General features: G+C 45.5%; 2 protein-coding genes across 6 annotated transcripts; one reads left to right on the top strand and one right to left on the bottom strand.

The window, feature by feature from the left end:
* Nucleotides 1–433: 433 nt before the first annotated feature.
* On the bottom strand, nt 434–7,188 carry CYB5D2 (cytochrome b5 domain containing 2). 4 transcript variants are annotated; one of them, XM_019981031.2, is made up of 4 exons: nt 6,623–7,188; nt 3,085–3,225; nt 1,847–2,033; nt 434–1,344 (listed from the first exon to the last, which is right to left on the bottom strand). In XM_019981031.2, exons 1-4 carry the CDS (start codon nt 6,876–6,878, stop codon nt 1,131–1,133), a joined length of 798 nt encoding a protein of 265 aa, XP_019836590.2. In that variant the 5' UTR covers nt 6,879–7,188; the 3' UTR covers nt 434–1,130. The 4 variants fall into 4 exon arrangements, with proteins under 4 accessions (XP_019836590.2, XP_019836593.2, XP_070628962.1 ...); XM_019981034.2 differs by having other exon boundaries at nt 6,893–7,177; XM_070772861.1 differs by lacking the exon at nt 6,623–7,188 and adding an exon at nt 4,779–6,576.
* A 131-nt stretch (nt 7,189–7,319) lies between these two features.
* ZZEF1 (zinc finger ZZ-type and EF-hand domain containing 1) lies at nt 7,320–102,288 on the top strand. Of its 2 annotated transcripts, none has more exons than XM_019981030.2 (55): nt 7,320–7,801; nt 15,821–15,965; nt 19,424–19,618; nt 21,167–21,338; nt 22,814–23,013; nt 24,416–24,626; nt 28,430–28,546; nt 29,477–29,655; nt 31,655–31,753; nt 33,076–33,167; nt 33,543–33,691; nt 37,745–37,856; nt 39,351–39,566; nt 41,213–41,313; nt 41,849–42,018; nt 42,832–42,965; nt 46,325–46,392; nt 47,331–47,445; nt 49,915–50,074; nt 51,214–51,335; nt 51,442–51,564; nt 52,456–52,622; nt 52,707–52,788; nt 53,596–53,797; nt 55,440–55,588; nt 57,269–57,509; nt 60,329–60,408; nt 63,155–63,248; nt 64,232–64,700; nt 65,342–65,506; nt 65,954–66,073; nt 66,774–66,935; nt 68,777–68,906; nt 70,577–70,715; nt 72,592–72,757; nt 73,363–73,625; nt 74,735–74,904; nt 76,883–77,033; nt 78,441–78,580; nt 78,938–79,215; nt 80,015–80,189; nt 80,704–80,836; nt 82,823–83,022; nt 84,525–84,644; nt 86,347–86,538; nt 87,567–87,667; nt 88,926–89,061; nt 89,179–89,538; nt 90,426–90,569; nt 92,362–92,530; nt 92,693–92,791; nt 93,211–93,376; nt 97,232–97,385; nt 97,910–97,981; nt 99,722–102,288. In XM_019981030.2, the coding sequence occupies exons 1-55, from the start codon at nt 7,448–7,450 to the stop codon at nt 99,800–99,802; spliced, it is 8,904 nt and encodes a 2,967-aa protein (XP_019836589.2). In that variant the 5' UTR covers nt 7,320–7,447; the 3' UTR covers nt 99,803–102,288. The 2 variants fall into 2 exon arrangements, with proteins under 2 accessions (XP_019836589.2, XP_070628956.1); XM_070772855.1 differs by having other exon boundaries at nt 46,322–46,392.
* Nucleotides 102,289–104,732: the final 2,444 nt, after the last annotated feature.

The raw sequence follows: 104,732 nt of genomic DNA, 5'->3' as shown, positions 1-104,732 counted from the left end.
TGAAACCACCTTTGGCTCAAAATGCAGACTTCTCCCTTTGAAAGCACACCATCCCAAATGGCAACCCACTCCAGCATTCTTGCCTGGAAAATCCCATGGACAAGGGAGTTTGATGAGCTACAACCATGAGGCTCAGAGAGTCAGTCACGACTGAGCACATGTACATATAGATGTACGTCCCTAATTTGAAGTGTTCAAGAAAGAAATTATATCCTTGCTTTAGACAGTTGCTTTGCGGCTTCCCTGGTGGTCCAGCAGTTAAGAATCCACCTTTCAATGCAGGGAACACGAATTTGATCCCTGGACAGAGAACTAAGATCCCACATGCCCTGGAGAACTGAGCCCGTGCACCACAACTAGAGTGCCCACACGCTGCAACAAAGACCCAGTGCAGCCAATGTTCTAAAAAAATTAACACAAAGGACTACATAAATTGTTGCTCTGTTCAGAGAGATCTGGATTTGCTGCATCTACACAAGCAAAAGCTTTTCCATTTCCAGAATCAGCCTGTCCTGGTTCACCTCTATACGGGTCCAGCTCAGATTAACTCAGTGTGGCTTTTGGTTGTCAATGCAAGTTTGCCTTTGGGCACAGGTCTTACATCTAAGAATGGTTGTAAAAGGGCTCACAATAGCACGTGGGGAACAGGAACAGGGCTGTGTTAGCACTGTTCATTCATCTGGCCTTTCTGGATGTGTCTGCTTGTTTCTGGATGGTGAAGGAGTGTCAGAGCCCCTGATCCCTGACCAGGGTGGGCACTACAAGCAGGGCCAGGCCAGCGGCTGATCCGGCACCCCAGCAGTCCCTGGGAAAGAAGCTGTTGGAGCGGAGTCCTTTTGTGTGTTGGTCCAGTGAGTTTCGAGTTGGTCATATTTGTGCCCATTAATGTCTGCCAACTCCAGAGGAGGAGGAGACCCGAGGAACAGTGCCAACAACAGACTGACCAGTACCAGGCAGGCCACGTGCTGGCCTAAGTCACCAGACAGTGAGCCCGCGGGGAGGGGCATGAGTCCCGTCTGCAGAGTGTGGCCCAGTCCTTCCAGACCCTCTTGTTCACGTAGGTGCCATCCTCCAGCTTGTTAGGGCTCTCGGCAGGGTTCCCTGGGGGTTACGGACACACAGGGTGCAGCTTAGAGGGGGACAGAGCATGTGATGGCGAGGGGTGGGCAGCCTGGGTACTCCCCCAAGTTGGGGTGGTCCAGGTCCCCACGATTTCTGTGCGTAGGGTTTTCCGGCGACTGGTCACTCGGAGGGCCAGTTGTTCTCACACACACACAATGGGGCTTGACACCTGGCTTAAACAGCTTCCTGGGAACGCCGATCCAGTCTCTGCTCACACCTCCACTAAGGAAAGAAGGAAAGAGGGCTTCTTAGAAGCACTAACTCCTGAGTGTCTCTGGAGAGGGGAGGGAGGAGGCAGTGAGCCAGGCCTTGTGCAAAGTGGACACCATCCCACTTCCCATCTTGGTGTTTTCCCAAGGTGACAGTCTGCAGTGTTCACCTGAACTCTCATGCTCTCCCCACCCCCCCACCCTGACTTCCTCCAGCTTCCCTCCCGAGGGCAGCGTCCTCCTTTCTCTGCGCTCCCCCTGGCCCCAGCCATCTGCCTTCCCAGGAGGCAGCCCCACTTTCCTGCTTGGTTGACAACCCCAGTGAAAGGCTCCCCCGCCCTCACTGGCCTGGGAGCATCTCAGAAGCCCTGTCTGGCTTAAGAATCCCAGGGCACATGGGTCTTGACCAAGTTCTCCTGGGTTACTCTCAATTTATGGCCTCAGGGAACAACTCAGATGACCTAGAAGCTGGATCTGGGGGAGAGGTGGGAGGAACAGATGGGAAGCCCATTTACCTCTGTTGGGAACACCAGAACCGGCTACCCCTGATGAAGCTCCACTCAGCGTTGCACGGTGGGAACCTCTGCTTCTCTATCAGCTCCTGTCTGTCTGCTTCCAAGCCTTTGGTCATCATGGCTTCTGCCTGGGTCAGTTCTGGGGTGGGGAGCCCATCCTCTCCGTAAAACCTTCCTATCACCCTTCCTGTGGCGGCAGGAAAGCTGACGTCAGCACAGTGGTGGGAGGGGGCGGGACAGAGGCTTCTCCTGCAGAAGCCCCAGGAGAGCTTGAGTCCCCAGGAGAGCTCTGCCCCTGGGGCTCTATGGTGGCTGGCTGGCTGCTGGTGTATCAGGAGCTGGCTGGAAGGACTCGTGGCGCCTTCTGCCCTGACGTCTCTGTGTCTTACACCACTCCGGATAGAAGCCTCCCTGTTCTGGGTGTAGAGACCTCCAGGACAGAAAACATAAAATCTTCCCCCATTCCAGACATCAGTTCCCTGGGAGTGGAACCACCTGTCACTCGTTTTTCAATGTTTCACAGTACTTGAGGTGAGCAGGTGTTCCATAAATGCTTGATGAATGAATTGCCTATTGAGTAACAGTTTTGTGGCTAAGTTCTTCCCCACATTGAATTATTTTGTCTTATGTAACATAAATAAGTCATCCATCGAGCATTCACTCAGTATCAGGAGCTTTGCTGGCACTTTACCAGTGTTTTGTAATCCTCATACACGGCTATGAGAGAGAAATCAGTGCCCCATGGTCCTGCGAGACGGACTGGGAGATGAAGTAGCTGGGGAGTCTCTCAAGCTAGTAAGTAGGTCTGACCCCGAGCTCATGCTCTCCCCTGTCCATCATTCTTTTCTGGCTCAGTCCTTCAGTAGACACACTGCATGGACTGGTTTTAGTTTAAAATCCTGTCAGAATTTGTAAGGTCTAAGCAATGGCAGCAAGAGCAGCTTCAGGAGGCCAGAGCCAAGAAGGTACCAGTTCTTAGGTGCAGGGACTTTTACCTCCAAGTCCTAAAGTACAGGTGGCCTTTACTAGCAGCCCCTGTCATATGGCAAGAGAAGCAGCAGAAAGCACTTCTAGGTTTACCCGGAGACTTCCCTGGTGGTCTGGTGGCTAAGACTCTGAGCGCCCAATGCAGGGGGCATGGGTATGATCCCTGGTCAGGGAACTAAGATCTCACATGCAGTGTGGCAAATTCAAGACAACTAAATGAAATCTATGGAAATGACCTGCAGAATACCTACCAATGAATTTGTAGTTCTTCTCATAGAATGAAAGCCAGTTTTGGAGTGTCAGCATCTCAGAAAATGACAGGTCGGATACATCATCTACAAGGCCTGCTTCAGAGTAGTCCCCGGTCACAAACGCTCTGGATGCATCTCGGCCTGCGGGAGAGAGGTTTCCAGTAGATTCGCTTGTAAATCACCAACACTACACCAACTCAAGAACCTATTTTCTGAGAAATATCTCCTGAAAACCCTCACTGCCCAGCCCTAAGCAAAGCTAATCCCTCCTCCTTGGTGACAGATGGTCCTGGATCCTGGACACATATTCTCGCACGTACCCCATTCTTTCATTGACTTTCAGCAACATCTCACACGGCGGAGTCCCTTGGCTTCCGTGACACTACACTCCTGGTTTTCCTCCTACCCCTCTAGCTCGTTTTCTGCCAGTCTCGGGGATCGATTCTTGTTCACCTCTTCTGCTCCATCCACACCCTCCCCTTGATGATCTCATCCACTCTTGTGGTTTCAAGTAGCACCTCGATACCAAAGGTGCCAAATTTGTATCTTGAGCGCCAGACCTGTATATCCAGTTGTCTGCTCAACATTCCTTAGAGGACTTGCAGACATCTCAAGTTCAAAATGTCCACATGGCATCCCCAGTCCCTGGAAACCTGCCTCCAATCTAATACTCTCTATCTCAGTTAATAACTAGTTGCTCAATCCAGAAGTGCAGTCCTTGACACCTCCTTCATCCCTCACATCCAGTTAGTTCCCAAGTCCTATTGTCTTCCTAAATAGTTCTTGTATCAGACCACCTGGCTCCATCTACCACTAAGCAAGCTCAGGCTGCCGGCATCTCTCATCTAAGCTATTAGAGTAAACCCCAGAAGGTCTCCCTGTGTTTATTTCTGTCCTCCACTAATCTATTTTCTGTATAACACTTAGACTGATATTTTAAACAAATTGATCATCATTCTCTGATCCCTGGTCTTGAAAGATGCCACATGCCACACAGCAACTAAGCCCATGCACTACAACTACTGAGCCTAAGCTCTAGAGCCCAAGAGCTACAACTCCTGAAGCCCATGTGCCCTAGAGCCTGTGGCCTGCAACGAGAAGCCTCCTCAATGAGAAGCCCCCTCAATGAGAAGCCCGTGCACCACCATGAAGGGTTGTCCCTGCTTGCCACAACTAGAGAAAGCCTGCATGCGGCAATGAAGACCCAGCACAACCAAAAAATATAAATTAAGTTAAACATGAATTACCATATGACTCAGCAATTCCCCTCCTAGGTATACACACACGAGAACTGAAAACACACGTCCACAACAAAACTGGTCGTAACAGCATTATTCATAATAAGCAAAAGGTGGAAAGAACCTAAATATCCAAGAAATAATCAACAGATCAGCAAAATCTACGCAACAGAATATTATTTGGCCATAAAAAGGGATAGAGTACTGATACTCGCCAACATATCATGAATGAACCTTGAAAACATTATGCCAAGTGAATGAAGCCGGACACAAAAGGTGACAAGTCTGACTCATGAACATGAAATGCCAGAAGAGGCAAATCTTTTGCGACAGCAAGTAGATACTGATTGCCAGGGGCCAGGTAGTCAGAGGGGATGGAGAATGACTCCTAACAAAAATGGGGTTTCTTTGGGGAGGTGATAAAATGCCCTGGCCTAAGACAGTGGTGATACTTACCCAGCTCCCCATGTTGTGTGTGCTTAGTTGCTCAGTCCTGTCCGACTCTTTGTGACTCCATGGACTGTAGCCCACCAGGCTTCTCTGTCCATGGGATTCTCCAGGCAAGAATACTAGAGTGGGTTGCCATGCCCTCCTCCAGGGAATCTTCCCAACCAAGGGATCGAACCCAGGTCTCCCACATTGCAGGCAGATTCTTTACTGTCTGAACCACCAGGGAAGCCCAAGAATACTGGAGTTGGTAGCCTATCCCTTCTCCAGGGATCTTGCTGACCCAGGACTCGAACTGGGGTCTCCTGCATTGCTGGTCGATTCTTTACCAGCTCAGCTACCAGGAAAGCCCAACTTCCCATGTTAAAAACCACTAAATTCTACTGTCTAAAAGGGTGGATTTTATACCATCTGAATATCTTCATAAAAATACTAAGCGAATGAATAAGTGAATGTATCTGCTTCCCTACTCGAGTGTGTAGGGGGCTGGGGACAAGGCGAGCTACATGGCGGTGGCTAATAAATGGATGGTAAGTAACATGGGACACAAATGAACTCACTCTACAGGACAGCACACCACAAAAGAAAGATCACCCCAGAAAGGGGGAGGCTTTTGCTCACACATGCATACAGCCACGACAGCTGCATCAGGGAGTGGCAGGAGAGTGCATCCAAAGTGTCCTCAACTGGCAGGTGAATAAAACACTTGATTTCAGTTGCATCTCTGCTTCTCACTCACTGTGCAGCCCTGGGTAAGTCCTTTCCCTCTCTTGGACTGTTTGACGACCTGTCAGCATCATCAACTGCACGTAATTCCTTCTGTCAGTGCTTCTACTTTTCAAGTTCTCCCTAGAGACAGGGACGTGCCTTGTATTTAAGTGCCAGAGGCAGCTTCCCAACTCCCCAGATATAATGACAAATGGACAATGCTTATTTAATATCAGCTTAGTCAGTGGCTTTAGGCTTGCTCCTCATTTGCTTTTACTTTTAATCTGGGAGGTGGTCATTCCTCTGGGCTGGTAAAGCAACATCTCTAAAAGGGGTGGTCCTAGTCAGGACTTAGTTGTGAGGGCTTTAGGCAAATTACATCCTCCAATCCTCCCCAGCTGTAAAAAAGGGTTAGAATAAGCCTCATTTGACAAATGTTCTTTGTGGCCTGACATACGCCCAACTTTGTTCTAAGTACTGAAAGACTATAAAGATGGCCAGACTCCTTCCCTGTGCTCTAGCCTGATGAACTTTATTATTTATCTGGCTGCACCAGATCTTACTTGCAGCAGGTGGGATTGTAAACCTTCCTTGCAGGTAGCATTCAAACTTTCAGTTTCCTGACCAGGGATCCAACGTGGATCCCACAAAAGTCCCCTGATAAACTTCTTTAAGGAAGACAGATAAAAGCGTTTGTACTAGGAGCAAACCAAATGTACTATTTTTCGGGAAACCTGGGATGGGGGAAAGGAAGTCACTTCTTACTGGGACACACTGAAGAAAGATTGGAATCAGCTGGGGAACCCTGAGGGCAGGGACTCATCTCTGTGCCCTGAGAGCCACAAAGCACGTCTTGGAAGCTTCTGCAGGCCGGTAAAGAGGAACTGACAGGAGACAAGTGATGTGTTTCTCCAACCTAGTCAGGAGGAGCGGTGGGGAAAGACAGGGAGAATAGAGGCCGTGACAGTTGTCTATAGTCAAAACACACCAGATGGATGATGCAGCTGAGCCCGGCCCCCACGCTGGTCTGACGAAATGTGGGGAGGAAATGAACACACGAATAAATGAATACGTGCATGAATGAAGCGCAGGCGGCTACCCGCCCGCGTCGTAGCAGGAAAAAGCGTGAACCGCCCTGCTAATACCTGCGAAGCCGCTATAGTGGGCCCCGGGCTCGTAGTGCCTCCGGCCAGAGGACACATCGTAGACGCGGCCGAGCAAGGCCAAATAGAGGCCCGGGTCCCCTGGGCGGCCGCGATAGCGGGCCAGCTCCTCGGGTATGAAAAGGCGAAAGTCGGCGCGGGGACTCCACCAGCCCATCAGCCATGCGGCCATCGCCGCCGCCGCCGCCACGGCCACGGCCGGGCCCAGCCAGAGCCCACGCCCGCCGAGCCCCGGCATTTACGCAGCCGTACCCCTCTTGGCTCCTCCGAAGTTGACACCTCTCGGTCCACAGCTAAGATGGCGGAGAACCGGCCGCGACGTCACCAGCGCGACGCGCGCTTTCCCGGGTCCGCATGTCACTAAGGGGACAGTGGGGCACTGGAAGGGAAAGTCTTTGGCGAAAAGTTCACTCCTTGGCTCCAACCTTCCTCGTACTTTTCTAGCATAGCTAGCGACTGTTGAGAGATACTAAGGAGGTGACTGGCGAGAGGATATTCTGGCCTGCAGGTTGTCCGCCCCCAACAAAGATGGTAGCAAAGGAGGCTGCGGGTTACGTAGACGTAATGACAGCAGCGCCCTCTTGAAAATCAGGCTGTCCCCGGCTTGCTGTCTTACGACAGCTGGTGGTGTCCGCTTAACGGCGCCTTTACGACAGAAGTCCTCGCTTGTCGGCGAGGAAGCCGGAAGCCGCAGCCGCCGCCGTCGTCCCTTCCCGGTCCCCGCCCGCCGGGTGCCGTCGGAGGTTGACAGGTCGTGGCGGGGAGGCGGCGGCGGCAGCAGAGCCGGGCGCCCGAGACGGAGACCTCATGGGGAACGCTCCGAGTCACAGCAGTGAAGACGAGGCGGCAGCCGCCGGGGGCGAGGGCTGGGGCCCGCACCAGGACTGGGCCGCGGACTCGGGCACGACCCCCGGCCAGGGCCCCGCGGCCCCGGCGCTGCCGCCCGCCGCGGCGCTGCTGGAGCCGGCCCGGCTGCGAGAGGCGGCGGCTGCTCTGCGGCCCACGCCGCCCTGCGAGTCTCTGGTGTCCAGGCACCACGGCGCGCTTTTGCGCTGGCTGGAAGAGCGCCTGGGCCGCGGCGAAGAGTCCGTCACCCTGGAGCAGTTCGGGGAGCTGCTGGAGGCTCGTGGCGCCGGCTTCTCGGGCGAGCGGTTCGAGGAGGTCAGGACTGACTAGCGATTGTGGGGCGGGGGCAGGGCGGTCGGCACTAAGGGCATGAAGAGGTAGGCAGTGGCTTTAGAGAGGCTGGGCAGGAACCCGTAGGGTTGGCAGCTTCTGAGAATAGGAGCTTGAGTATGCCGGGACCCACAGTGGGAGCTTCCAGTCTGTTCACTCGGGGAGCCAGCTGTCGATCTCTCTAACCTTTACTAGAGCTGTGGAAAGCTTCGGCTGGGCCGTTCTGGATATCAATGCTGGATAAGTCTTTGCATGTTGCTGTAGCACAGACCTTTGTGCTGTTGCCTGATGCTGCATCAACTGCCTTCCAGGATGGCCTAAGGGGATTGTAGTACAGGGATCAAGGGAGTGGCCATGACAATCTTTCGGTTTTATTGGCCAGTGGGTTTTTGCAGAGGCACCTTCTGAGTCCAGTGTGGGGTCCTAACGAATGTGGGAGGAGAATAACATATATTGGAAAAATTCACATTCTGAAAGCCATTCCCACCTCGCAGAAACTAGCTTTTCCAAAACCTGCATTGGTTTTTATATCTTTGAAGGATCATATTTTAGTCTCATTTAAACCTCCCTGGAACCTACAACTAATGGGCAAAAACCAGGTTTCCTGTGACTACTTGTGATTATATAGTTTGGGGCATAATCATCAATATCATCTTTGTTAAGTGATTAACAGCAAATTGATACGGCAACAAAGTATTTTCCTTGCAAGGGATCTTATGGACAGGGAGGCCTGGCGAGCTGCGATTCATGGGGTCGCAAAGAGTCGGACAGACTGAGCGACTGATCTGATCTGATCTGTACCAGACACTTCATTTTAGAATTAAGAAGGGAACTGATCCAGCATCACCCTGTGAGTCATTAATGAAACTGAGACTGTCACTCACATTTCTTGGTTTTTGTTTGTCTTATGTCACACTACAAGCTTCTTAAGGCTCTCTTTCATTAAGTCCACAATGTTATAACAAAAAGGTACTTAATTTGTGAAAATGGGTAAACCATGTAGTATATTCAGTGTCAGTGAAGAATGAGTACACAAACAGAGAAGGTATTTTAATGCCATTAGAGACTGGTTTACACTTTAAAACCAGAGGCTTTTCAAATATTTTAAAAATGTTTTCCTCTACATGTCAAGAGTTCAGACAATGTAGTTTGTGTGTGTCTTATATTTTCCTTTTAAGAATACCTGTAAGGCATCCGGCTTTTGAAAATGTCAGTCATGTTACTTAGTGAAAGGTCTCCTTTTTTTTCAACCTCCAGGAATTTGGTTTTTTGGCTGCATTGTTTGTGGGATCTTAGATCCCTGACCAGGGATCAGACCCTGCGTCCTTCCCAGTGAAAGTACAGAGTCCTAACCACTGGACCACCAGGGAATTCCCAGTACTTTCCACTCTAGTCCTAGACGTATAGTGAGAAAGTGAAGCAGTCAGAAAGAGCTATGCAGATATCTTGAAGGATCCAAAGACAATGGAGGAAAAGTGTTTACAATTGTGAGAGTGTCTGATAGGAATAGAGCTTCAAGAGTCCTGTAATGTAAGGCCAAGAAGTCCTTGAGGTATGGTCCAGAATTCACGCAAGGGCTATGACTTTATTCTTTCACTGAGCAAATGCTTGTTGAGCATATACTGAGTGCCAAGGACTTGAATGACAGTGGACAAAGCAAGATGCTTACTCTTAAAGAGTATCTACTGCGTACGACTTGGCTGGTGGTCCAGTGGCTAAGACCTCACCTTCCAGTGCAGGGGAGTATGGTTCAATCCCTGATCAGGGGACTCAGATCCTACATGACCCTGGGGCCAAAAGGCCAAAACATAAGACAGAAGCTGGCTCAGTGGTAGAGAATCTGCCTGCCAATGCAGGACATTCTGGTTGGATCCCTGGGTTGGGAATATCTCCTGGAGAACGGAATGGCCACCCGCTCCAGTATTCTTGCTTGGGGTTGCAAAGAGAAAGACTGGACTTAGTAATTGAGAAGGCATGCAAGATAGAAGTAATATTCTAACAAATTCAATGAAGACTTTTAAAAATGGTCTACATTATTTAAAAAAGAGTATTTAATACTGAAAGAGATGCACATTAACCCAGCAATTTATAGGTGTGGTGAGTTATTCAAGGGAAAGCATAATGAAAAAATAGCAGGAGTATTTGACCTCATCCAGGGTGTCACGACTGAGCGACTTCACTTTCATTTTCATGCATTGGAGAAGGAAATGGCAACCCACTCCAGTGTTCTTGCCTGGAGAATCCCAGGGACGGGGGAGCCTGGTGGGCTGCCGTCTCTGGGGTCACATAGAGTTGAACACGACTGAAGTGACTTAGCAGCAGCAGCAGGGTGTCAGAGAAAATGTACCTGAGAAAGTAACTTTCCAGCTCAGATTTGAAGACTGAAAGAAGACTGAAAGCAGGAGCAGAAGGTGTGAGCCCTGTTTCAGACAGAGGGTGTCACGTGCACAAGCCCCAAGTCCATAGAATAGAGAATCGGGGAGACTGGTATGATGTCTTTGGGCTACAAACTGCTTTAAGGGACAGAAAATCCAGTGCATCAGTGCTTTAAACAATAAAGAAGCTTTTAATGTAAAAGTCCAAGTAGGCAGTCCAGGATTGATCCATGCAAGTTTCGCAGTTGCCAGGGACTGGTTCTGTCCATCAGGTGCTGTCATCTTCCACAGTCACCTTCCACCTAGTGACCCACAAGACTCCTTTGCTGCTGCTTTCCACAATCAGCTGGAAAGGGAAGGAGAGGGCCACGAACACCTTTGACCAAACCCAGTCACATGGCCACACTTAGCTGCAAGGGAGGTTGGGAAAGATCCCTTATTCCATGGCCATATATTCAGCTGAAAATCAGTAGTTAAATTACTGAGAAAGAGGAGAACAGATATTGGGTTACAGTTTCGCCATCTTTGACTCACATGGCTAGATCACAGCAGAAGGAGAACAAGGCTAGAAAGCAGGCAGTGACCAAATTTTAGAGCAGGTTCTCGTCGGGGTATAGTATTCACTAGTGTAATGATGAGAAGCTCCATGTTGTATGTGTTGCTTCTTTCGGCTCCTGCTGCCATCCATGTCTGTCTAGCTGTCTTGCCTTCACATCCCTTGCTTGCTTGAGGTGTTGTCCTAAAGAAATTCTTGAAGTTATACCGGGGACCAAAGTCTGAAACATTATCATTTTATAGTTACAACACACCTCTTCTCTTGATGGGTGTAGTCCATGGAAAGAGAGTCTTTGATTTGCTCACAAGGAGCAGGATTTAATTGACTCCTATGTAGAAGAGGAATTGGAGTTAACATTAAATTCTTATTTGACTCAGAGATTAGATATTGTGCTCCTACTATGATATACTTCCAGTAGGTCATGTATATGCTCTAGAGCAGGAAAAAAGTGCTGAGCACAGGATGATAGCAGATGGCTTGAAGTTGGGGATTTAGGATGAACAGGTCTTATTAGATTAATTTGCCATATTAGCTTTGGTGCCTACTTGGTGAAATCTGTAGAGTTGTAAAGTCTGAAGGAAGGACTTTTTTTATTCATTTATTTCTTGTCTTAGCACAGTCCCTGCTCAGAGCCAGTGTTCTATTTGACAGTCCTCATTCTCCAGCTTTATATTTTATATTCAATCCATTACCTTTTAATAGGAAGATAATCCTTTTCTTTCTTTTTTTCTGACTGTACCATATGGCGTGTGGGATTTTAGTTCCCCAACCAGGGATCGAACCTGGGTCCTCGGCAGTGAGAGCTCAGATTCTCACTGGACTGCCAGAAAATTCCCAAAAAGATACTTACTGACATTGAGGAAGCAGTTAAATATAGTTTTAGTGAAAACTTAAAAAGATTCTTAGTCACTGCTGGAGTTTAGAGGAAATTTGGAGAAAAATACCATCTTGGCATTATCATGTCATAGTATTGATTAACTTAGAATGGCTCTGAGCCCAAGAACTATGCAAAAGAGTCATGCAGATGTAATTCTGTGCCCTTTCAAGACAGAGTATGAGAGCCGCGTGTGTGTACCATGAAGACGAAGCGGGCTTACCCTCAGCTGAGAGCCTGTAAGGGTTCCTCACTGCCAAAGGAATCAGGTGCATACTCCTCGGAATGAGGTGGAGACTGCAGGCTGGCCTGTCTCCCTGTCTGACCTCTCCTACTTCTGTCCCCCGTGGGACGCTTGCCTCGTCTGGTGTGTGGACCTTTCTTCTGTGCGTTCTCCAAGATTCCCCTCCTTGGCCCCATCTCCTGGTCAGGACAGTCGGGACCAAGCCTGTCCTGTGGCGTGATTCACATGGCTTCTGTATCATCGTATCTTCACTCCTTCCCTTGAGGCTCTTATTTCCTGTTCTGGACAGGTCTTTTGACACTGGAGCACACTGTGTGGTCTTGCTCTGCATGAGGCTCCGAGGCCCGCCACCTGCCTGCACTCCTCCAGCACACAGGAAGCCTTCAGTGAGCGCTGGCCATTGGTAGTGGTGAGGCAGTGCCGAGAGGACGATCCTGGGGGAATTGGAGGTTGTTCTGGCTCTGTATGCTTTGCTGTGAGGGACATGATGGTATTGGCTTCTTGTGGAGAGCTTCATGATCCCCGAGAACTGTGGAGGAAAGGTCACTGCTCTGTTTTGCCTTTCCCTGATTTCCAGACTGCTACTTCGTTGTGTACTGTCTTGCTTTAGGAACTGGAGTGGCTCCCCATTTTTCTGAGGGCCATTTCCCCCACATTGCCTCTACCACTCCTGGGCTTCTGGCCTCCAGAGTGTCTGTTAGCTCAGGTCACAGTGATTGACAGTGTGGGGTCCCACATCGTACCAGAATTCCCATCCAAGCTCCATCATTTACCAGTCCTAACCATGTGACTTTGGACAAAATCCCTTACCTCTCTTTCCCTGTCTAGTTAAAGTCATGGTCCCAGCTTTAGGATTGTGGAATTTAGTATTAGCTCTTGTACTTGTTATGCTATTACTTCTATTGTTGTAATGATCACACCCATCACATTGCTGCTGCTGGTTTGTGGATCTGTCTTCTATGTGGTGGGGATTTTGGAGAGCCAGGATTCCACCCTGACGTCCCAGTATGCACAGAGCCAAGCCCAGGTCGGGCATAAGTGGCTCCCTGTCAGCTGGTGTTAAGTAGGTGCTAAGTAAATTGGCTCCTGGGAGACAAACTAGATGCTAAGGGGTAGATTTCAAAACCTCTGCATTTTTTTTAAGGACAATTTCCCAAGTATTAGGAAATTACATATTTGTTCAGTGAAGCTGTTAGCAGCACTGTTCTGATTGTTTTTTTTTTTTTTTTCTCACCCAAACTGTCTTTATTTTTCGTTTGTTTGAAAATTCTTTTGATCATATCCATTAACTATTGACGGATCAACAGAGTCTGTTAAAAATAGAAAAATGTTGCTTATTCATACAGCCTTGCTCATATAGAATTTTTACCAACCCTAAACGGCAAGAGTTGTGTGGGAAGTTGGGAACAGACAGCACTTGAGATGCAGGTGGCACCTGAAGTGCAGAAGTTCTGGTGGGAGTAGGGCTTGAGCGCTGCCTGCGATTTAGGGTGAGTCTCAGCTTTAAGGCTGATGTTGAGTAAGCCTGTGCTCAAGGTGCCGAGAGCAAGGGTTAGAAGCTGGAGGAAAGGGATGGATAAGAGGGAGATTTTGAGCACTTGGTCTCGGACAGCAAGGAACCCCAGGGGTTATCTGGTCAAAGGAAGGAGACTGGAGTTGTGGCGAAGAACACGAGCTCTGGAGCCTTGGAGTCAAATACTGGCTGTGTGACTTTGGGCAAGTTTTCTGACCTCTCTGTAAAATGTACAACTTTAAAATGAGGCTAATAGTAATCTTGCTGTTACGTGGAATAAATGGTTTGTGCACTGCTTAAAATTTAGTGAGTGCTCAAATACTAATTCAGAGCTTCCCAAACCATCTGTCATTCCACATTGAATGGGTTACCATTGTGCTAATCCCCTCAGACTTTGAATCATACAGTATTTCTGTTTCCTTACTGTGCTACAGTGTGAAGGAGCTGCGATGTAGCTGTTATTGGTGCTGTGCATTCACGTCCTGGGGCCTCAGGGCAGACAGAGGCTGTGCTTCTGCTCTACCTTCCTCCACACCCATTGGCTCTACTCTTCATATTAGGGTGTGCTTCAAATGTTTTAATGTTTATAATTTCCCTTTTGTCACTATAAAAGCGACTTATGTAGATTGGCATGTTACCACTATTAGTATCTTGATATGTACTCTTTCAGATTATTATTGTTGTTCACTTGCTCAGTTGTATCTGATTCTTTGCAACTCCATGGACTGCAGCGTACCAGGCTCCCCTGTCCTTCACCATCTGCCAGAGTTTGCTCAAATTCATGTCCATTGAATCGGTAATGCTGTCTGACAATCTCATCCTCTTTTATCAGCTTCTCCTTTTGCCTTCAATCTTTCCCAGCATCAAAGTCTTTTCCAATAAGTCGGCTCTTCGCATCAGGTGGCCAAAGTATTGGAGCTGCAGCCTTAGTATCAGTCCTTCCAGCGAATATTCAGAGTTGATTTCCTTGAGGATTGACTGGTTTGATCTCCTTGCAGTCCAAGGGACTCTCTGCTGATAAATCTATGTATGTTTGGTACCAATGTGGAAAGTGCATATTTGCTTTTTGTTTAAACTAACATGAGGTCATTTTCTGATACTCTTCTGTAACTTGTTTTTTAGTGGTCTTAGTGGTCTTCACTGTCCTGTTAACATCTGTGTCATTAACACCCAGTCCATATTCCAGTTTATCCAATTGTCCCAGAAATCCGTCTGCCTCCCAGCTTCCAAAATTTTGTTGCTGTTGCAATATCTCCTGTTTGCTTTGTCCTTATACTTAAAAAAAAATTCCCTCTATAATATTGTCTTAGTGGAATTTCAGGAGGGAGCAGAGGTAAATGCATTTGTTTAGTGTGACGTCTTTGAACACTCTTGATGGCTCCTTGTCTAGCTTTTGCTAACTGAAGCTTTGAGGAATGAGTTGGGCATTCCTTCCGGAGCCTCCTAATCCATCTTTACACCCCACCAACAACAGATGCATCCGTCTTTATGATGAACTTTTCCCTCTAGCTTCCATCTGATGACCTTAATTGTAACTGCTCCTTCCCGTAATAGCCCATCAGATGTTTGAAATGGAGACTATTACTCCCAGTCATCTTTTCTCCTCACTGGAGATTCCAGGCTTTTCTCACAGGGCAATTGCTAGTCTCGTCTTCATCACAGTCTGTTTCTTCTGATTTCTTCTCTCGTATTTACTTTAGGTGTGTGACTTCCAAAGTAAACTCAGCTTTCCTGATTGGGTCTAATCAGGAAAGGATGAAGGAATTCCCTGGCAGTCTAATGGTTAAGACTCTCAATGCAGCGGGCACAGGTTCGATCCCTCACCTGGGAACTAAGATCCCACATGCTGCACAGAACAGCCAAAAAAAAAAAAAAAGAAGCTGAGGCTTATGGAGGCAAGGGAGTGTGTTTTTGAAGTCACATGGCCAGTTAGTGACAGAGCAGGATTCGAGCCAAATCCCATGCTGTACCCTGTTCCCCGACATGAACAGGGTAAAATTAGATTATAGTTAAAGGTTAGGGTAAACAGGGCTGTAAAGTAGATAAACCAAGTTAGCTCTCGGGTCCAAAGAGAGTTTAAAATAAAAAGCCCTACTAAACCTGAGATGCTACCCTAAGCCAATGCTTTGTTTTTGGCACTTTGTAACCAGTTGAACATTTTTTCGGTGATTGCTTTCTTCTGAAATTATTTTGGGACAGGGGGCTTACTCTCTTGAAAGAGACGAGATGATGATGATGTTGGATGTTGTGCCTACAGGTAGCAATACTTGTCCACACATGTTCTGCAGAACATCATGAGTTACTATCCCGAACTTATTTGTTCTTTGAATGATATGTATGAACTCTTCCCACAACAATAACAAAAATCACTGGTCTTAAAAAGTTTCAGTTATTCAGAATTTGGAACCCATATCTGATTTTCTTGCATCTCTTGTCTTGTAGGCCTTTGCCCAGTTTGATGCTGAGGGTGATGGTACGGTTGATGCTGAGAACATGTTGGAGGCCCTCAAGAATTCCAGTGGAGCTAACCTTCAGGGAGAGCTGAGCCACATCATCAGACAGCTGCAAGCATGCTCTCTTGTTCCAGGTGAGGCCCTCATCTGAGGGCTGAATGCTGAAGAATGCTCTCTTAGAGCCCAAATGAGCTTTGCTGTAATATGGGTTGTAATTAGACAAGCTTGTGGGCACCATGAAATAGTCATGATTTTCTGATAGCCTTCATTAAGCTCATGATCTGAATGTGTGTTGAGTATAATCATTTCTTGTGTTCCCCACACAGCGGTGGCTGAGCAGTTCTCCCATCTTTATGAACCTTTGTCATGAGGCCACCTTCCTTACTGGATCTCTCTGTTTCACTCTCTCAAGAAGCCTTCCCTGGCCCCGGTTGTAGGCTTTCTTAGCATTGTGTATTTGTTTTGTTTTTTTTTCCCCAACATATCACTGTTCTAGTTAATTAATTATTACTCACTTGTTTGTAAATATCTGTCTTCACTTTTATCCTATGAGCTCCATGAGGGCAGGGAACCTTCTCTTTTACTTTTGGTGAGTCCTTACATTTAGTAGTTTGGCACTTGGTAGGCACCCAGCTTTTTTAATTTTTAGAAAGCCATTGCTCTGAAATTTGTGAGAATAAAAATAGCTTAAAATGAAACAGTACCTCTACATTGTCTCTATGAAAAAACCTTGTCTATATTTTTTGATGGTTTTATTTAGGGAGCTCAGAAACAGAATCAAAATAAAGTTACCTTTTCTTGTTTTTTTTTTCTATTGAGAAAGCAATTGAGTTTGAAAGGAAAAAATTAAACTTGGCATATCATCCTTTTGGTTTAGTTCATTTTATCCAGGAGCTTTTCTGCTTTGTGCACTTGGAGTCATAATATTTAGCACAGAGGATCTTGGGCAGCAGGGAGGCAAATAGACTCGTTGGATCCATAAATGTAACTCTGATTGACCTCTCTGGCTTCCTACTGAGGATGTATTGAGCTAGGGAAGGAGGGTTTCTGTATATTAATGAAAAATGCTTACTTCTGCTCTTCTTCAGATTGTCTTGAATTATGTAATTTTTATAGAGCATTATAGATAGCCTGAACATGTTAATTTTTCTACTGTTCTCATGGCAGTAAAAATTACACTTTAAATTATGCATAGCTAACTTTTAGCATTTTGTATTATCCCCACCTCTGTATTACCAGCATATGGGTAGCATCAGGGGCTTTATTTAAACACCTTAGAGAGATGTTTTGGGAGGAGGGGACAGGAGTGGCGACCAGGGGATCCCCAGCACTTAGTGAGTTGTTGCTCTGAGTGATCCTGAGGAGCAGTGGGGATTAGTCTAGAAAAACTCGGGGCCCAGATCCCTAATCGGGGGTCCAGACCTTCTCTAGCAGTGTTGTGACTTGGGACTTTCTACTGAAATATTTTATCTGTTATTTTAACTTAAAAGAGTTTTTCTTTTTTTAAAAATAATAATCCTAGGCTGAAACTTGGTGAGCTGAGCTCACCTCACTGGTGGAATCCCACTTTCCTGGTCCCTCTGTCTAACCTAGACTGATACTCCTTTCATATCTCTTTGTATGAGTGCTGAATGGTTAAAAGAGACAGCCCATTTACCAGATTCATTGCTTATTTCACCATGTGATAAAAGTTTTCCCATTATAAGCATCAGTCTGTTTGGAGCAGATCAGTGCAGTACCAGCAGCGTCATCACATGAAGTCTGGGTATTACCCTGAGTGTCCGTTAAGAAGAACTGTAAGAGGAGATATGAGGGATGGCATGAACTTCTGGGCTTGGGAGATCAAACCAGGGGCTCCTGGTTTTGTGTAGAGGCAGAATCAGATGGGCCACTTCTAGGGCACAGTTTCTCCTCAGTCTTTTGGTTAGCTTCAAAAATTAAAGCAGTTTCCTTCTGCTCTAATATAATCTTTTTGTTTCACACTTAAAAGCAGTTTCTCCTGTGGACTTCTGGAATCTTGCTCTAGGTGCTGCTCACTTGGGTGTGCTCAGCTTATGACAGTTCATCCAGTAATACAATGATAATATATGTACTTTTGTTTTAATTAGAAAGTAAAAGAGAAACAAACAAACAAAGAAAACCCTCCCCAGATCTGTAAGCATGTCTGAGCTCTAGGAAAAGCTGCCGTGTTTATTCTCTCTTCACTTAACTGTCTGAGTCATGTGCACCTCAGTTGAAAGCATGTTATTGTAGCTGAACCTACAATAACAAGAGCAGGATTCCAGAAGTCCGCAGGAGAAACTGCTTTTAAGTGTGAAACAAAAAGATTTTATTAGGGCAGAAGGAAACTGCTTTAATTTTTGAAGCTAAACGTGAGACTGAGGAGAAATTGTGCCCTAGAAGTGGCCCATCTCATCCTGCCTCTTCCCTTGTGGCTCAGCTGGTAAAGAATCCGCCTGCAGTGTGGGAGACTGGATTGGATCCCTGGGTTGGGAAGATCCCCTGAAGAAGGGATAGGCTACCCACTCCAGTATTCTTGGGCTTCCCTTGTGGCCTAGCTGGTAAAGAATCCACCTGTAACGTGGGAGACCTGGGTTCGATCCCTGGGTTGGGAAGATCCCCTGGAGAAGGGAAAGGCTACCCACTCCAGTATTCTGGTCTGGAAAATGCCATGGACTATATATATAGTCCATGGGGTTGTAAAGAGTTGGACACAACTGAGCGACTTTCACTTCACTTCAGACATGGCCTGTTTTGTGTTTTTGAAAGGTTGCTGAGGTTAACGTCAGACAAAATGCAGCCAGGGGAGCCACTTAGGATATCTGGGTGGGTGTATGAATGGAGGTGTTGAAGCCAGAGTCTGGACAGTGACCAGAGGGAGGGACAGATGGAGGAGACTCCAGAGGCGCCCCCTGCCCGGAGAGAGAAGACTGGAGTGGTGGAGGAAGCACTTGGAAGCGGCGCAGGGCCTCTCTGCAGTCCCTCCCCTGGGTGTTGTCTCAGCGTGTACCCGAGCCTCGTTCCTCAGCTATAAGAGGAGGGTACCGGTGCCTTCTCCTCCCCACCCTCCCCCCACCACTTACCATGGGGGCTGACTGCAATGATGTCTGTGGAAGGACCTTGAAAACTATAAAATGCACTCAAGAATTGTGGTCAGGTTAATGGCTGTGTTTTCATTACCGTTATTTTCGTAGCTTAGTATAAAAGCAGTTACGCCATTACAGTCTAACGTGATAAACATTATTCCTAGCCTATATTCAATATGCAAAACTTCTTCAAAAATGTCGTTAGTATTTAAATTTATAAATTAAACATAAAAATTGGGAGCTTGGATTGAAAGAAATTATCATTATTCTAAGTCTTCTAAAATGTCTGTGAAACTACAGTGAAATTAATTTTGAAATTGAGATCACCACTGGTTCATTTCTTAAAAACGTCTTTAGATTTTTAAATGATTAAAGCTGAAACTACCAGAGAGGATTCTTAATGGCTGCTTTTGATTCAGATAATTCTGCTAGGCCACCAGGCAGGGAATGTGGAACCTATTGTGGTAGGTTCCCAAAAACATAAAAAATGGACTTTTTCTGCTTAGGTTTCATAGACATATTTTCAGAGTCCAAGGAGGGCCTGGATGTCCATGCGGCGATGATCCTGCGCTTCCTGCATCGCAACCGGCTCTCCAGCACCGTCATCCCCTACCCCATGTTGGACCACTGCAATAACATGAGCACCATGAGGGCCTCTGTTCTGAGGGAGTCTCTGGATCAGCTGGTACAAAAAGAAAAGGGTATGTGTGCGGGGGTGGGGCTGTTCTTGAGGATGTCTGGTGATCATTTCTTCCAAGTGAGTGTTTATTGACAGGATGAGCCAGCCCTCCTCCCTGCTTTTATTTCTGAAATTATAGTGACCAGTTTGTAGCAGAAGAATGTGAACTGTTCTCCCTTTCCGCTTTCCCTTTCCTTCCCCTCCCCCTCGCCTTATTCTTAACCCAACTGCTTTCTTATCACCCAGGTCTCCGCTCAGATGTGGCAGGCCTCTCCTCATTACTCTCGACCTATGCCCCCACTGCCACCACTTCCCCTCTTTGGTCACAGTCCCCTTTGCAGGTTTAAAAGCCTAAATGGCACTTATTACCTGAAGTTGTAGCATTATTATTTACTTACATTTTTGTCTGTCTTATTCGCTTCATTATCCTTGGGACCCAGAACTATGCTTGCCACACAGTGGGTACTCAGTGAATAGTTGTTGAATAAACGAGGGAAGCCACTACAGGCTCACTGGGGACCACAGCAAAAGTTGATAATATGAATTGGCAGGTCCGTGGAGCCCCACAGTCCAGAAATAGACGCCGTTGCATGGGGGACATGGTACCAGATGTAGTTAGTTAGCGTTACAAGTCAGGGCAGGAAGTGAATGAGCCTACAGATTGGGTTAAGGAACTGGTTAGACATTTGGAGAAAAAAATAAAACTAGATTCTTAACCCACTTAATCAAATAAATTTCACATGGATTAAAAAGTTCAACCAAAAAGAAAGCTGTAGGAAAGAGTGCTAGAAGGAAGGAGTTCCACTTTATAAAAGCCCTCACATGGGAAAACCTCTCTTAAGTAGAACATGAAACTACAAAAGAAAAGATTAGTAAGTTAGACTGTATGTGAATTTAAAGTTCTGTACAGCAAAAACATATCATAAGCAGAGTCAAAAGGCAGATAGCATTTTACGGAACAAAGGTGTATTTTGTAACATTGTGAGTGTTTTTTTGTTTTAACTGACCTTGGGCAGTTTTTTAATTGCCTTAGTTTCCTCATCTCTAAAATGAATTAATACATAGAAAATGTGTAGAAAAAAGGCCTGGTTCACAGTAAACAGGCGATTGAACTGAACTGAACTGAAATATTACTTATTATGTGTGTGTATATATACATTACATAATATATACAAAATGGATAAATTGATAAGACTTGTGACCCAGTAACAAGTAGATGAGGATAGGACAAAGCCATACTCAGAAACACAAGCGGCTTACAAACAAGTGGCTTGAAAAGTCTCACTCATAATTAAAGAAATGTAACTTAAAAGTATAAGTCACCATTTTCATCTCTTAGTTAGTTTTGCAAATATATCAGTGATTTATGCTGTACTACCACCAACCCGTGGAGCAGTCCTTGGCCAATTTCTTCTTTATACATGTTGTCCAATTTAGAAGGAGATTTTACAGAGCATTTATTTTTCTAGGGCCAAAGTGCCAGGAATATTTCTGTTAGATATTTTAAATGACCTTTTTAAAAGATGCTTTGTGAAAAAGATGTCATGATAAAATCTGGTTTTTCTCACAGAGAGCCCTGGAGATCTAACTAGAAGCCCAGAGATGGACAAACTCAAGTCTGTTGCGAAATGCTACGCTTATATAGAAACATCCTCCAACCCTGCAGACATTGACAAGATGACAAATGGAGAAACCTCATCCTACTGGCAGTCAGATGGCAGTGCCCGCTCACACTGGATTCGGTGGGTGCCATAATACCAGATTCTTGGGTGAAGGCCCAAGGAAATTACCTGCTTTCTTTCTCTTACCCTGTCTGCTGCTGCTGCTGCTAAGTCGCTTCAGTCATGTCCAACTCTGTGCAACCCCATAGACGGCAGCCCACCGGGCTCCCCATCCCTGGGATTTTCCAGGCAAGAGTACTGGAATGGGGTGCCATTGCCTTCTCCCTTACCCTGTCAGTGTGTTAAAAAAAAAAATCATTTAAAAAAAATTTAGACTATTTTTTAACTTAACTGCCTAGTTTTTTTCTTCTTGTGATTATCTGTGATGATGCTGTAAGAATCAAGTTAAAAGAATCATGTGAAATTATATACCCATGTTCGTATACTCATAAATACGGATAATTTCTTTACTGGTATTTTAAGGGAGAAAATTAACATTTGACTAGTATTTATGATACTGACTTCAGATCTTTTTCACTAGTTTTTCAGGAAGGTTAGTGTCACAAGGAACAAGGGATACTTTTCTTATATCTGATGTGATTTTAAGATCATTTCTGCACATTTAATTTATGCAACTAAGTTGGCCAGTTTGGTAGAGAAAGAGGGAATGTGTGGTCAAGAATCCTGAAGTGAAACTGATGACAGGCAACCGTGATGTTTCTATATGTTCTGAAGCTGCTGTCTAAAATATCATCTGTCCCATCAGAAAATGGCCTGATTTCAGTTGGTGGAAATAGAAGTAATTACTGTTTTCTCATAAAGGATAAATAAGCTCTTTAGCCATCTATACATGAGCAAATCTCAGTTCTTTGGATACAGTTAGAACTTGCTTCATACTGGGTAGAGGCATTTTATTAGAATGTTCATTTTATACTTTCCTGCCTGTACTGGTATCTTAAAAGGAAATAGAGGGTGTCCCTCGTGGCTCAATGGTAAGGAATCTGCCTGCCAATGCAGGAGACATGGGTTCGATGCCTGATCTGGGAATATCCCACATGCCTCAGAGTAACTGAGCCTGTGCGCCACAACTATTGAGCCTGTGCTCTAGAGCCTGGGAGCCAAGACTCCTGAGCCCACATGACAACAAGTCCTGAAGCCTGCACCCCTAAAGCCTGAGCTCCACAGCAAGAGAAGCCACCACAGTGAGAAGTCCATGCACACCGCTACTAGAGAGTAGTCCCACTTGCCACGACTAGAGAAAAGCCGAGCAGCATCAAAGACCCAGCACAGCCAAAAATAAATACATACATACATAAAGTATAAGCATTAAAAAAAAAAGACTAGATTGATCTTGAACTGAAAGGGATTTTAGAAACTTGGGAAGGTCATAAGAACTTTGAAACTAGTAGCCAGCTTTTTAAGTTAGTTGCTTTTAGGGGAGTCAGTCTTTGCGTATATAGCACCTACAGGATCTTGGAGGTGCAACTTGTGGGCCCTGCCAGTTCTCAGCCTGTATAAAACATTTGTCGTTTCTGCTCTCTCTTCGTGTTTTCCAGTCTAAAAATGAAGCCAGACGTCGTACTCAGGCACTTGTCCATTGCTGTGGCGGCCACTGACCAGAGCTACATGCCGCAGCAGGTGACTGTAGCAGTGGGGCGGACGGCCAGCGATCTTCAGGAAGTCCGCGACGTGCACATTCCCAGCAATGTCACTGGCTATGTGACACTGCTGGAAAATGCCAACATCAGTCAGCTCTGTGAGTCAACCAAGAGGCATCTTGCCCTTCTAACTAAGAGGACTGGAGGGGAGGAAGAAAGGTCCTGTTTTTTGGCAGGAAGATCTCTGAAGTAGAAAGCCTGTTTGTTTTTCTTGGAGATCTGATTTGCGTCTCATTGTGCACATAAAAGTGGTTGTTACTTCACCTATTCGGTGTTTTGAAAAGTTATAGAAAAGCAGTAAAATCTTTTTAAATTAAAAAATTTTTTTTCTTATTAGAAAATTAGAAATATTGACACAAACAAAAAATTATTCAAAGTCCCACTACTCGGGGATTGTAACTGTGAATTCATTGGTATGGATCCTTCCAGTCCTTTTCTTATTTTGTGTATGTATATAAATACACACACAGACATATATATATATATTTTTAAGAATACTTAAAAATAGGTTTGCATATATATATGTATATCTTTATGTATCTTTTTACAAAAGTGGTGATATTTCATTCATGCTCTTTTGTAACTTTGTAACGTGTTGTCTCACCATACATTCATGCACACCTTTACTTAGTGTTGTTAAGACTGTGCCTTAATTTTAAGAAGCTTTTTCTTCTTAAATTTCAGTTGTTTCCATTTTTATACTATTATAACCTTGCTTCACACATAGCATTTTGGAAATAATCACGATTCTGTGATTTCTTTCCAGGCTTATTTCATTCAGGGAGCCGGAATGCTTCATGTTTTGTCTCATTTCTCCTAATGCTTTCCTGGGCCAAAAGAAGTATTCTTACTTTGCTCAGAGGAACTGAGGCCTAGGGAGGTAGAGTCTTTGTGTCTCACCCCTAGGCACAGAAGTAGTTAAGCTTGTGGAGTAGCAGCTTCCTGTCTTACACTGTGGTGGTCTTTTCTCTGAGTTGTGTCCTTTTTAACTTCTCACCTCCTCCTCTCCAACCCAAATAAGAAATTCTGACAGCTCTTAAAAGTGAGTCATGCCTATGTCATCTATTTGGACTTGATTATTAAAAAGAAATCCTCACAACGGCTATGAGCCAGCTGCTGTTTTATAACTAAATCTAAATTTTGGAACTCTAGGAAAAATTATAGACATTTCTTACCATGTGTTTAATCAGGATTTTAAAAATACAGTTTGTGTTGATTTTCAAGAGTCATAAATTCCTATGAAGCATTGTGATGTAAAGATTTAAGCCACCCTTAATTTTGCACGTGATACTTTTGGCTCCTTAGATTGGTCACTGCTCTTTTGACAAATTGATTGTATACTTGCTCCATTGCACACACCATTTATTTCTGGCATCAAAATATATCTTTAGCATTTTCTTTTCGAAATGTGAATTACTGTTTTGCTTTTAGTTGGAAGCCTAGCATTTGCTGAACTGAAGAAGTTAATCCAATACTGAATTTGTTGTTTGCACTTGACAGATGTCCAGATTAACATAAAGCGTTGTCTTAGTGATGGATGTGACACTAGAATTCACGGTCTGAGGGCTGTTGGCTTTCAGAGAGTCAAGAAGTCTGGGGTCTCAGTCTCAGATGCTTCTGCAATATGGTATTGGTCTCTACTGACATCTCTGGTGACGGCTTCCATGGAGACAAATCCTGCCTTTGTCCAGACAGTGCTGCGCAACACTCAGTAAGTCACTGTGCTTTCCAGGCCTGTCACGGCGTGCTCTCTCTCCAGCCCTGTAGGACAAGTCACTGAGCACCCTCCAACCCTCGAGACTCACTCAGCAGCCGGCCCTCAGGTGCCCTGTTGTTTCCTGTTTGTGCCTTCAGCTTCGGTCCTGGGGGAGGGTGGGGCTGGGCCACATATGCCATTCCTATCCCTTACCCCCTGGGGAACAGCTGCTTGCATTTACATAGTAATTTATATGGGATAAAACACCTTCAGATGCTATATATTTTTTACCCACTTACATCATAATATGTATGTGTAAAAAGTATCCCTATTTTCCAGTCAAGTGTACGGTGACCTTTCCTGGGATACATGACCAAGCAGTGATGGATCAGCTGGAGGTCTTTGGACCTCGGCCCTAGGTTGAAGGCTCTTTTCACAAAAGAGTCAGATCTTTCCAAGGACATTAAACTAGTCTATTTTTAAATGTAAAGCACCTTTGGAAATTTCCTTTTAAAAAAAACTGTTAAGGTGGACTTGCCTGGCCATCCAGTGGTGAAGACTTGGCGCTTGCACTTCAGACGGTTCAAGTTCGTATTTTGTGAGGAGGTACTTGGAGACTCTAAATATCGCATTCCTCATTAGGCTTCACTTGACGTGACTCATGATTCCTATTTACTCCTGCGGTTGTTATCAATCACAGCTTGCTTCTCAGTTTGGCCCAGATTTGGCTGATAGGAACTTGGACATGTGTCCTTTTGACATGTCCTCATCTTGGAACTCTTCCTCACAACAAAATATTCTAGGCTTACCTTGAATGCTCCTGCCATAGTCCTAGGATTAGCCTTTTTTCTCAAGAGTTGTGGTCACTTTTAGTGGAGAGTTGTGTTTAGGAACTGAACAAACTAAACCCATTGCTGTCGGAGTGTTGCTTCTCTCAGTGGACATAGCTGGGAAGTATATGTCTGTAAATGAGTAATAGACACGTGTGTATACATAGACACATCGCCTCCTGTATCTATTTCTCTGTCTGTAACACTGAAAACTCTTTTGAGTTTACACTGATAGTTCTAAGCCAGGGCTACCATGTTCATTCTGATTGTCTCTCTTTCTGTGTTTGTAGCTCCCTGCTATGACTGTGAGAAACTTGGCTCCCATCAACCCTAATATGTTCACTTATTTAAAGAGTCCCACTCTGTATAACCAGCCTGCCAGCTCCCCAGCCCTTGCCTGAACTCCCTCCTCACCTTCTCAGGGCTGACATTCCATACCAGGCTGTCTCTTTGCTCAGTACCCTGCTCCAGTACCTCACTGGGCCACCATGCACCCCACCCAGGCACACACGAGTGCCTGCCTTGCACAGCCCTACTCTGTGGACTGAATTTTCAGGAAGGAGAAGAGGATGGGTTTCCTACCTTGTTTTTGTGCAGTTATGCCAAGTTGTCGAAGATCGGATATATTTAAAGTTTATATGCCTGATATTGTCTTCACAACAGGTTAGGTGGATTCTCGCTGGATGCCTTCTTTATCTACAAACAGTATTTAGAATGCCGTTCTCAAGTCTAAAATTTAAAAAACATATATTTCTGAGTTAAACAACTCGAGAAAATCAGAGATACTAAAGGAACATTTTATGCAAAGATGGGCTCGATAAAGGACAGAAATGGTATGGACCTAACAGAAGCAGAAGATATTAAGAAGAGATGGCAAGAATACACAGAAGAACTGTACAAAAAAGATCTTCACGACCCAGATAATCATGATGGTGTGATCACTCACCTAGAGCCAGACATCCTGGAATGTGAATTCAAGTGGGCCTTGGAAAGCATCACTACGAACAAAGCTAGTGGAGATGATGGAATTCCAGTTGAACTATTCCAAATCCTGAAAGATGATGCTGTGAAAGCGCTGCACTCAATATGCCAGCAAATTTGGAAAACTCAGCAGTGGCCACAGGACTGGAAAAGGTCAGTTTTCATTCCAATCCCAAAGAAAGGCAATGACAAAGAATGCTCAAACTACTGCACAATTGCACTCATCTCACACACTAGTAAAGTAATGCTCAAAATTCTCCAAGCCCGGCTTCAGCAATATGTGAACTGTGAACTTCCTGATGTTCAAGCTGGTTTTAGAAAAGGAAAAGGAACCAGAGATCAAATTGCCAACATCCGCTGGATCATGGAAAAAGCAAGAGAGTTCCAGAAAAACATCTATTTCTGCTTTATTGACTATGCCAAAGCCTTTGACTGTGTGTATCACAATAAACTGCGGAAAATTCTGAAAGAGATGGGAATACCAGACCACCTGATCTGCCTCTTGAGAAATTTGTATGCAGGTCAGGAAGAAACAGTTAGAACTGGACATGGAACAAGACTGGTTCCAAATAGGAAAAGGAGTACGTCAAGGCTGTGTATTGTCACCCTGTTTATTTAACTTATATGCAGAGTACATGCCTTGGAGTAGGAAATGGCAACCCACTCCAGTGTTCTTGCCTGGAGAATCCCAGGGACGGGGGAGCCTGGTGGGCTGTTGTCTCTGGGGTCGCACAGAGTCGGACACGACTGAAGCGACTTAGCAGCAGCAGCAGCAGAGTACATCATGAGAAACGCTGGACTGGAAGAAACACAAGCTGGAATCAAGATTGCCGGGAGAAATATCAATAACCTCAGATATGCAGATGACACCACCCTTATGGCAGAAAGTGAAGAGGAACTCAAAAGCCTCTTGATGAAGGTGAAAGTGGAGAGTGAAAAAGTTGGCTTAAAGCTCAACATTCAGAAAACGAAGATCATGGCATCTGGTCCCATCACTTCATGGGAAATAGATGGGGAAACAGTGGAAACAGTGTCAGACTTTATTTTTCTGGGCTCCAAAATCACTGCAGGTGGTGACTGCAGCCATGAAATTAAAAGACGCTTACTCCTTGGAAGGAAAGTTATGACCAACCTAGATAGCATATTCAAAGGCAGAGACATTATTTTGCCAACAAAGGTTCGTCTAGTCAAGGCTGTGGTTTTTCCTGTGGTCATGTATGTATGTGAGAGTTGGACTGTGAGGAAGGCTGAGTGCCGAAGAATTGATGCTTTTGAACTGTGGTGTTGGAGAAGATTCTTGAGAGTCCCTTGGACTGTAAGGAGATCCAACCAGTCCATCCTAAAGGAGATCAGTCCTGGGTGTTCACTGGAAGGACTGATGCTAAAGCTGAAACTCCAGTACTTTGGCCACCTCATGTGAAGAGTTGACTCATTGGAAAAGACTCTGATGCTGGGAGGGATTGGGGGCAAGAGTAGAAGGGGACAACAGGGGATGAGATGGCTGGATGGCATCACTGATTCGATGGACGTGAGTCTGAGTGAACTCCGGGAGTTGGTGATGGACAGGGAGGTCTGGAGGTCTGGCGTGCTGTGATTCATGGGGTCACAAAGAGTTGGACACGACTGAGCGACTGATCTGATCTGAAACAACTCGACTTCCAAAGTTTCAAGTGAAGTGACCAACTGAATACCAGAGTCGTGTGTATTCTTAAAGAAAACTCTTAAAGAAACTCTTTAAGAGATTCTTAAATTCTTTAACTCTTCAAGAAATTCTTAAAGGAACTCTTAAAAAAAAAAAGAAAAGAAATCCCATTAAATGGTCTAGCACTGGGACCCCTGTAGGAAAAAGGCTGATTTATGTACCAGGTTCTCTGTAGGAACACTGTTTCTTAGTAAGGGTTTAATCCAAACAAGCTTCCAACAATGTATTTTTATTTGATTTGAAATTATATTAATACATTTATCGTTGGCCTGGGTTTGTTCTGATTGTGCACCTTACACTCCTAGGAAGGCGCTGCAGCACATGCCTCCGCTGTCCCTCTCACCAGGATCTACAGATTTCTCCACTTTCCTGTCTCCCAACGTTCTGGAAGAGGTGGACAGCTTCCTCATAAGGATTACTAGGTAAGAACTCAAGGTCGATAAGTGGGGTAGGGGGAGATGGGGGGCCGGTGTTGGCAGATAGAGGGCATATGTGCTTGTCACGTCTTTTTTTTTTTTTTTTTAATTTTTCCAGTGTTTCATTTTTTAGTGACTGAAGAGAAAGTGAAATAACGGTGCCCTGCATTAACTAGTAATGTCCCCCGACCTTAGGAATCGGGGGTGGGGGTGGAGTAGTCCTCAGATTCAGCCAGGGAAGAGGTGGCACAGTCCAGAACTCAAAGCCTCTCTGTTCGTGGCACAGTCCAGAACTCAAAGCCTCTCCGTTCCTTCACATCCCCAGCCCAGCACCTGCTTGCCTCCATGGGCAGGTCTAACAAGCCTGGTTGTCCATAGACCTGGGAAAGGACACCCTGATAGCTGATAGAGGAGTCAGTTAGTGTGGGGACACTCAGCTCTGTCACAGTGAGCCCTGAGGACGTTACTGTATTAGAGTACAAACCAGGCCCTGAGACATCTAGACAGTTTTGAAAGTTTCAGGGTAATGTGTTTAAGAAACTAGATAAGAGTGACATGGAGTAGATCTAAAATACGTGACTGGTGCTTGAAGGAAAAAGCCCTTAGCTGTCTGAGCAAGCCAGGTCATTACTCAAGGCTTCTTGATAGCAGGTGCTTATTTATTTTTGGTTTATAAAGTTGGACTTCTTGAAATTGATAGCATTATTTTATACTTACAGATTAAGGTTACAAAGGTGAGGGTTTTATTTCCTATTCCTCCAGACCGATTTAGTTTTTCTTTAGGATATCTTAAGGATTTTGAAAAAGTGTTTCTGGTAAATGGATGAAGCGTATGGCAGGTTGATTTTGCTTTTGGTGATCAATTACACAAAGTTTGAACTACCTGAATTTTCTCACGTTTTAAGAAGTGAAATGCTTTCTGCTCTTTGTTTGTAGCTGCCGTTCTACACCAGAGGTGGAGCTGACTCTTCTGGCCTTTGCACTAGCGAGAGGAAGTGTTGCCAAAGTGCTGAGCTCTCTGTGTACTGTCACTGATCACCTGGACACACACTATGATGCCTCATCCCTCATCTCATCCATGGCGTCGGTCAGGCAGAACCTGCTCCTTAAATACGGTAAGTGACCTTGGCAAGGTGCACAAAGATGCATGATACCATCACCAACGGGGGACCTTCTGGCATCTTCTTATCTTGTTGAGTAGTAGTTTGTGGGCCGGGGCATTGTACTTATACTGTGGTTTCTGGAGGAACATGTCTTCTTTGACTAAGGTTGATAGGAAGGAGGGAGATGCTGGTTCATTTATGGATGCATTAGCAGAAAAGAAACTTGAGTATCCACTGCACTGTACTCCCAGGGTTTACTGACCTAATGACTGAGGCTTGGTGGCCATTTGAATGCCAGACCTGGCGCAAAGACCCTTGTCTTGGAATGCATCCTCGTGGTAGCTGATAGCTGGTTGGAATGACATATATGGGCAGACATACATGCCAGCCACCACTTTCCCTCCTGGGCCCAAGGGCAACGCATCTTAGCACGTTTCCACTGATCCAGGTTGGAGCTTCTTAATCCTTCTCAACACAGGAGTCTGTAGAGCTACTCTCAGATGATTGCACCTGACACGTGCCGTCCTAGCCTCTAGGGCTGAAGCTTCTGTCCACAGAGTACTGCGTTGGACCCCATCCCGTCAGAGCACTGTGGTCATTCCTTGTGGTGTTTGCTGTTGTTCAGCTGCTTAGCTGTGCCCGACTCTGCGACCCCACACACTGTAGCCTGCCAGGCTCCTCTGTCTGTGGGAGTTCCCAGGCAAGAATACTGGAGTGTGTTCCCATTTCCTTCTCCAGAGATGATATTTGTACCTTTGCCTTAATATTTCCTAATAGTTTACTTTTAATTGTTTAAGTCATCAATAGATATCATGTAAATCCAGTTACCCCCTCCCCAGTTTTGGGAAGATCATTTCTTTGGAGAGGTTGGGATCCATGGCCAGATGGGAGGGATCTATCTGGAAAATATTCTCCAGAAAAGTTTTAGATTCAGTTTAGCTGTTATTTGGGCAGAGAGCCTAAACGGGGGAGGAATGCCTAGGGGGGCTGTTCATTATTGATAATGTTCTAGTTCCAGTTTGGTTTATAGGTTAATAGGGTTATAGAGTTTTCATTACATTACTAAAACAAAAGAAAGTGTTTTTTAGATCATGATAGTAAAAGTTGATCTATATAATTTTGAAAACTTCCAAAATTTGCCTAGAGATAATTTTAAGAAACAAAACGCCAAACCCCGAGACATTATTTATGTATGTTTTATTTTATTGATATATTTTAAATTTATTTTTAGTTGGAGGGTAATTGCTTTACATTGTTGTGTGGCTTTCTGCCATACGACAACATGAATCAGTCATAAGTAAGCATACATCCCCTCCCTCTTCAGCCTCCCCACTCCGCCACCCCACCCCACGCCTACCACCCCGCCCCCAGGTCATCACAGGCAGCCGGCTGGGCCCCTGTGCTGAGCAGCAGCTTCCCACTGGCCGTCTGTCTCACACACGGCAGTGTGCATCTGTCAGTGCTACTCTCCCAGTTTGTCCCACCCTCTCCTTCCCCCGCTGTGGCCGCAAGTCCGTTCTCTGTGTCTGAGTCTGTATTTCTGCCCTGCAGATAGGTTCATCAGTATTATTTTTCTAGATCCTATAAATATGCATTAATATATGATATTTGTTTTTTCATTATTTATATATTTAAATGCAGTTACAATAAACTTAATTATTGACTCCCAAACAGTGTCTTAGGAATTCCTTTCTCCTCCTGCTCAACACACAACTATATTAAGTCTGTGTTATTAATCTGTGTCTTACGATATGCTTTGTTTCTGACTGGTTGTTATTCTAGAGTGATTCTTTTGGATTGACTTATTCTTTGTTTCTTTCAGGAGAGCAGAAAAGGGTGGTATCCCCTTTTATCTGATACTACTTCCTATGTTAGCTGTTAAATGGGTCAGTTTTTAGTTAGCAATCTGGGTGGCCACAGGCTCTCTGTTTCCACTGATGAGCATTCTAGTTTTCATTTTTTCATAGCGCTAGCTTCAGGCTCTCTCGCTTTCTCTCTTTTCTTTGATCAGGGAAACCTCTCCAATTGACTCTTCAGGCCTGTGATGTCAAGGGAAAAGAAGAGAAGTCAGGGCCTGAAAACCTGCTTGCTGAGCCGTGGACGAGGGACGGTGAGTAGTGGACCTGCGGGGTTTTAGTGAGTGGAAATGGCCACTAGAGGCCCTGTGGAACCACACTGTGGTCTTTGAAACTTTCAGGACGTGCAGTCTTCACTGCCTGTGTGCTTCAGTTGGCATCAATGGTTCCTGAACTGTTTGTGTGATTTCTTTACTACAGTGTTGCCATCTGCTAGGTGTCACTCACCTGTAACAACTTAAAAGTACTTGAATGTTCACATTATACAGTAAGGAGGGGACCACTAGGATGTTATACAGGCAGGTCAAAGGAGAACTCATTAATACATGGAGACCAATAAGAATGCTAACATGAATCTACAGATAGCTGCAAAATTGGTCAGTCTTCATAAGGAATAATCAGCTGTGTTCCTATAGACACAATTTTTATTTCTGTGGACAAGAATCATTTGCATTACTGTCATATTGTACAATTTATAGAATTATCAAGTAGCTTAGAGACAATGAAAGGTGGCGAGAACTCAAAAGAGTGGGTTAAATAAACACTTTGGGGAGGCTTCCCAGGTGGCTCAGTGGTAAAGGATCTGCCTGCCAATGCAGGAGACGAGGGTTCAATCTCTGGGTCGGGAAGATCCCCTGGAGGAGGACATGGCCATCCATTCCAGTATTCTTGCCAGGAGAATCCCATGCACAGAGGAGCCTGGTGGGCTATAGTCCATGGGATCGTAGAGAGTCAGACATGACTGAGGACACATGCAAACACACACATTCTTTTCTTGCCCATTTTGAAGACTCACAATCTTTCCTGACAGTATTTGAGAAACTAATTCCTCTCTCAGGCTTTAAGTCTGCTTGCCTCTAACAGCCCAGCCAAACATCAGTCGTGGTTTTAGGAATGGTTCAGAAAGATGATTAACTGTCTAGTCTTTTGTCTCTTTGAATTAAAGTCACAATCTTTATCAACTTTTTATTTCTTTTTTTTTTTTTTTGTGTGTGTGTAATAAAGTTTTATTAAAGTATAAAGGAGATAGAGAAAGCTTCTGACATAGGCATCAGAAGGGGGCAGAAAGAGTACCCCAACTTTTTATTTCTTTATTGTTGCCTCAGAGCAGGGTTGCCTGTATAGTTGAAAAGGTTATGCTCTGACGAAGTTATACCTGGCCCATTATCTGTTACCTGGTGGTTGATCAGCGGGGTTGCATCTGCCTAGAGAGGAATTCTTTTTCTAATTTTTATGAGAGGACCAGATGGGCTAGATGCCTCTGCCTCAAAGGATATGCCTTGGTTTTGTTGGTCTTAGTTCTTAGGGTTATTACAGATGTATCAGTCATCCTAATGTTAATTTTTATTTTTTGTAGGTTTTCTTACAGAGACTGGAAAAACCAGAGCAAGTACTATTTTTTCTACAGGAACTGAATCTGCCTTCCAAGTTACTCAGATCAGAATTATGGTAATTCTTCTGCTGCCTTCTTTCAGAAATGTTACTACTAGTTTTAAAAATAGGGTTGCATTGCAGAAGTCCATGTCACTGGCTTTTCATTGATTTTAGTGATTTTTCTGTGTCAGGCCTGTAGCAGACACAGGGGCAAAAAGATGAATATATTTTAAGTCTGTGAATGGTGTGAGTATAAGGATCAAAAACGGTGAGGAATCCTTTCTTGGGAAGCAACTTTCTTACTTTTCCAGGATTTCATGTATTTGAGATCTCTCTCTGTTGGTTTCATTTTTGCTTTAAGCTCTTTGAATCTGACCACATTACTTGGGAACAGAATGGCCACACAATTCCGGCCCCTTCAATGTTCTTTACTTAGGCCTCTGTTTCCAGGTTCGACGTGGTGGCATCGGTGCCCAGTGTGGCTTGGTGTTTGCGTACAATTCATCTTCTGATAAATTTCATGCGGAAGAACACTTCAAAAGATTCGAAAAATATGACAAATGGAAGCTTCAGGAGTTCAGGCAGTTTGTAAAAAGCAGGTAAGGAACAGAATAAAAATCTTTCTAGTTAATAAGATAATATACATTCTCTTACTGGTGACATGTTTTCTTTATAGAAAAAAAGTTGCTACTAACCCATCTTTAGTAGCCAGGAACATTCATTGCTTTCTGGCAGCATGTGTGAAGACATATATTTTAATTTGTTCATAGACTTTTACTCGGTCCCTTTCGTGACCAGGTATATAGATCTTCAAAATGGCTGGGTAATGATATCCATGTGAATTGTGGGCAGCCTGAGGTCTTTAGTCTTATCTAGCCCCTGGGAAATGTACCCCAGCCCCAACTTCCTTCCTCCTGTTTTTGTGCTTTTATTGAAAATAATTATTAAGTACCTATGATGTGCTCGGCCTGCTGCTAGGCACCAAAGATGCCTTGCACTAATGAGCAAGTTGGCACAGTCTCTGCTCTACAGAGCCTGCTCAGAAGACAGATGGTAAAGCCTACAGAGTCACTGTGCTGTCCAGGCAAGGTAGGTAGGAGGGATCAGGTGTTCTAGGAGCACAGGGCAGAGCACCTGACCTGATCAGGGAAGGCTTCCTGGAGGAAGTGTTGAATATGGAGGAGTTAAAGTTAATTAACCCCTTGGAGTAGTGGAAGAAGAATGTCCCGAGCAAAGAATAGAATGGAGTTGAGAACTCAGAGGTGGAGTCTGGCCTGCTCAAGGCACTGGCGAGCCACACCTTGTTGAGTTGTGCGGTGAGGCAGAGAGTGGGGCAAGGTGAAGCTGGAGCAAGGAAAGGGTCAGGTCATTAAAGGCCCTTTGTCTCTGTTTCAGAGTTGAGACTTTATCCTGAAAGCAGTGGGGGCAGGGGAAGGGAGTCAGACGGGATTGTGCTATCCAGAAGTTTCAGGAAGAACAAGATCGCATGTATGGTTTGGGCGTACTACTCTGGAGCCTGCTGTGTGAGGCAGGGCTGGAGGAGAGTGAACAGGGGGCAGGGTGCAGTGGGTGAAGCTGCTGCTGTCGCCGTGGAGGCCAGAGTATGGGTGACGTCACCCAGAGCTGCGACAGGAGCAGGGGAGAGATGTGGACCGACTGCAGACATGCTAGAAGGCAGAACCACCAGGACTTCGTGTGTGTATGTTAGTCTCTCAGTTGTGTCCGACTCTTTGTGACCCCATGGACTGTAGCCCACCAGAGAAACAGCAGGACCTGGTGAGTGACTAAATGAAGAGCCGGAGAGGGGAGAAAGCGTAGGCATCAGTGAGTCCTGGGTTTTGCCTTGGCAGGGGGGACATTGGTAGTGCCTTTCTCTGAGATAGAACATACTTCAGGGAGTACAGGTTTGTGAGAAGATGATGAGCTCAGTTTTGGCCCTGTTGGCTTTGAGGCTGTAGGACACCTCTGAGATGTCCCACAGCTAGTTGGATAAGCAGGTCAGGAGCCTGGAAGAGACTTTGTCTTGAAGGCACAGAGAGCAGAAACATTTCAGCGACGGTTTAAAATGAATTCGAAGAGATCATTCTGGAGGAGCATGTATGGTGGGAAGAGCACAGAAAGGCCAACCTGCTGAGAGGCACCAGTATTTCAGGGGCAACGGAGAAAGGGAGGCTGGTAAAAGTGGCCAGAGAAGCAGCAGGAAAGCCAATGGAAAGTCATGGTTAGAGAGGCAGGGAGTGGGCAGCCCTGTCAGATGTCACCCAGGAATTAGTAAGATAAGTCTAGATGCAGTAAGGTAAGTCTGTTGGACTTAGCTGCAGAGGGCATCGGTGACCTCCTGTGCAGTGTTACCTCCCTTAGCACTAGTAGCAAACTCACAGGGCTGAGCCTGAGATTCGCTCTTTTTGCTCCTGTATTTCATAGGTAACGGGGTGCTGGAGATTTTCCTATCACCCAGTACTGTACTTGCCTGGAGAATTCCATGGACAGAGGAGCCTGGTAGGCTAAAGTCCATGGGGTTGTAAAGAGTCAGACACGACTGAGTGACTAACACACAGTACTCTACTCCTGGGCTTTCATGGACTTACGAACCACTGATAATTGTGTCAAATGTGGATTCTGATTCGATGGTTCTGCATGGGGCCTGAGACCTTCATTTCTAACAAGCTCCCAAGTGACTCTGGTGCTCCCTGACCATGGATCACACATGAAGTAGCAAGGTTCTAGACAAACTTCCTCTCTCCTCTGGGCTTCCTATGGTGGCATCTCTGACAAATGCTTATTCAGCCTCTCTGGAATGTCCTTAGTGATGGAGCACTCACTGCATCTCAGTGATGAGGACTCGTTTGAAATCTTGTAGCTGTAATCTCAGCTCAGTAGTCCTAATTCCAGCCCTCTAAATGAAACATCTCTCTCCCATCATGCATACATGCTTTTTAAAAATGCTTTTCTTTTAAAATAATGATCAGAGATTACAGTTTTTAAGTAGCTGTGTCCCACTCCTGGCACATATTAATATAGGTCTTTTTCCCTAAACCTGCTGTTAAATAAGATCTTCCACATCTTATATAGGATGATTTTTTTTTTTTAACCTAAATACAGGTTTATTCACTAGTCCCTTGCTGATTTTAGCTCCTGGTTCCAGCCTGAGCTACTCTGAAATCCTCATTTACTTGGCCTACATATTATCGGTCCCTCTCCAGTTTGGAGATCAAAATGTTGACAAGACATGCATCTGTCTTTTTGCCCTTTTTATTTCCCTGCCCTCTTATCAGATGTCAGTCAGTATGCTCTGGGACCAGCTTTGGGCTTGCTATACATACTTAAGGGCTATACGTATTCAGCTCTGTTTTTTCCACCCTGCCTATGAATTGATATAGTAAGCAAGGTTGCTTCTACCCCTCTCTGACACCCTGCCAGCTCTTTCTTTATATCTCAGAGATCTCCTTGATGACTCCCAGAGTGAATTAAAAAGTCCTCAAACACTCAATACTGATAAGAGTCATTGACACAATTTTGGGCTTAGATGGAATACCACTGGTTTGAGGCTTAACTATGTCATGAATGTTTCATGCTTAGAATGACTTATGGTCAGAAGAGAATGTTTTTTCTCTCTCTGTTATAGAACTTATTCTGGGTCCTTTGTTTTCTTCCTTCTTGTTGTTGTAAACCCCTGTGTTTGTTTATCTTAATCCATACAGAATTATGCATGTGTTGGCTAGCCTGTTAGCTATAGCACAGACTAAAGTTTTAGGAATGTTACTTGAAAAGACTGCCATATTCTCCTTCTCAGATATTTTATTCCTAAAAAGGAAGTACCATTCATATATCCAGTTTTAAAAAGAAATGGCACACAGTTGTGCTTCTTCAGCTTTTGGGTTGAAATGCTTTCCTGTAAGGAGTTCTTAAGGAATAAGAAAAAATCCTGAGGCCTGTGAAGGCTGAGCTCCAGGATCCAAAAGCTCCCCAGCTTTTACCCTTCAGCTGTTGCAAGTATGAACCTCAAGCCAGTCGTGGATATTTTAGCCAGTCCTGGGGAAAGAAAATGAACCTGCCTCTCCTTTGACTCTTTCCAAAAACACATACCAGTTGTTGCGTTGGACTTTATTCCTGAGTAGCTCATCTTAGATACCTTGACTACAGGTCTCATTCTTCAAATAATCCAGTTATCCAGAGAAGCAAACTTTCTCCTGAATTCTCAGGTCATATTTGGGGCTAATAATAGTTCCCATCGTTCAGATGAGGAGGCTGAGGAGTGGGGAGGAAGTTACCACCACCTCCCTTGTATACTTAGGCACCAAGTGGCGCACCCCAGCCTGTTGTTAACAGACAGGCCGTCTAAACAAGTTAAATGCCATGTAAAGTCAAAGTGGAGTGAAAGTCGCTCAGTCATGTCCGACTCTTTGTGACCCCATGGACTGTACAATCCATGGAATTCTCCAGGCCAGAATACTGGAGTGTGTAGCCTTTCCCTTCTCCAGGGGATCTTCCCAACCCAGGGATCAAACCCAGGTCTCCCACACTGCAGGCAGATTCTTTACCAGCTGAGCCACAAGGGAAGCCCAAATGCCATATAAGTGGTGCCTTATTCGTTAGACTCTTGAGAAGTTGAGAAACAGGAGAATGTTTTATGAGTACCTTTGTGTTTACAGGATCGGTTGCTCGTCTGATATCCTTGGTGAAGATGATCCCATTGGCTGGTTTGAGCTGGAAGAAGAGTGGGATGAAGCAGATGTCAAGTTGCAGCAGTGCAGAGTTGCCAAAGTAAGCATCAGTGGATTGTGGCCTTCACGTACCTCCCCACTCCTTCCCTCCTTTTGTCTGGTTTTTTTTTTTTTTTCCTTTAGATATTTCTTCATTTGGCTGGGCCAGGTCTTAGTTGCAGCATGCAGGATCTTTGAGTTGTGGCATGTAGGATCTAGTTCCCTGACTAGGGATTGAACCTGCACCCCCTGCATTGGGAGCACAGAGTCTTAGCCACTGGATCACCAGGAAGTCCCATCCCCTCTTTTTGTCTTATAAGTGTTTATTGAGTGGTCATTGTGTGCCAGACTTATGCCAGCACAGGTACCCTGGAGGTGAATCAGACATGATCGTGACCCTCAAGGGCTTCAGAGTCTAGTGGGAGACACAGACATATGAGACACTGTGATTGGGCTGATAAAGAGACATACAGGGTGTTGTAGCCCAGAGGAAAATATTTACCCAGTCTGGAATTCACCAGGGAAGGCTTCCCAATAAAGTTGGTATGATGCCAAGTGTTGAAAGTTGATTAAGCTGCCTTCTTTAGCCAGGCTGAGAGGTATGGAGAAGGGCATCTCAGGCTGAGAGAACAGTTAGGTCCACAGGCATAAGTGTAAGAGAGATGTCTTCCTGTAGCTGCGAAAGAAACAGTGATTATCTGACTACTTCATTGTAACCTCCATTGTAAATCTTAGTAAGAAGCTCAAATAAAAGAAATAACTATCTTTAGGATTTATATATAGTAGCTGCTCAGTGAATATTTATGCAACTGAGTAGTGGATTCTGAAAGATCCTCAACAAAGGAACTTTCACTACAATAAGCAGAGAGTGTGCATAGAAGTTGGGCTTTGAAAATGACTTTAGCTTTGCAAAGACAAGGCTGTGTCCTAGGCTCCCAGCACATAGGTTACATGTAATTGGAGGGTTTTGAGATGATCCGTTAGGGCAGTCATTGACTGTTTTCAATATATAGCTGTTTTCTGTTTCAAAATGACTGTGCTGGGACTTCTTTGGTGGTCCAGTGGTTAAGACTTCGCCTTCCAATGCAGGGTTTGTGGGTTCAGTCCCTGGTTGGGGAGCTAAGATGCCACGATGCCTCTTGGCTAAGAAAAAAACAAAAACAGAAGCAGTATTATAACAGTTCAATAAAGACTTTAAAAATGGCCCACATTTAAAAAAGAGAAAACTTCAAACAAGAAACCAAAATGACTGTGCCACAGAGCAGGCATCTTTCCCTTATTTATCCTGTCTTACCCTGTTTTTGCCTTGAAGAGGAAGTAATGCCATTTCTCATATTGTGATCTTTCCCAGAACCTGACTCCAGCATTTGTCTTGTCTCTTTCCTGTTTGCTGTAGATTCTAGACTTATACTTTGTGTCTCCAGGGCTAGGCGTTGTGGGACCTCATTAATCATGAAAGTCACAGGGAGACCTGCCCAGAATGACCTTCACCTCCCTTTCATCAGTACCTGGAGCTTCTGAGTCCTTCTCATCACGTCTCTCTTGTTCTTTCCAGTATTTGATGGTGAAGTTCCTCTGCACCCGCCAGGAGTCGGCAGAGCGCTTGGGAGTACAAGGCTTGAGCATCAGTGGGTACCTCCGGCCTGCAAGAGCAGAAGCCGAACAGAGCATCGTCTGTGCTCACTGCAGAAAGGGCACGGAGGAGAGTGTCTGCGGGGCCACACTGCTCCTCAAGACCCTTCAGTTCATCCAGCAGCTCGCCCACGACCTGGTAGCGTTTACTCAGTTGTTAAACCTCATTCCTTTGGGAAAAGTAAATGATGTGTTTGGGGGAAGGAACACCATCCCGTGAAACCTGGCCCTGCTGAGGCCATCAGTTTGAATGAGGATGGCAGGCGTCATTGCTGTGATGATGTTGGGAATTCAAGGGGAGTGCAGTATGGGGCATTGATGGTGTCAGTAAGTGGAAGACGAAGTGGCCTGTGATCACCTTGAGGTTTCCTGGAATAGACCTGCACAGAGATCTTAAAGATGCCCAGCTGTGGTTGCCAGGGATCACTGGGGAGCCAAAGCACATTTATGGGATTTATGTCTTCTATAAGTCCTACAAGTACTCCTGAAGTGTAGCTGAGTTCTGTCTCTTTATTTGAACTCCCGAAATAATAACAGGATTTTTTTAAAGTTGAAATATAGTTGACTTATAGTATTAGCTTTAGGTGTACAACATAGTAATTCAATATTTTTATAGATTACACTCCATGCAAAGTTATTACAAAACATTGGCTATATTCCCTGATATGCATTATACTCTTATAACTTAAAATTGATGTTATCCTGATAGTTTGTACCTCTTAATCCCCTTCACCTGTTTTGCCCTTCCTCACACTCCTCTTCTTGCTGGTAACTAGTTTCGTTCTATGTATCTGGGAATCTGTTATTATATTTGTTTGTTTCATTTTTAGAGTCCACATATAAATGAAAGCTTACAGTATTTGTCTTTTTCTGTCTGACTTACTTCACTAGAGTAATACACTCCAGGTCCATCCATGTTGTTACAAATGGCAAAATTTCATTCTATTTATGGCTGATTAATATTCCATTGTGTGTGTATATGTATATGTATGTCAGATCTTCTTGATATGTTCATCTGTTGACGGACAATTAGGTTGGTTCCACGTCTTGGCTGTTGTCAGTAATGCTGCTGTGAATGTTGTGTTTTCGATACCAACTTTTACAGTCACTAATAAAAGCACAGTGACAGCCCACTCAAAGATGTTTGCAGTTGTCACCATAGAGAATGTGGCTTGTGTCTCAGGAATCTGATAGAGCCCTCTCGTGTGTGGGATGCAAGTGTCTACTCTTCACCTTCATTCTGCTTCATGGCACATTCAGAGACTGATAACTCAGTTGGTATGTGCATTGTTTGGTCTTTGGAGCTCTCCTGTCACAGCAGAAAGCAGCAGATGAGAGAGAGGTGCTTAGATATAGCAAGAGCGTTTACAGCAGGATTGATCTTTCAGCCTGCGTTCAGGGAAGGATCAAAACAAGCTGCAATACGATCCTGGACAGTAGTCATCACCAGGTAAAGGTTCCCTCATGTCCTAGGTGTCGTATCTGTGAAGTCAGGGAGCTTTCACAGGCGTGTGTGTGTGTATGTTACATGTATATATACACTCACATGCATGTGTACACACACACACACACACACACACACACACACACACACATATTTTATAAAGTTTCACACCCCAAAATAGTTGTCCACAGATTGTCACTTAAAGGTCACATCAGTTAATGTTGGGATTTTCATACGAGGAGCTACCTTACCCCTTAATAATGAGAAGTATATGAGCCATTACGATATTTCTCCAAATGCATTTTTCTGTTTTATTTTTTCTGGTTTTTATTATTTTTTAGGTACAGCAGAAGGAAAGTGGCTTAAAATACAAGTCTTTTCTGGACTTTGCGGGTCTTGACTTGCAGATCTTCTGGAATTTTTACAGTAAATTAAAGCAAAAGTAAGTTGGAATCTATTACAAGATGATAGTCATGTGGAGCTACCCTAGTGGCTCAGATAATAAAGATGATAGTCCTATAAACACAACTGAAAACTCTGAGTTTTGCTATTCTAAATGAACAGTTGGGTTTTTTTTTTTTACCCCCCAGGATTTTTTACTTCCTACTAGTTTATCTTGTTCTGATTTGAGAAATTTTGTTATTGTTGAAAATAATATCTTACATTTCTGTAAAATACTTTATTTGGGCAGTGTTTTTGCAAGCATTTTGCCCTTTATATTACCTTGTAATGAGAGCCAGATCAAGTATTATAGTGTCTACATGTTTACTGCTGATGAAACAGAGTCAGAAATGCATTTCTTTGCCGCAGAGTAGGCAGTCAGACAAGGTCTGTTTCTTCAGACTCCATACCTCGTGCACTGTTCTTTTCTACTGAGCCTGATGCCTAGTGGGGAGAGTCCTTCGTAGATAGCTGTGGGACTGTGAGGGAAAAACAGCTGGCCCTTTTGCTCTCTGATGGTCTTTGTCTTTCTGTAGCCCCAGGGAAGAGTGCATCTGTGCCCAAACTCTGCTTCTGCAGCTCCTCCAGAGCTGCTTCTCGGTGCTGCAAGGAGATGCTCCCGCCGCCGCTGAGGACACCAAGGCTCCAAGCCCGCGCCCTAGGCCAGTGGAGGCTGCCAAGGAGCTCTACGCGCACCTGTGCAGTGGTAGGATTGGGGTTCCTCTTCACTGTGACCCTGTTCTGGTGGCCTGCAGGGCCTCTCGCTGTAGAAAACCGGGGGTTCTTTGACCATGCAAACCCAGTAAAAGGTTTATGTCTTTGGAAAATGAGTTTCCTCAATCTTCTTTGAATCATTGTTTGGAGTTCAGAATTTAGTCCTCCTCAATGCCTTCCTCCTGGTTTCTGACATATAGTTGTGTTATACTGAAAGTAATTATTATCATACTCTCCAGTCTTTTTGCCTTTTCATACTGTTCATGGGGTTCTCCAGGCAAGAATACTGGAGTTGTTTCCATTTCCTTCTTCAGTGGAGAATGAGATGGTTAGATAGTGTCATGGACTCAATGGACATGAATTTGAGCAAACTCCAAGAGATAGTGGAGGACAGAGGAGTCTGCAAGCTACAGTCCATGGGGTTGCAAAGAGTCAGACATGACTTAGTGCCTGAATAACAACAACATTCAGTCTTTACTTCAGCTAAGACACAGGGATAATAAGGCTGATAGATTGAAGGGGGGACATGGTAATGCTGATTGAGAATAAGATGTGATTATCTGAAGTTATTTTTAAGGCTTTGCAAGTTGTGTCTCAAAAGAACAGAGAAATAATGAAAGAAAAGCTGGAACATAGGGTCTTTATTTTTGTTAAATGTAAACAACAAAAAAATAATTTCTTTACACTGCCTAGTTTGTGCAGAGGTATTTCTTTTTTCTGGTAGTGAGTTTATGGGCTAAAGCAAATATATATATTGTAAGTGAATAAATGGGCTATATTAAAGCTGATTGTTCATTTTTATCAGTGGTGGATAGGTTGGATGGAGACTCTGTGCCCATGGAAATACTAAAACAAGAAGTCAGGAATACCCTTCTCAATGGGGCTGCCATCTTCTTTCCTGATCGACTGACCCGGCGGAATCATCTCTTCACCATGATGGTAATTATTTATGTTAAAAGTGGAGATTCCACTCTTGACCTATCTTGGCATGAAACTTAGTAGTTTTCGTTTTCTCTGATAGCCTCTCGGTTTCCGTTTCCCACAGGTGTATTTAATACTTGCTGTATGCAGAGTTTTGTTGGGACACAGGTATCTAAGGACATAGCACCATACTCAAGATGGGGATGGCAGATAATCCCAACCTCCATTTCAGACCCTGTTGTATCACAAGGGGAGGGTTTAGTCTCCTTCATCTTTATGACATGCCTACAACCAAATGCTCTCTTTAACAGTTTAACTTTTTATTATGGGAAAATCTAAATATAGAACTAGACTAAATAATACATATCAGTCCCTCCAACCCCGCAAATGTACTCATCACCTAGATTCAGTAATTACAAACTCACGCTAAACTTGTTTCACCCATTACATACCTCACATACTCCTCCCCCCACACCATTGTTATATCAGAGTAAATCCTGGACTTATTCGTTAATATTTCAGTTTATATCTATAAAGAAAATACATTTAAGTTTAATCCTCAGCTTCATCCTCTCACCCAAAATCATGATTGAGTTGGAGTTATCCTAGGAATGAAAGGATGGTTTAACATTAGAAAATCAGTCAATGAAATCAGAGAGGAAAAAAATCATATTGACAACTACAGAAGATACTTTAATAAGATTTAATTCGGATGATGACTAAAACAACAAAACCTGTACAAACTCCCCTAATCTGGTGGAGGGCATGTATCTAAAACCTACAGAAATCAATGTACTGGTCTTTGGATCACTGACTCATCCCTTTGAGAATGAGCTATAAGCCAAGGGTGCTTACTGTCACTGCTTCTCTTGATATAGTATTAGGAGGCCTAGCCACTGCTGTAGGACAAGGAAAAGAAATTTAAAAAATAACAGAAAGAATAAAACATACAATCATTATTAGTCTGTTAGACAAGCAACTAAATAGAATTACTGAGAAGAGTTGATGAAGCAAACGAGATGCAGCATTTTAAAAAGGCATTTCTATATGTAACCGCTACTTAGCACATGCAATAGAAGTGCCCTGTCAGATGCATAAAGCCCTACAGAAACAAAAAAGGGAGTAAAAGAAGCATACAGTGTCGTCCCTGTTGCCAAGTGACTGCAGTACAGCTGGGGACACTGCTGCAAGGAAGAACTGACCCCAAGTTGCAATAGGCATTTTAGAGGGCAGTTCTGTTAAGTGGTTGAGGAAGGTCGGAGAGAGGATCTTTGGTTGGTTTCAGCTGTCTATAAAACGTGCATATCAGCTTGAGGGATCAGGCTTTATTTTTTTTTCCCTTCCAGTTTTATTGAGATATAATTGACATACAGCATTGTATAAGTTTAAGATATACATTCATCATGAAATAATTATCACAATAAGTTGAATCAACATCTATCATCTCATATAGATATAAGATCAAGGAAATAGAAAAAAGTTTTTCTCCTTGTGATGAGAACTCCTAGGATTTACTCTTTTGTCCACTTTCATATGTAACACACAACAGTGTTGATCACATTTGTCATATTGTACTCTACACCCCCAGTACTTATCTATGTTATAACTGAAAGTTCATACCATTTGACTGCTTTCATCCAGTTCTCCTCATCCCTGCCTCCAGCCTCTTTTTCTGAGTCTCTTTGTTTTTTGAAGTATAATCAGCCTACAACACTACGTTATTTCCTGTTATACAACATAGTGATTCAGTATCTCTATACATTTCAAAATGACCACCATGCTGTCTGTGACTTGTCACCATATGAGAATATTATTTAGTTATTGACTGTATTCCCACACTGCTTTTCATACCTGTGACTAATTTGCAGCTGGAAGTCTGTAGTCTTAATCTCTATTATCTATTTCTTTCCTCCTTCCACCCCTCTCAGCTCTGGGAACCACTGGTTTGCTTTTTGTATCTATAACTTTGTTTCTGTTTCATTATGTTTGTTCACTTGTTTTTTGGTTTTTTTTTTAGATTCCACATATAAGTGAAATCGTACAATATTTGTCTTTCTCTGTATGACTCGTTTCACTTAGCATAATACCCTCTAGGTTCATCCATGTTGTCACAAATGCAAGGTTTTATGGCTAATATTCATACATACGTATATGTATGTTGTATGTATGTATATGTATGTATATTTCACATCTTCTTTATCTGATCATTGATGGGCACTTAGGTTGCTTACATATCTCAGCTTTTGTGAATAATGCTGCAATGAATATTGGGGTGCGTATATCTTTTCTCATTAGCATTTTTGTTTTCTCTGGATAAATACTGAGGAGTGGAATTACTGGATTATGTGGTAGTTCTGTTTTTAATTTTATGAGAACTTTCAAAAGCTGTTACTGTTTTCCATAATGGCTGCACCAGTTATATTCCTACCAATAATGCATGAGGGTTCCCTTTGAATCAGTTTTCACTTTGTGAGAATAACGGCTGACAGCATCAGCTGACATGACCCATTGGATTGCGGGCGAGTCTCTGTCCTACTTGTTTGCTGGAAGCATTTACCAGGCAGCTGAGCAATTTTTTTTTTTTTTTTTACTAGCCTGATTCCCACACAGAAAAATAGAAAGAGGATATGGGACCTTTTGAATGACATTGTTGTCTGTTAGTAGAGCAGCTCATTAACTTTTCCTTTGTCCATCTATCTTAAGGGCTGCATTTTTTCCCTATTCTCATGCAGATGAATTAAACTGCTATCCTTTGTGACCATATCTTCTCTCTCCCACCCTCTAATGCCAGGCAGGGCCTTGGGTCTTAAATTCTCTGGAAATCCGCCCCCACCCCTCCCGTGCCTTGGTAGCAGTAAATGTTCAATACATTTATTGAATTAAGAAGAGAAAAAAAAACCCTGCAAAGTAACCCATAGCCTCATCAGGGGGTGTGATTTCTGCAACTGTCACCATTGGCTATTTGGACTTATACAGAGAAAGCTTAGATCCTGTTTTTAAAAAAAATAGGAAGCTCATAAAAAAATGCTCTCCGTCTCTGCCCCCTCTTCTCAGGATGGCATGCCCAGTGATGAAAGTATACATCTTTTGGAAGTCACCTTCCTAAACATTTGCATAAGGCTTTCCTACAGGAAAGCTTCAGCATGTCAGCTTCAGCAGTGAACAAAAGTAAGCCTGCCTGCCCTCTTTTATTTAGGCAGGGAGTTCTGCTCCCTCTTAGCGCTAGGCCAGGTCTCAGTCCGGCCCATTAGGTGGTCTGCCGACCCCAGTGTTCATCATGTTTGGAACAGTGGGCCATGGTATTTTGTTCTGCTCAAGTGCTCTGGAACATCCATGGAGTAGCTTTCCTGAATGTGCAGTTTCTTGTTTTCTAGAAGAATGTCACCGAGCAGGAACACAAGCAGTCCATGCAGCTCACTTTCCGCTCACTCTGCACGTATTTTAGGTAAGTTTCTAATTCTTCTCTTGTCCGATACTGCAGATCTTCACAAGGTTGTTTTCCTGAGCTCTCCCTTCCTTTCAGGTGCTTTTGGAGTAACCATGTACTTCCCTCAGTCAGCCAGGTTTCTAGAGTGAGGTATCACTGGCCTTCGCCGTGACTAAAATAGTGGTAGAACGATAGTCTTGTCAAGAGCTGGCTCCAGCCCCAGTCACTGTAAGACGATTTAGAGTGGAGCTCACTGGGAGTCTCCTTGAACACTTCAGTTTCTACGTAATTTGTGAAGACAAAAATAGAAACCGCAAGGGTTTGGGCTAAAAACCCAACTACGTGAAAGCCCAACTGCAGGGGCACGGAGCGGTAGTTCAGCAAACAATGTGCTGGGAGCGGTGACGTGGAGACTGCCACCTGCTCTGACTACCAGAGAAGCTTATGGGCCTGTAGGTTGCATTATTGGAGGTATAAAGTCTTGAAGGAGGGAGGGGATTAAAGCCTGAGCTGTCTGCAGGTAGACTGTGCCTTGTATGGACACCAGGCTTAGAGAAGTCTATAAGATGTCTTCAGAATCAAGTATCAAGAATGATGAAAGGACCTGAGGCTCATGTGAAGAGCCTTTGAAGATGCAGGGAATATTTAGCCTGGATTGTCAAATTAGCAGTCATGAAATTAGGTGTATTTCCTGTTGGTAGCCAAGGTGATTTATTCATCATGTTTATTCCCTGGCATCTTTTCTAAAGACTCGAAGATTTATGGGCCTGTGCTTACATAAGGACTTATGGATGGACAGTGGCACAGACCCCACTGGAACCCTGACCTTTTCTGACTCAAACCCCTCACATGCCATAGAACTGACACTGAAAACTTGCTGGGTTCTCTTTTGAGGTAGAAAGCATGAAAATCCCCTTCCTGACACGAGGTGTCATGACTGCTTTGTGTCCTTCCAGTGATAAGGATCCTGGCGGCCTTCTGCTATTACCTGAGAAAGGCGACCTGGCTGACATGGACATCAGCGAAGTGCTAGCGGTCATGAACACCCTGCTGTCTGTTGCCGCTCGAGAGGTAACCAGTGCTGCTCCATTTCCTTGGCTTCTTTAGGAGACAGGGAGGAGCAGTCATGGCTCCTTCCGCTTTAGCCCTCGTTTTTGGTGTGACTGTAACTCCATGCCTTTGAGCACAGAGCTTCCCTGCCTGCCTTTGCTCCACGTCAAGTAAGGGGACGTTTTGCCCCGAACAAGTGAGGGGACGCTTCCCTGCCTCGTGGTAGTCGGCCAGCAGTAAAGACCCGAACGTGCCCATGAAGACTGCCTTTGAAGAAGAGGAATGGGTACTTACCGATGCCCTGGTGTCAGTCAGTGAACCCAGCACTGAGTCATGTATTTGTGCTGTGAATTCTGTGGGAAATCACTTACAACTGTTTTTAAAATTTATGATTACTTTGCAAATCTTCAGGCTGATCAAATCTGAAAGGATGATCTCTTTTCTGTGCTAATGATTTTTAAAATACTTTTTTCCTTTTTTTTCAACATGAAGGGGGAAAGCTTGAGAAAGGCTTTTTGGAGGAGGTGGTACTGGAGCTCCTCATGAGCCCACTAGTAGCGTCTGACCAGGCAGAGAGGGAGGGGTGTTCTTGCTAGAACAGCATGTGTAACCGGTGACAAGATGGGGAGGAGCCGGAATTTGAAGAGGAGAGTGATAACAGCTAGACTTTGAGCATGTTGGGTTTCTGGTCTGGCAGGACTTCATGTGACAAAGTCTGGTTGAATACTTAAGCTGAGTCAGTGCTGGGAATGGAGATTTGCCATCATTAACCAACCAGTGCTGGTTGAAGCCGTGAATGTCGGTGTCCTCTCATCACCTGTAGGCATCTGCGTAGATAGGGTGGCCGGGAGAGTAAGAAGGCCTGGCAGGAAGAAATTCAGGAGGGATAGAAGCAGAGCGAGGAGGGAGTTTAAGAAGGACCGTAGTCGGCAGAGCCCTCAGGACTTAGATCAAAGGGGGAGGCTTTCTCTGGGCAGTGACCAATGCCTTTGAAGAATGGTATCAGAGAGTGGTGGGGCCCGAAAAGGTAGAATGACAGAGAGGGGAAAGGCAAGGGCAGCAGGTGTGAGCAACTCTTTCAAATGCAATACATGTACCAAAAAATGTGTGTTGATGGGCAATTTAAAGAAATGGCTATTTTAAGAACCAGAATGTTCCCAGTATTTTTGAAGTCCGTTCTTACCCGCTGTGCTCTTCCATGGCTCCCCTTCCTTCTTCCTCACCAGAGGGAACCACCATTTTGAAGTTTATAGTCATCACACCCTTGTTTTCGTTTCCAGTTATGCCTACATAGCAGGCCTGTTCCGCCTGGTTTGGGCTTTAATGGAATCATATGGTGTGCAGTCTTCTGGGACGAGCTTTTCTTCACTCAGCGTTTTTGAGAGTCATCCATGTTGATGTGTGTGCTACAGTTCGCCCTCCTCCCCCACCCTTCACTGGTTCACAATATTCCTCTTACGCATCTACTACAATTTATTTATCCACTTTATTTTGGAGGGATAGTTGGGTTGTTTCCAGTTTGGGGCATTTACATGGAAATTTTATGCTTTGTAGATATAAGAATTTATCTCTAGAGGTTAGGTGATTCTCCAGAGAAACTGGAGAATTAAGATGGTGGTTAGAGAGCCATAGGGGGATAAAGAATTGTTTTGTAAAATGGGTGTTTTGTTTTAGTTTGCAGTGGTGTATAGCCGATTGACAGTGTTGTAATAGTTTCACGTGTGCTAAGTCACTGTAGTCGTGTCCGACTCTTTGTGACCATACGGACTGTAGCCCACCAGGCTCCTCTGTCCGTGGGATTTTCCAGGCAACAATACTGGAGTGGGTTGCCATTTTCTCCTCCAGGGGATCTTCCTGACCCAGAGATCAAACCCATGTCTCACATGTGTCCTGCATTGGCAGGCAGGTTCTTTACCACTAGCACCACCTGGGAATAGTTTCACACGAACAGCAAAAGGACTCAGCCACACATATGCATGTGTCCATTCTCCCCTAGACTCCCCTCTCATCCAGGCTGCCACATAACATGAGCAGAGTTCCATGTGCTATATATAGTAGGTCCTTGTTGGTTATTTGTTTTAAATATAGCAATGTGTCCATGACCATCTAAAATGCCAGAGATTTGATTGAAGGCTCAGAGGAAGGAGCCAGAGAAAAAAGGAATTTTTGAAGATGAGAGAGAGGAGGAGAGACAGAGAAACAGAGAGAGAGAGAGAAGGGTAGATAACTAGGGTGCAGGGCTCCTAAGGGGCAGCAGGGGATGGCCCACAGAGTCGAAACCATCTGTAAAGGTTCTGAAAAGCCAGAGGACAAGAGAGGAGTTTTCATACTACCATCTTTCTCAGTCACTTTGGGGTTGAAAGCTCTCTCATAACTATTCCCCACTTGCCTAAATCTCTTCACTTCTGACAGCTGCTCTCTTAGAGAACGCCCTGGCTGTGTTCTGCAAGTGACCTTGTAAACGCTCTCCATTTGTCTCCTCTTGTGCAGTGTGAGCTGTTGATGGTTGATGGAGCTCAAAGGGAGGTGGGCTCTGTGCTCTCCTCCCTGTTCTGGTCTGTCCAAGGGAGCCTGCTCTCCTGGTGCTACCTGCAGCTGAAGAGCACTGACTCTGGAGCCAAGGATCTTGCCGCCGACCTCACTGACAGATGTAAGTGTCAGTACAGAATCCATGAAAACAGACAGGTGTTTGGGTTTGGCTGTGTGTGTGTGCTGTCATCTTAGTACTTCATGCATATTGTAGAGTGTATATGGTTTTCGTTTCGTTGTTACAAATCAGATCTGTCTTCGGGTTGTTGTTTTTTTTCCTTAAAATAGAATTCTGTAGCATGTCTTTTTGCTCTGAGTTTCCTTTCTGAATGTGGTAGTGTGCCCAAATGTGTTTATTGAAGGGCTGAGTCATTTCACAGCCTAAACATTGCCTCTGCAGTCACACAGACTCTGAGATGAGTGCTGTACCATCCTCTTCGTACAGTCTGTCTTCCCTCTTTCAATCAAATTATCCAAAAAAGGAAGTCTCGAACTTTCAAAATCTAAGGTATATGTGAGCATTTCTGTGATCCTTGCTGATACTGAAAATTTTCAGATTCATGTCCCATAAATCCCCAGAAAATCATAGGAAACCCAACAAGTTCTGGGAATTTATGGAAAAATCAGTTCCATCAAACCTGATCTCAGAGCTGTGTCAAAAATGCTTACAGTATTGAGTCCTGACTCTTCAAGTTTGGCCTGTCGAATGGTGTACCTGGAGACGGGCCCTTTGTAAACAGAGGGAAAGGCAGACCAACAGCTGGCTTGGTCAGCCGTGTACTTTCATTTATAAAAATCACACCTCCACCCCACTGAAAAGTAGCAAAGACAAAAAAAAAAATCCCTCACTTTTAAGAGTAAACTTCTACTGAGGTTCACAGTGGTTTTCCCTCCCAGAGGAAAACACTTGTAGGACACTTGATGGCCTCATGGACTTCCCTGGTGGCTCGGCTGGTAAAGAATCCGCTTGCAATGCAGGAGACCTGGATTTGATCCCTGGGTTGGGAAGATCCCCTGGAGTAGGAAAAGGCTACCCACTCCAGTATTCTGGCCTAGAGAATTCCGTGGACTATAGGCCATGGGATTGCAAAGAGTCAGACACGACTGAGTGACTTTCACTTTCACTGATGATCTCATGGTCTTTCTGATGAAGTTCCTCCACAGCTCCTGTGACCCTCTCCAGCTTTGTCCTTGATGGTGACCAAGCAAGTGATGTTTCTACCATAGAAACTATTAACTCTTCTCCTTATGTTTTGGCAGATGTGGGGCAGTTTCTGGCACACGTGAGAGTGATTTTGGAATCCCTTTTGTCACAGTATAGCGGGAAAACCATAGTAGAAAAATTATGTAACTCGGTGTTTTCGATGGCAGCTCGCCAGCTGGTAAGACAGAGCGGCAACTGTTTGTAAGAGGCGGGAGGGGCTTGGTCATCTGCATCCCTGGCTGACTCTGAGGTGGACGCTGAGTGCTTCATTCATCTTCCTTCAGGTCATCTTTCTGCTGGACTTCTGCACATTGGACATTTCACACTGCACACTCTTGAGAGAGTTCAGTGCCCTGACAGAGCTGCTGAAGGAGCTCTGCAGTGACCCCGAGGGAGGAGTGAACAAGGTACCTTGAGCTGGCGTTTGAACGTGCCTTATAGCCTCTCTCAGGGGCACTGTGCCCATGTGTCATGAGACATACCACTCAGTACAGGTCTACACAAATAAGTTGCCTCTAGAAGAGCTCCCTCTGTCTTACCAGTATTTTTTCAGTGTTTATCAACTTTATCAGTGTTGGTTTTGCCAACAAGGATAATTGCCAGTCTGGGTTGATTTGGCATGGTCAACATTAAACAAGAGACACCGAGGAAGCTGTACATAGATTATTTTCATCATTGTGTAGCACATGATGTTATATAAAAACCATATAAATGATTAACCAGATTGAAATCCAGAAGGGAAAATCTGTTGTTGAAAGGCAAATTAGAGGGTTTGTTATTTAAAAGCATTTTCTCCCTTACTCAATCTGACAGGACTCAAAGCTTTTTCAGTGTCTTCTTTGGATCTCACAGCTCTGGGGAATTCAAAGGACATATATTTAAAAGCCCATTTTAAAGAAAAAAAAGCAAAGACTGAAAAAAGGAGGGAGAAGACAGGATAGGCTCGGGTTTGCCAACGTCCCAAATAGGGGTGTCAAGTCTTTAAACCACTGGAAATTCACACTAGTACTGGTTTCTAAGAAATAGTTCTCACAGATAGTCATAATTAAAAAAATAAAAGCTAATCGGAGTTACTATAGTGCAATAGAAACCCCATGTGTACTCTGCTGAATAAACGCATAGTGTATCTTGGTCGATGCGTATACATGAGAACGTCAGGTGTAGCCTTAGCCCGTGTGGTGATTTGTGTGGGGGTGTCAAAGGCTGCCATCGGGGGCGCTGATGCAGGACACAGCTTCCTGTGTGCGGATTGATGTAGAGTGACAAAAGCCCTCCTCTTGACTCGTTTGTCTGCTTAGCTGGATGTCGAGACTTGGCAGCAGGAGCGCCCTGTGGTGTTACACACGTGGACCAAGGAGTCTGCCCACAACTATGAAAATAACTGCCACGAAGTGTCTGTCTTTGTCAGCCCAGGGGCAACCTATTTCGAGGTGGAATTTGATGAGAGATGTGAAACTGAAAAAAGGTACAGCTCATCTGTTCTTTTCTCCCCAAGCAATAATGGATCAAAAATGAGAGAAGGAAAATGATAGAGGTTGTGCTTTCACAGGTATGATTATCTGGAATTTACCGACGCCAGAGGTGGGAAAACACGCTATGACACAAAAGTTGGCACTGACAAGTGGCCCAAGGTGAGTGGTGTTTCCAGAGACTCATAGGAGGCCTGTTTCCTCAACAGTTCTCCTTTTATCAGCCTCAGGGAATAATAGAGATAATGGTCTTTGAAGGGAAGTACTTATATTACACTTTTGTGAAAGGAAGTGTTGATATCAGAGTTCAGCACCTGTTTTGTGATTAATGTTTTGGGGGTACAGCCATGGCAATTTGTTTATGTTTCGTCTGTAGCTGCGTTGGCATGGCAGGGCGTGGTTGAGTCACCACACAGAGACTTTGTGACCCAGAAAGTCTAATAACTTGCTCTCTGGTTCTTCATAGGAACAATTTGCTGCCCCTGGTGTATATCACATAGTCCAGAGTACATGGCGGATTGTTATCCTTAGTAAGAAGGGCAGATCGGTCCAGGAAGGCCCCAGCCATGGTGGTGAAAGCTAGGATTCCCTCATAGTTAGGGCCACGTGGTCTCTGGGGCTGGGAAGTTAAGTGTTGCTTCACTGTCAGCGGTCTTGGTTGGCAGCAGAGGAGCAGGCAGGATGGTCTCTGGCTGAGTAGGTGGTGGGCAGATGGGCATCTGAGATTTAGGAAACCGACCAGCAGTTTTCAACTTTGCTTCTTCATAAGGTGCAGTGGTGAATTTTCTGTTTCCTTACTCCGTTGTTCATTTCTCCTTTAGTACTTTGGGAGGGGGTGATAAGACATAATGGTGAGAATATAGGCCAGTTTTAAATTTAGACTTTTTTGAGTCAAGAAGAACACGCTTCTTACTGAAATGCTGCCTTCTCTAATTGGTTTGACCACATGACTTCTTTGTTTGTCTCTAGAAAGTGACCTTTAAGGCTGGTCCCCGGCTGCAGTTTCTCTTCCACTCTGACAGCAGCAACAATGAGTGGGGCTACAAATTCACCGTCACCGCCTACGGCCTACCTGATGTCGCTGTGTCTTGGGGGCTCGATTTACAGCTCCTGGTGTCCCGGCTGATGGGACGCCTTGCTTCCCAGTGCATGGCACTCAAGTCTGTGCACCGTAAGTCCTTGAACTGTCCCTTCCCTCCTTGCTACAGCCACACTGAAGAGCAAAGTGGTACCCCCGTCCTGTAAGTTGTCTCCAGGCAGAGCAAAGGGACTGATAAAGTTCCCTTTCAGTTTCCTTGCTGCTGCTGCTTCTGCTAAGTCGCTTCAGTCGTGACCGACTCTGTGTGACCCCATAGACAGCAGCCCACCAGGCTCCGCTGTCCCTGGGATTCTCCAGGCAAGAACACTGGAGTGGGTTGCCATTTCCTTCTCCAATGCATGAAAGTGAAAAGTGAAAGTGAAGTCGCTCAGTTGTGTGCAGCCTAACCAGGCTCCTCTGTCCATGGGATTTTCCAGGCAAGAGTACTGGAGTGGGGTGCCATTGCCTTCTCCATCAGTTTCCTTGAGAGCCAACCAAAGTAAAATGTCCCCTTGACACCAGTTTAATCAAGTTGCTTGACTCGGACACTGGGGCACATCACCAGGGCCACAGTGGTTTCCCTGTCTATGGAGGACAAGTCAGGGAGGGGGCTGGTTTTGGCAGCACTGTCCTCATTTTTTTTGTTAAGTTTTGATACCCTCCAACAAGAAGGGAGAAATTCAGAATAAGTTAATTGTATTCTGTGATTATGTGACTATTTATGTGAATGTATGTGAACATGGATTTTACCTTAAAGTGACTCTTCAACTTATGTGTTAAATTCATCCAAGAATGAATGAAACAAGTAGAATGAAGCTTTCTAGTGTAATCTTTTTCCTGTATTATTTCTTGAGTTTTTCTCCTTTTTAAAGTAAAACATCATGGAAAAAATCGCATAATGGAAAAAGGCTAAGGGGAAAAGCCATTTTTAATCCTAATACCCAAGCATAGCTATTATTAACATTTTAATCTATTTCTACCTAGTCTTTTTTTCTTTGTTTATTCATAAACACATATATGGTGGGTATTTTTCTATTACTATTATTCTTTTTACAAGCTTGAAAGTGAAAGTGAAGTTGCTCAGTCATGTCAGACTCTTTGTGACCCCTTGGACTATGCAGTCCATGGAATTCTCCAGGCCAGAATACTAGAGCAGGGAGCCTTTACCTTCTCCCGGGGACCTTCTGAACCCGGGTCTCCTGCATTGCAGACGGAATCTTTACCAGCTGAGCCACAGGGGAAACCCAAGAATAGTGGCGTGGGTAGCCTATCCCTTCTCCAGTGGATCTTCCCAACCTAGGAATCGAACTGGGATCTCCTGCATTGCAGGCGGATTCTTTACCAACTGAGTTACCAGGGAAGCCCTTTTACAAGTTTAAGTTTACAGATTATGAACATGGCATTTCTAAGTGGTCTCCTGTTATACCCAAGAGATGGTTCACATTCTGTTTTCGGTTTGCTTCATGGCTTAGTTATTTCAGAGGGATCTCGCCTGAACCTGTCATACGGAATGGCAGCATTTGGGGACTGCCTGATGGTTGCAGCTCACCAGGGTGTGTGTTTATGAAGGGTCACAGTTAGGTTCTGCTAAGTGTGGGGAATTCCCTGCAAGTCTTAGTGGCCAGGTTTTTTTGTGTGTTTGTTTTTTTTTAAGCCTTTCCTTCATCAGTTCAAAGATTCTTAGTATATTAAGGGAAAAATAGAACTCTCATAAGCCTCCTTCTTCTCTTTGCAGAGTTAGGCAGTAACATGGCAGTACCTCAGGCAAAAATGGCATTAGTCCTAAACTCCCCCTTGTGGAAACCTGTCTTCAGGCACCAAATACATCCAGAGTTGGGATTAGAAGCAAGCTGGCCCACTCACCCACCCCAGGATAATAAGGAGGTATTTACTTTTCGCTTATCTGTGTATTTGGAATGAGAAATGTTTACTGATGTTTGTTACTTTAAATTATAAACATTTGTGTATGTATCTTATCACCCCCCACGAAGCTATTAGCTCCTCGAGGGCAGAAACTAGGGTCCTCACAGGGGCCAGTGTAACGGGTGTTCAAAAGCATCAACTGACAGACTCTGCAGTGGTAATATAGTAGGTGCTCAGTAAATCTCTCTTGATGGCCTTGTTTAAATGAGTTGAGTTTATTTCCTGTGCCTGCTGAGTCACACTTAAGAACAGATGGTGTATGCTATGCTTATTTGTTCTCCACGGGACAGTAGCACATTATTTAGGCTTATAATATTATAAACTAAACAAGCTTTTCCACTATGTCTTTTTCATCTCTGTCCCCCTCTCTCAGTTCTACTACTTTTCTCCCTTCTTCCCACTTTCCCCCACCCCAGTTCTTCAGTAATTAGTGGCTGGATCCAGGGACTCTTCTTAACTTCTCTGCTCCTTCAGACCCTTTCTTCTTGTATTCCATGGCAGTCCACTGTCTTCTCTTACATGTCTCCACTCCCCCTGCCTCCTTTATTGACCTCTCTTCTTCCTTCTTCTATAAAAAGTGGGCTTCATTCAGGCTTTCTCTGCTTTCCTGCAACCCACAAAGATGTTATCTTGTCTCCTCTCTTCTGTCGTCACATCTGTGTGGAAAAAACCTAAACAATCTGTTTCCAGCCCTGGTTCTTCTCCCAGGCTCCAGTCACATATGCCTATCTTCCTGTTAGGTTATTTCCATTTCAGTGTTCTGACTCCCTTTAACTCAGATGTGTAAAACCAGGATGTCTCCCTGGACTGTTTGCTCCTGTTACTGTCATTATTGTTCTCCCAGGCATAAGCCACTGCGACCTAGCATCACCTTTATCCTCACCTTCTTCTCCCCTTTCCTTCCAGTCAACTGCAAGCCCTGTGGATTCTTCCTTGATATCTCTTTCCGTTTCCTCTGTCTCCATCTTTATCCAGGCCCTCATCTCGCACTTGCATTGTTACGTTGGTACCTACCAAGTTTGTTTGTTTTTTTTTAAATCACTGCATTATCTTGTCATTCCACTGCCAAGCACCATTAATGGCTCCCCGTTGCCCACAGGGTGAAGTCTAAACTCCTCAGTGTGACAGTCAAGGCTCTCTACAGTCTCCTTTCACCTTACCTATCTGACTCTAGTTCCCACCACTCCCCAGCTGAGACTTCAGGCCAGGTCAGTCTCCCCACTGGCTCTTAACTTCTGCTAACGGTTGTGTTCCTCAGGGCCAAACCTGCCCAGTCTTCAGGGTCCAGACCAAAGCCCATCCCCTCCAGAAGGCTTTTCTTAATTACTTTAACCTGCCAGGAGCTCTCTCCTGTGAATTCTCAGCATTGGTGTCCCTTCTAGGCATTTGGCACTCGATAATCTCTATGCTTTATGATAGTGGTAGTTTAAATGCTTTTAATGTTTTATGTATGTTTACCTTTTTTTTTTTTTTTTTTAATAACCTGTGTGTCTGTCTGATCTCCCCCAGATAGACTGAAACTTCCTGAGAGTATGCACTGTGTTTTATACTTCTGCTTTGGCCTAGTAGTTGTTCAGTAAACTGAATTTTTTTAATGAATATGTTAAACATGATGGTTTTTCTTGTTTTTGTTCTTCCCAGGTTAAGAACATCCCTGATGATCACTGCCATCAATTTCTTCTTGACTTTGCACAGTCAGATCCTGCCCAGAACTTCTGTGGGCCATATTCAGAACTTTTCAAAGGATTCATACAGGCATGTAGAAAACAGGCCCCAAAGACAGATATAGTTGCTGGTTCCACTATTGATCAAGCTGTGAACGCCACCTTTGCTGCTCTGGTGTATCGCACTCCAGACTTATATGAGAAGCTGCAAAAATATGGTAACTTATACTACAGGGAATATTTTTGATCTGAAGGCCAATTGCTAAGTTTTAAGAAAGCTTTTCTTAAGTGAAAGTTTTAAAATGCTTTGGAGCATAAACATCCTTCTACAACTATAGACTTCATCTTGTCACTCCTACTGTGCCAATCAAGAGATTCGTGACCAATTTATAGTCAGCAGATTGCAATATATAGCAAGTAGCCTTGGGTTTCCTCATCAACAGGTAATTTATCTTTATCCGGAATTCTCATGGAAGACTGCTGAGAAGTTTAATGGAAAGAAAACTTAACTTGGGTTGTAGTTCCAGCTCACAAACTAGAAGTTGTGCAGCTTCAGATTAATCAGATAACCTTTCTGCACCTGAGTATCCTTATCTGTAAAGTTTAGAGTTGATAAGCTCTAACATGTTAAGAAATTCCAATCAAAACCAAAGATGTTTTGATAATTGAATGTGTACTAACCAAGGAAGAAAATGCAGGTATTAACTCTTATCTTAGACTTGCAGCTTCTTGGTAGCATATTCCCTGCTCAGCTTCCTTTGTCAGTAGCATGCTCCTTGCCATTTCTTTCCCTCACGTCCCCTAGGGATACCCTCTCTGTGTATTTACAGTAAGTACAGACTAGAGCCTTAACAGGAACCACAAAGAGGGAGAGTCTCTCCCTACTCATAATCTTTCAGGGGAAAAACATTTCAAACCCAGTGTAAAGACAGGGTATGACTGTCCCAAGCACTTTGGCAGGATGTCTGTTCCTTCCATGGTGCCAGTGAAATTAGCAGAAAACAAATGCTTCCTTCCTTAGAGTAAGTGGTTAATTGATTATTGTTCTAATTAGTATTATTACTAAGGATATTATTAGCATTGCTACCTTTATTGCTTAGTTCTTTGTGTCTCACATTGCAGAGTTTATTTCCGGAGGTCTAAAACATCTCAATTACTTGCTCAAACCTTAATATTTCCTTTAAGAAGCTGTTCAAATAAATAAAATTACACTGAAGCATGAGTGACTTAAGGAAACAGCTGTCACACGGAAGAGTGTTCTCTTTGTTATGGGATGGGGGTGAACTGACGTCATCATGGTTTTGGGAAAAAAAAATTCAGTATATGTTTTCATAGTCAAATTGTAGTAAGAGAACTTGACAATCTTTGTTACCTGTGCAAGCTGTCAGTGGAAGGATAAAAGCCTTGTGAGTAAAAAGCTGAGATACAGAAGGTTTCCGGCTGGGGGAGAGGTCCCCCAGCTCTTTTTCCAATCATGTTCGTATCTGCTGTTGAGATACACAAATCAAGTATGGGAACAAGAACTATTTCACTGTGTACAAGTTGTTTCTAGAATACCTGCCACAGTTGCTTTGAAGGAGGCACAATTGGTCCCAGTCCTTTCTGTCCCTGCCTCTGAGGGACTATCTGTGGATGCTTCAAGACTGATCTACTTTGAGAGTGGTCCTTGTCTGCTAACTTATCTTTGTCTAAAAACTTGTCACCCTTTTGGGTTAGAAATGTATGGGAATTTTTCAACTAGACTAAGCTGTTTGAGGGCAGGGGCCATGTTTGTTTTTCTCAGCATCGCATTCCCAGTACCTGAAGTAGAGCCTGGCACATTCTAGGTATTCAGAAAATTCATTGCATCAACTTTGGGTCAACAGAGTGTCACCCTGTTCTCGTATAGTATCCTTTGCTGTTTGTTTGTTTTAATATTTATTCATTTGGCTGTGCCAGGTCTTAGTTGCAGCATGCAGGATCTTCAGTTGCAACGTGCGAATCTTAGTTGCAGCGTGTGGAATCTAGTTCCCCAACCAGGGCTCAAACCTGGGCTGGAGTCCTAGCCACTGGACCACCAGGGAAGTCCCTCCTTTGCTTTCAAGATGAAAAGAAGGGACAGGCTTCATAGGATTCATTACCAAAAAAAAAAAACTTAAAATTTTTTTTCTAATTATAAAAATAATACCTATTTATGTAGAAACTTACAAAGTACAGAAAAGCTTAAAGTAATTATCGACTGTAATTTCACCACTTCAAGAACATTTTTCTATGGTCATTTTTCTATGTATCTACCTGGCTTTTTAGTTATATATATATATACGTATATGTACATACCATGTTTTTACTATGTTTTATTTTTGAAATTATTTATTTTATTCTATTTGTCTGCACTGGGTCTTCATTGCTTCATGCAGGCTTTCTCTAGTTGTGGCCGTTAGGGACTGCTCTTAGTTGTGGTGCAAGGGTTTCTCGTTGCTGCGGCTTTTCTTTTTGTGGAGCCACAGGTCTAGGGCTCATGGTCTTCAGTAGTTGCAGCACATGGGCTCAGTAGTTGTGGCTTACAGGCTCTGGAGCATGGGCTCAGGCTTAGTTGCTCCACACCATGTGGAGCCTTCCCAGATCAGGGATCAAACCCATGTCCCCTGATTTGCAGACAGATTCTTATCCACTGCACCACCAGGGAAGTCCCGTATACTCTTTTTAAATAATATAATTTTGTATATACTGTTTCATAACCAACCTTTTTCACTTAATATATACCCTGAATTTCTATCATGTTAATAATTTTTATTTTGCTTTTACTATTTTTTATATTTTACCTTAATAGTACATCCATTTCAGATGCTGTTCATTTGAAAAACAGTTTCAAGTAACATAGGAACCCATTACAGGTGTTTGTAGTTTACTGATGGTTTTCCCCCCAGTCCTCTCTTACTACAGACAATGTGCAAGTGTCAGGGGAAGAGGTTTCCTGTGCAGAGATTGGGAAGTGACTTTGGGCTTAATGTTGCAGTAGTGAATTGTGTTAACTGAGTGTAACCTCTCCTTTCCCCAGTAAACAGCGGGGGCAAGACAGCCTTGAGTGAGGAGTTTGCACAGGTGTATTCCTTGGCTGATGGGATTCGAATATGGATGGTAAGATGTTCTTTTGCGATTTTTATATATTTTGAGTTTTTCTACCATATCTTTGAATTAAGGTAAGTAGCTCTCTTCTCAAGAATATAACTTTAGGAATGTTTTTCAGAACTAAAGTTCAGTGATGCACATGGATAAAGGATAAAAAATAATTTAGGAGCCTTGAAATCATAATTTGGTGAAGTTAGATTGTCAGAGTACACAGGAGTCAGTTGAGCCCCCCTTACTTGCCTTCTTCTGTACCCCAAAGGCTGCTTGGTGGAACCTAACCTGGTAGACTAGGAGAAGCAGCATTGCGGTAGATTCTGGGCAGCTGATGATGGTTTTCGGCAGAGAGGAGGCCTTTCTCAAAGGAGAGGGCCTTCTGCATTTTGGAGAAGTGATTCTGCGGCATTCTTTGTGACAGCAGTGAACTTGGGAGAGCGAGACGCCCATTCGTAGGGATATTGTATTACCATATCATCCCATACTACGGTGAGAGTAGACGGAGTAGAGCTGCCGTTATCAGCATGGACGGCGCTCACAAGTGTGACGATGAGCAAAACATAGCAAGCTGTAGAAGGCGTAGGTATGGTATTCCTCAAATAAAACTTAAACATTAGCCAGATCTCTCTGTCATGTACATAAATATGCAGTAAAATTACACAAGTGCATGGAAATGATAAGTAAAGGAGAATTCTTTTTATTTCTTAGGTGTGGAGATGAGTAGGTAGTATTATTTATATATATTTACAACCATCTTAATTAAATATTGTATAGTAATTGAGAAAGCAATCTTAAAATCAATGCTGCTGCTGCTGCTAAGTCGCTTCAGTTGTGTCCAACTCTGTGCGACCCCATAGACAGCAGACCACCAGGCTTCCCCATCCCTGGGATTCTCCAGGCAGGACATTGGAGTGGGTTGCCATTTCCTTCTCCAATGCATGAAAGTGAAAAGTGAAAGTGAAGTCACTCAGTTGTGTCCGACTCTAGCGACCCCATGGACTGTAGCCTTCCAGGCTCCTCCGTCCATGGGTTTTTCTAGGCAAAAGTACTGGAGTCGGGTGCCATTGACTTCTCTATTAAAATGAGTAGAGGATGGATAATAAGATTGAAAGCAAGAGGGGACTTCCCTGGTGGTCCAGCGGGTTAGACTCTGTGCTTCCATTGCAAGGGGCATGGGTTCTTTCCCTGGTTGGGGGACTAGGGTCCCACATGCTGTGAGGCCAAGAAATAAAAAAAGAAAAGAAGAAGCTTGAATGCAGGAGACTAGTTGTGATAATTAAATGAAGATGGCTTCTGCTACTTGGGAGGTAAGATAATTAGACTGTGTGATTGACAGGTATGGTGAAAAGGCAGATAGAATTTAGGACTGTTCTCGTGTTGCTGGTGGGGGTGACTTGGTGAGTGGGAAAAGTATTAACCAGAGTAGGAAGAATGGTCTTGGATCTGGGAGTGGGGAGCTAAGTTCAGTTTGGGAGATGTTAAGTATGAGGACACCTAGGTTATCTAAGATATCTAGCTGGAGAATTTAATACATATGAAAGAATATACATCTCAAGGCAGAGGTAAGAACGACTTCAAATCATTGGTAATAGTTTAAAAAAAAAAATAGTTGCATTTTTCTAGGAACAGACAGCCTTGGACAAAGTCCCCGATGATGAGAACATAGTTGGTGCTCAGTGTTGACTAAATAGATAGGTGGAGACCCGGATGAACAGGATCTCTCAAAAGAAATTTAAAGATATCATTGTCAGAATGGTGGGAAGAGAATCAGTGTACTGACAGTGTATTGACAGAGAAACCAAGGCAGTTGTTCAGTCGTGTCCAACTCTTTTTGCGATCCCATGGACTGCAGCCTGCTAGGCTTCCCTGTCCTTAACTCTCTCACGGATTTTGCTCAAACTCATGTCCGTTGAGTCAGTGATATCATCCAACCATCTCGTCCTCTGTCTCCCCCTTCTCCCGCAGTAAAAGAAAGTGTGTCTGAAAAGTCAACTCCCACAGACAGCTAAAGTGAAAAGGGTTTGGCAGTTGGGACAAAGCATATTGTAGATAGCGCTCCTGGTTCAGCACAGGACAGACTGCCAATGACTGGACAAGATGCCAGCCTTCTCTCTTAAGACCCTGGCCTCCATACATCGTTGGTCTTCTGCCTGGGCTGTCAGCACCGTGGCACACACTGTGACCATTGCCTGTGCCGGTACTAGAAGCACCGTTCTCTGCCCAGCAGTCTTAGCCTCACTTAGAGGCAGCCTCACCTTCAGAGCAGGATAGAGATCAAGTTTTAGTTCAACCTATGCTGCAAACTGGATTGTGATTTTTGGCCACACCACACAGCTTGTGGGATCTTAGTTCCCCAACCAGGGATCGAACCCATGCCACTTACAGTGGAAACACAGTGTCCTAAAGGCTAGTCCTAACCAAGACCTCACTTCTTTATTAGTAGGTCAGCTTTAGGTAAGGGCCCCTCCATCTCCAGCGTTCTAGAATTTTTTTTTAAAGAATAGGATCGTGGTTACAAATCCCTCCCATATTAGACATAGTTGAAAAGGAGGTAGTTTTACAGATAGACCTTTAAGCAGCTTCAAATTCTGGATTATTTCTAGGACAAATGAAAGCAGTTCGGTCCTGTGTCCTCACCATAGGGCTATAAAGTTCTCTGGGATCTCAACACTGTGTGCTTTTGAAGTGTTAATAGTTTGCTGTGGCTGCTCTTCCTGCCCTGTCTGGACAACGTAACAATGTGGCTCAAACCCTCCCCCAGTTAGAGATGAAGCAGAAGTCCCTGATGAACCTGGGGAGTGAGGCAGAAGAACAGCGCGGTCCAGAGGCTGCTGAGGCAAACCCCGAGAGCCTGGGTGAGTGCCGGCTCCAGCTGTCATCTATCTCTGGGCCTTCCGTTCCCATTTCGTAGGAAACCAGCGACCCATCTTCTGGGTTAGTTTAGTTGAAGCTGTGTTTACCTAGAGAAGGTAACACAGGCACTAAAGGTCTTTTCCAAGAACGTGTCACAAATAGGGAAGTGCCAGTTGTTAATTGTTCATTGTGTGTGTGCATTAGTCGCTCAGTTGTGTCCAACTCTTTGAGACCCCATGGACTGTAGCCCACCAGACTCTTCTGTCCATGGAATTCTCCAGGTGAGAATACTAGAGTGGGTCGCCATTCTCTTCTCCAGGGGGTCTTCCCAACCCAGGGATCGAACTGGGGGCTCCTTCATTGCAGGCAGATTCCTTACCATCTGAGCCACCAGGGAAGCCCAGTTGTTCATTAGTATGATCCACATGGAGCCTTTTTTAAAAATACCTCTCTTAGGAGGCACCAAGTGCTTTTTGAGCTACAGCTCATTATATTTTTCAAAAAGTGTGTGTTTCTTGGTAATGTTATTACTTAAAACTCTCTTTAGTGAAATACACTGAAGATTTTGCAGAGGAAATAATGTGATGCTTGGGATCTGCGTGGAAATAACTCAGGGGGTTGTGGCGGGTCGGGGGGTGGGGTGGGGGTGGTGGTATTGGGAAAGACTGTCCTTGGATTGATAGCTGTTAAATCTGGGTGAGGGGTACATGGAGGACTCCTTATACTATTCTGTCTATATTATATTAATATATGTGAAAATGTGCACAATAAAACTTTAAGTGTGCTGATGGTGTTAGATTTTTCTGTGTATAATGAGAGAAAATATGATTCTCTTCTCTCGCTAGATGTGTACATCCCTGAATTGAAGGTATTTCCTGTCCTAAATTGTAGACTTTAAGTAGATTATTTTCAGTTCCAAAGTAGGCAACAAGTTTCATTTGGACTTTTTTTTCTTCATTCTCCTTCTTGCTTTTTTCGCGTTCAGCGAAAGAGTGTTATCAGAAGAGTCTTCTACTATTGAAATTTTTGCCCACGGGTGGAGGTTCAAAAGAAAGCTGTGACAGGTCGGTGGCCGTGGATGACACAGATCACCTGCAGCCACTGGACAAGCGCCAGAGGACAAGCTCTGTGGTGGAAGAGCATTTCCAAGCCTCCGCATCGCCCACCGAAGCAGCACCCCCTACTGCAGGAGACCAGAGCCCCGGCCCGGACGTGCAGCCCACGCTGCCCCCCAGCAGTGGCGCTCCTGCCTTGGAAGTGTCCTCCGTCCCAGCAGAGGAGCCCTCGTCACCTTCCACTCCCACCCGGCGGCCTCCCTTCACCCGGGGGCGACTCCGGCTGCTCTCCTTCCGCTCAATGGAGGAGGCCAGACCGGCGCCCACGGTGAAAGAGAAGTACCCTGTGCTGAAGGACCTCATGGACTTCATTAAAGATCAGTCACTCTCCCACGAGAGGTGAGCACCTTCTCTTTTCACCTGCAGGTATCCAGTCTCATCAAAGACTCGAAGTTCATGTTATTCATAAAAATGAGCAAATACTACTTGGAGGACAGACCAAGATTTGTCTTAGAAATCTTCAAGAAAAAAGCTTTTTTTTTTTTAAAAAAAAAAAGAGGTATTTTTTTCACTTGAGATTTGTACATTATGGTATATGTAAATTATATCTCAGTAAGGTACTATTTGGATTAAAGAAAAGAAACATTTGGTAGCTGCCAAAATAAATCTGTCTTATTTTAACCCTGGGAAAAATTTTGGATTTGATGTTTTCTGACAACATTACTTGTCAGTGAGCCTACACATCTGGAAGTGTTGCATGTTTTAATTTCCTGTCTGAAGTTAGTCCTGTTTACCACAGAGGCAAAGTTCCTTTTTAACTAATTAATTGTTTAACGTGAGTCACTGGGCTTCCAAACAGTGAGGTGATTTGTAATGTTGCTGAATAATAACTAAAAGTAGCAAACAAGATCCCTCACAATAGTATTTCCTTTTTACTAATATGGCCTCAGAACTCTGGGCAGGGGTCTGTTTTCTTCTGTTTTCTTTCTGCCCCAGCTTGGGAGTTTTCTGGGTGTTCCTGACTTGAGTTCTGTCTCCAGTGTTGTAAAGGTTCTCTCCTTGAGGAAGGCCCAAGCCTGGAGCATCCTCGAGGTGCTGAGGATCATCCAGTGTTGTACCGAGTCCCTCGGGCAGCCTCACTGCTTCCACCCGCCTTACATCCTTTTCCTGCTGGAACTCCTCACCTGCCAGAAAGAGTTTACCAAGTAAGTCCGAAGTGCGAGGGACTGAACCCATGTCTCCTGCTTTGGCAGGCAGGTTCTTTACCACTGAGTCACCTGGAAAGCCCTGAACTGCTTCTTTCACACCCAAGTAAATATGTCAGGAAAATGGAGATAAGAGGAGAGGATTAAATCTGTAAAGAATACTTCACATAGTACCAGGGACTCTGGTAGTGGTGGGAAGGGTGGTTTTTATATTAATAAGGAAAGATTAATAATAGTCATCTCCATACTCCTGGTGGGTATCCTTCTTGACACAAGCAGATGAGTCATTGCTGTTTTGTCTGCTTACTTTCTGCAGTTGTTACATTTACTTTAGTTTCTCCACCACTTTGTTAGCTTGCTGCTTCTTCGCTCTTTTCACGTAAGGAATAATGATTATTAAATAAATGTTTTGGCCACTAAGTGACTGGTCATGTCTTCTGTTTCTAGTTATTTTGGACACCTGGAAGGCTGTGGTGCAGATCTACATAAAGAAATTCGAGACACTTACTATCAGTTTGTTCTGTTTTTGGTCAAAGCAGTCAAAGGATTCAATAGCAAAAATGACAGGTATGAGAGAGTTTAATGTGATTTCTAGAGAAAAATAATTGCCGTTTTTTCTGACTTTTAAAGAAATGCATGTCTAATGTTAAAAATACAGAAAAGCACAAAGCGTAAAATAAAAATAACCCCTAATCTTGCTATCTAGAGCTAGTTGCTACTGTTAACTTATCAGTATATTTTCTCCTAGCCTTTTTTCTCTATGGTATATGCAGTTTTTTAAAGCAGATGGGTCTTGGTTCATCTAAGAATCTGTAACCTGTTATCTCAGTTTTAAAAACTTGAAAGCCATTCGCCAGTCTCCTCCATAGTAAGTGGTGTAGACATAAACCTTAAATCAAATGGTTCTTCTCTGTACCTGAGCGGCATGACCCGGGCTCGTTGTGGCTGGCCCTGATCTTGCCGTTGATCAGAGCTGAGCAGTGTTACTCAGTCCTTTCCTGTAAAATTTCTCCTGTGGTAGTCTTGGCAGGGTGGAAACCTTGCTACTTGATGCTTTCAGAATTCTTTTGCTTAAGATGTTCTTTGAAGAGGGTTTGTATGGAGTCTGGGAAATTTGAAAAGATATCGTAAGGAACCCAAACCAGCAGTGTGGGGTTCCCTTCCGCTTTCCGCTGACAGACATACCCCGTCTCTGACTCCTACTGTTTCTGTCATCCCCGTGGGTGATGGGCAGCTTTGGTAACTTTCACCTTCATGGCCTCTTCAGGTCCTTGCTGCCTGCCCTGTCCTGCATCCAGACGGCCCTGCTGCACCTTTTGGACATGGGCTGGGAACCCAGTGATCTCACCTTCTTTGTTGACATTCAGTTACCAGATCTCCTCATGAAAATGTCACAGGAAAACATAAGTGCCCATGACAGTGTGATCAGGTAAGGATACAATCTCCAGTCTGCAGTTTCTTCAGGAACTTGTGAAGTTCAGGGGTCGTAGCAATAGCACAGGGCTTTAGAGCTCAGGCCTGGAGCCAGGCTCCCTGGGGGGTATCCCGGCATTGCCACGTCCTCACTGGATGACCTCGGACAACTTTTTAAACTCCTTTTACCTCAGTTTCCTCATCTTTAGAACTGGAGGTGATGACAGCATGTCCCTTAGAGGATGGCTGTGAAGAGTGACTGTGTTCTCCTCAGCGTTCAGCGTGGCGTCTGGGGCACGGTGGTGTGTATGAGTTGGTAGCAGTGGTGCTGTGAACTCAGCATGAGGATCCTCCTTGTTTGTGGAGATCCTCATAGAGCTTGTTGAATTGAAGAATCCTTTGCTGTAGTTTTTTTGTTCTGTGTGTGTGATTTCCAGCCACTATAACCTCTTGTACATTGTAAGAACTTAAGGTATAAGGGGAAAAAATAGTAACAAAGGTTTTTTTTTTCCTTTCCACTTATTATTTTATATTATTATTATTTTTAAAAATATTTATTTGACTGTATCGGGTCTTAGTTGCAGCATACGGGATCTCCTTTGAAGCAGGCAGGATCTGTTGTTGTGGCACACGGGCTTCTCTGGTTTCAGCTTGTGGGCTTAGTTGCCCTGTGGGTTGTGGGATCTTAGTTTTGCAACCAGGGATCGATCCTGCATCCCCTGCTTTGCCAGGTGAATTCTTAACCACTGGACCACCACGGAAGTTCCTCCTTTCCACATCTAATGAACGTCTTTCCACCTCACTCAAGTCCACTTACACACTAATCACACATGTCTGTAGAAAGAGGAGAAAGGGGAAAAAAGAGCAAGAGGAGAGAGAGTTAGGAGGAAATGAACGATCTGAGTCAACACCTGTTTTCCCTCTCTCAGAAGAGATATATTCCCTCTCTCAGAAGTAGGAAAAAGGAGACAGAATATAAATGATCTCCTCATTTACCAAACCTCAGCCATTGCCTTGCTGTCAGAGGGCGCGCTTGGCAAAGGGAGGGGACCCGCAATAAGAGGAAGGGGTGGGTGGTCAGCTTTAAGCTATCAGTCTGCTCCTTGTTTCAAGCTTCACCTGCCGCTCCATGAGCCAGTCCTTGAGAGCAGGGACTGCACCTTCCCCACCAGTTCCCACAGCCCCTGGCCCAAAGCTCAGTGTGAGTAGCCCCAGAATCAGTTAGTTGGAACATGTCAACGAACGAATGTGTCTGTGTCAGTTGGTAGATGCTTTGCATTTGCTGTTGAGCAAATACTTTTGTATTTAAAATTCCAGTTGCTGAAACAAGCTATTGACTGAAATTATGGAAATCTGTACTTTTGCATCCAAGAGGAATCCCTGAGATTATTTGTTAAACATGAGGAAACTGAGGACCAGGGCCGAGTGCCGAGTCCAGGTCTTATAGCAGCCCGCGAGAGAGCCGAGGCCCTGGGGTCTCCCGACTCCCTTCTCATGCTGCTGCCACTCGGGTGTGCTGAGCATGTTCAGTTGAGACCAGTTTTTTGGTGCCTGGCACATCATAGGTTCACCACAAATGGTTGTTGAGTGGGCTTTTGCCATGCAGGTACAACCTTTCAAGCTCCAGTTCCTCACCTATTGTAGTAGGCTCTGGAAGGGCCCCCCCCCCCTTTTTTATTGGTATGTATCTATCAAACATTTGGCAAACCCTGGGGCTTTGAAAACCAGATTGCCCTCTTGCCTTCAGAAGTCTCTAAGAGCCTCAGGTACTAGACCAGTAGGACAGAGTCTGCTAACCTGCACTTGCCTTGATTATTGGCAGAGGCATGCTTTTCTCTGTTTATGTCCTTTTTTCAGCCAATGGAGTGAAGAAGATGAGCTTGCTGATGCCAAGCAGAATTCAGAATGGATGGATGAGTGTCAGGATGGCATGTTTGAGGCCTGGTATGAAAAAATAGCCCAGGAAGATCCAGAGAAGCAGAGGAAAGTAAGATCTCTCAACGAGGGTAATCTGAAGTGATTTGCTAGGAGTTTGGAGATTAAAGTCTGCATCGGGGCGTGCCAGCAGGCTCTCTCCTGAGAGGGCTCCAGGGGGCAGTCAGTACCCTAGTGAGTGGCTGTCACTGACCCTGGTCTTTTAACCCGAAGTTCCTAAATCCTGGCTTGACCACACTCAGGCAGTGGCTCCCTCCCTTAGAACTAGATTCACAGGAAATTGGCTCATGAGGCTGAAGTAAAGTAATTAGGTGCCAATTTATTAATTTACAGTGAGAAACAGAATTACTGAAGGCCCTGGACTCTGGTGTCCTTGGTACATACTTTTCCTGTAGGCAAGCAGCACAGGAAGGCACGTTTCAGTCAGAAGGCCCCCTGGTGAGCTTGGAAGCCGCATATGTGCGCAGAATCAGCTGCCTGATTCCCACACATCATCAGGCTCAGCCAGCCTGCCACATCCGTCTCCACACTGGGGTGTTATCTGTCGCTACCACACTGCGTCAGGTGTCTGCTGCCTCAGATGCATGCATTTTTTAGCTTGTGTGCCTACTATGTGCCAGTTACCTAGCTCATGTAGCTTCTCTGTGGTTCTTGGATCGAGCACACCAACTTGGCCTTTGTGATTTTTCTCTCTTGTATGTTAATACCTTATTGGGAGCCATTCTTTAATCCTAAGGTGGCTTGGCATATTTGCTGTGTTCTACTGCTACATGCTGACTCAGTGATTTATGTCCCTTATTTCCAAGCCATAAAGATAAACCGTCCTGTAGGAACCTTGCAATAAAACTGTTTGCTCATGACACGGGGCCCTTAGTCTTTCCCCAGAAAATTTTTCTCCTAAAGTGCCAGCAAACAATGCTCCTCTTGCAGTATTTCCTGTATCTGAACCCGACTCTGTCCAGCCAAGTACCCAAGCCAGAAATCTGGATGTTGTTCTTGACCCTTCGCTTTCACCGGCCCCCATGACCAGTCAGCCCCGAAGGTTCCTCACCTGTGCCTCCTAATACCGCTCAGATCTGCCCCCCTTTCTCGGTCTCACTTTCTGCCCAGTCCGGCCCTTATCAGCAGTCAGGGGTTTGCTCTAACAGCCTCTGTCAGGGTCAGTCTCCGTGGCTCCAGTCTTGCCCACTCTGATCCATTCTCACTCAGTGACCAGAGGAGCTTTCAGAACGCTCAGATCTAATCATGCTACTCTTCCATCCCAGCCTCTTGCAGTTTAACCTTTCTAACTGTATCCGGTTAGCCCTGCTCCATAGTGTGCTCTACATTCGGAATTATTTCCAGGTGCACAAGCCCCTGGCTTGATTCTTTTGTGGTCTCCCATAGAACTTCCTATTGCTTTTATCCCGCATGCGCATCACCTTCATCCCCACCCAGCTGATGCCTGTTTGCCCCTCAGGTCTCACCTGAGTAGTTAATTCTTTTTGAGAAACCTCCACGTGCTCTCTAAGCCTCCTGAATTTGGCTGTCCGTACATCATACTGTATGCTGTCATCTGTTTGAGGGAATTCCCAGCTCGACACTGAGCTCCTTAGTCTCCCAATCCTAGCACCTAGTACAATGCCTGGAGTGTTTTAAGTAGCTGTTGAAGGATGGATTGATAAATGAATAGTGGCCACATTAAAAGTCTGTTGGTTGATTATGTTTTATTTCACCTTATAGATGCACATGTTTATTGCTCGCTATTGTGACCTGTTAAATGTGGACATCTCCTGTGATGGGTGTGATGAGATTGCCCCCTGGCATCGCTACCGTTGTCTGCAGTGCAGCGACATGGATCTCTGCAAGACTTGCTTCCTAGGTAAAGTTCACGGCGTGAGTGTGCCGTCCCCACAAGGAAGAAGCATTTCTCTCTCCTGTGATCTTGTTGTTTTTTAACCTCCCACTGTACAGTGACAGCACTGCCCAGCAGTGTTCTCTGTCTTGTTGGCAAATACGACCTCACTTCCCCAGCTGAGTGACAAACTCCAGAGCTCTGTCACCTGACAAGCTTCCACCTTCCACCTCACTGGATGTAGACACTTGATAAACTCTCAGCACCAGTGAATGTCCATCAGTTGAGTTTTCAGGAAATGATTTTTCCCTCTGAATCAGGCTGTTTACAAGAAGTAAAATACACACAAGCAAACTTCAGAAATTCTTGAATCCTCTCAACTCACAGGTGCTGAGGCAGAGCAGGTTGACAATAGTAAGCTGCTAAGTGCTGTTAGTGTGCATATCGCCTGGCTTTATAAAATACAGCCGCTGTCCCAGAAGCATTTACACCTGCGGCAGGAGACGGGACCTGCTCATGCAAGGTGTATTCCAGGATAGAAGTGTCTCTTCTGAGTTACAGATGAGCAGTGCACATTATTCTGGGAGAGTTCAGAAGGAGGGAAGACTGCTGTTGAAGGAAAGCTGGTGGAGGAGGTGGGATGTGAAAGTTAAAGTCACTCAGTCATGTCCGACTCTTTGCAGCCCCATGGACTATACAGTTGATGGAATTCTCCAGGCCAGAATACTGGAGTGGGTAGCCTTTTCCTTCTCCAGGGGATCTTCCCAACCCAGGGATCGAACCCAGGTCTCCAACTTTGCAGGCGGATTCTTTACCAGCTGAGCTACAAGGAAGCCCAAGAATACTAGAGTGGGTAGCCTATCACTTCTCCAGTGAATCTTTCCAATCCAAGAATCGAACCAAGGTCTCCTGTATTGCAGGCGAATTCTTTATCAACTGGGCTATGAGGGAAGCCCCTAGGGATGTGAATTGGGCTTTAAAGAAAGTTAACAATGGAGAGTGTGTCATCCTAAGACTGAGCGAGTCCAGGGCCAGAGGAGTGAGCTTCTGCAGTGTGTTTCGACAGACTTACCAGTGTCCACAGCTAAGTGATGGATTGAGACAAGGTGGGCCCAGGTTATGGGATCCAGAGATGCCAGTCTCAGGAATTTGAATGAGTCTACAAACAAAAGGGGAAGTTTTGCCAGCAGGGTATTAACATGACCAGAGCTATGCTAGAGGAAGCTGGTTCTGTCCATGTAAGAGCTTCCTTTAGGAAACCACAGTAGTGACAAGTGGATTCGTGCCTGGACTAGGTTTCTGGCCGTGGGAACAGAAGTGGGTCAGAGGTGAGGAACATTCAGCAGAGTGTGTGATGGGGCTTAGAGACCCACTGGACTCAAAGTGAGAAGGAGACCAGAGCTGTCAGTCTCTTTCGTGATTCACATTCTTTCTCACTCAGTGGGTCTGGGGTTATGGAGTCTTTTTATGATTCAGGAATGAAAAAGTAAAAGCAAGTACCTGATAACTTCTCATTGCTTTTTAACAAGAATACATCAATAGATGCTTAGATATGTCTGGGGAGGGTTTGTGGAAGATGGCTTACAAATTGGCATGAGGACTTGTGCTACCAAATGGAGGTCATAATGGGAATTGGTGATCTATTTGATCAGGCTCTGCATTGCACTGAAAAAGGGAAGTCAATCCATGGTACCACTGCTAAGAAGTTTCTGTGCCAAGAGTATCATTCGTATGCTGAGAACCACTGGGCAGAATGCGCGGTCTCTGAAAGATGCCTGTGGTCCCTGACATCCTGAGCGATCTGTTGGGGGCAACTCTGCTTCTGGGTTTGGTTTGGGTTTGGAAACCAGCCCTTCTCAGAGCCCTTTGCCCAGTCCACCTCACGCTGCTGTTCTTCCCCCAGGTGGGGTGAAGCCTGAGGGCCATGGAGATGACCACGAAATGGTCAACATGGAGTTCACGTGTGACCACTGCCAGGGTTTGATCATAGGCCGGAGGATGCACTGCAATGTATGCGATGACTTTGACCTGTGCTATGGATGCTACGCAGCCAAGAAATATTCCTATGGGTATGTCTCACGTGACCTCCAGCCCAGCAAACTTTTTTTCATGTACTTGTTTGCTTTTTTTAAAAAAAATCTTACATTATAAAAAATTTCAAACATACCCACAAATAAAAAGAGTAGTACAATGAATCTTCACGTCCCCTTTACCCAGACTCAACAATTAGGAAGATTTTGCTATGTGTGCTTCGATTCTTTTTTTTTTTTTTTTCTTCTGCTTTGTTAAAGTATTTTAAAGCAAATTCCAGACCTTCCGTCGTTTCCTTCCTACATACTTCGTATCCATCTCAAAAAATTATGGGCATTTCCTCACATTACCAAAAAGCTATAAGCTTCACCCTGTGAAGCTTCACAAAAAGGAAGTCTTACTTCACTTGGTTTCCATGGACAGTCTTCTGGGGGGTGTGAAATCCTGAAGTGGATGGTGCAGTGTTTGTGTTCGTTCATTTTTCTGAAGAGAGGGCCAGTACGTATATCTTTAAATTTTCAGTAACAGCCTTAGAGGTAACTGACGCCCACCTGTGACTGTGCATGTGGTCCCCTGAGGTCCCATTCTCCTTTTCGGACACTCACAGGGGCCTTCAGGCCTTAAAAACGTCTTGCCTTTGCAGCCACTTGCCTACCCACAGTATCACTGCCCATCCAATGGTGACTATCCGGATCAGCGACCGGCAGAGGCTCATCCAGCCCTACATCCACAACTACTCCTGGCTGCTCTTCGCCGCCCTGGCTCTCTATAGTGCCCACCTGGCCAGCGCCGAGGACGTGGACGGCGAAAAGCTGGACCCACAGGTCCGCAGCAGCGCCGCCACCCTGCGGAGCCGGTGCCTGCAGCTCGTCGGGGACTGTCTGATGAAGGCTCACCAGGGAAAAGGTAGGTGTTCCTCAGGCTCGGAAACCAAACCAGCCCTAAACTGCTCACGAAGGAACAGCCGCAGCAGAAGTGAAACGCAGTGCTCAGTGTGGAGGCGTCAAAATCCAGTGTTCCACAAGAGATGCTCACTATGGATGGAACTTTATTTATTTATTTATTAAAAAAATTTTTTTTTAATTGTTACTGTTTTTTTTAATCTTTTGGCATGGCCCACAGCATGTGGGATCTAGTTCCCTGACCAGGGATTGAGCCTGCACCCCCTTCGTTGGCAACTCAGAGTCTTAACCACTGGACCACCAAGGAGGTCCCCCCGGAACTTAATTTTAAATCTCCATATGCATTTGAGAGAAACATTGGCATTAAAGGAGCATTTAGTTTCTCTAAAATATTTTGTGAAGGTGGGAAAAAAATGAATAATTAAAACTCTTAATGTCTGGGGATAAATTATTTGAATACACCAGACTTTGCCAAAGGAATTCAGCCTTTTTTTAAAAAAACCAAAAACACCTGGAGTGCAGAACCACTTCCACACAACTGTGTTCTAAGTGAGAGCTATTTATAATGAAATTAGTTTGACTAATAAAATATCTAGATGACTTGACTTTACTGAGGGGTGCCAAGGAGAAGAATAATGTAAATGTTAAATTCCTGAAACAAATTTAAATTCCTTCCAGAATAACAGACCAACTCCTCATTCTAGTAAACATGAGGGAGTCAGACTTGGATGAAGTGGCAGTGGGAGACACTGGTGCTTCGGATCCGTCTTGTTAACTGTTTGCCAGAGAGAGAGAACTTAAAAATCTAGTTGTGTGGGGCTCTATAAAATTTTCATGTTTATGATTTCTAAACAGGCAGTCCTCTTGTATCTTTTGTCCTCTGTTAATAAAGCACAGGTGTCCCCCGCTATCGAAACTTGTAGTGTCTGAAGTCAGAAGCTGAGTAGATGCGTGGGATGGGGGTGGGGGGATTGGACTGAATACTCTGGTTCAGCCTGTGGAAAAGCTCAGCTATCTCTTTGCATATGGTAGTACAGTGATTTATGCATTTGCAGGGAATAACCCTCTTATAAAACTTTTAACCATCCTCTTTTTTGCTTTTCCCACGTTTAGGTCTTAAAGCTCTAGCTCTGCTTGGTGTATTGCCAGATGGTGGCTCTCCTCCAGAAAACCAGGCCCTGCCAGTCACTGCACCCACCCAGACGTCAGAGGAGCAGCCAGAGAAGAAAGCTGTGCAGGCTGCCGCGGAGCCGGCCCCCACAGGCCCTGCGGGGCCCCGCAGTGTACGTAAGAGTCCTTTCTTGGGCGCAGTCACAGGTAATCCCAGAGCTGTCATGTGAGGGAGCGGAGCAGCGACGTGAAGGGTCCAGGTTTGTGACCCAGTTTGCCAGGGTGTGGTCCCTGTTCTGTCTGACTTTGGGCACGTCACCACATCTCTTCAGTTTTCTTGTCAGTAAAATGAAGGGAGAATAATAATAGCTAATCCTTAGGGTTGTTGTGAGGATTTACATGCATCACACACACTGAATTAATGTCTAAGGTCCTCAAGGGAGTTTCTGGTGGTCCAGTGGTTAAGAATCCACCTGCCAATGCAGGGGACACGGATTCAATCCCTGGCTGCGGAACTAGAATCCCACATGCCATGGGACAACTGAGCCTGTGCACCACAACTAGAGAGAAGCCCTCACGCCACAACTGTAGAATCCATGCGCTCTGGAGCCCCGGTGCCACAACTCGAGAGAAGCCCGCATGCCAAAACAAAGACCCCGAGTACCGCGGCTGAGACCCAGCACAGCCAAAAATAAATAAATACATAAAGTGCTTAAAGCAGTGTTCATGGTAAGTTCTATTGGTGTTAACTACTCCTGTTCCCTGCCTCCTGTGGTTTTTATAAGGATTGAGTAAGATTACCCACCTGAAGAGGTTGGTTCCTTCCTGGCCCATGGTGAACACTGTATACGTGAAACTATTTTTATATTCAGTCAACAAATAGGTGATACTAAGTGCTTAGTACTTACCAAGTAGTTTACATAGGTAGTTTATAAGACTTTACCTGTGCTTGTTGAAGTAGAAGAAAAGCCTTCCTGGGTCCAGACGGAACCCGTGACAGTGACACTGAAGATCGTTTTGTGCAAGAACAGGCAGAGCATCCGTGATGCTGCCTTCAGAGCCTGAGTTGGTGCTCTCAGCGCCTCGGCTTTGCCTCAGGAGCTGCTGCTGTTTCTGTCCCCTGTCTCTGTCATGAAGGATCCCCGTTGGTACTTATCGTTCCCTGGGATCCTGTCGTCTTTTAGAGGAGGACAAAAGCAGAGATGGCAAAAGCTTGAAAATTCCATTAGCTTCATTCAGCCAGAGAGCCAGCACAAGGACAGGCGATGTGATAACCTTCAAGCCTGTTTTGACCGCAGAACCCTTCTCCAGGCAGCACTGTTCCCATATGGATTGTGGTGGGACAGGGAAAACATTATCAGCAGAGGCAGGGTGAATCAGCAGTCTTCTCTTCGCCTTTGAGCCTGAGAGTAATCATATCTTCTTTTGAGCCCCCAGCAGCTTATAATGTGCTACCAATCAGCACAGCACTCCTTATGTATCTACTTGTTCACTTATTTTTATCAAAATGGACTTGAATTTTTTTATTTAGTGGATTAAAAGCTTAGTCTTTATTATTGATTTTGATGCTCAGGTTGTCCCATGTTTGGCCAGTGGAAGCTCCTTCCAGCTGGCTTTTGTGTCCTTGGCTATGTCTTGATTATTCTTTGATCACTTCTTTAATTTTTGATACAGAAAGAGGTTTCAGGCTTATCTTAGGCTTTCCCTGCCTAGGGACTGGACTCATCCTTTTTCTAAGGAACCCCCAGGGCATTCTTTTGATTCCTGAGGTATCCATACCTTTTGGGTCCTCTTACCAGTAGCTGTGTGCATGCAGCGTACCCTGCCCTGGCTCGCTCTCTTAGTCTTCTTTGTGGCAAATCGCGGTTTCTGCATCTCCTGCCTTGGAAGGCAGAGTCTTTTTTTTTTTTTGGCTCTGCTGCATGGGAGTGGAATCCTGCTTCTCTGACCAAGGATCAAACCCACGCCTCCTGCCCTGGGAATGTGGGAGTGTGGAGTCTTAACCACTGCACTGCCAGGGAAGCCCCTGGAAGGCAGATTCTTAACCACTGGACTACCAGGGAAGTCCTTGGCTAGTGATTTTTTAAATTGTCTGAATGTAAAAAAATTTCTTTCACATAAAAGTTTACTCACTCTCCAATTTGTTTTTAGGGGAAGAGAGATGGTCCTAAGGAAGTCAGACCTTTAGATTGCAAGCAGAGAAGTAAGGCCAGTGAAGGTGTATCATTAAGGAAGGATCCTTCCTGCCCACCTCAAATTTCAGACTCACCTGCAGATGCCTGCACACCTACAGGACTTCCAGGTAAAAACTCTTTGACAATTACCTTGATCTCTTTCATTTTAAAATGCACACATACCCATCTCTGAATTATCTCTTGCACACAATTTATAACTGGTTAGCACCCGGGGGTGCGTGGTTTCTCAGTTCTGCCTCAGATAGTACTGATACTACTTTGAAAGTCATCCTTCCTTCATCTTGTTTATCTAATTTCCTATCTTGTTTATTCCCTGATTTACTGAGTGCCTTCTGTGTGCCAAGCACTGTGCTAGACTCTGGGGATGAAGCAGGGACCAGGTCAGACAAATGGACACATAGCTCCTGCCCTCATGAGGCCTGTGGCCTGGGAGGGTTTAAGACAGGGGTGCGTGCAACTGTAATTTGAGGTGGGATATGCTTCTGTCCAGAAGAGAGGCCTGAGTGGGTGGTAGCAGTGATGGGGATCCGGCTTGAACAGGTTGTACCCACGTAAGGCCCTTGTAAAGAAGGCCTGCAGGTGGCCTCAGAAGTGCCGGGGTCTCTTGGGGGGAGGGGCACTCAGGGCAGAAAGGACAAAAGGAGGAAAGCCCCAGAGAGGAAACCCCCAAAGGAATCCAGGGAGAAGTCTGTGGGGCAGGTGTGTGGGGAGGAAGAGGAGGGAGTGGGAGCCCTGAAATGGGGACGTGGAGGGGTGCTTCACCCTGCAATGGAGGCCCTGGGCTGCCTGCTTGGAACGGCGGCAAGGTCAGAGCTGTACTGCAGGACGATTGAAGAGCCAGGAGATGGGGGTGCTGTGGACCGAGGAGACTGGCAGCAAACATCAGCCTCCTCCTTAGGGCAGCTTGGGGAGGCAGCCTCCTTCCCTGGTGCCCATTCTGTGACCGAGGCAGGGCTGAGCACCCAGAGTCCTGCCCTGTCCCAGAAGGGGCTGATGCTCATCTCTGCAGATCATGATTCTAAGTTCAGGAAGCGGTCTGATACTCCATGTCAATCCAGATCATCAAAACTCACTCTTGTCTGATCCCATCTGAGGATCAGCATCCTAGTCACGTACAGTTGCTTTAGCCATCAGGGATTTATTGAGTTGCTGCTATGCTCCAGAAACATTTCTAGGTGTTTGTGATACATTACTGGGGAGGGGGGGAATCTAGAAGGGAAGTCAAACAATAACCAACAAGTTAAAAAAGGATATGGTGTGTTAAAAGGTAATTAGATGCCATGAGCACAAAAGAGCAGGGAATGGAGAGGGCAGAGGGGTTCGGGGAGATGGGAGGTCAGGCTCAACATTAAAACAGGGTGATCGGAACAGGCTTCCTTGAGTAAGACGTGTTCAGTAATAGGTTTTTAAAGTCTCGATGCTGTAGTGGCATGGGGCAGTACAGTGATCTACCTGCGTCTTCATACATGCATGGAACCTGGCAAAATCTGATAGCTTGCTATTTTACAACTCAGATGCTGAAAATTCAGAAGCGTCCTCTCAGAAGCCCATTGAGGAAAAGGCAGTTATTCCAAGCCCTGAGCAGGTGTTTGCGGAGTGTTCCCAGAAGAGGATTTTGGGATTACTAGCAGCCATGTTACCTCCCTTAAACTCGGTAAGAGACAAAATGGCATTTAAAAAAGAGAGAGAGAAAATAAATAAAAAGAGAGAAAGAGTGCATGAGAGGGTAGTGTTATGCATAGAAAAAATTTTTGGAAAGCCATATACTGAAATGTTAATTGCAATCATCTGTATATCCCTGGGGTAAGAATATGAATTGAAAGTAAGATTGTAAGATGATGCCTGAGAATGTTTATTTTACAGTCAATTGTACCTAAGCCATTTGTGAAAGACACTGCATAATTCCCCTGGCAGCAGGCCAGTGGTAAATAATACATGAAGACAATGGAGTGTTTAGTTGGTGTGGTTACCTTGATGTCTTATTGAACAAATTTTTCTCCTCTCTTAACAGGATCCCACAGTCCCCCTGATAGACCTGGAGCATGTGCTCCCGCTCATGTTCCAGGTCGTCATCTCAAACGCAGGCCACCTGAATGAAACCTACCACCTCACCCTGGGTCTCCTCGGCCAGTTAATCATCCGCCTTTTACCAGCGGAGGTAGATGCTGCTGTGACCAAGGTCCTCTCAGCCAAACACAACTTGTTTGCAGCTGGGGACAGTTCAGTCGTGCCAGACGGCTGGAAGACCACCCACCTGCTCTTTAGCCTGGGGGCTGTGTGTCTGGACAGGTAGCCACCCCCACTCTATCCCACCTTGGTGTTCACTTCTTTAGGTCATTGATCTGCTGTTGATTAATTTCAGTGTGCTTCAGTGCTATTTTTGCCCCTGTATTGTCTAGGGCTCTTTAGTGAGAACAGAATTAGTTTTATTAGCAACATTATCAACTGATATTAATGATGTACTTGAAACCCACATTAGAACAGCTGTTGCCACCTGGGTTCTGTCTGCTGATTCAGCTCTCTAGTGATTTTATATATTCTGGTTTGTTTTTTCCTGAGAGTAATAGGTACAGGCTTTGAGGTTGAAGAAAATAGATCTATTTTCATTATAAAAGCAGTGCCTTGCACCTTGTCAGTGTCTGGTGCTATTTCATTCCCCCTACCCATCCCTGCCCTCACCACTCCTTGCAGATCTCAGTTCCCTGACCAGGGATTGAACCCAGGCCACAATAGTGAAAGCCCAGACTTCTAACCACTAGGCCACCAGGGAACTCCCTGGTGCTTTTTAAAATATATTTCCTTCCAAGCTGCTTTTCTGTGCATGAATATGAGTGTGCATAAGTGCACATGTGTGTGTGACCATTTATAGAGATTTTTAAAACCTTAACTATAGACTGAGTATTTAAGTAACAAATCTTGATTATTTTCCTCCCACTTATCATTTTTGAAAAGCATCATTGTGGTAGTTTTCAAACTAATCAGTGGCTGGCTCATTGGCGTGTTTATGGGTTTGCCTTGGAGTGTGGTGAGCTGGTGCGTTGCGTTTGGAGCCTGTGCACCACCGCCTGATGGCGCTCTTGCCTTCCAGCCGCGTGGGTTTGGACTGGGCGTGTTCTATGGCCGAGATCCTGCGGTCGCTCAACAGCGCCCCTCTGTGGCGAGACGTCGTTGCCACCTTCACAGACCACTGCATCAAGCAGCTGCCTTTCCAGCTGAAGCACACCAACATCTTCACACTGCTGGTGCTGGTCGGCTTCCCCCAGGTACACCTGTCTGAAGGCCTGGTATCCTCTTCCTGTCTTCATCAGGCATATCAAAGTCCCTATAGCATATATCCTTGGGAGTCTTTTTTTCCCTTACATAATTTGCTTTTACGGTACTGGTATATTCTCAAGATTTGGGGATGGTTTGTTCAACGTACATTTTTAACAGTTTAGCCATTTGACTCATTTTATTAGCCAGTAGTTGGCTTTGAATAATAGGTAACTAACCCCCTATTAATAAGTTACAGAGAACTTCAAAGTATGATTGTTCTTCACTTTGGCCTTCAGCTTGATCTCATTTGTAATTTTCAACTAGTTGGAACAATGAAGACTGTGAAAACATGGCTTCATTCAGCAAGCACTTAAACCAGTTCTGTGCCAGGCCTGTGCCAACCCTCGACTTACAGATGGGAAGAATCCTGACCCTGACTGCCTGTTGAAGTCAGCAGCACAAGCAAAAGAGACTGTGTTCTATGCACTTCTGAGTTTCCCTTTCTTTCTCTGTCATGTTTAGGTCCTCTGTGTGGGGACCCGCTGTGTGTATATGGATAATGCCAATGAACCACATAATGTGATCATCTTGAAGCACTTTACTGAAAAGAACAGGGCTGTGATCGTCGATGTCAAAACCCGGAAGAGGAAAACAGGTCCCAAGCATAATTATTTTATCTAAGAATCAGAGCAAATTTTCTGTATATGCTAAAATCAGTTAAAATATCTTTGTTCTTGCCCCTGCACATGGATTTAAAAAAAAAACAAATTATAGCTCTCTGAATTTCTTTTTCCTGGAGGAGGGCGTGACAACCCACTCCAGTATTCTTACCTGGAGAAACCCTTGGACAGGAGCCTCGTGGGCTACAGTCCATGTAGGGTTGCAAAGAGTTGGACACAACTGAAGTGACATGTAACTTCTTTTTCCTCATCTGTGAAATGATGTGGTTGAATTGGGATTGCTTTAAAGACTCTTTCTATGTTGTTATTTTATATATATGACCCTTTGTTTTGGGATTGGCCAGATGTTTAGGTTCTGAACATCTACTTTTTCCATCTGCCAGTATCATTTGTTTTCTAGTGGGTAATTTAAACATATGGTGGCTACAGGAATGTAGAGTAACTTCATCAATAGGACAGTGAGAGAATATCATAAGTGCCCTTTTGATTTAATTTGCCAAATCCCAAATGATCTGGAGTCTTATTATTATGTGCCCTCTTCTGCTCTTGAAATAATCTGCTTTATCATTTAGCTTCAGTATTAGGCACTGTCTATGCTGTTTTTGTATACAGTTTGATGTGAATGTCAAGGTTTATTTTATTTTTTTACATGTGAATCTCAGTGTTCTAGGACTGTTTGTTGAACAGACTTCTTTCTCCATTGAATCATCTTGGTAACTTTGTGAAAATTAATTGACCCATATATCTTGGTGTTTATTTATGGATTTTATTATGTTCCATTAATCTATATATTGTATATTTGTCCTTACTTAAATGCCATATTGTCTTGTTGTTGTTAAGTCTAATTCTTTTGTGACCCCCTTGGACTGTAGCCTACCAGGCTCCTTCTGGCCATAGGATTTTCCAGGCAAGAATACTAGAGTAGGTTGCCATTTCCTTCTCCAGGAGATCTTCTGACCCAGGGATCGAATCTGAGTCTCCTGCATTGGCAGGCAGGTTCTTTACCACTGAACCCCCAGGAGAGAAAGCCCTTGAGTGTTAGAGATTTCTCCTGAGTATTGGGAGAGAAATCAGGTCCTCCAGCTTTGTTATTCTTCTTTAGAATTGTTTTGGCTAGTCTAGTTCCTTTGTCTTTTTGTTTAAATTTTGGAATCATCTTATCAGTTTCTATCAAAGAACCTGCTAGGGTTTTGATTGACATAACATTGAATCTGTAGATTCATTTGGGGAGAAATGATGTCTAAACAATACTGAGTCCTTTGATTCAGGAGCATGGTATATCTCTCCATTCACTTATGAAACAAATTTAGGTCTTATAAAATGTACATCTTTTGTTTCTCTGAACCTAGCATGGGATATAAGCTGCCTTCCCTCATTCCTGATTTTAGTAACTTGTGTCTTTTCTTTTTCATTGCATAGACTGCTTAGCCAGAGATTTATCAATTTATTTGATATTTTCCAAGGACTGGCTTTTGGTTTCTTTGATGTTTCTCTGTTATTTCTGATTGCTGTTCCATTCATTTCTATCTTTCCATTATTAATTAATTTATTTATTTCTGCTTTGAGTTTAATTTGCTCTTTTTTTATTTTTCTGGTTTCTTAAGGTGGAAGTCTAAATCAGTGATTTGACTTCATCTTTGAAAGACAATTTTGCTGGGTAGAAAATTGTAGGCTGAGAGTTTTTCCTTAGCATATTTTAAAGATCTTGATCCATTTTCTTCTGGCTTTCATAGTTTCTGCTGTGAAGTCAGCCATCATTCTCTGTTACCCTTCAAAATGTGTCTCTTGGGGAATTCCCTGGCGATCCAGTGGTTGGGACTTGGGGCCGTCCCTGCCATGGACTTGGGTTCAATCCCTGGTCAGAGAACTAGGATCCTATAAACGGTATAGCCAAAATGTTAATAAACAAAATGTGTCTCTTTTCTCTGGCTACATCTAAAATTTTTCTCTTGATCCTTCAGTGAAGGACTATCAACTGGTCCAGAAAGGAGGAGGACAGGAAGGCAGTGACTCCCAGGCCCAGCTAAGCCAGTACTCTCAGCACTTTGCCTTTATTGCCAGTCACCTTCTGCAAACCAGCATGGACAGCCATTGTCCCGAGGCAGTGGAAGCAACTTGGGTCCTGTCCCTGGCCCTCAAAGGATTATATAAAACACTAAAGGTAATGTTGAGTTTCTTCCATTTGCTAATCAGTCTGGCTGTGATCTAACACCTGCAGGGTATTAACTAGAAGGAAGTATCATCTGATTTCAATGAAGAGTTAATCATAGGATCTTGATTATTTTTAGAAATGACTGGGGCCTTGAACAAGGATATCATTAAGGAAGAAACAGAATTTTCCCAGTAGTTGGTTCTCTGTAATTTTTCAGTCCTGCCTCATGGAACCGGGTACTACTACCTTATGGGCACATAACCTTGGAAGATGAGAAGAAAAACTGACAACAGTTTCTCACTTCCCTCTGAACCGCAGCTCCCTCTGGTTCATCATAGGGAGAAAAAGGGGACTGACATCTTATGGGATCTTTAAGCAGTCGGTTTGGCATTTGGGGTGAGAGAAGGCAGAAAAGTTGAAGAGCTGAGCAGTAACTGACATGGAGATGGGAAGCCTTGACTTGTGGGGAACATGATTCTTCTACTACTTGAGGGGCATCGGGAGCGAGGGAGGGATCACTTTAAGGATGACCTTCCCAACAGAACTAGCCAAAGAAGAAGGATTTCCTCTGGAAGGCTTACGAGTTCCATGAGTCGGACAGCACTGGCAAGGAGGACATGAAAGGACTCCAACACCACAGGGAGGCTGGTCTAGGTGGCATTTCAGCTCTGGCCCAGCCCTGAGAATTTATAGTTTCATGCTTGAGACCACACGTCTGCTGTTTGTTGACTTCATGGCATTTATCACAATCTGTTGTATTAGTGGTTTTGCATTATAGTAGGTTTGGGAAAATAAACTCCCTGAGGGCAGAGACCATTTATGCCTTTGGATCCTTGATTCCGTAAATATTTGTTGAGCACCAGGTGCCAGATGGAACTGATTACGTAGTGTTGAACTAGAAGGAAGGTCCCTGCTGTCATGGAGCTTTCAGCCCTAACTGTGAGGGAGACACCAAGGAGCCTGCAAGGAAAACCACAGGAGTCAGAAAGAGGCTTCCTGAAGAGGTGAAATCTGAGGTGGTAGATAAGAGTCTGGGCAGAGTATTGCATGCTGGGAGAGAGCAAACTCCAGGCGCAGGAGCAGGCCTGGTTGTCAGGGAGCAGAAGGAACACCTCAGGGCTTTGGGACAGTGCTAAGGAGAGGAGACACAGACGCAGGCAGGGAGCCTGCAGGGGCCTTGTCAGCCATGAACAGGGACTCAGACTTCAGTCTGTAGGACAGTGGGACGCTTTGGGGAGGTAGAGAGCAGGACCTTAGCATAGGACTCAGCACGTACAATGTACGAGGCTTCAGAGATACTTGTCAAGTGAATAAATTAGAGAGTGGACAGACTTAGGTTATGACTCAGGTTCAGAGTTTCATCTTTCCTGCTGACTCTGGAATCTTCACCAGAAGGTAGGCTTGGGCCAAGAGCTAAGACTGGGCTCTGATAGGGGCCTGCTTCTCCCTGAGTGACCCTTGACTTTCTTCACTCTGAGGCAATTGCAAATCATTCTTTTTCTGTTTGGCAGGTTCATGGTTTTGAAGAGACGCATGCTACCTTCCTGCAGACAGATTTGCTGAAGCTGCTGGTGAAAAAGTGCAGCAAAGGGACTGGCTTCAGTAAAACGTGGCTCCTCCGGGACCTGGAAGTAAGGGACGAGGGTGACTCCTGCTACTGCTTCCTGCTGCAGATTTACAGGCCTGGGAGTTAGAACAGCCAGCCAGCCACAGCTGGGACTGCCCCGTGCACTCTCATCCGGTGCAGATGTTAAAACACTGTCTTACATTTGTCTTCCCTTTTGGAAATAGAGATTATGACACCTGTCCTCCCCTGTCAGGGAAAGTGAATTTGATGTTTGTCCAAAGAATATTGGAAGAGAAGTAATTTGTAGAAACACACGGGTGACCATTATATCATGGTAATAAATCTGCCCTTGAATTATTATTTCCCCTTAAAGTTGCTTTGAGCTAAAATCAGTTTCTAAATTTGTCCTCCACTTATGTTTATTTTATGTAGGATTTCAGTTGATAATATTCATTTTATTGCTTTTCCCCATAAGCCTTAGATTTTTCTTAGTGGAATTACTGTGGTTCCCTGGGGTATTTCTGTGCCAAGTCCCAGCTTCAGGGTAGGGAAGGCTGCTGCTGTATGGGAGGTGCTTGGCTGACCATTCTCAGTCACACAGAGGCCTGAAGTCTAAGAAACAGCTCTCAGTTGTCACAAGAGGATTTGATTAGGTTTTAGGAAAATATGCTGAAACATATTCAGGGATAACGTGGTGAGCATTTGCGCTCTTACTGTTTAGGAAATAGAGCAAAATAGAAAAAATTCTAAATTAAAATAGAAAAAATTGGTAATTAAAATTTTTTGCATTCAAAAATTTATGTTTTTTTATGTGTAGAGAATTTGAAAAGTAGAAAAGAAAGAAAAACTCCAAATTTCACCCTCCCAGGCACATCTGCTATTAGTATTTCATGTATTTCCCTTTTCTGATTTTTTTCCTTCTGTGTCTGTATTGCATACATAGATTTGGATTGTATAGTGGAGCCCATTACTGAAATAAATTGAAGTCTTGTGATGGCCATTTTTCTAAGTTGTTGGGTAGTTTTCATAACCACCATTTCTAACGGCTGCATATGATCCATAAAGTTGGATTTCAGTTTTTGCCATTAATAAATGCTTCATTGACTATATCATGAGTATAACTTTTTACACATTTTACATTATTCCTAAAAGATGAGTTTCGGAATCAAAGGTTATGAACATTTGTATAGGTCTTTACACTTCACCAAAATGCATTCTAAAAGGATGATACCAACTCACGCTGTCAGCGGCAAAGTTAATAAACACAAACGTCCCTTACAGTGTTAGTTAGCATGTCTTTGGTTACAAGTACAATTGAACATGCTTCCATATCCACTAATGAATACATTTTTTTAAATTACTTTTTTTGGATGTGGTGGGTCTTTGTGGCTGTGCTGGGGCTTTCTCTAGCTGTGGTGAGAGGGGGGCTACTCTTTGTTGGGTGCGCAGGCTTCTCATTTCATTGGCTTCTCTCTTTGCGGAGCACGGGCTGTAGGTGCACGGGCTCTGTAGTTGTGGTGCACAGGCTTAGTTGCTGTGCAGCATGTGGGATCTCCCCGGACCAGGAATTGAGCCTTTGTCCTCTGCATTGGCAGGCAGATTCCTATCCACTGTACCAGCAGGAAGTCCTAATTTTACACTCTTTCTGTAAATTCTCATGTCTTTTAAAGAGTCAAGTCAAATATTTTCTACCCTTTGAGGGTTAAAGGTCTTCTCACACACTAAACACTCAGGTTCCTGCCCTGCCTGATTTTTGTTCTGTCTAGATTTTGTCCATCATGCTGTACTCCTCAAAAAAGGAGATCAACACTTTGGCTGAGCATGGAGAGCTGGAGCTGGATGAGCGAGGGGACCAGGAGGAGGAGGTGGAGCGGTCAGTCAGCAGCCCTGGTGACCAAGAGCAGAAAAAGCTAGACCCTCTCGAGAGCCTGGATGAGCCCACCAGGATATGTTTCTTGGTATGCTCCTAGGTCATGGTGTGGCGTGAAGAAGGGACTCAGGAATGGATTCTCTTTGACTTGGACTGAGTTTTAGCCTCCACATGGAAATGCTTCAGGCTGATGTCCTGTGAATGCACTTCTGGGAAACTCAGTCTATATTGTACGGAACTGACCTACAAGGAGGGAAAAGCCCTTTCAACAGTAGTTCTTGATGTTTGGGAGTTGTGGACCCAAAAACTTGAGATCGTTTCTCCCATAAACTACGTGTGCAAACACTTACATGTAAAGTTTGACGTGTAATGTCAGGCCCACCCACAAGCCCCCAGTGACAATCTGTCCTCATAATTTCTCAAGTACATCCTTACTTTCCCTGGATAATCCACTCTTCCTCAAAATGATGTGAAAATGGGCAGAGGCTTGGACTTCAAAGGCTCTAACTATGTGAAGAGTAAACAGAGACTATGGGGCGGATGTAAGAAAAGCAAATACAGCTTTTCAAAAACATCAAAAGAAAGTCTACTACTTAGATTTATGTGCCAGTTGTCATACTTGAGGGCAAGGCAGCTACTGCAGGAAAGCTAGCAATGAATAAATACCATTTGGTGAGTAATTATTGACTACTAGCATTACATTTTGTTGGTATAATTTTTTTTCTAATTATCATCTTTATTTGCTTTTTGGTTCTTCCTTTTTTAAAATAACATGCTGTACCCCCTCATCTATATAATCTTTAACAAATGCAATGCACAATCACAGATAACTATGGCACAAATAAAAGTAAACTACCAAAAACACAGACTTCAGAACTAGGAGATTTTCCTTTGAATTTGTAATAGTAATACAGATTTTATAATCCATATTTTGGAGCTTATAATCTTATATGCATGAAGTGTGATGTTCTTAAATTAAGTGATGTGTTGTTCTTAGATTATAACTTGTAGTAACTGTAGAAAATAATTGTTTTATCACTTTTGAGTTCAGGTTATCAGTAATGTGTTAAAGCACTTCAAATTTTCTCTCTTCTGCTTCTTCCTCCTGGCCTCTAGATGGCTCATGACGCCCTCAACGCCCCTCTGCACATCCTCCGGGCTATATATGAACTGCAGATGAAGAGGACCGACTCTTTCTTCCTGGAGGTTCAGAAGAGGTAAGGACGCAGCCAAAGTATAAGGAGCAAGGGAACAAGTGAGGGTGGGACTCTGTCTACCTCCTGCTGACAAGATCTGAGAGGCCAGGAGCAGCTGGAGAACTGGTTTTCGGGTCTTCATAAAGTGCCACGTGGCATAGCTCGTCTTTGAGTTGTGTATTCCTTTAGGAAGAACTTCATATTTGCAGTCTGCCTCTTAGAGTAAACTAGTTATGAATGCAGAGATTAACATAGACACCAAGGTTTCTCTCCTGTATCAATCCAGAGAGCAAGCAGTGTAGAACAGGAACTTCTGGTACATTCTGGTCAAAGTATTCTTTGGTTTTTTTTTTTCCCACTTGTATACATTATTTTCTTGTTTTTTTCTCAAGGGTGTATTAATGAAAGGTATCTTATAACAATATACCCTTCATCTTGGCCAGGAAGTTCAGAGCTAGTTCTTGAGCCTAGCTCTTAAATTTATGGAGAATTTTATGTTTCTGCATCTGATCTCTTCCATTCCCCACATCCTGGTTTTGACTTCTTATTCTAATTTAGTTCCAATTCCAATTTAATTTTCTTTTGTTATGTCGTATTTCTACACTCCCATATGTATTTCTTATCTACAACCTCAAATCCTTTGTGAAATGAAGCAGGATTACCTCAGTTAGGGCTCAGGAATTTGTTGTCCTGCCCTGCCACAGTCCAGAGGTAGACAGCAGCCCAGGGTGGGTGGGTCGTTTGCTTCCCAAGTGAGCCTGTGTCCCCATGGCTGCCATCCTCCTCTGTGGCATCAGGGCAAGCTCTCCCACACCCACTCTTAGTTCCAGCCCAGAGGAAAGGGGGAAGGCGGGGAATGGAGCACCTCCTTAACCCAGCTGCTTGAGGGCAGGCCCCAAACGTGGCACACATCACCTCCCTGGCCTCCCGTTGGCATGACCCCAGTTACATTGCTGTATCCAGTTGCTGGGAGGACTGGGACCCACGTCTCCACCCGGGTGATTGTGTATCTTGCTAAAACTTCAGGGAACTTTGTTTCTAAATGAAAGGGAGAATGGATCCTAAAGGACGGTTTCCATCTCCATTGCAGGCGTCTGGGCATGCCTGCTCGGGTAGGTTAGCACTGTGAGTCTGGTGTTGGAAGTGTAGACCGTACTACCTAATTCCTTAGTACCAGGAAAATAACTCTGATCAGCATTTCTGCAAATTTCACTGAAGGTTAAACTCTCACCTCTCTGGAACACAGATGCCCAGCTTTGTGCTCCTTCCTGCTCTTCAGGTTTGATGGGGACGAGCTCACCACGGACGAAAGGATCCGGACCCTGGCTCAGCGGTGGCAGCCCAGCCGGAGTCTGAGACTCGACGAGCAGAGTGCCAAGGCCGTAGATACAGACATGATCATCCTGCCCTGCCTGGTACGTGGGCCCCCCCACCGACCCCTACCCCTGGGAAGGAGGGTGTCTACTTGCCCCCGCCACACACCCCAGTGGTGAGATGACCAGGCCTCGGTGACTTGGTCTCTGGGCTTGCAGTCCAGGCCTGTCCGCTGCGAGCAGGCCACCGTCGAGTCGAACCCTGTGACCCAGAAGCTGATCTCCAGCACCGAAAGCGAGCTGCAGCAGAGCTACGCCAAGCAGCGGCGCAGCAAGAGCGCCGCCCTGCTGCACAAGGAGCTCAACTGCAAGAGCAAGAGGGCCGTCCGGGAATACCTCTTCCGTGTGAACGAGGCCACGGCCGTCCTGTACGCCCGCCATGTGCTGGCGTCCTTGCTTGCCGAGTGGCCTGGGCACGTGCCGGTGAGCGAGGACATCCTGGAGCTGAGCGGCCCAGCCCACATGACCTACATTCTGGACATGTTCATGCAGCTGGAGGACAGGCACCAGTGGGAGAAGGTAACCAGGCAGCTGGGCTGGGCACTAACCCCACTCCCTCCTCCTCTCTGCCCCCCGCCCCAAGCCCCCTGTGGGGGTTTGAACAGCCTTCCTCTAGGGAGTGCCTTCCTGGAGTGAAGCCATCTGTGTGGCTGTTCAGCCCCTTGATAGGTATGACCCCGACAAAAGCCGACTCGGGTCACAGTTGAAGTCTCCCAAGTCTTGGCCTGGAGCCAAGCTCACGGCCCAGGCAGACTGGATGCTCAGAGAGTATTTGAAATAACAATCTCACGAATCCCGCCCTTGCAGTCTTCCTTTTTTGTTTTCAGACTTCGAAGGCCAGCTCTCCTTGCTGGCCTGTCTCTTCTCATGCCCCTGGGGTCTCACACAGCATGAAGTCCAGGGAACAGGGTTAGTTACGACTGTGACAGCCTTTTCCCATAATACAGGAAACCTTCCAGGAAGGTTTATGTCTCTGTTTTAAACCATCGTTTCTAGTGTATCTGCTCCGGGTCAGACACTCTGCCAGCACTTACACCTGTGTTACATCATGACCCAGGGAGAATTTTATTGGTGAAGAAATCAAACCCAGGAGGCTTGCCCAGGCTCCGAGCTTCTGGGCGACAGACATGGGATCTTACAGAGTCTATGCATTCTCTTCAGTCCAGTGCTCTAATTTATATTTCAAGTTTTCAGGTGGTGACCATCTTTTGTTTGTAAAATCAAATCTCCAGCTGAGCCTTTCAAAGTGGTGCTGGCTTAGCAGACTTTCACAGGGCTGGAAGCATCTCTTCTACCTCCTGCTGTCTAGAATTGCGGGGACCCACAGGGCAGAGCTCAGGAGCCCTAGGCACGGTCTCCAGCTGAACTCCATCATCTTGCTATGTTCTCTGCCTGTTTCCCATCAGATCCTGCAGAAGGTGCTTCAAGGCTGCCGGGAGAGCATGCTGGGAACCATGGCCCTGGCTGCCTGCCAGTTCATGGAGGAACCAGGAATGGAGGTGCAAGTGCGGGAGTCGAAACACCCATATAATAACAACACCAACTTCGAGGTATGAGCCAGGGTCAGCCAGCCTCACCCAGTGCCAGGGCATGAGACTGGCAGGACCCACAAGGGTTGCCGAGTGGCACGAATCTCATCACCTCCCACTGTGGTTCTTTCCCCTAACCCAACAGACGTGGCCTAGAAAGGGCTCCCTTAGTCTCAGCAGCCGTCTGCCTCCCTGAAGCCAATCCCAGGATTCTGTACAAACAAGTCCTCTCTTCTCCTGACCTTGTTGTGAAAACTAGGGGCCCCCCACGCTGGAGGAGAGATTACTTGTCCTGCAGTGAGCTCCTTGGACTGAGACCTCTGTGTCTCTGGCAGAGACTTTGAGTGTGGGTCTGGATTCCATCCTCACTCTATCCTTCTCCTGATGACCCAGCCACACCTGGGGGACTCCCTCCCCTTTGTTTAATTACCCAGAACTGAAAGACCTCGTCTGTTCTATCCTTAACTCTGTACCTGGAGAGGGAGAGGTAGGGCTTTGGATGAGGCAGAAGCGGGGGTGGGCTTAGTGGTCCTCATCGGCTTGGTGCTGCTTGTGTCTCATCAGCTCCTTTCAAAATATGGGAGCTGTCGTTCTGAGTAGTTGGGTGACAGAGAGACTCATCTAGAATGTGCTTGTTGACAGCTGAGAGTTTGTTTTACAGAATGTAAACCTCCTCACTCTCTACCTTCTTAGCCTCTTCTCCCCCAGTTCTGGACTCTGTCCCCACTCTCCACCCCTGCACTGTCCTGCCCTGTAAACACACCTACTGAGCCACTGCACTCTACCTCAGAGGGATCGCCTTACCTTTTCCGCTGCCCCGACCCCTCCCCTTCTCTGGGTCCCTCTGGCTGTTCCTGTCTCCTCCCCAAGTGCTGGCATGCCCCAGCCCTGGCCTTGCCACACCCTAGCTGGCAGTGATCCTTGATAATTGCTAAGTCACTTCAGTCGTGTCTGACTCTGTGCGACCCCAGAGACAGCAGCCCACCAGGCTCCCCCATCCCTGGGATTCTCCAGGCAGGAACATTGGAGTGGGTTGCCATTTCCTTCTCCAAAGCATGAAAGTGAAAAGTGAAAGTGAAGTCACTCAGTCGTGCCCTACTCTTAGTGACCCCATGGACTGCAGCCTTCCAGGCTCCTCCGTCCATGGGATTTTCCAAGCAACAGTACTGGAGTGGGGTGCCATTGCCTTCTCCGTGCAGTGATCCTGGTACAGCACAAACCTAAACCAGGCTTTCTCCTGCTTACTGCCTTCCCGGGGCGCCCCCTGCTGTCCAGACAAGTCTCAGTGCTTCATTTTAGCACACACGGTCTTCCTTTTCCATATGTCCCTCCCAGCCTCTGCAGGGTCACGTCACCCCCTCCGCATCTCCTTAGCACGTGCGCATGCGAAGCTCACCTCAGACGCCTCAAGCTCACTGCTGTCCCCTGGACACTTCAGGCTTTCCGGTGCTGTCTCCTTTGCCTGAAACGCATCCCCATGTGCTCGTGTCTCGCTGCTGGCTCCATTCCTTCCTCACTGACAGTCCTCTCCCGTCCTCAGTTGCACAGCAACCAGGGCACCCCTTCCCTGGGACGTTTTCTGCCCTTGCCTCCCCTCCTCCGAGCTGTGCCCCAGGCCGCACAGTGTTTTTCCTGCCGTGTTGGTAGCCCACGTGCATCCTCCCCGCCTAGCCGGGCCCAGAGCTCCTGGAGGCGGAGGCCCTGACTCACTGCTTCTTCAGGCAGAGTTCTGACTGCAGGACATGGCCTGAGGAAGCCCTCAGGAACTGTCCAGTGACCAATGACGACGGCGTGTCCTTGTATCCCCTCCTAGGACAAAGTTCACATTCCTGGTGCCATCTACCTCTCAATCAAATTCGACCCTCAGTGCAACACAGAGGAAGGCTGTGACGAGCTAGCCATGTCCAGCAGCAGTGACTTCCAGCAGGACCGACACAATTTCAGTGGGTCTCAACAGAAGTGGAAAGATTTTGAGCTTCCAGGTAGTAAAGAAATACCAAATAATACAGACTCGTAATGCTAAGTACTGAGAAGGGAGATTGTTGAAGGATTTGGAACTGGGCTTTATCTGTTTAGTGGGAAGTCCTCACGGGCCTTTCCCTGTCTGCAGTGTCCTGACCTGTCTGTGCTTCTTGTGTGCCCAGGAGACACTCTGTATTACCGCTTCACCTCTGACATGAGCAACACCGAGTGGGGCTACAGATTCACCGTGACGGCCGGACACCTGGGGCGATTCCAGACAGGTGTGTGCGCTGGCCCTCCATTCATATGCTCTCCCTACCCAGGGCACCCTGTGGGTGTCGGTGCTGTCAAGTCACTGGTCTTCGCTAAAATCAAAGCGGATACCTTTCTGTGAGACTTCAAAGAATTTTTCTGACAAGCCCCACGCGCGTCACTTGTGAATGTACTAGAATTGGGAGGTTGTAACTTCTCTATGGCCAGAAAGAGGAGCTACCTGTCAGGACCAGGGAAAAATGCTGGTTCTCTTAGAATTCACCAGGATATTTTGCAAAAAAGGAAGAACTGAAAATGTTTCCATGTTGCTTTTCCATAAGGCATAATTTTAGGCAAAATTGAAATGATCATAGTGGTTTCATCCTATTTATTAAAACTTGAGCAGTTTATGTCTTTTTTAAAATATCTGTTTTGTGGGGGTTGCCAGGATTCGAGATCTTGAAGCAGATGCTGTCAGAAGAAAGAGTTGTGCCATACCTCCCGTTGGCCAAAATTTGGGAATGGCTGGTGGGTGTAGCCTGTCGCCAGACTGGTCATCAACGGTTGAAAGCCATCCACCTGCTTCTGAGGATCGTGCGATGCTGTACCCACAGGTAAGCTGCCTTCCGGATTCGATTCCTTGGCTGGGTATCTGTATTGCAAATATCTCCCCCACTTCGGGGCTTGCCATTCTCTCTGTTAGTGGTGTCTTTGATGAAAAGAAGTTTCTGATTTTAGTGTCTTCCAGTTCACCTGTTTCCTTTATGACAGAGCTTTCATTGTCCTGTTTAGGAAATTTTTGCCTCACTTGACCTTGGGGTCATGAAGGTGAAGCTTAATTATTTTTTCTTCTATATTGAGATCAACAATCCACGTGGAATGAATTTTAGTGCATAGAATATGCACTAAAGGATATGCACTGAAGGATAGAATTAAGCTTCTCTTACACACATTTTTTTTCTCTTTTTTTTTTCTTGTATGGATCTCCATTTGACTCTAAAGCCCCTCTTTCCCCTCACACACTCCAGTGCCATCTTTGTCACAGAAAGGTGTCCTTGTACACACGGATCCATCCCTGATTGCTTGTGTTCCAGTGGTCTTTTTGGTTATCTTTGTGCCAGTATCACACTGTCTTATATATTATAGTTTTACAGCAAATTTACATATCTGGCAGTATAAAGTCTTCAACCTGGTTCTTCATCTTCAAGATTGTCTTGAAGATGCTACTTGACCCTGCATGTCCATGTAAATTTTCGACTTAGTTTAGTTTTTCCTCCCACCCCCCAGCTTTACTGAAGTGTAATTGACAGATGAAATTGTAGTGTATTAAAAGTGTAGAATATGATGACTTGATATTCTTTATATCAGTACGTTGTGAAAGGATTCCCACAATCAAGGTAACTAACGTCCGTCACCTTACAGGTGTACCTTCTTTGTGGTATATGAGGACACTTCAATTTCACCCTCTGTCTGCAGTGTGCTTCTCAGCAAATTTCTCCTGTGTTATGGTGTTATACTGTTCTCAGCTACAGTCACCAGGTGTATAATAGATCCTCAGACTTCATTCATCTTACAACTAAAAGTGTCTGCCCTTCTACCAGCCTTTCCCCGTTTCCCACATGTCCCAGCCACTGGCAACCACCACTCTAACTCTGTTTCTACAGGTTTGACTGGTTTTGGATTCCACATAAAAGCGATACCATGCGGTATTTGTCTTCCTTTATCTAGCTTACTTCACTTGGCGTAATGCCCTCCAGGCTCATCTATGTTGTTGGAGATAACAGGATTTCCTTCTTTCTCATAGCTCAATTATATTTCATTGTGTATGTACACACCACATTTTCTTTATCCATTCATCCGTCAGGAGACATTATTTCCAGACATGTGGCTATTAGGAATAATGCAATGAATGTTGGCGTACTGATAATCTCTGACACAGTGATTTCATTTATTTTGGATATACTCAGAGGTGGTATGGCTGGATCATCTGGTAGTCCTTGAGTTTCTTGAGGGACCTCCATACTGTTTTTCAAATTGTACCAATTTACATTCCCGCCACCAGTGTACAAGGGTTCTCCTTTTGCTCTGCCTCCTCGCTGGCTTTTGTTGTCTCTTATCTTTTGGGTGGAAGCAGTCCTAACACAGGTGAGGTGATGCCCACTGTGGTTTTGATTTGCATTTCCCCGATGGTTAGTGATATCGAGCACCTTGTCATGTTCCTCTGGCCATCTGTATGCTTTCTTCGGAAAGACGTCTCTTTAGGTCCTTTGCCTATTTTTTTCTTTTTTCTTTTTTGCTATTGAGTTGAATGAGTTCCTTGTGTATTTTGGATATTAACTGCTTGTCAGATATATGACTTGCAAATACTTTCTCCTGGCGCATAGGATGCCTTTTCACTCTGTTGATTGTTTTTTTTTTTGGCCAAAAACATATTTTATTTTTTTTTTTTAATTCAAAAGTTTTAAATTTTATTTTTAAACTTTACAGTATTGTATTAGTTTTGCCATATATCGAAATGAATCCGCCACAGGTATACCCGTGCTCCCCATCCTGAACCCTCCTCCCTCCTCCCTCCCCATACCCTCCCTCTGGGTCGTCCCAGTGCACCAGCCCCAAGCATCCAGTATCGTGCATCGAACCTGGACTGGCGACTCGTTTCATACATGATATTATACATGTTTCAATGCCATTCTCCCAAATCTTCCCACCCTCTCCCTCTCCCACAGAGTCCATAAGACTGATCTATACATCAGTGTCTCTTTTGCTGTCTCGTACTGTTGATTGTTTTCCTTGCTGTGAAGAAGCCCTTTTATTTTGATGTAGTCCCACTTGTTTATTTTTGCTTTTGATGTCAAATCCAAAAAAAAAAAATCATTGCCAAAACCAGTGTCAAGGAGCTTACAGCCTATGTCTTCTAGGAGTTTTACAGTTTCAGGTCTTAACCTCCAAGGTTTTAATCCATTTTTGAGTTGATTTTTGAGTACAGTGTGATGTGTATGAAGCATGTGTCCCATCTCTCCTGTCATCAGACTGGAGGGCCCTTCCTGGCTGCATTGTGGGTACATTTCTGCAGTGTGCTGGCCATCGCCAGCCCTCCTTCCCTTAAGGACACTCCCTTAGCCCTTTGATCCCAGGGGCCGAGATTGGAGCGGGCAGAGGGGAAAGGCAGTCCCCAGGGGCCAGGTGGCCACAGAATGACGGCCTGAGTTCTGCCGCAGGCATGAGTTTGCAGGCACCTTTTCCTTCCCGCTCCAGTGCTGTCCTGAAAACTCAACTGTGAAGCCGTCTCTTTAAATCAAACCACTTTTTCCCATTGGTTTACTTTATGAAGTCTTATTCCTCTGGGAGAGAGTGATTCGCTCCAGGATCACACTTAAATGTATAATCAGGAGTCTTTTAAAAATCATATATTAAAAAGAAAAGGCAACATTGTAGATTATAAATGTATAAAATCATGTCCAAGAAATCATAATGTGTGTCCTCGGAAGGACTTTGAACTGGAGTTAAAGTACAATCTTCCTCTGAGTAAAAAACATCAGTGCAGGCGCAAGAGGCATCTGTCTAGTGAGGAGGACTCTGCTTTACATAGAAAGATTTCTGTCCTGAGCAACTTTATAAGCATATTTCTTATTTTATGAGCTTAAGATCATAACAATGGTTGCCATTATCTTTTAAATCAGATATTTTTTTCCTTTCTGATTATTTAAAACTGTGAACATTATAGAAAATCTAGAAAACTGACAGGGACAGCCACTGATAAGATTTTTGGTGTGTTTATTTATGATTTTTTTAATATGGTCACACAGTACTACACGTGCATTTTAAAAATTTTTTGCAATTTTATGTTGCGTACCTTGGTCTTTTCTACTTAACATTTATCTGGAGGTTTTTTTCTGCTGTCATTGAAGTTCTTAACAACCATATTTAAAGATCCATAAAGTTGATTTGTGTGAATGTGCTGGAGTGTCTCCTTGTCCCTGGAGTTCTGGTTTGAAGTTGAGATTCTGCCCCTTTTCTTATTTGCCATTGGCAACTATTTGTGGCTGCTTAGGGGGTGGGGGGAGAAGGCAATGGCAACCCACTCCAGTACTCTTGCCTGGAAAATCCCATGGACGGAGGAGCCTGGTGGGCTGCAGTCCATGGGGTCGCTAAGAGTCGGACACGGCTGAGCGACTTCACTCTCACTTTTCACTTTCCTGCATTAAAGAAGGAAATGGCAACCCACTCCAGTGTTCTTGCCTGGAGAATCCCAGGGACGGGGGAGCCTCGTGGGCTGCCGTCTATGGGGTCACACAGAGTCGGACACGACTGAAGTGACTTAGCAGCAGCAGGGGGTGGGGGCGGGTAATTGGGACTGGCTTGGCCTGACTTTACTAGATGTCAGGGTGGCAAGGAGCCTCAGAACTGCAGTTCTGTCTGTCTGACATCGGCGGGCATGACCCCAGGAAACTGCGCCCCTCCTCCCACAGCGACCTCTGTGACCTCACGCTGTTGAAGCCCCTGTGGCAGCTCTTTACCCAGATGGAGTACAGCCTGTTTGAGGACGTGACCCAGGCCGGCATCCTCCTGCCCCTGCATCGCGCGCTCACGGAGCTCTTCTTTGTCACCGAGAACCGTGCCCAGGTGAGGGTCTGTGCTTCTGCCCCCCCGCTGGGAGCCCTGGGGTGTCACTGGGGTCCTGGCAGAACTACGCAGGGAAATGGGACTGCAGGGAGATGGGCGCCCACGGTTCCCCTCTCCCCCACCCCAGGGAGCTGGGTCCGCCCTGAGATTGTTTGCTCAGGCCTGATGCCAAAGAGGGAAACAGCCCTTGACAGCAATGAGTTTGGGAAAACAAACCAACGGGCTGTTTTCTTCCTCCTTTTCTTCCCCGCCTCAGCACAATAGACTTATTGACTAGGAGAGCTGAAAGGGCCTTTCAGAGCTCTCTGGCCTATCCCCTGGGTTTATAGTGAGTAGGCTGCAGATGAGTCCGGACACGTGGCTCCCCCATCCCACTCCTTCTGAGGCACCCAAGGAAGGTGGGCGGTGAGGTGCCCGGCAGAGCGAGCAGCCATGTCCCACTGAGGCTCCTGTGGTCCTGGGTCGTGGGTGGGCGTCATCCCCGGGAGGTGGCCTCTGATCGCTGCACCCTGCTCTCTCCGCAGGAGCTCGGCCTGCTGCAGGACTACCTGCTGGCCTTAACCACTGATGACCACCTTCTCCGCTGCGCCGCGCAGGTACCGCCTTCTCCCCGCCCGCCCCCCCCTCCCCCCGCGCCCCGGTGCAGGCTCCACCCCGGGTTTACACGGAGCTCTGTTCCCAGTCAGCCACTTCCTGCTGGTGTCACAGACAGCAGCCGAGCCCCATTTATCAGTGTCGTTCACGGTAAACCGTAGGGTCAGGAGACACTAGCAAGAATTTGTGTCTTTGAAACCAAAACAACCAGTGCCTTAAATTTATAGTTTGGCTAATCCCTAAAGTTTCCATAGAGTTAGATTTCAGGTATTTTTGGATATAACTTTCTTCCCTAGTAGGAGAACTCCTCTGACAGCTGTTGGGCCTCAGGGCCCCTTTCCACTTTTGAATTACTGAGGATCCCCAAAAGCTTGTGTTTATGTGCATTATAGAGATTGATATATACTGTTAGAAAGTATATTTTAAATTTAGACATTTAAGTTAGAAGTTGAAATATTAAACACTTATTTGTCGATTTATTTTTAAAAATAATCATCTCATTATATTTAGCATCACAGTTGTGAAAACCGACTGTATTTTTCAAGACAAAACCGTGTGGAGAAGGGCAGCGCTGGCTTCCGTTTCTGCAGCTCCCTTCATTGTCTGCCTTCATGGGAGACAGCGGCTTCGCGGAGCTGCTTCTGCTTCCGGTGGCTGTGCCGCCACACAGTAACCCGCGGAGCACACCACCGTGCGTGCGCGAGAGTGTGAAAGGGAGAAAAGCAGAGTAGTGTCATGGTTTTATTGCGAGAAGGGTTTTCACCGTGCAGAGCCTCTGGACGGGTCTCAGGAGCTCCCAGGCCCCAGACTCCATGGTGAGACCCTGGCTCAGAGCCCTTGGATATGGTAGAGCGTGCAGTCTGTGTCCACAGTGGACAGGTGGGGACGCTGAGGCTCCAGGAGGGGAGAGGTGTGCCCGGGGTCTCACTCGAGGAGGTCTCCATCCAGCTGGGACTCCCGGCCAGAGCCCTGCACTCTCTTCCTGGCAGGTTTTCTCAAACTGTAGCTTCGTCCTCCTTCACGAAAGGGTCAGTGTGCGGCTTAGAAAAGTGGGCACCCCCAGTCCACTACAGAGGGGTCTGTGTGAATGGTCAGCTGCCTGCCGGCGCTGCCACTGCAGCTCGCGGAGTCGCAGCACACGGTGCAGTCCTGACATCTGACGGTCGTGGCGCCGAAAGCTTAACATCCTTGGCTCCTCCCCCGCCTCTCCTGGTGTTCGTCTCTAACCCTCATTCTCTCCTCGCTTCCCTCCAGCCAGTCCACCCTGCTCTGCTCCTTCTCCCGGCCTCCACCCCTTCTTCCCCACCCACGCCCTCCTCTTCCTGCTGCCTTGGCTTGGAGACGAAGCCTGGCCTGGCTCTGGGGTGGCTGCCCTCCCAGCACTGCCTCTGGGGCCCCGCCGCTGGCTGTCTCTCCCTGTCGACACTTCTATGTTGCTGTCCCCCTTCCTGGAGCTTTCCCAGCTCCCCGCCCCCGAGGTGTCCTCTGAGCCCCAGCGCGGCCCCTGCTCCCCTCTCAGGGCAGTGAGCACTCTACCTGCCTGTGGAGTTTCCATGAGTCTTGATCGCTGCTTCTTTCCCTCTAGACTGTGGCCCCCTGGGTGAGGGGTACCACACCTGGCCTGCATCTGCCTCTCCCCTGCACCCCTCCAGGGCTCAGCTGCCAGTCTTGTTCTGTCAGCACTTAATGACCCAGAAGGTGACGAGTTTCCCGACCGTGGTAATGACTCTCTCCCTCCACAGGCTCTGCAGAACATTGCTGCTATCAGCCTGGCCATCAACTACCCGAACAAGGCCACCCGCCTCTGGAACGTTGAGTGTTAGCCCTTGGTGTGGTGTGCATGGAACTCGCTAATCTGTCCACGAGGATCTTAGAGCAGATGCCTGCACTCATTCGGGAAGATTCCCGTGGCATCGGTGCCCGGCTCTCCTTGAGCTCCCCCCTTCTACCCCGACTAGAATGCCAAGCAGCCACGTCTCCGAGAACGTCCTGTATCACAGCGAGGCACCTGCGCGTCCCATAGCACGTGAGAATAAGCAGAGCGATGCGAAATCATTCAGAAAGCGCCAGCTGCAGGCCTTTGGGAATGTTGTTCAGAGGCTACGGCCCCTGAAGACAAGGCCACCGCCTCTCTGGGAAGGGCTCTGTCTCCATTGAACTGGAACTGCCTGCACTTGCCCTTCAGGGGACGACAGGGTCTGCCCGGACCCACGTTTCTCAGCAGGACCTTCAGCAGCAGCCTGGCCCGGGAGCTCTTCTTTCGCTTTTGCTTCTTGAGACCGGGTCGTCTAAACCAAAACCAGTGAGAGCCCGGCCCCCACCCGGTCCCCACCATTCAATACAGGACCTGCTGCCACGCTGGCCTCTGCGTAGCCTCGGCCGTCCCAGAGAACTCCTTGGTGAGAAGAAGTGCCCTTGGGAACAGCCAGCAGGCCGCCACGCACGTCCACTGTGCACGGCTCCCAGCTCAGCCGCGTTGTTTTAGTTGTTGTTTTAACACGTATTTCAGTTTCCAGCTCATGTTTTTAGAGAGAACCACACTGACTCCCTTGAGAGGGCCTCGGGGGGCACGACCAGGAGATCGGTCATTCAGGGGGACACACTGCTTTGTGTGAAGGAGCAGATCTTGAAGAATACTCTTCAGCGTCTGTACCCAAAGACTCAAAGTGTTATCAGAGGAGATCTTACTTTAGAAGTCAAACAAACAAAAAAACCACACGATTGTATTTCTGCTCCACGGTCGTCATAATCCATCACGTCCGCCTCTGGGACCTCCCATGGTTATCCAGCTGTCACCTGTCTCTAGCAATAACTACATCAGTTCTAATGAATGCTGTTTTCCACTTTCCTTTCTGTGGTGGTAGTCTTGCCCTGAAGTGCTGATGATTATCCTCTTTCCAAAGCCATGCTTTGGAGTGTGAGGCTAGGTTGGCAAGTGGCCCGTGGACAAAGCCTCAGTGGGACTCGTCACTTGAAGCACCATAGAGCCAGCTGCTTCTTAAGGGTGGGGATCTGGGCCCAAGCATGTTGCCCCTCATACAAGGCCAAACCCACGGAAGGCTCATCATAGCCGGGCGGGATTGAGCAGATCCGCATGCCACGGCCCCGGAAGCCCCCCCTCTGCAGAGCCCAAGGCTGCGGGTCCTGGAATCCCCTTATTGCTGGAGCACTTCCGCATTCTGGGTCAGGAAGCTGAGGTGCTGCAACCTTCTGCAGCCCTAGATTGGATTCTTGGCCCAGCCCCAAGCGGCAGGTGGAGCCATTATGGAAGGGAGAATTCACAAGAGGCAGAGACAGAACAGGACCTGAGGCTTGGTGACCGAAAGCCCAAGAAGACCCTGACGCGGGCACAGCCCGGGCCTGGCCCAGTCTCCCGTGGTGTTGGGGTGTGAGTAGATGAGCACTGCTGGCTTGGTAGAAACCCCTTTCTCACCTTTTGCTTTGCTGGCATCCCCAAAGAAGGTCCCAGGCTCCATACCGCCCAGCCCCAGGTGGCTGTCTCCCAGTGACGAGGGAAATCAGAGAGATCACCGTGCTTTGGAGGAGAGGTCCCTGCCATAGCCTCGGGCTCACTGATGCAGAGATGGTGTACTCACTGCTTACCCTCACCATGCTCCCCCCTAACCTCCCAGACTGGCAGTAGCTGCAGGGGGTCATACCCCTCATGGCAGCAGCCATTGGCTTTGCCCTCCATCCTCCCACTAGGGAGATAAAAGTGTAAATAAAACGCTGAACTCCTCAGAGCTTCTCTGTGTACACCGCCCCTGCTGTTCTGATCTCTCTGTATTCAGTTTGCATAGAATAAGCCTCGGTTTTCCCTTCACCCACAACTGCTGCTCTCCTGCCAGCGCCCTGCCTCCCATCGCCTCTGCTACCAGCCACTGGGTGGCGCTGCTGAGCCAGGCCCACTCCCCTGGTCCACAGCCGGGCCAGCAGTATCCGAAAGTGATTTCCATCCAGACCGACATCCCTCTGATCCTTCCTAGGAGGCGGGACTGCCTGGAGTGAGGTGGGACTGGCAGGAATGAAGGTGTTGTGGAAACATGTGCCTAATCTATAAAGAAATCTGTTCCAAACCATGTATATTGTACAGACAGACGCTGTTCCTTACAGGGAGTGACTTATTTTCATCATCGTTTTTAATTTGTTTTCTTACGGGTTTACGATTTTGAATTTTTCTTATTTGGTTGAAAGAAAGAATTTTGATTATATCAGCTGAGTAAGTTCAGCCTGTAAAAAGGATGTTAAGTTGTGGGTAAAATATGCAAATGAAGAGAAATATATTGTACAAATTCTATATAAAAAGGTACTCTTGTGTGTGGGCTTTTCTTATTTTCCCTTTCCTTGCCTCCTTCTGCCTTGCTTATGAAGATGATGCTTGGAGTTTCTACCAAGTCCGTACTGATGGAATTTCTAGAATCCCAAGGCCTTGGGGTAGGAAGGAATCAGAAAGGTTCTTAGCTCCCACCCCACCTCCAGTAGCTCCTCCTGCCCCTCCCCTGGGTCTGTGCTCTGGGGTCTTATCCTCAGACCCTGCTCCCTGGGCCTGTCACTGTGCACAGCCACTCAGAGGTCTGCATGCACACACACATACACACTCACCCCAGTCACCTCCTCTCCAGACACACACCCCAACCCCATCCCAGGCTTCCTTCACCTCTTAGTAGCTCACAGGGCATGTGTGTTGCCAGCCGAGGGAGGAGGGCAGAGGTGGTCTGATCACAGGTCTGCTACCTTTCCGGGGCCTGGCTTCCTCCTTGCCTGCCTCTGGACCTGCTTCTGACTCAACACCAGGCCAATGTCTGCCCGTCCTGGGGTCTCGAGCTTCTTACTCCTTCAGGTCACTGGTCTGCCGCTTACCACTCTGCCGCCTCCTCAGCCACTTTCCTGGTGTTGAGGGCTGTCTCATGAATTAGAGAAGAGAAACTGGTGGGGGCTGGACTTAACCAACCTTCCAGGCCCATCTGTTTTGGTCTGAAAGCAGCTGACATGTCCCCCGAAAGCCCCCAGGCTGCCTTCTGAGGAATCCAGGGACAGGACCCAAGACCCAACCTCGACCCTCATCATCCCTGAGGCCAGAGAAAACTGGATCAGCGTGAGGCTCAGCAGAACTGGTGCTCCCAAGGTCTTCGCAGCCCCCAAGTCCCCCCTCTAGGGCTGTTGGTGACACCTTGGACCTCTCACATCCTGCAGTGTTGCCTCAGTCCAGTCGCTCAGTCGTGCCCGACTTTGCGACCCCATGGACTGTAGCACGCCAGGCTTCCCTGTCCATCACCAACTCCCAGAGCTTGCTCAAACTCATGTCCATTGAGCTGATGATGCCATCCAACCATCTCATCCTCTGTCATCCCCTTCTCCTCCTGCCTTCAGTCTTTCCCAGCATCAGGGTCTTTTCCAAGGAGTCAGTTCTTCGTACCAGGTGGCCAAAGTACTGGAGTTTCAGCTTCAGCATCAGCCCTTCCAATGAATATTCAGGCCTGATATTCAGGTGGTATTGCCTGAGCAACATTTATTCATTGAGTCTTTAAAGTTGGCCCCAGGAGCCTGTGTTGTGCTCTATCTGTCTGAGCCTCAGCTAGGCTAGAGAGGAGGCTGCAGAGATTAGCTTATGAGCACACAACAGGGCTTCCTGGGGAACTCAGCTGGTAAAGAGTCTGCCTGCAACGCACAAGACCCCAGTTCAATTCCTGGGTGGGAAGTTCCCCTGGAGAAGGGATAGGCTACCCTCTCCAGTATTCTTGGGCTTCCCTGGTGGCTCAGATGGTAAAGAATCCGCCTGCAATGAGGGAGACCTGGCTGGGTTCAATCCCTGGGTTGGAAAGATTCCCTGGAGGAGGGCGTGGCAACCCACTCCAGCATTCTTGCCTGGAGAATCCCATAGTCAGAGGAGCCTGGCAGGCTACAGTCCAAAGGGTTGTAAAGAGTCGGACAAGACTCAGTGACAAAGCACAAACAATAGAAGGTCACAGAGGTCAAAAGCAACTTGAACTCAAGCCTTTCAGAACGGAAGAGAAACAGATCAACCAGCTGAGCCTCTTCATTTGAGAAAGAATGAGAAGCTGTGAGAGGTCATCTTGAAATTGCACAGGAAGTAGACCAGCCCAGTTCTCCTAACGCCCAGCCCCCAAGCTGTCCCCATGGCAGGCACTCGTTCATTCATTCAATAAATAAGTTCATGAACCAGTCAGAAGCGTGCTAGGTATCCGTGCTTTAAATAAACCACTGGTTAAAAACCCAAGTTCCTGCTTTAAATTCTGTTATTTTTAAGAATTTTAAGTCCCCAGTGTTGTGTTTTCATATACTAGATTCTCCAGACCATGTTTTATTTAAAATGGTAAGTTTCTATTAAAAAATAAATAACCCAGCCTCCAGATTGAGGCCATACGTAAACATGGCCCTGTGCACCCCTTATGGTGATGCCGTGTCTGTCACTCACGACCTTGTCTCACCCACTTCCCTTCCCTGCTAACAGAATCCAATTTTGTTGCAGGTGATGACTGGTGATGCTTTAATCTCAAGAAAGGACCTTCCACTCACTCCTGAGGAGAGTCACGATTGGTTTGAGTCCCTCTCGGTAATCTCATTTCTATTTGCTGAATGTTCACTTTGCCAGCCCCTCCTGCAGCCAGGGTGGCTGTGTGACCCAGTCAGGCTGAAGAGAATTCAGCTGAAGCCTGCAGGGAGAGGAAGGGATTTTGCCCCAGCCTCTACTTATTCCCTTTGTGGAGAGAGGGCACCATGCTTGGCACTCAG

The sequence above is a fragment of the Bos indicus genome, chromosome 19 (genome assembly GCF_029378745.1).
Source record: "Bos indicus isolate NIAB-ARS_2022 breed Sahiwal x Tharparkar chromosome 19, NIAB-ARS_B.indTharparkar_mat_pri_1.0, whole genome shotgun sequence".
Classification (NCBI taxonomy): Eukaryota; Metazoa; Chordata; class Mammalia; order Artiodactyla; family Bovidae; genus Bos; species Bos indicus.
Note: the sequence above shows the minus strand (reverse complement) of the source record. Positions and strands in the feature narration are given on the sequence as shown.

Coding starts and splice junctions, on each gene's coding strand:
- CYB5D2 (XM_019981031.2), bottom strand. CDS start 6,878: ATGCCGGGGCTCGGCGGGCGTGGGCTCTGGCTGGGCCCGGCCGTGGCC. Junction 3,226..6,622: donor CCACTATAGCGGCTTCGCAG/GTATTAGCAGGG, acceptor TCTCTCCCGCAG/GCCGAGATGCATCCAGAGCG. Junction 2,034..3,084: donor GAAGAACTACAAATTCATTG/GTAGGTATTCTG, acceptor CTGCCGCCACAG/GAAGGGTGATAGGAAGGTTT.
- ZZEF1 (XM_070772855.1), top strand. CDS start 7,448: ATGGGGAACGCTCCGAGTCACAGCAGTGAAGACGAGGCGGCAGCCGCC. Junction 77,034..78,440: donor CACACCTACAGGACTTCCAG/GTAAAAACTCTT, acceptor TTTACAACTCAG/ATGCTGAAAATTCAGAAGCG. Junction 92,531..92,692: donor GAAAGATTTTGAGCTTCCAG/GTAGTAAAGAAA, acceptor TTGTGTGCCCAG/GAGACACTCTGTATTACCGC.